Source organism: Ciconia boyciana, chromosome 17, assembly GCF_034638445.1.
Source record: "Ciconia boyciana chromosome 17, ASM3463844v1, whole genome shotgun sequence".
Taxonomy (NCBI): domain Eukaryota; kingdom Metazoa; phylum Chordata; class Aves; order Ciconiiformes; family Ciconiidae; genus Ciconia; species Ciconia boyciana.
In genome coordinates, this window is record NC_132950.1 from 6466276 (window position 1) to 6570294 (window position 104019).

Genomic DNA, 104019 nt, shown 5'->3' on the forward strand with positions numbered 1-104019 from the left:
ACTTAACTTGATATGGCTGAACCATATGAAATGTAGCTTTTAGCTCATGACAGCAGTCATGAGCTGTCTTCTTGGGGGAAGACACCGGTGTTTGGTCTGGTTTTGGATCCCGTGTGGTATGGCTCTGTAAACCAGAGCCAAACCCTACTGAAGTCAGCGGGGCTCTGCGCTATTCTTGTGGTCCATGTATGAAAATGCATTACAGCAGTTGGCCTTTGGAGTTTTAGGAACAACTACGTGGGCCTCCAGCCATTTGGCTATCGAGGAGAGCTGCCTTTTATTCATTGACGTAACGCGATATTTGTGTATTTGTAAATGTGCAGTTGCGCAGGATGCAGAGGAGGCAAGAAGTTCTCATGTGTTGCTTTGGGGTTATTTCTAACACAGTTGCAAAATGCCCCCGTACCGTGTTGCTGCTGCAGGAGGAGATGCCTTCCCCAGCCCGGGCACCGCACAGCGCAACGGCTGCGCTGGGTCTTCTCCTGCCCTGGTCAAGCAGAGGCGTGGGGGTGAATGCACAGAGTTTGCTGCATGTCTGTGTTGGAAAACAGCCCCTTGTATCGGGAGAGGGTCCGAGGCTACTGCTGGCGCCTCATCAGTGCCAAGCTTATTCCTCCCAGGCATTTCTCGAGCTATCTGTCTCCTGCAGCAGGTGAGCGGTGCCTGTCTAGAAGAGTTGTTCATCGTGATCTTTATCCAAGAGCTTCAATCCTTGCCCTAAGCCCTGCCAGCGGAGTGCCTGGAAGATAAGGAGTGATTGAATATTGGATGGGGAGCTGCTGGAAGGAGCAGCGTGCGCAAGGGGTGGTTGCAAGCGATGGATGAGGGTGGCGGGGGGGCTTTGGCTGGGGCAGGGGGTGGCAGGGCACAAGCTGTGAATTCCAGATGGGCATCGGAGCGGGTGACAGGGATGAAGGTGCGGGAGGAGGCCACGAGGTGCAGGAGCAGCCACGGTTTGGTGTGGAACCGCAGCCGGAGTCGGAGCTGGGAGTCCCGCAGGATCCCTGCCCGGTGCTTTATCCCGGGGATGGGCTCAGCGGAGCACCGAGGGGACAGACGGGGCTGCGTGCGGGGCCCCCCCGGGTCAGGGCACATCCCTGCGGGGGACAGCCACGGCCAGGAGCCTGGAGGTCCCCTGGGGTGAGAATACAGCGGGAAACCCCTCCGTGCTCCTCCCCGGGAACCTCCAGCGGGGATGCCCCACGCTGCCTCCCGGGGCCGAGCCCCGGTGCCACCCTCCCCCGGTGCAATCCCCCCTATCCAAGCCCGGTGCAGCTCCCCTCGATGCAACCCCTCCGGTACAAAGTCCCCCCAGGTGCAGGCCCCCCCCCCGGTGCAATCCCGAGATGAGGCAGCGGAGGAAGGAAGAGCCCCGTCCGGCTCCAGCTTCCTCCACAAGCCCTGCCTCGGTGCACGGTGCCCGCCCCCGGCCCTCCCCCGGCTCTCCCCGTTGCATGCACCCCACAGCCGGGCGAGCCCAGCCCAGCCGCTCCGCGCCGCCTCCCCGGGGAGCTCCCGCCGCCGCGCAACAGTTGCCCCAAGTCGTGGCCGCGTCCCCCCCCCCGCCCCGGGGCAGCCCCCTCGGCGCCGGGAGGAGGAGGCGAGGGGGGCGAGGGGGCTGCGCGGAGCCGCCGTCGCTTTGCAGCGCTGAGCGCTGCCGCTCTCGTCCCGCCGCTGCCGCCGCCGCCGCCGCCCGGGGCCGGGAGAAGGAGCTCCTCGGATCCCGGCTTCTCGCCTCCCCGCAGCGATGGAGCGAGGCGGCGGGGCCGCGGCGCGGCTCCTCTCCGCTGGGCGCAGCCGCCCTCTCCTCCGCCTGCGGGAGCGGAGCAGCTCCGCCGCCGGGCACCGGCCCCCCTGCTAGGCTCCCGGGGGGCTCCGAGTCCCATCCCGCACCCCCTGAACCCCTTGTGCACCCCCTGAACCTCTCGTGCATCCCCCCCAACCCCTTGTGCATCCCCCTGTGCACCCCCGACCCCCTTGTGCATCCCCTGTGCACCCCCAACCCCTGTGCACCCCGAACCCCTTGTGCATCCATCCCCTGTGCACCCCCAACCCCCTGTGCATCCCCCTGTGCACCCCAAACCCCTCGTGCATCCCCTCCGTTCCCTTGTGCATCCCCTCTGCACCCTTAGCCCCCTTGTGCCCCCCTCCGTGGCTTCCAGCCCCAAGCCCCCCGCCTTGCATGCAGCCCCAGGGCTGCAGGAGCTGGGGCCACACACCATGGGCACCAAGCAGACCAAGGGTTGCCAGCCGGGCAGCGCTGGGGAGAGCCCCCCGGCCCACCACCGCAAGAAGGTACCCCCCAGGGAAAGGGGGGACTTCCTTGCCTCCCTCGTGGTGAAGTCCGGCGAGAAGTTTGGGAAGGGGGGTGGCAGCAGCTTGCCCCCTTACCACCGGCGGATCTGCATGATCCAGGACATGCTGGTGCTGGTGAAGCAGGGGAAGCAGGAGGAGGCCACCGAGCTGCTGAGGCACCTGCGGCAGGTGAGGATGGGCAGGTTTCTCCTGGGGGGCTGCCTGCTTGCGGTGGGGAAAAGGCGGTCTAGGAGCGAAACACATCCCGGTTTCGAAAGCCTGCTAGCAAAGAGGGGGCACGCTCGGTTTTTTGTGGGTCTAACTTACGTGGCGGAATTTTGGGGAAGTGGCTGAGGAGCTGCAAGGGTGGTCATGGTGTTGGAGATGAAAAATAACCCCGGGGAGGTGCTTTGCATTGTCTGCAGCGAGGAACCCTGCCGGGTGCATTTTTCTCCTTCCCTTCATTGCCTGCGCTGATAGCTCTGGGGTTTGCAGTATGCACAGCCCACTCAAGGAGGTTCCCACTCAACTTTCAAAAAGTTTGGTGTTTAAAGCAGATCTGTAAAAAGCACTGAGGCAATTTGAGCTGGCAGCTTTTGAGAATCAGCTCTTTTCTTCCCCGCTCAGAAATACCAACAGTTGGCAGCTTTGCTTTTTATCTTGTTCTTTTTGACGCACAGTCACTTGGTGGAGTTTTGCTGGTGTTGACTGGGGCTTGTAGAAATGAGCGTGCGAGACGCTGTGCGAGAGCGGGGAATTAATTGTACGGAGCCCGAGACCTTTCGCCTTGAAAGTCTGTTTGAGCTGGGCATTAGCTGAGAAGCAACACTACGGAAAGTTGCTGTGAGCAAACAGAAAGGCAGCTGAGGAGCACTGCTCTGTATCCACCAAATTAGCATTTAACCTTTTCTACTGATAGACGGTGATAAAAAGACTGAAGTGCTGGGCATTTTCAAGGCTCTGGGGTACACAGGGCTTTGAAAAACAGCAAGTTTTCCATGCAAACTGAAAACAGACCCGGCTTCAAGCTCGGTTTTTCTCCCAAGGAGCCTGCAAGGCACCCAGCTGCTCGGTGTAACCAGTTCTACCACCTGGGGAAAAGTTGCTCAGATCTTCTCTGGGCATCGGGAGCTGCTTTCTTGCCCCGTAGATCTGCCCTGTGTCAGTCTGTCCACGTGAAAACAGCTGGTCCAGAGTCTCGTGGATTTCTTCTTGATTTTTTTTGGGGGGGGCATTTTTTCCCCCATTTTCTGGTCCTGTTAACTTTTTAGCAAGTGGACGCGTTGCTCGGGGCATGTCCCTGACCCCTTCACCTCCCCGAGAGGCATACTTCCATTTACCCCATCGGCCAGGGTCCCTCTGCCCGGCCGGTTTACGTGACTCGGGACTATCTTTGGAGCAGTCTGGCTGAGAAATCTGAACAGTTTCATATGGGTTTGCGTTCCTTTATAGAAAGCTCTGGCGACTTACCCTCAACCTTGAGATAAGGTGCTTTTTTCCGAGATGAACGTGCCCCTTCCCCGGGAGTCGGGAGTACGACTCTTTGGGACAGTGACCTCTCCGCGCAGGATCTGTGCGGCCGCGGGTCAGACACATGGTTGGGAAAACCCCGTGAGGCAGAAGTGGCCATGAGTTGGGCAGAAGATCCGTGCCAAAATGTTGCACCATCTCAGCCCCGCCAAAGCTTTATCGTTGCACCAGCAGCCCATTGGAGCTGGCAGAAAGGCAGGTGCTAATTTTAGAAGGTGTTTATATCAAACACCCCCCCCAAAAAATAAATCTTGGTGCCTGTGAAGTACCGTGAGTCGCTCCCAAGTTCCCTCTGGCTTCAGATACTGGTTTTTCTCAGCGATGCTTTGGACCGTCCTCTCCCTCCCCGCGGGCTGGCCATGCAGGGTGTGAGGGAGCTGGGACACGTCGCACCAGCTGCCCCAGTGACAAATCTGACCATGGGGGCATCGCATCATCTGACTAAGGGGAGGGGGGGGAAGCTAGAATTTAATTTTAAAATGCTGGGGGAAGCGAGGAACCTGTTACAGTCAGATAAGTCTTTGTGAGTGAGTGTTTCTGAAGAGCTTGCTCTGATAAAATATATCTTAGAGTGTCAAAATAGGGAACACTTTGTCCTAGATACTATAATAGACTCGAAGCACATTTTTAATGAGACGGTATTATTCCTTGCCTCTGGGTAGCGAATGTGGGATGCCCCACTGAACAAATCCCGGTTGCTGTGGTTTTTGACAGGCTGACTTTTGGGAGGTGGTGTTCTGGGGGTGCATCGGTGGCTGCAAGGGATGCTCGGTTCGCTCCCAAGGGGCCGTGAGGCAGGGGGAGTCTTTGAGAGCTGAGCTCCTGCCACGTCCCAGCCTGAAAATGCGTATTTGGGGGGAAGGACGAGCTTTGCCCTGCAGAGAGGGATGGATGGGTGAGCACGGTGGGGCAGAGGCCTCTTCTCGTGAGCTGTGAATGCGGCATCACCGCAGAGGGGCTATGGCGTTGGTGGGTCCGTGTAGTTGCCGACGTAACGTGCGATGATGATGATGCTGCAAAACTGGGGTTTTTGAGCTGACCTGGTGACTTGGTGCCCAGCTCTCAGTTTTGTTTACTCTTTTTATTTTTTGAAAATCCCAGCCATTTAGATCACTGGGAGCCTTTCCACTAGCTTCACCAAGTTCTGAAGCCAGCCCAGCGTGCTAGCAAGGGGGTAGGCGACAGCATCCCTGCGATTTGGAGGCGCTCCATCCTTTTTTTTCGAGCGGGAGGAGCACATTCCCAGACCTGAGGCTGACCAGCTTTTCAGCTTTCCTTGACATAACGTCCTGCCTGACCCACCCCCTGCAAGACGAGGTTTGGGGGGCTTCTCCTCCCGCCTGCCAAGGCCCCCACAAAAGCTGTGTTTGATAATCAGCCAAAGGGCAGGGCAGCAAAACCGTATTTTCAACATTGTGCAGGTCCACGCTGGCACCGACGTCCAGCATGGCCTTTTGCATTTCACCAAATTTATCCATCCTGCTCCCCTCCCCTGAAACGGGAGTGATCCTGTTTTCTTTACGGGCTCTCGTAAGGATTAATTAGCATTTCCAAGAATGCTCGGAGGTTGCAAAGAACTATAAAACTGCTAAGATAAGACGCAGGCTTCTTTTTGTTTAAAAAGGTAAAAAATGTGAACAGCAGATGGGCTCTTATTTGTTTCGAGGCTGCTCCTCAGAGAGGTCAGAGGCGGTCTCTGGTGCAGAGTCAATTCGATCCCACTGCCTGCCCTCAAAATAACATTTAGGTTATTGCTGCGTGCAAGGGCTGGCAGCGGCCATTAGAAAGGGTATGTGCTCCTCTGGCACAGCCGGCCTAATTTAATGACAGGTTCTTTAGCTAGAGATACCGGTTGCTCTTTCCTTCTGCTCTGGTAACGCTGTCGACTGCCTGGAGCCCAAACCCCACATTGCAAAATTAAAATCCCCTCCCAAAAAAGTGCTGTCGGCTGCCCTTTTTGGATGAGGTGTGTTTTCCTATAAGCCATCCTCACCAATGCTGCATCCTCACCAATGCTTTTGGCAGTTAAATGCATTGGAGGATAAGTGGAAATACACTGAAATACTTAACATTTTATTGAGGCCAGAGTTTGGGGTTGCAAGGAGCTTGCTAGTCGCCTGGATGGAGCCGGTTGCCTTTGATGGAAGTAATCCTTGCACTGAATAACTTTGAATTCTGTTTCTCTGCTATAAAGTGACTTCCTAGATTTACCTTTTGGCATCTTCTCTGCTTTCCTGCAAAGAGCTGCTGTAGGGCCTCACCCCAGGAGAGGGTGAAAACTGAATTAATTAAGGGGGTCCAGCACTTGGAGAAACCTGGGACCCTGTACCCTGACCCTGTGGCTGTCACGGCTGGGAGAATTGCGGCTCCTCTGTGCTGCTGAGTTGCTGTGCCCGTTACCACCAGTTGCAGAATAGGCTAGGCTTTAATAATATATAGTGTATCACTTTTTTTACGTTTTTTTTTTTGACGCACTCTTGAGTTTCAGTGGTTAAAACAGCCAAGTGCTGTCAGTATATTAAATTCTGGGAGTGTCCCTCCTGCTGGGGAGAGGATTTGTAAAACAAAGCATGTTTTCCTCCTCTCCGCTGCCAAACGGATCATTTTCCCGAGTGAAATGGTGAGGCGCTTCCCAGCACATTACGTTTCACTTGAAGAATTTGCCATTGGTTATGGCTTGACATGGAGTTTTTACTGGGCTGTTGCTGCTGCTCCGGCGGAGCTGGGCTGGTGGGAGAGGAGAGGAGGAGGAGGAGGAGGAGGCAGCATCCACCAGCTCTGGGCATCACCTGCACATGGCAGGAGGTGTACAACAGTTCCAGGAATTAAAAAACAAACAAATAAAAAAACCCCAAAAAAAGGGAAAAGGAGGGCAAAGTATCGCAATAAAACCTGCAGGCGCTGAAGATGGCCAGAAGCCAAATGGCGAGGTCCAAGGTGCGGCAGAGCTTCGTGACTTGTAAGGTGGCTTCCCTGCGCACGCCAGCCTCGCCTGGGCGGTGGCGGGGTGTCAAGGGCAGGGGAGAGGGGTCAGGGCCCCAAACAGGGGCAAAGACACCACGGTAACTCTGATTTGCAAGAAGGGGCCGGGGGCAAACGTGCTCTGACGCCCACCGAGCCGTGCAGACCCTGCGCCCGTGGTGCAGGCAGCTGCCCCTTTGCCGTGGACAGCCTGCGATCCCCGTGGTCTGTCCCCCAAATACATCCCTGCCGTGGGTGCAGGCGTCCCCCTGCCCCGTCCGAGGCCGAGCCCTGGGTTTTGCAGGCAGCGGTTGCGGGGAGCAAGGCGCGACGTGTCCCGACGTCCACCCTGCTGGGTCGGTGATTAAATGCCTGCTACTTCTGAGCTGCTGCCTGGTGCTGTGGGGACCGCGTGGCGTGGGGATGCTTTGTTAATTAAAACGATGAGTATCTTCATCGTAAGAGGGGGCTTGGTCAGGGGGAATAGTTTAAAAAAAAATAGAAAAATGGCTAATGTAGAGACAGTTCACTTTGGGCTCCTGTGGCCTTCTCCTTGCTGCACCAGAGCAAGGGACTGTGTGATAAAATTAAAAAGCAATTATTAGGGGCAGTCCTTCTGCTTAATTAACATTAAGTGCATTAAATGGCAACTGATGTAGATGGAGGGCTATTTATCCCAGTTGTCCCTGTGATTTATGTCACGCCCGTCCCTATTTTCTTCCCCTGGTTCCCCCGGTGCTTGGAATTTTGCACTTTCCGGGGAGGCAGGAGCTGTTGGGGAGGGTTTGGCGCAGGGCTGTGCGGGCAGCGAGCCACGGCCGGTGGCCGGGGCAGCCCGTGAGGGAGCAGCGAGACATCAGAAGGCCAGCAGCCTTCCTGGGGAGGGTAAGCACTGCTTCTGGAGCTCTCAAAGAGAGAAATGCGGACATATCCAAACCTTCCTGGGAGGTCAGCTCTAGCATCTCGTGGGTGCTCAGAGGTGCTGAGATGGGGAGGGGAAGGTTTACCTGAGTTCAGACCAGCTGGGCAGTGTTACACCCAGGCGGGCTCACCTATGAAGGTACAATTTGGCCCCTTGGCATAACTTTGTGTGCTTGGTAAAAGCTCCTGAACTATTTCATGGCCCCATATCAGCCTGGTTTGTGCGTTACACAATGTGCACCTTCATGGTACACAGTGTGGGTCAGGACTGCTTTGGGGGTTATTTATTTCCCCAAACTACACTTAAGAGACAGAGATGCTGTTGCATAGTAGATCCCCATGGAGGTGGATATGTTGTCAGGCGAGTTTGCAATGATTGTGGTGTCTCTGGCAGCTCATCAGGATGAAGGGGATGTTTTTCGGTGCTGCCTTGTCTCAGATTCAGACTTTCTCTCCGAAGGATGCTGGCCCCGGCTTTGCACCAGCCTCGAGCATGCACTTCAGCCTTGCCGATGCCAAAACTGCTTAAACGTTCCTCCTCAGCAGTGCAATTGGACGTGCTTATCGACATCTAGAGCAGACCTTGGGGAGCGCTGCAGTCTGGTTGATATCGTGCAGCTTATCCGCAGCCTGCGGGCGCCTCGTAGCTGGACTGTGCCGCTCTCTGCTTGCTCTCGGCCCCGCGTGCACCAGCCGTGGGGCATCATCCCCGTGGAGACCGTCCTGTGGCCCCCGGGATGCTGGAGGACCTTCAGCATCGTTTCTGCCATGCAAGCGAAGGCTGGGTCTCTCCTCCTGAGCTCTAAGACCAGCTGATGCATCAGAGGTGACCAGGGCTGGAGTTTCTCTGCTCCCCACAGCCGGTGAGCTGCTGGCAGGAGGGCAGGGATAAAGAGGTTTGCAGTATTGGGCTTGTTTTTTTGCGAGTGGGAGTCCCCGGGGACGGGGAGCAGGGGCCGAGGCCGGATGCCCGCTCTGCCTGCAGCGCCGGGCACCGCACGGTGGAAGTTGGGTAACCCGGCAGGGTAACCGGCAGGGTGGCTTTGGGATTAGCACTTGTTTCCTCTGGTTTGGGTTGCTGACGAAACCACCAGTGCTCCCCACAGTTATTTTTAACCCTTAGGCTGCCAGAGGCATTGACAGCAAATGGTGGTGCCTGGCAGTGGTGGGGTGTTTTCTGCCCCAAATGGGTGTCTCTGGTCTCCTCACCATGCTCCATAACCCTGCCCTGCTGCAAGCTGCTCTCTTGCAGCATCCTTTCTCTGCTTGTCATCCTCCCATCCTGGCTCCTTCTGCTCTTTTTCCTTTCCCCATGGGATTTGCAGGGGGATGCGTCCCGGTGTCTGCTTGGCATCCGAGCAGCCTGGTTTTAATTAACCCCCAGAAGGTGGCTGCCACTGCTCCTCCTAAGGAAACTGTGTCTTTGGGGGATGCTGAGATGCAGGGAGGGAGGAGAGGGCCAGGCAGTGCCGGGGAGGGCAGAGGCGGTACGTGCTCAGCAGCGTGGGCTCAGTCCCGGGAGCCCCCCCGTGCAGCAGTGATGCTCATCCTGCCACTGGCACGGAGCCGGGAGGGTTTTCTCTTCTAGCAGGGATGCCCGCCCTGGGATTGGGGAATCACATGCATAAGAAATTAGTGTTGCTAGTGGATGCATTAATGCAACACATGCAACGCACCCAGGCAGGCCCTGCTTGCTGCAGGGACGGCAGTGAGAGAGCTGAGCAGGGGCAAGATCCATGTTCATATATCCGCTGGCATCTGAGGAGCACATCCTGGATGAGCTCCCTCCACAGCCAGCTTTGCAAGGGTCCCCGGCTCAGCCTTTCTGGAAGCGCTGCTGGCTCGGAGAGCTGCGTGCCCGGGGAGATGGTGGCTCCCATGCGTGCCACAGCTCAGGATCTGGGAGGTGATGCAGCACGGGGCTGCCTCGTCTGAAAGGGCTAGAGATGAAACTGCTGGGTCAGGTCTTGGTTTCCTTCCTCTGGACCTGCAGAGCTGGGCTGGGTTAGGCTGGGCTGGGCTGTCTGCTGCTGGCCAGGGGCGGTGGGCCGCTGGTTGCTCCCAAACGGAGGAGGGGGTCTTGCCTGTGCCCTCACCAGAGCCAGAAATCTCCAAGCTGGGAGAGGTTGATGGTTGCAGCTGGCAAGCCAGCCCCTATGCAGCACTTTATCTGTTTATATACTATAATAGCAGGAATGTGTCTTCCCCCCCCCAGACTGCTGCTGCTTTCACATCTGATGTGAAATGCAGGCAGCTCGGGGCTCCAGCCCTCAGACAGGCTGGCATGCACCTCTTTTTTTTTTTTTTTTTTTTTCTTTTCCCTTTTTATCTTGCTTCAAACTGTAAAACCCCCGTGTCTGAGGGTGTCTTCTCTCTCTTGCCAGCGCGTGGGTGTGACGGCTGTGGGGGAGAGACCTCCCTGCAGATCCCAGCGCTGGGACCTGGCTGGGACGGTGTGCCTGAGTGTGCAGGGGCTCCAGGGGCACAGGGGTACAGGGGGATGCACTTGAAATTCAGTATATTGTAGCTTCTTGATAGTTTTATATCAATAATAATATTCTATGGGGGGGGTGGGTGGTGACCATGGCCTCCCCTTAGGTAAGGGAGATGGTTATATATTAATATTAATTTCATTCTTGTACAAAGAGATACAGGATTTTTTTAGCATTTAACTTCTTCTGCAGGTCCCAGCCAAAAGCCTAATGCGATTTAATGCATAATTCCCTTTCTCTCTTTTGTGTATCTCAGCCTCTTTCTCCTCCAAATTTTGGAGAAAAGACCAGCGAATGGTAAATTTAATCTTCCCTCTAAAAGAAAAAGCAAATTGTCCTTTCCATTCCTCCCCAAGCAGAAGGGTTTAGCTCCAGTTACTCCTGGCTCTGACCTTGCTGCTTTGCAAGCAGGAGCTGCTTCGAGCTTTCCGGCTTTCTCAGGTCTTTTCAAGACTCTTTACCTTTCAGACTTTGTGTCTTTCAAAGTCAGCGACGCTTTTTTTGTGCGAGGGGATGAGCGCACAGCATCGCCAGCTCGAGGGAGAGCCTCGGACACGCACCAGAGCCGATGGGAGGGAGATGCCTCCTTCCTCATGCCTTTGGGTATCTCAATTAATTATCTGATTCCTTAGGACCTCTCTCTATGTTCCTGGAGGCCTGGCTCTCTTTCCATTACAGAGCGGGACTCAGGTTTGATATCGGTGGAGGAATTTCTTTATGAGATGTTTCTGGGTTTTGCGTGGGTTGCAACAGCCTGCGCATCCTTGTTGCCCCATGGAGAGTTTCCTTGAGGTCTGCTCTCCACAGGCAGTGGATCAGGCCGCTGCTTTCAGTCCTTCAATGTCCCCTTTGCCTTTGAGGCTGGTTTCTGAGGAATAGCAGCAGCATTTCCAGGGCTGCAGACCTGCTCCTGCTTCCCACTGGCGCTGCTCCGCCTGCCCGTCCCTGCGAGGTTTTGCAACGTTTGTGGGTGCGCTCACAGGGGGCAGGGGATTGCATTCTTGTGTTGCACAAGAGATTATTTCTAAGGCACTATCCCTAAACTTCTGATAGTAATTGAGTTGAAATGAACGTTAATGAATTGAAGAAGAGCCCAACAACCAGCCTGCACTCTGAGCAGGACCCTCGGGTGCAGGGGATGGGTTGGTGTTTCTTTGGAGGATGGGGAAGCGCGTGCTGGGTTTCTCAGCTCCTTGCTTTATGTTTAGCCACAGAAAATGAATGCTAGCTGGGAAAGCAAAAGTATTCCAGGTTAGAAAAGGTGAGCCACCAGCGTGGGCCGTAGGGTGCAGAGCAGCTCGGGCGAGCTGGGGGTGACGGGGCAAGCGCTGGCCACTGCCTTCACCCAACCGGTTGCTGTGGCACCTACTGGGGATGGGACCTCCAGCTACGTGGGAGGTGAAGCACCGTTCTGTAAACCTCAGCATGCAAAACACGCCAAGGCGAGTGAGTGCTGTCTGTCCCTCCCCCCTCCTGAAGCGTGATGAGCTCAGAAAACATGATATTAAAAAACCAACAGTAATGCCTTTAATAGTTCTCATATCTTCATCTCTCGCAGGCAGCAATCTTCTTTGTGCAAAGGCAGAGATTCCCCATGTTTGCGTGACCAAAGGGCGTGGGGCTTTAAGCAAATCTGTGCCTGGGAGCTCCTGGTCCCGTGGCCGGGTACCACGCTGGGAAACGCTCCCAGAGCTCTGGGGATGCTTAAACTGAGCCCACTTGGGGGATGGCTGGGAGCCGGCAAGCAATTAATTACTATCTCGTTCTGCAGAGCTGTTCCTTCACCTCCATCCTCCCCAAGGCCAGGCAGATCTTGGCACAACAATTAAATCCCAGCAGGGGAAAGCAAAATCTGCTGAGGAAGGAGAGCAGATGTGCCCTCAGCCTTTTGCAGTCTATGGTGGGAAATGGTTATTTTAGCCGGAGATGTGCTGAGGGTTTTTGTTGGGACACCTCTCTCCCCGTTCCCACCCTGCCTGCAGAGCCGGTCCCACGGAGCACGGTGCTTGTGGTGGGGACCGGTACCATCTCTCTGACCGTGGTTTGGGACACCCCCACCTCCAGTGGGAAGTGGAAAGCAGGAGGTTGGGGGTCCCGTGAGATGGCAAGTATGAGGGCAAGACCCTCAGGTTAGACCTGAGGGGTGCAAACCCCAAAAGGTAAAAGAGCACACTGGGGCAGAGCCCCAACTCCCATGCACGAGGGATGCGCCATACCCGCTGCAGCATCTACCGTGGGTTTTGCTCGTGTTGAATAAGCCCCAGGCCCTGGTCCAGGCTGAGCTCACCAAAATCAGGATAGCAAAGCACAAATCTCTGCAGGAGCAGGACTCAGACCTGTCCAAACAGCCCATCCTTGGTGGTCCCTTCTCTGAAGTTCCCTGTTGCCCCATGGTGGCACGCAGACAGAGCTAATGAAGCTTTCGTTCATTCTGGCATTCCTTCATATGTTGCCATGTATCCCATCTATTTGGATACAGCTCTCGCCGCTCCAGGATTGGAAGAAGAGGGGATTTGGGGGAAATCTCGCTCCCAATGGCTGCTGTGGGCTTCCTGGGCGAAGGCGGAAAGTGTGAAGCAATTTGACATGCAAGTGTGAATGAACTACATCCATAGCGGTGACCGCAGCCAAAATCAGCAAGGAGGGAGTCTTGATTTAAGCAGTCTGTTTTTGTGGGTAGGATTTTTTTTTTTTTTTGGTCATTCTGTAAGAAAGGGGATGTTTTCCTGTTTGGTTGTAAAAAGCTGCTTCTGCTTGGTGTAATTGGATACTTCCTTTTCTGAGCAAGGAGACTGGTGGATCTGGGGGCATTTATTTAGGCAGCTGTTTGGCTAGGCGATTAATTTTGTATGTTTTTATTCAGGTGGGAAATGGTGAATTTTGGGTTTACATGAGTGATTTATTTTTTTGTATTTCTGGCTCAAGTTACATGGAGATGAAAACAAGAGTTTAAAATGCAGAAAACTAGTATTTTAATGTTATTTGATCAGTTAATAAACCCAAAATATGCTGGATATGTAGGGCAGACAAAGTAAATGTCTCAGAACACATTTTACATTTAAAACTAGTTGATCCATTAACTAGAGTATTAATTGTACATAATGAATTACGCTTCTGGTCACCATAATTAGCGATCTTGGCCTCTCGGGTTGCAGTTTTACTTGCAGATTGGAAAACATGCGTTTCTCCATTGTACTCCTGATTTGTGCATTGACTTGTTGAAGTTAGGTGTTGAGTTGGACTAGGAGAATTAACTGAAAGGAAGATGTTTTCTTTGTTCTTGTGAGATCTGGGAGGATCCCACCCCTGTAGCTGCCGTACCTCGCTTACCCCCAGTTTGGAGGCACCTGCCAAGGTGGATCCTCAGAGAAGCATCCAAATTCCTTGGTGCCAGAGAGGGACATTACTATGAAAATCTTCAAGAAAGATTTTACTTTCCAAGCTTCTTCCCTCTAATCCAAGCACCAAATATCACTGACCAGGTCCCAACTCAGAACAGCCTCCGCTCTACCTAATGGTTAAAAATCTTATGCTGTAAATAAAAACACATAAGCATGAGATAAAACATGGGAAAGACTTAATTTCTTCCCTTAACCCCCAAAACCGACTGACTTTCCTTCAGTGGTGTATTCCTGTAAGATAGGGGCAAGGTTCCCAGTTCCCCGTGGTGTAAATCGGAGCACTGATTGAGTTTTGGGGTGGAAAGATAGGAGGCTTGCGAAGCACCCTGTGAAAAGTGGAGTTAATTTGCCCCAGCTGATGGTCTCATCCATTACCTTCCCAATCAGCATCCCATTTTTCTGAGGGTGTTTTGAGAGGAAACCCTCATCTCGGCTATTCCCTTCCTCGGGCTGCTTGGCAGCCTCTCATCTGCAGACAATCAATATATTATTATGCATGCCATTACCAACCTGTCAGGGTGTATAATGGGAATTACAGACTGCCTGCCTGGCCGGCGGGACGGAGGGCTGCAATTTATACAGCCAGTCTGAACAGCAGGCTGTGCTTGATAGCTTTGGAGGGGAATTAAGAGCATTCAGCGTGGCCCTGTTTATTGCAAGTATTGAGCCGTGCCTGCTGTCCTTGCCTCCTGCTCTCGCCATCGCCGAGCATGAGGCTGTGCTTTTCATCCTGTCTTCAGATTACAAGCGTAGCTCTTAACCAAATACCTAAGTGCCCTTAAAAACACTGAGCATCACCAGCATGGGCGATGCAAACAGGCTCCTTCCACGTCTCTGCGGCGGGGCTGTGATGTCTGTGATAACACTGGGCTCGGGAAAGACCCCGACCCAAGTGAGCGCTTGACGGACATAGGTGAAAGCCCTATTTCTGCCCAAAATGAGAGGCGGTGGTGTGTCGAATGTGCTGTGGCCGGTGCTGTTCGTAGCAAGGTGGTGTAGCCCCAGCTGGCACTGCTGTGTTTGATTAAGTCCCTTCGTGTCTCAGTTTCCCTGTGTGTAAAGTAGACGTGTACTCTGGAACCGCATCCGTTGGGGTGTACGGGGACTTGCACTAGGGAAAGCTCCTCTTCCCTGGGTCTTCCTAGTGCAAGCACGCTTTAAGTATTCGACTGAATTATTTCACTGATTTGGCTTAAGCAGGGGAAAAAGGTGTCTTTGAATTGTGTGTGCGCAACATCTGCTTTCTGACATCTCCTTTTTGAGTATAAAAATCCAGTCCTTTCCACGGGTGAATGCCAGAAGAGGCATTTCTTCTCTCTTGCCTTGTTGCTTTAGGACGAGGGTGTCAGCAGCTCTGAGAGCTCCTAGGACTGCGGGTTGTCCCAGCTTTTAGGATGCATGCATCTCTCTCAACCTCCTGGGTGTGTCGTAAGCAACGTGGGACTGTGTGTGGGCAGCATCCAGCACAGCAGGTCCCTGCTCCTGCGTGGGGAGCAGCTGCCGTAACTGTACCATGAGTTGACTTTCCAGTACGTGGCACCGCTCATTAAGTGGATAGGCTGAACTGCAAAAAAGAAATGGCACGGGGGCTCTTTCTGACCTTCTGCGTGCACGGCTTGGGGCTGGTTGGTCCCTCTGTTTTCCTTCCCTGTTGCTGTCCAGAGAAGGAGGGTGGAGAATTTGGCACAGTGCAGGTGACAGGGTCAGCCCCTCTACAGCAGCGCAAGGTTTGGCTCCAGTGAACCGCTCCATCCCTGTTCAAACAGATGTAAAGCAGTTCTCTGATGAGATTAACTCCCTGAAACATGGTAAGAAGTCTCTGCTTGGGGTGCTTTCATCTCTTGCCCATCAGCTGTTATTCTCCACCAACACAAAGACAATAAATAAGCTAAACTCCTCTCCTGCAAGCCATTTTTAAAAAACTTCTCTTTTGGTGTTGCTGCATCGTGTAAATCCACTGTATTTTCTAGAAAGACTTGTGTTTGCTTATGTGACCTCCCTTTGGAGGAGACGGTGCCGGAGCAAAAATATGGAAGCCTGAAATAATCCCAAAGGCAGGGATAAAGTGCTGTTCCTGCAGGTTTACGTCATTTCACAGTGCTCCCTCCGTTGATTGCAGAAGGATGAGAATGACTTCTTGCTGCTGAGCACCACGTGCAAAGTCCTGGTGGGACCCAACGCTGACCAAGCTCCATCTCTGGATACTTCATCTCTGACTGACCCATCCGTGAGCCGGCAAGGTGCCGCAGGGCTGATTTGCAGCTCGGGCGCTCCAGGCTGTGCTGGTAGTTTAACTGAATGAAACTGTCTCCAGGCAGAGTTGCACAAAGCAAAAGAAAGAGTTGGGAGAAGGAAAAGTTGGTTTTGTGGTTGGGTTCTGGAGTAGGGCCTGAGCTTCTGCTGCGTGTGTTTGTGCAATGCACATGTGAAGGCATGCTTTTTTGGCCTGACCCAGCTTTTACCGTTACGGCAGCTAAATGTGGAACAGAGGCGGTGATCTGGAGGGAGCGGGCAGCAGATTGCAGCGGGACTGCGGTGCGTGGGGAGAGACGTGGCTTCGCTGCCCGACGCTGGTGGGCTGTGCTCAGCCCTGAGCAGAGAAAGCCCTTGGCAAACCAAAAGGGGCTGGTTTGTGGGTGAGATCCGCTTGGCCAAAAGGGTTTGCAAGGGCTGAGTGCTAATGGGTGAAGAGCAAAGGTGTATTGTCCTTGGGAAGCGGGCAGACGGGGTCTCGTGGCTCCGCTCTTGCGGCAGCTGGGCACTTCGCAGTCTTTGCCTTCATCATCCCTTCAAAACCCACGTAATGGGGGAAAGCATCTGTGCTACTCGCTTTGCAGAGGGAATGGAGGGGCAGAAGGACTGAGCATCCTCCTGGGAAAGGGGAAGGGCAGCGTCCTCTGGAGCAGGGAAAGTCCCAAGAACAGGGTCAGTGGTGTCCGGAGGTGGCAGAGCCACGAGGAGGGCTCAGGGCAGCTGCTCTTTATCTCTTTCTGAACGTGCATGTTGGGAAAGATAAGGGGGAAAAAAGGAAAGCGATGACACAAATTGAGTCTGCTTGTCAGCCTCCTGGCCCTTAGAAGCAGGTTTTTCCAACCTTTTCTACTTGTCAGTGGTGATTTTTGGATCAGCCTGTGGCATCTTCAGAGAGAAACAAGGTTTTTTCTTTTTGTTTAATGTCTTGCAAAAGGAGTCTTTTCTTCAAGCATGATTCCCTGGCATTTCTTGGGGGGGAAGAAGGTCCCAAGACTCGGTGGGTGTTATTCTGTGTTAAATGCCACCCCAGCCCATTGCAAACGCCATGGTTTACCCACATCACTTGCGTGTGAGGCTGTAGGTGTCTGGTTCACCACGGGCCAGTTGCTTCTACACTTGGAAGCCAGCCCAGTGACTGTATTAGTCACGTCTCGGTGCTGTCTTGATATTGAAATCAGCTGTTTCATGGCCAGTTGAGGAATTTCAGCTCAGGGTTGTGGATGTCTCGGTGGGACTGTAGCAGGGAAGGGAAAGCTCGGCTCGCCGGCAGACAGGGCTGCGCAGTGAGCTCATCCTGGCTTTGCTCTTGCTCAGCTCATTGTCTTGCATCAGGTTTCAGCAATTATTCAGCCCTGCGGTTGTATCTGGAAAACGATATTAAGCAAGTTGGTCCTGCGTCCTGAAGGCTTCTAGGGTTCTTCTTTCTCTGCTGTTAACTTCAGGAGAAACTGGTGGTCAAAAATATTAGTATTGGCTATTTTGAAGTTGGAAAATAAATGCTCTTGGCTTATAATGCCAGAGCTGTGGTGGGAGTTTTAAGCCAAAGACTTTGTTCTAGCACCTGTGGAAATATTCTTTGGCCATAGCATTTCGTGGGGTCTAGTTTAGTTTTCCCAGGAAGGCTCAACCACCCGTGGAGAAGGACAAGGGATTAGCAGGGTGCTCTGTTACCGCCGGCATTTCAGGCCTCTGCTTCTGGCAGGGGCCGCTGCCTGGGGTGGTGTAACATCGTAAGGAAATGGGGAAATAGCCCAGGGCATGGAGACAGAGGCTTTCCTTGCAGGGTGCTTTGCTGATGTTCCTCCAAGGTTTGTGTAAGGAGGTTTTGGCTGTCCCTGCAGACTACATGAGCAGAACTCATAGGCAGACAAATTTCCCCCAAGTTTCCCAGGCCCAAAAACCGCTCCAGAAATTGGCTCCTTGTAGTGAACAAGCAAAACCCAGCGTGAGCCGTGGGGAGGCTGATGTGTGTTGGACCGGCTGCCCCGGAGGCTGATGTGTGTTGGACCCTGCTGGTGTGGGCAGCAGTGTTGGGGGTCAACAGCCAGGTCTGGGGGTGAAATTCAAAAGGATGCCAGGAATTACTGGAGGAGGAAGGATCTGCAGTAGGTTAAACGAAGGAAAAAGCCAACAGCATGTGCTGATAACAACCTAAAGCCATTAGGGATGGGATGGAAGGGCTGATCTGACTTGCCAGCCATGTGTTGAGGGAGAGATCAGCTCACGCTTGTGCTGGATCACCATGGCGGAGGATGTGGTTTGTCCAACATGATGCATGAAGATGGTGCGTGGCTGACAGCCTGGACCTTGCGGGACGGGAGGTGACAGCCAGCCCATCAGATGACCTGTGCCTTGGTGCCCCGGAGGTGCAGGCTACAGGTCTTGGGCAGCTAATCAGCCATTTGGAGCTGGGATGGCTGCTCTAGTTCAGAAGATGCAGCTGAAGGGTTTATCTATGGCCCAGTTGAAGAGAAAGCCTGGAAGGATGTGCTTGAAATAACACTTCAAACAGACCTCAACACTCACGTCCAGTTCAGTGTGGTTTCGGGGGCTTTGCCAGGTTGGGACAAGGTGCGGGGAAAGGCTGCGTAGGCAACATGTTAACTGAAAAATTGCTTTGCTTCTCTGTGGATGAAAACTGCAGAGTGTTAAGATGAAGGATCTGAGGGTTGCCCTGACCAGCTAACATGCTGGATGCTGCAAGCCTTCATCCCAGAACCATCCTGTGGAGGCTTATGTCAGCACCTTCGCTGGAAGCGCAGGCTCTTCTATCTGAAAGAAAACCAGTGCCAGAAATCAGAGTGAAGCACCAGCTGTCCTTCATCCTTTTGTCCCTTACTGTCACTTTCCAAGAAGGAAACCCCTGGAGCCTCTCGGGCACCTCCATCCCTCAGTGGAAACTCCTGCTTTGGCTGGTTCCAGATATCTAATGGTTGAGTCAGCGGTGCCTGTTCTGCACAAACAATGACTCTCTGCTGGTGCAAAGGCTCTACCTTCCTAATGAGGGAACCCTTTGTGTGGAGCCGGGTGTTTGGGAGATGCGGATCAGCCCCAGGCAGAGGAGGAGGCATTGCGAACCTCACTCGGTGCTGCTTGGTGGAGCACAGTGAGCCACAGCTCACTGCCGGCCCCGCTTTCTTCTTGCATCTTGGCCTCTCTGACCTTGCTAAACTTGTGAGAACCAACTGTGCAAGTCCAGGCTTTTATCCTGAGTGCCAGGGCCTGGAGCTCAGCCGTGCTCCCATGGGTGTGAAAACACAGAATAGGAGCTGACACAGAAATCGTGATCTCCGGTGTAAACCGCTTTTAGAGCTGCCTCCTGCCTTGTTACTGGGACTGACTGGTGGTCCTTCTGGTCCTCGTCTTGGACCCCAACAGTGGAGGCTGGATAGAAGCCACCGGTGGAAGGAAACTCCTAATCAATCGGATTGGGAGCGACGAGAAGCAAAAGCCTGTACTGAAATCTGCATTGCATCAGCTAGAAGTGCACGAGCTCTGGCATGACTCAGCAGTGGAAGCAGCAGGTTTTCCATGGAGCTGTCTCCTGCAAAGCGAGCTTAAGGCGTGTTTATTGCCACGCACCAGTGTCGGCTAATAGCGTGCTATCACCTGCTGGGCAAGGCACCGCCACCCATCCATCACGTGCTGAATTTCCTCCGCAGAAGCTTCCTGGGCAAAGGTATGTTTTCTGTCTAGGTCGTCCCGAGTTCATTTGGCGCACGCTGCCGGCATCTTCACTGGGAAATGAAATATCAACAAGAGCGGCTTAATGGCCCTGACTGTCAAACAAAGCAGAAATATTCTCATTTTTAATCGGAGGGGGAGGAGGATGACACTTTGACAGCTCTTATTGCTGAACAAGATGTACCGCTGCCTGTCCAAGCAGGAGGCAGCTCCCGGGCGGGCAGGAGGGGATGTGCTTGCTTCTCCCTGCCTGGCTTGGGGATGCTGCTGTGGGTTTGGGGGTGCAGAGAGCACCTCTTCCCCCTTGTAGATGACCCAGAGCCTGCAAACAGGGCGAGAGGCGTGGAGGACAGCAGAGAGGCTGTTTATTTTCTGTGCCTGTTCAGCACCACTAATGAAACCTGGATGAATTTCTCTTCTTGGCCAAGCGCAGGGGTGTCTGGCCACGTGTGGGTTAATCTGTCGCATCCGTCGCAGCCACCACCCTCAAGCCCTTCTGCAGCAACGTGTGGTGAAATGAAGAGGAGGATCTTAATAGCACTTACTGGAAACGTTCGCTGGCGAGTAGTGCGCTGGCTCTCGCAGGGCAGAGTGCTTCTCGGACCAGCCCAGCCTGCAAATTGCCTGCGTCTCCTGGGATCTCGTTGCCTGATTTTGTGCAAAATGCTCTTCCACTGCTCACTTAAGCTGCATTTCGCTCTGATGAGCTGATGTTCGTGTTGTGTTCTGGCCATCGCTTCTCGAGTCGTACCCTGTGCTGCTGTGGAGGGAGTGGGGTTGAGAGGGCAGTAGCAGAGAAGTTTTGCTTAGCAAAAACCTGTATTAAATGCTCTGCTAATCAAAGCCCTTTGGCTTCAGTGGGACTTAAACATGTGCTTGTAGTTAATCAGGTATTTAAGTGGTTTTCTAACTTGGCAAGCATAAGATAAGATATCCCAAAGGAGAAGGAGGAGAGCAGAACCGTGGTCTCCCAACTAAAGGTGTTTGCAAATGTGGATGTTCAAGGCAGAAGGCAGCAGCGTGTGAGTCTGGGGACGTGGGTTTAACTTGCTCGGACTCATTTTCTCTGGTTTGTTCAGGGGAAGACTCTCTGCCTACCCCACAGGGGCTTTGAAACATCAAAGATGACGAGAAGGGCAGCGGGTAAGTGAAAGAGGAGACGAGCTGGGATCGCTGTGTCGCGGTAAATGCATCTGAGCCTGCAGCGGAGGACAGAGGAAAGGTCCCACCAGCGGCTGATGAGCTCCAGGGGCAGGCACCTCCCGGAGAGGAGGGCTCTGCCAGGCACCCAGGGCGAGACCAGAGGGGCTTGAGGAGGGATTTGCAGGGAAACCATCTCGCCTCGCACCTTGAAAAGCTGCCGAGCACGAGGCACTCGACGGCTGTTCGGTAGAGCTGCACAGGAGAGGCTAACGCAGCGCCTCGCTTGCGGCTGCTCGGGGGTGTAGGAAATACTTTCCCTTCCCTCCTTGATTTCACCCTGGAGGGACTAAGCAGCGTGGTTATCAGGATTAATTCAATAAGCTCACACTGGGGACCAGGCTTTTCAAAATGTGGAGGGAGCTGCCTTCATCTTCAGGCATCTTTGCACCACTACAGATCTGCTCAGTTTTCCATCATTTTCTCCTCCGTCTTGCTGCTGGGGAAGCTGAAGAAAAGAGAAATTATTTGCCCAAGACTCTGCAGCAATTCAGCAACTAACGTGGAGAGGCCTGACTCCTGCCGCTGATACCAGGTGGGGTTGGGGGGACCTCCCCAAAACCAGAATAGCTCCATCATTTGTGAGACTCAGGGAGTCTTTCATCTTCTCCTTCCCCTGTGGAATATGGGGAAAGTCACGTAATAACCTGCCCGAGAGCAGAAGGGAGAGGTGGGGACGGGGGGTAGCAGCTCTCCATGGCTCCTGCTCTACCTCTCTCTTTGGTGTCAGCTCTGACACCTTTGCAGTATCTTTTTATGCAGACGTGGAGCTCAGCAGTGGTCGGAGCATCGCAAGCAAAGCAGTGCCGGTGGGAAACCCTCGCTGCGTGTGGATGCTGATGCCAGGCATCCTTTGGGGCTTCAGCTGTCCAGCCATGCCGTGCCTTGCTGGATGCGGCCTTAGCTCCCGTGCTACCTATCACCTTGGCATCGTGTACTTTTAGGCACAGCTGCTGCAAAAAAGGCATTTCACAGGCTTGATTAGGAATTAATTGGAGAAGTGGGCGATAGCCCTACTTTTCCCTAGGCTGGAGCTGAGTGGATGTGGCTGGTTTCAGAGCGTGTCTGTTATCATCCTGTAATTAGGGGGATAGCTCGCCGGCTCGGCACAGTGGGTATCTTTGTACAAAAGCGCGTGTGGTGGGTGTTTAATGAAATTGCTTCTGAACCGCCTGCTGTCGGTGTCTGGAGAGAAACAAGCCGCAAGCTCCAAGCCTAGTTCATGAAATGGGATTGCTGAGGAGTTTGTGCCTTCCCTGCACCGCTCAGACAACCCCTGCCCCTCGCGTGGCTTTTGGGAACACATTGGATGGTGACCATGGGTGTGCATCTCCGGTCAGCGATGGAAGCCTTTTTTTATCATGATCACAAGGACGTGATGGCACCTAATATACCCTTTTCAATTTTTTAAGGTGAGGTTAGGAGTGCCAACCCTCTGTGTTAAATAGCATCCTCCCTGATTTCTTCTCCCTGCTGCAACCGCTTCGTGCACACGTTTATCTGGTTTTCTTCCTGGGTAGTTCTTCGGCAGCCGTTTGTTCCCAGTGCTGGCTGCATCCCACTGCAGGAGAAACAGACCCCGCCAAGCTTGTTAGGTGGCCTGGGCTGGTCTTGAATATGTCTCCATATAAATACACAGCATTATAGTTACCGTGATTATTATGCAAAGCATAGATTATTCTAGCATACGAGTGTGTTATGTATTGATTTGCCATTACTTTGAATCCCATTACATGAATCTGCTTTATTAATGGACTTTGTCCATGCTCGAGATTAACTGTGATGCTGGATTTGCAAATGAAAGAATTGAAATTCATGTTGTCCATATTAATTACTTGTGTGATGCTGGCCTTCTTGGCAAGCCGTTAGAAGCTGTGGAAACCTTTATTTTTATTCCATTCCCGTTGCTCTGTCTTAAGTAAGAAAATGAGTTTGGTGCTGTGGGATTTTTTGTTTTGCTCCTTTACTGGAAGCCTCTTTTAACTGTTGAGAAGGTACCAAGCGTAGAAAGAGGCTTCATCCTTGGTGTGGAATAGGCTGTCATTAACTCAGGATAAGTCTTAATGTCTTAAAAGTCTGTTTTCTAATCTCTTGCTTTGAGCTAAAATCTACCTGTATCTTGTTCCCTCTAAGGTTTTACAGTGCAAAATCCCTAACACATGTCGTCTTGCAGCGATACATAGCCAGACTCTTGTGTTAAGCGGAGCAAGGTAGCTGTAAAGAGTAACTCCGCTCTCCTTGCTGGTAGAAAACCAATGATATACCCGGACTTTGGATGTCCATGTGCCTGCAAACCAAGACTGAGACGAGAAGACCTGCTGTGGACCAGGGAATCAAGATTGCTCCTTCAGCCGCATTCAGGTGGTTGACTCTTGGGTCTGGCCAACATGGAGCCACCAGTGCAGTTCATTTGGTGCCATTTGGGTGGGGGGAAGAGAAGAAAACAGAACTCTGGTTTTGGGAGGGATGAGGTAGGGAGTGACGCCTCGGGGCAGCGGCAGGACCAACACGGGATACTTGGGGAAGGGCAGCAGCGCTGTGCACGTTGCGGGACATACACATGCTCCCATTTCCCCTCCTGTGGGATACACCCATGGGTGCCTATGTATAGAGGACGGGGTGCTCAGGCTAAGATGGGAGTGGAGCATACCCATTGCCTTACCTACCGGGGCATGGTTTTGGCTACGGCAAAACATTTCGCCTTCTGATTCAGCTGTGTGTTTGCTTTCCGGAGGTACCAATGGCAGCCCAAGAGCGCGGCAGCGCATTGGAGACGTACTTGGTGTGCTTTGGGTAGTGCCGGTGGTGCGCGTTGCAGTGTCTGGCCCCTCCCTTGCCGCTATCTATCCAAACCCATTTCTGTCCCTGCTCTCCTCTCACCCAGCTTTCTGCAGTGGTATAAATGGCACAAAAAAGCCTTGACATGTTTTTATTGGAGTCAGCTGCAATTTGTTAATTTAAATGATCTTTTGTAACGTTCACATCATTCTGCGGCAGCTGGTTTAAAGAGTTAATTGAATATTTCTCTCTCTCAAAGATGTCTTAAATGACTTCCCTTGAATAACCTACTCTGGAAAAGAGCTGTGTTGAGGAATCATTGACGCTTATTTTTACTAGCGCCTGTATCAATAAGATCTTAGGTTTTATTCTAGCACCTATCTGCTTTGAAGGATCCCAAAGCAATTGTCAAAGTATTTGTATAGTCTTCCACTGCTGAAATTCAGTCCCTTTGAAGTAGAGCTTAGCATTCATTGAGCGGTAACAATACGTCCCTCCATAGCTAATGCAGTAATAATCAACCCAGGGCTTGGAAGTGAAACCAGGTTTTAGATAGCAGTTATTGGATTGCAAGCTCTTATTGTATGTGCAGTGACGGATTGATTTCTTTTGGGCGTGGGGGGGGTCTGGGAGGCTTCCCGGTGATACGGTAACATCATTATCAACGCCGCAGGTTCAGCGTGGTGTGCCTGGGAACTTCAGTACTTGGGGATGATGCGGGAGCGTTTCCCGGCGGCTGACATGGCTGCCTGCGTGCTCGCTGCTTGGCAGAGCTGTACGTCAAAACAAAACCCCTGTATCAGATAGGTGTGGGTAATCCTCATCTCGGCATTTTTGGCAGCACTGCTAACACAGACCTGATTGATCCCCTGAAATTATCAAGTTTCTTTTTCCATCATTGGATTGCAACAGCTCTCCTGGCTGAGGAGAGGAGGGGAGATCTTAAGAAAGCAGCATTTTGAATGGGTAGAAAAGCAAATGTGACTTTTCAGCTGTGATTTGCGATTCCTTCTGTACTTGGCTGTATTGGGATCGCATTCTCCCGGGAGCAGCTGATTATGCTGTGCTCAGAGAGGACTTTTCACCCGGCGGGCAGGATTGCATCGTTGTACATCAGAGGGAGACCCGCGCTGACCTCCTCCTGAAATCTCTCACGGTGGCAGCTGCTGGAAACAGGAGATGGGGCTCAAGTGGGCCAAGGCAATAAATCCTGCTTTCCCACTGACTGGAGGCTGGTTCAACAGAATTAATGCCAGAGCCGGGCAGCTCGTGCTGTGTTGTGTTAATCTGTGAAGTGAGGGCAACTTGGAGAAAGTGGCTGGATTAGAGCAGGGAAAAGTTAGCGGTGAGGACTCTTGTTCTCTCACCTTTTCTGTTAGAGAAGAGAGTGGTTCCCCGGGCAGGGCCGGGTGAGGCTGGCTTTCCTGCAGGTTTATCTTGATTGTCCATCACACCAGCCAAACCTCAGCTCTGGGAAAACCCAACTTCTCCCAGTGTCCTCCCTGAGGTCCCAGCTGGGCAGCCCTGATGGCAGCTGTGGACCATCTGGCCCATCTGCAGACCATCTGTCCTCCTGTCCATCCATCTGCTGCGATGTGGGGTACACTGCAGCCAAGTCCTTCCCTTACTGGGGTCTCTTCCTTCCCCCGACACCGATTCCCCAAAACTTACAGGACCTTAATTACCTTTGCGACTTTTGCCCCTTTGCTATAGTTTAATGAGACTGGCCGACACACAGAGTTACTTGGGGAAGGACGGAGAGGTGGAAGGATGGACAGACAGCACAGTTGCTCAAGCCTTGTTGTCTGTTTGATTCATTATTAAGGTTGGGCCATCTGAGTCAAGATTTTTGGACTCTCTTCTTAGCATATCCCTTAGCAGAGATATTTGCAGGGATGTGTAAAGCCAGGGTGTTTGGCTCATTACTGTTAATGCAATGGAGTACGTGCAGGTGGGGGATAAGGAGCAGATTTCATGAAGTGCTTGTAGTCTCGGTGTTGCTCCAAGAACTCTCATCAATTGCAGCGTGTGCAGGGAAGCTCATCGGTAATTTCAAACAGGGAAAGGTGTGTGATTATGAATGCCGCTCTTGTATCGGGAATCATTCACTTACTGTGTGCCCAGACACCGGGGCGGTCTCTAACAGGCAGTGGAAATTATGAAGAGGAGTGATTCCTCCTCATCTGACACTGTCGTCTTCTGTTTGGAAATCTCTTCCCCTTTCCTGCAAAGATCTCAGTTCTGCCTTTTTTTTCTGTTCCTGTAAATACTCATCATAAAGATGTGTGTGTGTGTTTAGTGCATGTGAACACAACAGGGTACAATATCTGCATGCACAAATAAAAGTCTTTAGTGCCCATAAGGCATCTACTGTCACCTTCCAAGGACAAGAGTTGTCTGGGCTCCCAGTTACCTCCAAGAAAACAGTGGGGGCCTAAAGCAAAACTTAAAAATGTAACTAGTATGGATGGGTGATCAGCTGCAAAGCAGATGGGGCTGTTCTTTGGCTGGAAGAGTGGGTATGAAAGCCATGCAGAGCTCTGTGCTTGCTGTGCTGGAAAACAAAGGTGAGAACAGTACAAGTGGGATTTTCCTGCTCCAGTTGCCTAAACATTAAATGTCTAGGATAAGCTAATTAGAGGGGCTTTTCTTGGCAGATAACTGATAGAGACAGCCACATCCAGTGACTGACTCAGCCCAGCTGCCTTAGAATAGGATGAATCACCATCTTCATATGAATTGACAGTAGCCTGAGCTTAGGTGACAAGTCTGAATCCTTACCTGACGGGAGATGAGATGCATCCTGTCCTGTAAGTCTGTTTTCCAACAGAGATCTCAGAGACTTTTGCAAGGGAAAATAAGTATTTTTTTTGCATGTGGAGTGGCAGGGAGAAGAGGTGCAGTTAGGAGCTGGCAGCCAGCGGCACAGTGCGGTCAAGGCTGGGGCTGTGCGTAGCCTTCGTCCTGGGGATCAGCCACTGACCCGTGCTGGGGCAGGAGTCCCTTTGCAACCCCTACTGCCTTTAATAGCGAAAGGTACTGGTCACAGAGCAAAAGGAATGATAAATTGAAGTTCTGCTTCTGACCTGTCATTTGGACATTCCAGTTGGCATCTGGGCTGCTCCAGCAAGCTCTTTTAGCAGACACACGAGGATGGAAATGGCAGATGCTTGATTAAATTTGTCGTATTTCCTTTTAATGCTTTACTGCGGAGTTGTTAATGGGAGTTCCAGCAGCAAGAGCAGAGTTTATAGGGTGGGTGTCTTGCAGGGGTGATGCATTAACCTTTTTCTTTGGATTTTAGCCATGTAATGTGGTGGGCTCTGGGTGGAGTTCCCTAGCAGGAGGTGAGGAGGCCGTGAGAGTGGCCCTTCAGTGTTTGCACTCAGCTGTCGGCAAACTGGAGAGACCGGTGTGATTGCTCACAGCCTCCTCCACGTCTTGCCCTTAGACCTGCGGCTTTTTCTGCCTCCGTCTTTCCTTTTGCAAGGGAAAATAAGTATTTTTTCTTGGACGAAGGAGGAGGAGGAAGGAGGAAGACCTTGGGGGATCGCTCTCCTTGGGAGCGTTTCAGTGCTGAGCAAAAGAGGCTCTTGCACCTCAGGGCTGAGACTGGCTGGGGCGCATTGCTGGGAGGTTGCTGCTGTCACCCATCCATCTGGGGAGCAGGAGGAAGAAGTGACAAGTCCCACCAGAAGCCATCTGGTGCAGGCTCTGCATGGCCAGCAGGATCCTGGCTTGGGGCTGGAGCCCCAGATTGATGCACCGGGTTGGATGGGAAACCGGGATGCGGGCAGCTCCCGCTGGTTTAGAAGGGATGAGTGAATAATATTTTGTGAGCTTAAGACAAACGCTTGCATTAAAGGCAGTGATGGATCTAAATTGTTTGAATTGTTCAAAGCAAGTCCTGGAGTCACCTTCCCCAGGTAGTGTTTCTAAGCTTTTTCTATACTGGGATCCCACTGGTTCTGTAAATCAAGATGGGATGGGTAGCTGAGGCTATCTATTCTCATTAAAAATCCGCAGGCACTTTCCTGAAGAAGTCTGTTAGCTGTGGTCTGGCCAAACTCCAATTGGAGTAATTGCATTTGCCTCGCAGTTTAACATAAATGCAGAGCATTCTTCTGCAAATCTCTTATTCGCAGTTGTTTATTATCTGGATGGCGGCATCAAATCTCTGCCCATTAATCCATCTCTCCAAGTTTCTGTAATTCCAGCCTCCTGGAGGGGGTTCAAGCTGCCACCATTTATTATTTGAGTCAATCTGCCAGGGAAATGTTTACTTCGTTTCTGAAACATTGACTCTCCTCTCTAACTGCACCCTCACTTGAGGCTTGAATGAGCAATCGTTGATTCCAAACCAATATTTACTCTCTTAAACAGAAAATATCCCACGTATTTAAACTCTGTTTTTGCACCATTCTGGTGGATTAGACATAGAAATTCACAGTAGCAATTGTTGGTTTGTTTGGAGGTTCCCAGGGTGCCTTCTGCGATGCCCCATCCAATTGTGCTGGTCCCACCACCAGCTGCCCGGTCACAGCCGAGCCACGTGTGGCTGCTAAAAGCTGCCTGCCCTCTTCAAAGGTGCAAACTTGGGCATCTTTGCATTGCTGAGCTCTGCTTTTTCCCAAAACCTGTTGCAACATCATTACCTTTCAGATGCTTTACTCCTCTCTCAACCTGTGAAATTGGTTCCTGTGTTAAAAAGCTGTTTGGGGAAGAGGAGGATGGACAGTGTGACTATTTCAGCCTTGTTTCCTTAGGATACCCAGTTAAGAATTAAGTTGTTTATAGGATGTGTAAAACACCTTATTGCAATGTATAAACGCATGGTTTATAGGGGGTGTACGCAGATGACCGGAGCTGTCGGGCTGCAATAAATGCACCAGGCAGATAATCTTTCCAGCAATGTACTTCCACGTTGCTTGGTCTTATCTTATAGGAAAGTAAAGCAGCACCAAACTTATTAGTTGTGAAGCAAATGCCGGAGGGCTCATCACGTGCAAAACAGGTGGAGGCTGATCCTAGACGCTGTGGCCAGCCATGGCTGATTGCAGCTGGCAAATCCATAAATACCAAGTTTTACGGTGGCTTACTAACCTCATAAGTCAACCAGACATCGGAGGATTTGTCATGGAGTCGAACATCCTAAAGATCAAAGGCAAGAAATATTTTATTTGCTTGTTTTCAAGGGGGTACTTCACAAGGCACGGGGGTTGAGCAGCTAAATATGTCCTCCATCAAGAAAACCAACCCCGAGGCCTTTGAGCAACCCACAGTGCGCTCGCTGTTGAGTCACATCTCACATGCCTGTCTCTCTGAGCTGACCTTACTCACCGCATTGCTAATGCTCACCTCATGAAATCATTTTTCCCAGATAAGTTGCTGCAGATGATTGATTGCACACAATATTAATCCTTTTCTTCCTTCGTTCCCGACCCTTGTTTATAATACCAACCTCTCCGCTTGGAAATTCATTATGCTACCTTGGCTATTAGTGGAGATAAGAAACAGTTTTGGAAGAGGTGCTGGCCAAAATAGCAGCTATCAGGATATTTATGAGCAGCTGTGATTGCAGGAGCTCGGGGTGATATTTTACACAGTAACCTCATTTGGGCAGCCAGTAACTGCCTTCACTCCGTGTTAATGAAGGCAGCAACAGCATAACCTGCTTTCCCGTCTGACTTGTCATGTGGACCTGCTGAATTTTCCTCTAATTGCAATTCAGTTTGCAGTGATAAGTAGTTTAATAAGCAAAAATGGGCTTGACTTGCATTGTTTATGGCTCCTTGTGGCTTAGGGGGTATTACACGATGCTGCATCTCATGGAAACACAACTTGGAGCTTCAAAAGCCGGTTGCTCAAGTGTTAGCTGTTGTCGTGCTGCAATTTTTGACAGGCAGCAGAAGGGGAATAACAAGTTTTTTCACCTGGCACTAAAGAAAGATAAGCTGGGGTTACAGCTCCCAAATGCCTTGCTTGCATTTGTTTTTCCTTTTTCACTGGGTAAACGGCTTTGCTTGTGTAGTGTTGGCCTGGGGCAGGCAATGGTGAGCTCTTAGTTTGGGCTGGTTTTTGGGTGGAAGGGCTGTTTCTGTGGTCATTGCTTGCAAAAGGGACCCAGGTTGAGGAGAGCACCTAGCACAGCATCAGCTCTGCAGGGCAGCAGGACTGACCGTGCCTGGCCTCTCGCTTGTCTTAGTGTTTTTTCCAAAATAATTGGGTTCTCTTATGCCTTTCATGGCTGTTGTTGGGAAGTTTCCATTGCTGGCTGCCGTGGAGGGAAGCATTACATTTTTCTGTTGGACTTCTTTGATTTGAATTTCTAATTCCTTCAGAGGATTTTTTGTTTGGGGTTTTTTTGGTGGTTTTTTGGTTTGGGTTTTTGTTTGTTTGGGTTTTTTTTTCCCGATCTAATAGCTTTGCATTGCTATGCTTGCAGAAGACTCCTCCTGTGGAAGCTGAATGCAGCTAGTTGGTGGCAGGAAGCTTTCCTTCCAGTGGGTAAGCCATCCCCAAGGACTGATGAGCGGTTTGGCTCTCATGGCCTCCTAAAGCTGGAAGCAAGTCAGATAAATTGCAGGCAGGGCATGGGTGACAGCAGGGAGGATGCGCAGCAAAATGAATTGAGCAAGGCTCTTGCTTTTCTACTTAGTCCCAAAGTGGTCTCCTCTCCCTACTCTTTAGTCTTGCCTGGCAAAGCAAGGCTTTAGCTGATGTGCTCAGCAGTAGGCACGGTTTGGTAAGACAGACTCAGGGCAGCAGCTCAAGTTGCAGGGAGCTGCCTAACATCAGGGTCAGCATCTTCTTCCCTGGTGCTTTTTGATCCACTCGCAGCCTTTGGATTGCTTTCGGTCATTTCTGCGGTCCTGACTTTCTCTGCTTGTTTTGTGTCATTAATCCCGAATCCCGCTCGAGTTGGGCATTAGCCCCGGCTGCCTCGCGCAGGCAGATATGCAATTGAATGTGCTGCACTGGAACGTCCTCTTGGCCTCCTCCTGCCAGTGCCCATGAGGATGCCAGGACTCGAGGTGGCTCAGGGATGCAGAGATGTTCCCCTTCTCCTGCCGCACGTGCGCAAACCTTCCCAGACCATCTCAGCACTGTGCAGGGTTGTGGGTGCACACTAGAAAAACACCCCTCCAGCCTACACCAAGAAAGCCATGGTCCTGCCTGGCTCATGAACACCATCATTTTAAACCCTTATACCCTCCCTATTGAATGTTGCACTTGCTATCCAGGTAAAGACCCCCTGGGAAAAGGGAACGTGCTGAAAAAAACCCCAAGTGACTCGAGCCAGATGCTGGGCGTTTTCTCCAAAGCTAGCGATTCGTGATTTGCTGCTGACAGCATGAACTGGTGTTAAGTTATTAAATTGCAGATGAGCTCATCACTTGGCCTCGAACAAGTTTCAGCTTTGAGTGGCTTTAAAATATTACATGTGGTGGAAAAGAGACAATGCTGGTGTGGCAGAGAGATTTAGGGAGCAGCTGAGAAAGACATCTGTGCATAAAAAATGTGTACCAGGAGGGAGGAGGGAATACTTCATGTGAAAAATGTAAGCTCTCCCAGGAGAGAGGAGGAGAAATTCTCCAATTTATTTGCTCTACATTTTAATTTTAGCTTAAGAGAAAATTGTCAGACTTTTGAGATGCTTAAAGGGAAGCAGCAAGATGCTAAGCCTGGTTTGGTCCTCAAAGATCTCGGTGTGTCGAGAGCTGCGTGCACAAGATTACGTCTACCAAGCCCCAAACCCAGCTCCTTTGGTAGTGCGTGGTGTTTGCCAGCCATGCCATATGACCATGGGTCAAATCCAGCTTTTAATTGGTGTTTTCTTAATCCCAATGTTGAGCTTTACCAGACTGGGAAGGTAACATCCACACTGCTGTTAGAAGAGGTGTTTCTCTCCCTGAAAGAGTGGGAGTTTGCTTTGAGGATCTCCCTGCCCTACATTATCTGCACAATTTCTATTTTGCCCTTTTTTTTTTTCCTCTTGCAAAGGAGCCCGAGCTCCTGAACCCACCTGGTTCTGTGCAGTCGCCCGTGGATCCATGCAGGGCCGAACTACATGAGGAGGAAGACGGTCTTGAACAAAGGAATTAGTTTTTCCAGCCTAATTAAACCCAACCATGCCGGAGCAGCCTTGGTGGGCTGGCCTGGCCGTCAGTGTTGCTCCTGGGGAGCACAGGCACACGCCCTCATCATAGCTCTAGATCTCGACGCTGAGATTAATTCATTTTCTTTAAGTGCCAACTTGGCAGAAGCTGTGGGATAGATCATAAATCGGTTCAGCCTCTTTATTTTTCAAACTAGGTATGTTTGCAATCAGTGGGCACGTTGGCCTGTTGGGTTTTGTGGCCGGTTGGATTTGATGTTTTGGGGCTTTTTTGGTGCTCGTGGCAAGGGATAACAGTCCCACATGTGTGGTTTTTTAACTGCCTCGGCTCTTTTTTACCAAATGGCATGTTTGCAGTCAAAGCGTCAGCAAAGCCGGTGTTAACTCAGTGCTGCAGTGATGCCCCTAAAAATAAGAAGGAACCCGGTACGCTGAAGGCTTGCCACCTCGTTTGTGGCATGAGCTGTAATTGCACCATCTGACTGCTACAGCCAGTGTCTTAAGATGGAATAGATTGATTTTTTTTTTAAGTGAAGATGATAATTTTCAGCCTGCGTGAAGTCAGAGAGCATCAGCACGTACAAACAATGTGCCTTCCCACACGGTTCATTGCGGCGGGAGCACCTCTGAGCTCAGGACAGGCTCTAATTTATTGTGGGGTGCCAAGGTGTTCTTGGCTTGGATTTGCTGTATGAAAACACCGGGGGCAGGAGAAATGTAGATTATTAACAAATCGCGTGTGTGGCTGTCAATAGTGAGCTGCAGACTGCGACCCTGGAGCAGCCGAGCTCAGGGGCATCAGCTGGGGGACGGTTGTCTCGGGGTTTTTCACACAAACCTGAGCTGATCGAATTGCAAAGTGTTGCCAGGATTTAGGGGACAGTCCCCACCCTCAGCCACACATTTCTGTCCCTGTCTGTACCCTGGACCTGCCAGGGATCATGAATTTCTGATAGTTGAAGCTCCTGAATTGTATTTCTGTTTTTCTGCCTGGTCTTTATCCATGTGCACGTGTACAAAGGGAGGTTACCCAGGTCTGTGATTATCTTCTTTTTTCCCTTTTTTTTTTTTTTTTTTTTAATTTTTAGACCATGTAAAGCTGCTTTCTTACTGCCGTGTTGATTTTTTGATTTCCTACAACAGCAGCTATATCCAGCCCTACTGCACTTCTACATGTTTGGGCAAAACCCACAATTTATCCTGCGAGGGCTGGGAGCTGGGGTGCTTTGGCTGTAGCACAGGTTTGAGATGGACTCCTTTCTCACATCTGCAGGGCTTAACATCTCGCTGAGCTGCTCTGCTCAGCTCTGTAAGGGAGATAATGCCTCTGTGTGATGCCTTCCTTTTAAATGCATCGCTTCTAAATGTAAGGACTTGCGGTTGTGGGTGATAAGTGCAATTTGCATTTGTGAGATGTTCTAATGTGCTCACATGACAAGTTCTGCAGAAGTGCAAAATGTTCAATAAATAACAAGTTATTAGTCGAAACTATAAATAAAAGGAGAGTCAGGAAGGACTGCTTTTCGCAAGATGATGGTGAATAAGATTGTCTTAGCCCTGTGCTGTGTGTCTGACACTTTCTGACTTTTTTTTTTAAATGAGTCACTTAGCCCAGACTGAGACTCCCATGTCACCAAATAGCACCTTCCTCTTACTGGCACCTTATAAATAACTTTTATGTTTCACTTTCCGCAGCTCCACATGACAGCACCCCCTGCCCTCGGGGTCCTCGCCTGTATTTCATCCCTGTAGCCAGTTGGTTTTCCCTAAGAAGACGACCAGAGCACCAAATGCTTTCCCTTAATGCATGTTTCTCGCATTGCTCATTCCTTCTTCACCTGAAACTTCCATCTCATTTTTGCAGCTCAGCTCTTTTCAGCCTCAAATTTTTGTAGAACTGGGCCAGTTTGGTTTGATGGCACCATAGTTAATCCCTGGGAGCGCTGCCATTGCTGGGCAGCAGGCCTTTGCACCCCCAGAGACACATGTGTTTTAATGAAATTCATGAAATTCTTCATGCCAGATGCCACCAGCTGTGTGGGAGGAGGACTTGGCATTTGACGCAGTTGTGGACAAGTCTCTGCCTCCCGCGTGGCTGTTCTTGGGGGTCAGAAGTCATTTTCCTAGTGGAGATACAGATACGAGGAATTCCTCATTGCCTGTTTTTTAGTGGATAGTTGAAATGATTCCTCATTTCTGCTGTGTTTTGGTTCAATAAGCAGGAGTAGACACTCAGAGCTGGACCAGCCCGCCAGCTTACAAACCCAGCTCCTGTTGCCAGTGAGGGCTTGAAGCACCAGAGGTTGTGGCTTCCTACACAAGTGTTTGCACTGATGCAGTGCTGGTGGCCAGTTCTTCCTTACCAAGTTACATCTCCACTATTCGGTGTTGGCTGTCAAACAACCACTTCCACGTTGTTTTGGCAGTGTAGGGGCTCTGTCTTGCCAAAATGCATGGCAGGGTGGCAGGCAGGGCTCAGTGTGGGTATGTCCCTGCCCACCGAGTCTTGCAGGGTCATCGGGAAAGTAAATGCCTTGGGGTAGGTGTGGTGGTGTGTCTCTGCCATGGGAAGGTGGATGCATTACCCAAAGGAGAGATGAGTTCCCTGAAATGCTGTAGGACCCATGGGTCTTCATTTTGCTAAGTCCCATCCATACGGAGTAGAGGAGGCTGCTTCTGGGCTTCACTCTTCAAAAGCGAAAGCAGACCTCTGAAGAGAGATACAAACCATCTTATTCCTGTCAAAAATAAAAGGCAAAAGGGAAATGGCTTGTTCAAGCTCACCCAGTAAGGCAGGGCTGGAAAATGAGCCCAGCTCTCCTGGAGCTCTGGTGTTGGACAAGACCTGTGAGGCACATCTCCTTGATGGACCCAGTCTGGCACAGGGTTATCCCGTGGGGTGGCTGGTGGACCTCGCTGCAACGTGTGTTCATCTGAGAGGAGTGTTGTCCCGTCCCCTGATCGGCTGCTGCTGAGGAACAAAACATAGTGGAGATAAGATATTTGAAGTAAAAGGAGTACACTATATATAACCCTTCCCCTCCTTGTCCCTGTGCGCTAATATATTAAATATAATGATGAGTTCTCTGCCAAAATTCCTCAAATTATTATGTCTAAGGATTGAAAATCTTAGAAAATAGTCTTGGAGGGGACCTCAGGAGGTCTGATCCATCCCTAGGGCAGGATCAGCTCGATCTGAACTGTTCCTGACACATCCTTGTCCAGTCTCCAACAGCAGAGCCTCCACCCCTTCCCCAGGCAATCTAGTCCAGCGCTTCGCCCTTCCCAAACCCCCAAATTTATCCTCCTGTTTCCCTTGCTGCAATTTTAGGCTCATTCCTTCTTCCCTATGCACAGCAGACCCAGAGCACATCTATGCTATATCTATTCTCCAATTCCAGTTTCATGCTGATCAAGCTGTCATGTTCACTGGAGTAATTTTTTATTTTACCTTGTTGCAAGCATACTGTTCGCTCGGTGGATTTATGGCTTGTGAGAGGCATGAGTGTGTTCATCCTGCAGCCCTAATGCCTTTTTGCAGAGCAGATAAAGCACAGGAGTGCAGCTTTCCCCAGGGTGACATGCTCCTGTGTTCCTTCCTTGTGTTGGGGGGTGGTGGCTATCACTTTCTTCTTGGCTTCTTCATGGGGACCACCAACATGGGCTAATTTTAAGATCTACACTAGGCGCTGCCTTTTGTAGCACATCTCATATTGCTCCTTTACCCTGTTTTCTGCAGGATTTAGGAATGGAGTCAACCTCTCTGGATGATGTCCTCTATCGATACGCCAGCTTTCGAAACCTGGTGGATCCAATCACTCATGACTTGATCATCAGCCTTGCTAGATACATCCACTGCCCCAAACCGGTAGGTACCATGGTCTCACCACACCTCCATAAGTGTGCTGACTTGGGAAACTCTTCTGCTGGGAGTATGGAGCTTACCTCTGAGTTCCAGGGAAAAAGCCTGCTGGTTTTTGGACAGAGAGGTGTCTTTGTGTGTCTTTGGACAGAGAGGACCTGCTCAGAAATCGTGGTTTGATGGCACAGTATCAGGCTTTCCAGCTGACCAAGTGACATTCATCTAATGTTAGTACTTTGGCTGTTAGCACTTTGTTTTGCAAATGATTTCTGCTTTCTGCCACTTTTTCTTTCTGTGTTAAAGACCTTACCCCATCAGGAGCACTTTCTGCCTCGCAAGGATAACAGTCTGTTCCTCGCCCTTGTGCGATATTTATCACGACCCCAAATGACAAGAGAGTCCTTGGCTGTGCCTTCAAGGCCAGGTTCCCAAAAAAGCACAGCCTCCAAAGGCTGCTGTTTGGGCTTGGGCATGAGCAGGTTTCTCTGTGACCACAGCCCCAGGCAGATGTGACCTTTTAAAACTCTCAGCCCCATTTGCTTACTGGCATCTATAGCAGCATAAGGGCTTTTGAAAATTCCAAGCTGGCTCCCTTCCGTTCTGTGGTAAACATGACTTTGTGTCGTGGCTACTGGCTGTTTGGATAATTAAGGTTTATTTCCCCAGGCTTTCTTTTAAATAAGCAATATTGTTGGTGTCTGATTTGCAGAGCAGCGTAGGCTTAGAAAGGTATGAAGTGTCTGATCTCTCAAAACACGCTGGATGAGGAGGAAGAGGTAAGAGAGAAGACCAAAAGCTACCAGACGGTGATCACAGAGATGTAGGTGGCATCAGATCTCTGGGGATTTTTGAGCTCTTAGTCCTCCTGTGCTGCAGTTCCCTACCTGTAATTTTGGGAGGATGGCACAGCTCTGCTACATCAGTGTGATGTGTCCTGGCACTATAGTCGTGGTGACATGTCGTGCACCAAGGATGAATTGGTTGCAAGCATCTAAGATGCGCGCCTTTCAGAGGAAATACCTTTCTTCTGCGAAGCACTGTGCAGGCTGTAGGGCGAGCAGGAGCTGTAGTTGGTGATGCTCCCTCGAATCCTCTTGAAACTCCCAGGAATGGGCTTCCTCCTAAAGAGACATTTCTGTCCGTGTTTCATCTTGTCTGGTACAGGTCAGAGTATGGTGGGGGAGCCGAAGGCTCATCTGTCATGGTGGTGTTTTTCTTCTCCCCTGCACATTGCTTGTCAGGAATTAAGGTTGCATTTAAAACAAATGATGTGAATTGTAGGAAGAGGCTGAGTGATGTTTTCCGGTAAGCCCGAAGGAGGGTTTGCAGAGCTTCCTGATGGAACATCTTCATTGTAACAGCTTCCCTGGGAGTGTGGGAGCTGCGTGGCTTCCCTGAACTTGCTGTCTGGAACCAATAAGCTATCAAAAAGTTCACTTTGAGCAAAAAGGAAGCCCTTCCACCCCCGTAAACTGTGTTTGGCTCTGGTCACGCTTGCAGGTGTGATGGAGCTCTGTTTGAGGGCCACCAGGAATCACCTCCCAGGCCACGTTATTCCCAACACTCTCCTTCCTCATCCTCCAAAGTCTTCCCATGCCTTTTTGTCCTTGGGAAAGAGCTGCCTGGAGCAGCGCCATGGCATCAATCATCCAGGTTCATTACCGCACGTAAGACTTCATATGCTGACGTAACCTGGAGCGGAGAGGAGAGGTGCAAACGTCCCACGCGGGGTGCATACCTGATGTTTGTGGGTCCGTGCCCTGTGATGCAGAGGGGTGCAGCCCTTCCTGCAGCCCTCCTGGAGGGCAGCACCACCGATGTCCCAGCCATGTCTTGGGGGGGGACATCTGAGCAAGACCCAGCTCCCGTTGGGGATCACACAGTGAACCCCAGATATTTTTCGGGTGTTCCTGGAGGGGATGTGTGTATCTCCCAGCAGGTCCCAGCGAGCTCATCAGGCCTCTGAATTTCTGCCAAGAGCATACTTGTTGCACTCTGTATCCTTGGATTTTGTTGTGGGGGGGTTGTTTGTTTGTTTTTCCCTCCTGGAGACAGCAAACTCAGAGCTAGCTCATGTGTTCTTGTCTCTGCTGCTGAACTGCAAGGTGTTTACCCATCTCATGCCTCCTTTTGATTTGCACGTGGCATTTTTAAGCTCTTCTTGGGAAGGGACCATCCATAGGTGTGATGTGCCCGGTGCGATAGGGCCAGGGTCCGAGCTGGGACCTGCAGGCATCGCCCTCCTGTACTTACTGCTAAAAATGGGTCTTTAATTTCCTGTAAGAGTGTATGAAGGGATAGAGTCATGCACTGCTGTTTCTTGTGGATATTATACTTAATAATAGCTTCCACCACTATTGAAAAATGAGGGAAATTGCTTTTTTGAAATATTTAAAGACTCCTTTAATTTTGCTGAAGAAAAGCCACGGTGATGCTTGGGGTATGTCTGCCTGGGCTGCGGTGTGAAACTGGCGCTGGAAGAGCTTCATAAAACTCTCTCCACTCAATAAGCCATGTTGGGAAGAGTGGAGCGAGTGCAGCAGCATGCAGACATGGCTCAGGGACATCAGGGACCCAAATCTCCATCTCCAGACCAAGGATGGATGTCCCACGTCCTACAGCGTGAGCTCAAGAGGCAGCCACATCCCTGTGCTGTGTAGCTAAACCCATGCAAGGATACCAATACACCCCTTTTCCTTTTCTTATGGAGAATAAGATCCTTTCCTCTCTCCTCCCTCATGGGGCAATGAGATGGGAAACTGGAGAAACCTATTTTGACAGGCGTGTTTCCAGGCAGAGAGGCCCTGTTCCCCCCGCTGAGGTTACCCTTTTCCAAAGCGTCGTGACTAAGCTGGTTTCTCCTCCACGTTTTGCCCTGGGAGACTAACGAGCCGCAGCCAAGCGTGCGCTCTGCGCTCCTCATAAAAATAACCTGAGGCCGCTGATGCAATGGCGAACTGCTCCATTGCGAACACCTGCTTTCGCATGTCTCCCTGCACGTTTCTTTTGGCACTAAATGCTGCGAAGAAGTTAGTGCCAGTGTAAGCATAGAGATGCAAACTCCTAATACTGAATCATGGGCTTCTAGCAAACCATGGTGGTAAAACGTGCAATAGCAAACCCAAATAAATCCAGCCCGTGCAGCATTGAGGCTCTTCTTCTGCATGAGACGCTGCTCGTTGGATGTACTTGGTCCTCCCCACCTCCTTTGCACAGCTCGGGGTTTGCACCATGCCATGCAGTTGCTTTGGTGCTGGAGCAAGGGGCAGCTTCTCCGGGCCAGCGGTCCCTTACGAGGCTGCTGTGGCAAATGCTGGCAGGTGGCAAGTGTTCGCATGGGAGCGGCAACGGCTGTATTAATGCATCTTCTGCCGTGCAGCGAGGCGCTCCATCCGGGATCCTCAGGGGCTCGCAGGCAGTTGCTAAGCCCTGGAGCATCCCTGGGAGACTGATGGGTGTTGCCTTGGAGAGGAAAGCAGGGGCTGTGCAGGTGACAAGTCCAGCAACAGCAGGGCTGTGCTGCAGCTCCTGGTCCATGACTTGGCCTTGCTCAGGCTTTAGGTGCCACCAGCTGTGCTTTAAACCCTCTTTTTTTTTTTTTTTTTTGGCAGGTCAGGGTGCGGGGTGAAAAGTAATTTCATCCCAGTGTTTGGTTGTGATTTTCTGAGACACTGATTTTCTTTATGTCCCCAAAAACCTGCGTGCCTTAGTCACCTGGGTTATTTTCCAGCATCCAGTCCTCCTTTCCCCCAGACCTCTTTCCCTCCCTGCAGTTTCTTTGACAGAGACTTGGCAGCAGCGTACGGGAGCAGGAGAAAGCTCGGGGCCAGGAGTGTTGCAGAATTTTTGGCTTTTGCTCTGCCTGCTGAAGGTATGCCGTTGCATCCTGTGGCACGAATATAGATGAATATGCAGGTTGAAGCAGCTGTGAACTTGCCCACATCCGTACGGAGGTGGGATAGATGGGGCTGAAGAATGGGGCCGACCTGGGCCCTGGGCCCTATTAACTTGCTCTATTGAATACGTGTGTGCTCGGGGTTACGGGGTCTTGCTTTCCTCCTCCCTTCTGGAGAGAGCACTTCTCTGGCTTTCTGTACGTTGCTTTTTTCACTCAGCCTCTATTTATACCACCCTTAGCTTAAAGGTGACCCCTTGGTCTCTCCTCTGAGCTAAAATAAAAGTTGAATCGTTTTTCCAAGCTCTGGGTAAACACATCCTGGTCTGTATGGCCAGAAAAAAGTTGGCCTGGGCTCTCCAACGTGGCTGTGGCTCAGCACAGTTTGGTGGATGCTTATTCCAGTGAGTCAATTCAAACCAGCAGCAAGGCAAGAAATGTAACTTGTGCCGCAGGAGCCTGGAGTGCTTTGAATGAGCCCGAGTGCAGAAAGCATTTGGGTGAGCTTTGGTATGGACGTCAGGGTATGTCGTGCAAAGGCCGGACCGTGTCTCTCCAGACCCCACTGAGATCCCAGCCTTCCCCGACGTGCTTGTGTTGGGTGATTTTGCTCCTTTAGGAGCCAAATGAAAACTCTTTTCCAGATCACTTGGAAGTCAGGGTTTGGATCCGGTCCCATCCCTAGTCACAAACCTATAATGCAGTTCAACCAGAACCGGGTGTCTGGAGTACCCCTTCCTCAGGAGGCCAGGACGTGCCGGCGTGACCGCACGGTGCCTCCAGAAATGCTGACGGAGCCGTGCGAGAGCAACCACCCAGCTCCGGCTGCAGCTTGCTGGGTCGCTGTCTGGTGGTGAAGCTTTCAGATCAAATAAACGCTGCCGTTGCACGTGAACGTTGTGTTGAGTGGTGCCCGTAGATGTTGCACTCCGTATTTATCACCTTGTGCAGCTATTGTAAACCTTGGGTGTTTATTGTGCCTTAGAAGAGGCAGTTTTGCTCTTCGGGAAACTCTCAGACAAATTGTGCAGCAATGCTTTTCCAATGGGGTGTTTGCATAGGATCAAAGATATTTGAACAAGTGTTTTCTTCCCCAAAACCATGCCCTTGGTGCAGTCTTTTATCTTCCTGCCTCTCTCCAAGCCCAGCGCCCATGGGAAGGTGCCAGACGAGTTCCTCGGAAAGCGGCTCAGCTCCAGGCACAGCCCGCAGCCGCCCCTTTCCAAAACGTGGGGCCAGGGTAAGGAGGCAGTCGGTGCTGCCGGTGCTCTCGGCCCCCGGGGCGATGTCTGTCTGTCCCCATGAACGGGGAAAGGGGACAAAACGCTTTGGCAAAGCCGTGTGGCGTGGGACGGAGCTGCCCTGATGCCCTGTATCTTTCCTGCAGCCGCTCGGGTTTCCACTGGGAGTTGTTCCAGGCAAAGGAGCTGAAAACACAAACGCGTAGGGAGCAAAGGGCCCCCGTAAAAAATTCGCAGCTCTTTTTGCCAGCAGGGATATCTGGCCATAAACTATTGGAAAATTAAACCGGTTTCTTTTTCCACAGACTAAAGCCACATGTATGGATGACTGATGACCGTGATAGGGAGTGAGTCAGGCTTTCCTCTGATTTGAGGACTTGTTGAATGTGGGATAAGCGCTGAGCAAAGCCAAGAGGAGAGGAGAAAGTGAAGCCTTGGGCAAAGGCTGCTTTTTTCCCTTGCGACCTTGGGGTGTTTGATTGCACCAGCTCTCACCGGTCTGGGGATGTAGCATGGAAGCTCCTCCAGCCCTTGAAGGCTGCCCAGAATAAATCCAAAATGAGATTTTGGCTTTGCTGATCCCCATCCTACCGTTTTCTGTAGAGGAAGGCTTTTCTGCTGGTCGGTGGCCAGGGAAGGGCTGGCAGAGCAGCTTAGCAAAACCCCGTCCCAAAGTCCAGCTTTGCCTGTCCGTTCTTCTGTCGGTGCCAGGACCTCTTAGGCTACAGCTCCATTAAGAAGACAGGTGAAAGATGAAATCCCGTTTCCATGTAGGGTGCTAGATATGGGCAAACATCTCAGCGCGGAAGCTGTGTGCCACAGATAACGTGGTCCTCAGCTTCCTCACCAAAATTCATAGTGTTTCAAGGTATATGGTGACAGCAATGTGTTAGGGGGGGTGTTTAAAAACTCTTCTGATAAATTGGTGTAGCTGGAGAGGTGATGTGCTGGGACTGGAAGCAAATGGATTTTGGCCGTGGAGCTCTGGATAGAGTGAAGATCTATTTTCTTGTTTGCTTCTCTGTCATTTGAGAAATATATGCTTAGCCGCATCCCTGGCTCAGATGTCTTTTCCTGCATGAGCTCTAAATTGGTCAGGTTTGCAGTATGGGTTTGATTACATGAATTGTCACCCATGAAAACAAGAAAGTATAGAAAGAAAAAGTGGTTATTGTTACCTGGATGAAACAATCTATTTCTAACACTTCTTCAGCCCTGTGGTATAAGGATTTAACTTACAGATGATGTTGGGGTTTTTATGCCCTGCGTTTTTAAAATGTGTTATTTCTGATGGAGCTGCATTGAAGCGAAAATGAGCATTTTTCCTCTTATTAACTGTCCTGTGTGCTGTGACATGTGGCTAAAACTGTATTAATAAATTCAGTTTATAGAGGACGAATATAATCAGGATACAGTGACCACCAGCTCGGTGCCTTTATCCCCAAACCAAGCACATAAGCCAGCTCCTCCACCATGCATGTTATTATTTGATCTTGAATTCAAATTATCATTCCGAGTTTCTGACATCACACTCATTTTTACAGCAATACGAGCTGAAATTGTAGGTGTGAGGTGATGACACATTGAGGGACGCCCGGGCACAGTCTGTCAGGTGAGCTTGTCAGCCTCGACGAGTCTCTTACCTTTCCCTTTTGCTATTAGATGTGCAAGGAAAATGCATCTCGCACATCTTCTTGCAAAGCTCTCGGATTCCAGATGCAAAGTGCTACGAGAGCACTAAGTATTATTTGTTCTTTGCTGTAAGAAACATCATAAAAGGAAGCTGATTTATGAATGAAAACCCTAAACCCCCAAATACCGTGTATAAAAGCAAAGGGGATGATGGGGATTCAGCTAAGTCAATTGTATTCTGTATTAATGGGGATTTTCCCCCCCCCGCCCCCGCCTCTGGTCTTGCTCCAAGTGTGAAGATCACTCTTTATGGGTATTTAAGACATCTGCAATACATTAAAACATCCTGCAGTATGAAGCAGGCTGTGAAGCTCAGAGCCCACTAACGACAGCTCTGGTTCTTTCCTAACTTAATGTGTCATGCCCTCTGCTCATCTTTTCTTTGCAAAAAGAGAGGTGTTCTCTAAAGCCCCTCTGTGTGAGCTAAAGCTGAGCGGAGTGCCTTGGAAACGGGAAAATTGCACTTTGCGGGGGTTTTTTTAAAATATTAAGGCTAAAAGGGAATAACAGTGAGGTCTAGATGGACTGTGATGGTACTGGCAAATTATTGGTTTCGTATGTGAAATGGGACTGCAGAGGGAGAGGGGACGAGCCCTGCCTCAGCCTCCTTGTCCAAACCCCGTGTGATGCGAGGAAGCCCCTCCTGTCCTTGTCCCTCCCTGCCTGATGAATTTGCTCCCCAGCACTCGGCCCGTTTGCACGTGGGGATGTCGAGCAATTAAATCACAGTCTGATCTGTGGCACTGTTCTGCTGGTGTCTATTTTTCTTTTTAAAAAAAATACACCTCGCCACCATCAGCGGGGAAGTGGCAGGATGCAACCCTTTACTTAAGCACATTTCATGGTGTAGGAACCCAGGGAGAGTATTCCTGTCCTTTAAAAAAAAAAAAACACATTAAAATGTCAGGTAGATTAACTATACTTCAAGCAATAGTACCTTATAAAAGATGCTAAATCTGTATTCCCCCACAGCACCAGTGTCACAGCTGTAGGACGAGCTGGCCTCTATTTGTGCAAGACACTGTAATTTTTGGTTAGGGGCGCGTGTGTGTAGGGTTTGTCTGCCCTCAACCCCTGGGATGCTTTGTTTTCCCTTCTCTGTGTGATGGGGTAACCCCCCTTTCTGCCTAGCTAGTATCTCCCTTGGATGCCTGGGCTAATTTATGAAAATTAGGGCCTATTTATGAAAATTAAGTATCTCTTTACAGACTTTTATACCAGTTATGTCTCTGAGGGAAATTCAGCTTGCGATGGGAGTTGAGCCTGTTCGGTGCAGAAGAGGCAGGCGTGGGGGAACAGCCTGGGGAAGCCCAGCCGGCATACCTTGTTATCAGTGACATAAAAAATTCCCTTGGATTAAAAAGTATTGAGTTTTTTATGGGATTGGGCTAAGGCGTGGCAGCGTGTGCAACTCTTACTGCAGTGTGGAGAGACAAAGAAGGCTTTCTCACGTTCCCAGCTACCTAACTGATACCATGCGGGGGTCAATGAAGAGAGAATCTGTGATTTGAAAGTCTCTGAAATGCTGCAGCACAATTTGGGATGAAAGAGGCTGTATAAACACAAATGGTTATTGGATGAGCTGACTGAGGCTTTTCAAAAAAAGAAAAAAGAAAAAAAAAAGTCGAGTGTGGCCAGGGTGACTTTTATCAAACTTTAAGCAACCCAAAAAAGATAAAACCCAAAATCTCAACGCCAGCTGGCAGAACTGCTAGGCCCCTCACTCGGTTCCCCTAATAATAAGACGACCTTTCCTAACCACTGTGTAACCATCTGCAAACCCTCCTAACTGCCGCAGGGTGGATTTTGTCGGCTTGGAGATGGATGTTGCAATGCCTCCAAAATGTCAGGTGCCACACGAGCCGGCGAGTGATGCGTGAAGCTCTGCGTGCACGGCTTCCCCTCTTCTGCCAAGCTGTCGAGAGTGTCTTGGGTGACACCGGTTGTCAGTGATGGGCATCACCACGCAGGTCAGAGCTGGAGCAGAAGATTAAAAAAAGAACCGGGAGCAGGAAAAGACATTTCATGGTGGCCCCATCTTTTCTCAAAAGGCAGCAGTTGCTAAGCACCCAAGGTAAATTTCAGAGCTGAATCCAAAGCTAAAGAGGAGGGAGAAGGAGGCAGGTTGGCACAAGTATTTTAATGCCAAAAAGAGAAGGAAAAGGTCTGTGGCTGCATTTTGGAAGGATCTGCCAGTTCCTTGGGTCAGTTGTTTCTTCCCTGCCTCCTTGTTTCTCTTTCCAATTTGTTCTCCTCTAGAGAAAAAAACCCGTAGGAGATGACATAGATCCCCGCTGGCTCTGCTCTTGACTCTCCCATTGATGCTCCATGGCTGGACAGAGAAGGGGCTCCTCTCACGTTGCTTCTTGGTGGCCTCCCCTTCACAGTGGGCAAGAAAAAGAGCCAGAAGAGATGCTCTGCTGTTGGTCATGACAAGCAAGGCTCACTTCTAGTGTCGGTGAAGTCTCTTGGAGAAGGCTCTAGTATTTGTTTTGTAGCAGCACCTGGGGTTCAGCAGCTCTGCCTTGACCTAAAAGAAGAAACTACATCGTTAAATGAGGTGTTTGGGGATTTCAGATTGTCTTCTGGATAAAGTTCTTTCCTCACCCCACACATGCCCATCTACGCCATCTCCTGTGCTGAAGCCAGATCTTACCCGCCTCTTCCTCAGACCCGCAAGTCCCTATAAAATGTAGTTGTCACCTGTGTGCTCTGCTCCTCTGCCTGCAGACTGATACCAGCTTTCCAAGAGGGTTGTCAGAAGCAGCATTTTTTGGTCTCCAGATGAAAATGCTCTGAAATTTCAGAAAAGTCAGTCTGTTAATACACGGGAAGGGTTTGCTGCTCAGCCCTGTCGATGTGATAGAGCATAATGAGAGCGAATGAATGTAAAGAGCGTCTGAACCGAGTCCGTGGTCTCTTAATGCATTGCTCTCCTCCAAAAAATGTCACCTAAGAAGCACATTGAAGAGCCACTCGCATGACATCCGTGCCACAAAACTAATTTGGGTCAAGCAGACACTGTCTGATCTTGTCCCTTGCTCCCAGAGAAGCACAAGATGGGGAATATTGCTAGGAAAAACTGTGATGAAGAAGGATGAACCACTGAAGCTGAGCTTCTTTCGCTAGAGCTGGCAAGGGCCGTACTTGTCCTGGTTAAATTTAAATCTTTTCTAAGAACCCTTCTGGCACAGCTCTGGCAGCCAGGAGCTGTGTGTCATTGCACAGAAGTACCAGTGCAAAGGCAGGTTCCCATCCCCGTCCCGAGCTGAGGATCCGGGACTGTCCGCCCTGCCACGCGCTTCACCTGCATCCTCACCGATAAAGTTAAGTAAGTGTCCCCAAGGGAAATGACAGATGAAGAAACAGGTACTTCATTAAACAGTAACAACATATTTTATTAATGTTTTCTGATGGTAATTGGCGTTTGAGTTCAACTCATTTAGCTTTTAATCAGAACATAATTTACCGCAAAGGAAGGAAGCATATTGATTCCCTGCCTCCTCGCGGGAGCATTATTTATTTGCCTCGAGCACTGAAGAGTGCGTGGTGGGGACTTCTCCCATGGTATGGCTGGAGGGGAGAGCTGGGTGACTTGAGCACTTAGATGGGTATTTTAATATCTATTTCCAGCCTAACTCACAGGTGTGTGAGTACCAAGCAAGCAAATGGTCTGCTGGCAGTGTGGATTTGCAGAAATGAATGGTTTAATAAGGAGAGTTTGAGGGTTTTAATAAGGAGGGGTCTCCTCTCTGTTGATAGACCGCTGCTGATGGCTGAGGAATTGCCTAGCCACGGGTTATGGCCACGTCCGACTTGGTTCAGGCAGAAAAGTCCCGCTCACCATTTGTCAAGATGGGTGAGAGAAGCTCTAATAGATATCATGATCCGATCTCAGCTGTTCTGGGGCTGCAAGCAACTGGTACACCCATTTTTCAACCCTGGCCACCGAAGGCTGTCGTGCCCAGGGCACATTTTGGTTAGCCCTGTTGCATCCCGGTGAGACTGCTGCTCTCCTGCAAAGCAGGGGCAGTTCCCCAGTGTCTGGGGGAAAGGATGGAGCTGGTGACATGTTCAGAGTCTCTGGAAGGGCAGAGAAGTGTGCCCTGCTGAGGAGCACATGGAGCTTAGCTAGCGAGGGCTCAGCGGCACTGAGTGATGTAGGTAGGGGTCCTACGCGATGGTGCAATCGCCTGCCCCAAATCCCGCCTTTGCCCCGTGCCGTGGACTTGAAGAAAAATGCATGGTTGTGCATGTACCCCAAATTTCAGCTTCTTTGCTGGGTAGCATGGTCAGCCTTTGCAGGGGGGTTCAGCGGTGCTGAGTGCCCGTGATGCTTCAGGGTGAGCTGAAAGCCCTTGAGGATAAACCTCCGTTACTGCCAAGCGGCTCTCCGTGCCCTTTCCTCGCTGGTTCCTCAAGCCCTCTCTGAAGAAGGGAAAGAGCATTATCAGCATTTCACAGCAGGGGAAAGCAATGTCTGGAGTTGGGAAGGGCTGTGCACAACGCTGCACTCATCAGGGCTGAACCAAAACACCTCTGGGTCTTGGAAGCACTCGCATTTCCAGCGCTAATCCTTGAATTTGAAGAGTTACTCGCATTTAGCCCGTCTGCAGCATCACAGCTGTCTTGATGTATGCTTCAGGCTCTTTGTTGGAGCAAGAAGTTTTGCCCTTTGATACTGATCTCGCCAGTATCAAAGGGCCACGAAAATGATGCGAGGGCTGGAGCACCTCTCCTGCGAGGACAGGCGGAGAGAGTTGGGGTTGTTCAGCCTGAAGAAGAGAAGGCTGCGGGGAGACCTTCTAGCAGCCTTCCAGTACTTAAAGGGGGCCTACAGGAAAGATGGGGACAGACTTTTTAGCAAGGCCTGTTGTGACAGGACAAGGAGCAATGGTTTTAAACTAAGGGAGGGCAGATTTAGACCGGATTTAAGAAAGAAATTTTTTACAATGAGGGTGGTGAGGCACTGGAGCAGGTTGCCCAGAGAGGTGGTGGAGGCCCCATCCCTGGGAACATTCAAGCTCAGGTTGGACGGGGCTCTGAGCAACCTGATCCAGTTAAAGATGTCCCTGCTCTTGCAGGGGGGTTGGACTAGATGGCCTGTAAAGGTCCCTTCCAACCCAAAGCATTCTGTGATTCTATGATTATCTCCAAGCTCTGCCTTTGCAGCCCCCAGCATAGAGTCACCTCGTGGGAACAGCTCTGCGGCCCCTCGGGGGTTTGGCTGTGCCAGGTCTCGGAGATGCTTTCACCCAGCCAAATAGAGATGTAGCGGTGAGCAGCGTTGCAGATTTGGGGTGGGTCAGGACCCCGTGGGGTGCTGATGAGGTGAGAGGACCCGTCTGTCTGGTTCACCCCAGGTGTACGATGTGTCCTCCTTCCCCCAGGAATCACCAGGTGATTGCTCCTTCCCGAGGGGATGCAGCTGCGCTGGCTCTGTTGGGCAAAAAGTAATAAAGAAACGCAAAGAGCCAAGGTCTTGCAGATAGGGAATTTGCCAGCAGGATTTTCAGTGATTGCTCTTCATAGATGACAGGGACTGTGATTTTTGGCCAAAGTCCAGCAAGCGATTATCTCACAGTTTGGGATATTTGGGGATTTGGGTAAGAGCTGTATCCCACCCTTTCCATCTTCAAAGAATTTTGCAATCGTTAGGTAATTTGCTAATCCTCCCTATTTCTCTGTCACTTTCCCTTTTCTCCTTTCCATCCGGTTTTCCAGGAAATCCCCAGTACAGCGCTTGTGTCTGCGTTTGTAATCGCATCCGCTTGGAGCACTTGATGAAGTGACCCCACTCCCTCAAGCCTTGCTGCATCCCAGAGCTGTTGCTGGGGAGAGCTTGGCTGGAGCGCAGCCACTGCTATTAGCTGCTGCTTCATTGCTGTGATCTTATCTTTTTTTCTTTAAAAAAAAAAAATAAAATTCCCAGTTCTCTTGTGCCTGCGAGGGCCCCACAGTAGTTAATGAGCTGAAGGCGAGCGTTGCTCTGAGGGTTATGCCTTTGCCCTGGGATTCACGTTTCTGTGCCCGCCTGCAGCGGGGAGCAACGGGGACTGATGCGAGGGGGTCGCTGCCGCCCCTTCCCAGGCTCTCGTGCCCGTCACGAGACTCCCAGGGGTTGTGGCGAGGGGCCGAGAGCTCCCACGGAATTACATAAATATTTGCAGTGGTATCCTGGGGACGCTCCTGCTGTCCTCTAACAGCAATAACGGACTGGACTGGGGTTTGCTTCCCGTGGGATCCGGTGTGGTGCAGCTGAGACACAGGCTCCGTAGGAGACTTGTTGGGCTGGGAAAATCTCTACGTGCTGTCCTACATCTGGGACATAAATAACCAAATAAGCTACTTCTGGTTTAACCCTGGGGTGAGAGGGGTACAAAGAAAGGCGAGTGGTTCCTGCGTTTAGCAGCACAGGCAGGTGCTGGGCTCCGACCTGCGGTTCCCAGTGGGATGCCCCCTGAGAAATGTTGGCTCCTGCAGAGAGAGCGGCTGGGGTAGGGTCTGGCTGAAGAGCCACGTTTGCTCAAGGCAGGATGGTGGGAGGTATCACGGACACGGTGCAAAGCTCCGTGCACCCATCACTCTCCAGCATCCATCTCCATCCTGTGTGCATTGCCCCCAAGCAGGGTCTGAGAGCCTGAAAGCAAACGGAGGAGCCCCCCTGGAGATGCAGTGCTTGCTGCAGCCTGGGGCCACGCAGGTAAGTAGAGACATCAGGTCTGTAGGGGATGGACGATGCTGTTTGCCAAAACACGGGGGAGCTTTGCCTGCAAACTGCATTTGGACAGTGGCAGCGAGTGATGGGGAGCGGCTGAACCCCCCCGGGGAGGAGCTGCCCAGGGGCTCTGCGTCCCCCAGGACTCCAAAATCAATCCTCCCTGTCTGTGGGTGTAGGAGGATGGCGAGTGCCATCATCCACTGCATGCACTGACTTCAGGAGACGTTAGAGGTCGGCACCTTCGACCCCTCTTCCCATTTGCCATCCAGTCAGCACAGCACCTTGGGTGTTTTTCTGTCTTTGCTGTTCCATGCCAGCTACAATGATTAACTTGTGAGACAGTTGTTTGCTGAGATACTTCCAGGGTAATTAATGGCTCTTCTGGATTTTTAGCTGCTTGCTTTGTTTTATGATAACTCCCTGTGTCTATCAGAAGGATACAGATGCATTTGTCATTAAAAGGATGGTCCAGTGACCCTTCCAAGAATGAACACTGGCATCTAAATGGCCTTCCCATTAATGACTTTGTTTATAGCACTGAAGTGCATCCAATTTATTTGGCTGAGGATCTTACTGTGTATATCAGGAGCACATGTTGGAGTGGTGATGCTCAAAAAGCCTCCTCCGCAGTCAAAGTTTTGCTGTGCACATCTCAACTGAGGATGCAGTCAGCGGCATCAGGCATCGCAGCGTGGGGCAATGCCACTAATGGGTGCAAAGCAGCACACAGATCCCCTGCCATTCCCCATGTCGTTTTGACTGCTGCTCATTTATACTCTGCTGCAGAAGCTAAGCTGGGTACCCTCCAGTAGCTCTCACAAAAGATTTTTCTATTCTTTTTTGCAATTTCCCTTTATCTTACATGCTTCCCTCAGGGCCATCTATCACCTTAGATTTTATTGCCTTCTTTAATTGCTTCTCTGAAGTCCAAGTGTAATATTACTCCAGGATCCTTTTGAATAACTTCCTGAGTTGCTGCGATCCCATTCATCTTGTACTTCTGGCTCTCTTGATAAGCCCTATTGCACATTGCTTTTCATTTCGGTGTGTCAACACTGAATCTAATGTGTCGCACTTTGGCCTTTCGTCAAAGCGGATGATGAGCGCTTCTTATAGCAGTATCCGAGTTGCAAAATTGGTTTCCATTTCTTTTCTTTGTTTCTACAAATTTCCTCTTTCAATGTTCTGCTGCAGCTTTGCCAGTTCCTAATTTGGGCTAGCTCAAGGCAGGGTTTAATTGCCAGAGTCCTTGGTAGTCTGTGATTGTCCTAGGCAAGCAATCAGTACTGTCTCGGGATGCCCAGCGTGCCCAGTGTAGATGTCCTCAGCCATGGGTTCCCCAGGTTTGGCAGTGGCTTTGTGGTGTCAGGCCAGTCCAGAGCTGGACTGGTCTGGCTGGTTTTTGTAAGTTGAACAAGAGCAAATCCTTTACTGAGAGCAAACGAATTAACCTTGCTGGTGCTCAGTCCCTTGCTGGTCATCTTAAGGAGGTTAACGTCCACTCCCATATCTGCAACTCGCATGTGATGGCAAGACATGGTGATCTCGTGCCTTTGTGGTTTGGGCTGAGTTGGGGAGAGGGTTTGCACCACTGATAGAGCTGCCTGGAAGCAGAGGATCTGGGGTTTTTTGAACCATGAAGTTAATGCATGTGCCATGCTCGATGACTGAGTATTTGGTTAATTTGATCAAAGCCAATTGCTCCTTTTGGACCACGGAATTAATGTGACCTTCTGGGGACAGATTGCAATGCGATGGGTCAGGCAGTTACCCTCAGCCGAGAGCCTGGTTATCCCTGCAGGCACCACCTGCCGAGAAGTCCTCAGGTTGAGGAAGCTTACGGTTTGCACCAGCTGCTGACTTCTCCGTCATTGAGTTTTATGCTGCTGTTGGCCAGGACTCCGCAAAATGTTAATTTTGCCGTGTTTGCTGCCAGAGCTGATGCTGTCTGCCCTGGCACGGAGTACCTGCCATCTGCTAAGGGACGCCTTCAGCCACTGCTCCTGCACCAGTGTATCAGGCTTCCCCATAAGGTGGTGAGGACCAGCAAGTGCTGCTTAAGCTACGTGCTCTCAGCCTGGGGCTTGCAGCTAATCATGGCCCCAACCTTCAATTAGTCTTATGCAAAAGCATTTTCAGCCTGGGGGCATGTTGTGCAGTAGCTGGGGCTACCATTCCTGTTTCTGCATACCTGGCCTGATCGCTGCAGGCCTGGGCACGGGGTTTGAGATTGTACTGGATGGTTTGGTTGCTGGGTTTGGGTTTTGCCAGGTAATGGGATGAGTTTTCTGATCAGGAACGCGGATGAGAAGTGGTTCCTCTTCTCATTCCTTGCAAGATCTCAAAAAGGCTCCTTCCTGTACAAAAGGGTTGCAGCTGGATGGGAAGTTTTACTTTCTGATAAGCTTTTATCAAAGTATAGTTTATTGCTTGATAGAAGACTGGTCCTTCTCCTCAAAAAAAAAAAGCCATCTTTTTCTTTGCCTTTTATTTATGCTGCTTTAGACTGCTGCTTTTACCTCTGCCCGTCTTGAAATGGGAGGTTTTGATGGTAAAGCCTATATCCTAGCAAACCAGAAGGAATAGAGTAAGGTTTCCAGTATGAACAACGTTCCTTATCCAAACAGCATCTGGAGCTGTGTTTGGTGGGTTTGCATTGCATTTCAGTGCAACTTCTATGTCTATGCATTTCTATTTCTGTGTATCTTTTAACATACTCTCAGTAGAATTTCCCACAAACCACTTCCTAATATTTGAGATAGTTTTATATGAAAACAACCCTACGTTATGTGATTTGAAATAAGCTATAGTACCTTATTTGATGCTAAACTTTGACCCTCTGTAAGCCCTCTTGAGTTCTTGTGGACCCACAGTGGCCACTGTAACATATGACATTGCAGAACAGAAATGAGTGGTTTGTCTGAGGTGGAGATGCTCCTCTCCTGGCAAAGAGCATCGAGAAAGGGAACCGGCGGTACATGGTAATTTGACAGCCCTGCGAGGGTCTTGCTGGCTGCTCCCAGGTCCGTGACCCAAATCCTGCACCCCATGGACCCAGCTCCACCACCAAGTGCCCTTCCGCAGTGGGAAATCGGGAGCTGGTTTGGTTTTGTTCTCTTTTCAAGCCTCCTGCTGCTACATGGGTGGCTGGAGAGGGGACGTAAGCAGAGCTTGGGAAGGACTTGGCAGCGAGCTGGCTGCTGGAGCCGTGCTGACAGAGGGGTCACCAAGCCCAAATCTGAATTTCCCATGCCAGAAAAATGCATTTTTCCTGTAAGAAGCCAAATGCCTCTTCTCATATATGAGACCGTCATTCTCTTCCAGGACCAGCTGGTCTTCCTTGGCCATTTCATAAAGTGAATTAATTCTGGGGCACATCCTTCCCTTATAAAAGCCATCAGAGTGTCTTTGTGGCCAGTGAGTGCTTGGCCCTAACCTTGAGCCCTGGCAGTGTTTGGCCCCATGGCTGCGTACCTGGGGAAACTCAGGAAAGATCAAGTGGATTAGCCCAGTTGCAGTGAACCCTGCTGGGAGCAACATCATTCTTATTAAAATGGCCTTTATTAAATTTGTTCCGTTTCTCCTCTAATTTGAACTAAAATGGCCTTGATTTATTTTCAAAAGAACTTCTGCACGGGGTATTGGGTGGTCAAATGGACCCATTTAAAGCCATATTGTCACTTTATTTGGATTTTGTTTCGCTCTGTGTGGACAAGATAGATCACTTAATCCGCCATGCCTATATCTGCTTGCCTTTGGGCATCATCCACCTCATCGCTTATTCCCCACACGCTGGGGTCTCTTCCCGGAGGAATCTGAAATGATGGAGAGGGAATTGCAATATCCTGACGGTGATATTTTAAGGACACCTCCCTGGAGAGCTCTTCCCTACAGCACAACGGGGATTTTTCCACGTGCATTTTCATGCCTTGCCCAAGGAACTCAATGACCGACCAGCCATGCAGCAAGAGGGGTTTGTTGCCGGCGTGGATCCTCCCCTCCACACCTGGATGGGGTTGAAGGTAGGAGCAACCACCGAGCCTCCTGCAGTAGGACGATCTCGCACCAACCTGAGCTGGGTGTTGGTGTGTTTTGGCCTTCAGTGAGAGCGGAACAGTGGATTTAAAGCCTTTCCTACCTCCTCGGCTCCTGGTCTTGCAGGAGGAGGACGGTTTGCTGGAGAAAAACTCCATTAGGGCTTCAAAAGGAAAGTCTGGAGTGGCAGGCTGGGGCTGGCTGCAGCGCAGATGTCTGCATGCAACAATAGGCTGCAGTTTAGCCCCGTGCTTTGAAAGCAAGGGGAGGAGGGAAAAAAAAGAAGAAAGGAAAGAAAAAAAAAGAAAACCAGAAAGCCATTAGATGACTTCAGCTCCGCGTGACTACATCAAAAGGGAAGGCATCGTAAATTCAGTTTCTATTAAACCCCAGGGCCCCGGCGCCGGGGAGCAGGATGCCGTTCCGGTGCCAGCGGCTGGGGAAAGCCCTTTGCGGGGCCGCAGGAGCGGCTGCAGGTTTGGGTGAGCGGAGCTTTTCACGGCTACTGCGTTGACCTGGGTTGGGTTGAGCCGCTCTGCGCTGGTGGATAGCGGACATGGCTTTCACTTACTAATTCATTGCCTGAGATGTGTCCCTGTGCCTTCTCTTGCCGCCTTCCTAGCAGGTATTTGGAGGTCCCTGTGGCCCATCAGCTTTGGCACACGTTAGGGATCTCCTGGCATTGTGAAAGCTTTGCACATGGGGACATTTCACAGTGCTGAGATAACATTTCCTCTTCATTTTATTGTCATCCTTTCCAAACCCCAAAGTTTATCCCTACATCAGCACGGGTTACTGTGGATTTGTTCTCCTGTGCTTCATGCTAATTTGTAATAACTGATTTGATGCATGTCAAAACGGTTGAGGAAATCTGTCCTAGGGCTTCCTAGAGCATCTCTCACTATTTTATGTCTTTGTTTTACTGTGTAATAACTCTGTTAACCATTGTGAACATAGGGTTTTTTTCTCTCAACTGTTTTTTTTTTGCTTACTAGTCCAAACTATTATCCTATTGTCCCAGCTAATCACGCAAGACAACTAAAACAAAGAGGAGGACTTGGAAAGAAATCTATCATTCTCTCTATTTTCTGGGTATGAAATAGGTCAGGTTTTAAGGGTCACTGTCCACTGAACTGTATGGAAAGCAAACATCTTGGCTGAGGGGTCTCCACACCAAATATTTCATATGCAGGGAGTGGTGCTGCCAGGATGAGTGCGGTTTCCCTGGCCTGTGGCTGCAGTGGTTTGGGCACGGATGGAGCTTTTTGGGCACCAAAGCAGGATCTTGCAGTATCCAGAAAGGAATGACACAAGTTTGAAAAGTTTTTTAAAAGAAACAGAAAAGGGGGGAAAAAAGTTTAAAATTTTAATTAAGTCAAAGTCATGGTTTTGGAGGGCCAATGTGGGACTTTTTGCATGTTAAGATTTGCGGTGCCCTTTTTTTTTCCCAGAGACTGATTGCAAGTGACAGAAACATGGGACTATGTAATAATGCGAGCAAAAACCTGTCTCTTCCTCCGACCCGAGACAATGGCTAATTGTTCTAATTTAGGTCAATCCCCTGCTGTACTGCAGCAGGAATTCTTTACCAGGGCTCTTTAATCATTAATGTTGGCCTATTTTACACGATGTTTGGCCCCGGTGCAACCCCCCCAGGGCTCTGCACACCACCAGAGATTCTGCTGCTGGGGGAGGAGCGGGTGATTCATTTCTTAATGAAAACAAATGAACTTGCAATAACATCTTTATCACAAGGCTTTCATATGCTTTGTGTCCTCCTCCGAGCTCTCCGGCTGCTTCTTTTGGAGCAGCCCTGAAATTCGGGTTGTGAACACAACTCTTACCTCCGTGCATCGCCCAGGTGTCGTTGCCGCACGGTGATGCAAGGAGGGCAGGCAGTGACGCCATGGTTGTTTATCCCCAGTGAAAACACGGTCCTGTTCATCCCATGTTTGCTTTCCCATGGTGTCATCCCTCTGCTTCCAATTACCCCCCCCTCCCTCCACCGGCAGAGCGGTGAGGAACGCGTCCAAGGATCGCTTATTTGTGGTTAACGTGGTGTGCAGATGCTGGGTGATACCTCACCAACGGGCCGTACGGGATCTGTCGGTGCATGGTGCTGATAGAGGCTGAACGGTTTCTCTCCTACGCCACAGGTGAGACCATCAGTGAGGATAAAACAGGTCCCCCTGCAGAAACCAGGGCAGGTTTAGCAGGACGCACGGGGGGTAAGCTTGGCTCCTGCCTTTACTTGCTCATGTTTATCCCTGGGGTTTAACCGGTTCCCATTTCAAGCGCTGTTGCTCATCCCTTCATCCAGAGCTCTCCTCTCAGGGCTGGAGCCAGGGTCAGGAGCCTGGTGGTCCCTGGCACATGCCTGGGCACCCCCTCCACCATGGGGACAGATGGGGCTTGGCTCGTGCCTCTCCCCCTTGTTTTCCAGTTGAACAAGATCCTGTTGGCGTGGGGCTGGTTGTGGATTGCAGATGGGCATGTGCCATGAATCCCTCTCCCAGCTGAAATCTGTTAAGGGATTAAAATCTCATGAATCTCCCAGCTCCTCCCAGCAGCGAGCAGCCGCCGCCTTCTCCAGAGAGCTGGAGGCAGGCGAAGATGGAGGAGGAATGATGGGGAAAGGGGCCCTTTGCAGGGAAGAGCCTCTGCTCTCAGCTTTCCCCTCGTTGCTCCTCTGTCTCGCGCTCAGCATCGCGTCCGTTGGCTGAGAGCTGCACCAGGTCTCTGCCAGCTCGGAGGGGGCATGGTGGAGTAGGAGCCAAGACATTGCCCAAAGCCTGCTTATCTGAGCTGATGCTTGCACCACCTGCGTTTGCCCTTTGTGGGCTCCATGGCTGCCCTTGAGTCCTGCTGAGAGCTGGGATGCTTCATACACGTGCCCTGTGAGGCCCATCTCCTCCTGAAAACTTGCCAGCTGAGCAGCCAAGATAAATTAAAAGGAAAGAGGGTGCCATATGGCTTTCTTGCTCCTTGTACAGAGGCTTTTCCCCCTATTCGGGTGCTGCTCAAAGCGGTTTTTCTGCGTGCGTGGCACAGGTTTCTCTCCCTGTTGACACAGGGGCTGTACAGGCGTGTGCAAGATCACGGCACCAAGAGCTTTTGCAAACTCGCAGATGTTTCCAGGTGTGTAGCTGATGGATCTGCAGGGAGATGGCTCATCACCAGCATCTTACAGGCATTTATCAGCCGGCCTGTGAGTGTGGTGCTAAGAGAAAGGGCATATCCCAGCTCTACAAAACAGGCCTTGTCCTGGCAGCATCATCAGCTGGGAAAGCTGAACTCTCTGTGTGGTCTGTCCCATCTCCCCAACCCAGAGCTGCTTTGCAGTTTTCCTCCCAGAGGCTGGAAACCAGAGTAACAAATGCACGTTCCCACACACGTGCACCGTGAACGCCTGATGCTAGAAGGAGCCAGGTCTTCCGTGGTATCACTGGTGATGCTTTTGCTGGAGCTTCATCCCTACGTGTTATTTCAGGAATGATTACTGCTGCAATTTGGTTCTGGTGATAAGACAATATGCTTAGTGAAAATGGCAGCTCTCATTGTATATGTCTTGTGCTTGATTATTGTCCCTCCTATGGAAGGGGCACATAGTGTTTGCCAAAACCCAGTGCTGCGGGTTTGAATTTCTGCAGGTTGAGGCAGTCTGCCTTGCCACTCATGCACCCTCCGACCGCAAAAAAAATCCAGCCTTATATTGAGCTTACGGCTGTAGCGAAGGAGTTGTTCAATAAGTGATGTGATGCAGGTGGGGCAGAAAGACCTTTTGGCCGGTGTTTTTGGTTTGGAGGGAAGTGGTTAATCACTGGAAGCAGCAAGGCGGGCAGCAGCATCATCCACCCACCCACCCGATGGGGTTTGTGTCATCTCTTGCATCATGCCCGGGGATGCCGGTGGTACAGAGCAGAGAGGATCGTGCTGGATGGAGAGCAGGAGTGTTACCTTGCATCGGAGGGAGCGTCAGCATCGTGGTGTAATGCTGGCATGGCAGCAGGAACCTTCCGCTGCCCACGGGGATAGTGCTCGGCATCATCGCTCCTGTCGGCGTAATGCAGTAACCCCCGGCTCTCCTGGCAGCCCCGCGTGCGGTGCTCTCCCCGTAAGCCAGGCAGCAAGGTTAAAACTTAGTCAACACAAGTGAGCTGGGCTGATTTTTAAGCTGACTCAGTTTTCAAACAAGCTCTTGGGCTCAGTCCCACCAGGGCGTGCGTCAGCTTCAATTATTTCCTGATAGACTTGGATCATAAACAGTGAAAAAGCCTTTGTTTAGACTGTCAAACGAGTGTCCAGCTCTGCCTTCGGCACTGCGTCGGCTAAATCCCTTCTTCTCCGCACGTGTTTTGTGCAACCCAGGGCAGCTCTCGTATGCCGGGGGTCTGGCCTGGGGCTGCTCTGGAGCCTCCTGCAAAGCTCTCACGAGGAATTGCAGAAGTTTAGGAAGGTACCTAAAAAAAGGAGGTTCTTGAAGCAGACAGGTTTGTATCTCGCTCATGGGCAGGTGAAGTGCAGTGATGGGAGTGAGATGTGCAGAAGCAAGGAGCCCGACCCCAAAATAGCATGTCTTATGAAGGCTCTGAAATGGGCTGTTTGTCCCAGTGCTAAACTGAAGCACTTGTCTACAGACCAGTATGGAAAAGACCATTCTTTTGTGGCTAGCTTATGCCCTCGCACGGTACCGAGACCAGCAGGAGATGCATGAGTTGCTGTGTGCAGAAGTCACCTTCTCTAAATCCCATTTTAAAACCCCAAAACAGAAGTAGCCCAGTACCTGCAGGGCTTGTGAGTCGAGCTTGCTTGTGAAGAAAAAAGGGCTGAAAGGGTGGCCTGGTGGGGATGACCATGTGAAGGATGAGCTGGCTGTGGCCACCGATGTAGAGAGATAAGGATGAAAATATGCTTTGCCCTGCTCTAGCATCTTTCCTTGGAGCCCTCGATGTGCTGTATCGGTGTTGATGGATGATTTGCTGGGTTCTGTTGAGGGGATTTGTTTGGGCTGAATTTCTCAGAAATTGGCTGTATGTGAAGTTCAGGTCTGAGCTTCCACCAGCCATCTGGACACACCACTCAGGAGGTCTGGCAGCTGGCCGGCGTGAGCACGCTGCTTGGGGAAAAATCTCTTATCAGAGAGAGAAGATGGTCCTGCCACATTTGTAGCAGCAAAAACTTGTTTCTTATACTTCCTCTGCTTTTTTGCCACATTACTCTTGTGAATCGTTTCACTTCCCCGACAGCTTAGTTGCCAGGATAATACTGGAGACAATTTTAATTGTCTCTTTCAGGATTATATTGGAGGCAATTTGCAGCGCTGAATTGCAACCTGGTGGCTACTTGCTCCACAGCTTTTTAGCACGTTGTTTCCTTTCCAACAAGAGTTTTTCCACGCGATGCAGTGAGGGCTTGGAGATGGAAACCCCTGTGCAGTGCTGAGGGTGGACAGTTATTTCAGGGCCTCTTTGCAATGCTTTGCAAGGGTAACAGCTGAAAAAAATAGATTAAATGAAAGCTGATGGCACCAGGCAGCTTGCTGTGGATATTACGCAAAGGTAAAATAAAATAGGATAGGTGTCAAAATTCATGGTGTTTTCTTCTCGCGTTAGGGCTGCCGGTTACACAGCGAGGAAGGTGTTGCTGGCAGAGAGCAAACGGAGAGCAGTTAGAGGGAGCAGCATATGCTGCTGCCTTCCCAAAATGTTTTGAGGCTCTAATTAAAGAATGTCTGCAATGTGTTTCCAGACCTTCCAGTGGAAAACATGAAATTAAACCTTCTCTTTCATTATATTTTCTGTGTTAATTTGACAGGCTGAGCCTCCTAGGGTTCATCCATCCCTAAGCCTAGAGCACTAGATATTTCTTGCCGCAGGGTCGCCAGCGGGAGGGGAGATTTCGGCGTGCCTGAGGTTTAGCATAGGCTGACGTCCCATTGAAATTTGTGGGATTAAAACCCTTATTTCAAGTTAAGCGTGGTGATAAATGAGGTGTTGAAACATATGGGTTTAAATATGCTCTTAAACCCATATTTCCTCCTCTGCAAACTGGGAAACAGGAGGTACGGCCATCAAACGCTTGCGGAGCTCAGATGGGAAATGGCTCCTGACTCGTGCTGTTTCCAGCTCGTGCTGACGTGGCGTTTTCTGTACACCGTGCCCTGCTGCTATCTGTGGATCTTGAGTTTCTACCTGAGCTGCCGAAATCGCCTGCCACCGCGCGCCTGATGGAGGGGGCGAGCGCTGGGGCCGTCGCTTCACTGCCGGTTTGCGCAGCTGGAGCTAGGCAAGCATCGCCCCTGAATTAAATCAGCTTTTGATTAATGGTGGTCGCTGCACAGGCACTTGGACATGTCTGGGAATAAACTACCCCGATTTCTGTCAAGGCTTCGTATCTTACAGAGTGGATTGAACAGAAAAGCTAAAGACCGCAAGTCCTACGCTGATATTTCTGCTCCAGCCATCTGTAGATATGCCCTTTCTGTCCTGGTTTTGTGGTTGTTTTTTTTTTACCCTGAGAAAACCTGCTGTAATTGTTTCCCTGCACACCCAGAGGTGATTTGTCAAAATCCCTACTGCTCCTTGGTTAATTCAATATTTATAATGTCTTTAGAAGGCCAGTCCCGCTCTGCTGACTTGGAGGCGCGGTGGGAGAATACATTGCATAAATGAGGCTGCAGGAAACGCGCAGCTCGCAGCTCTGCCGGGGCGCTCGGGCTCAAAGGGAGGACGTGAAGGCAGCAGTAATGGGGTGTCCAGGCAGAGGAGATGCAGCATCTTCCTCAGCATCCCTGCCCAGCTTGTCCCAGCACACAGCAAAATCCTGAGCGATCGGCGTGAATGAAAAGCAGCAGCGAGCCGAGCCCAGGCTGATTGATTATTTTAGGGCTTCCTATTCGGTTTCTGCACCTTCTCTAAGATGTTTCATGATGCAGCAATTTCATAAAGCCAGGCAGATGCCACAAATTGTCACATCTTGATTATTTTTTTTAATCATTATTGTTCTTTAGGTCAGGTTAATCTCTGCTTGTGACCTTTCAGAGAGTAAGCCAGGCAGGGCAAGATGGGTGGTTTACATTATTAGATGTCTCATCATGTGTTAGTATATAAAGATCTTGAAATGAAACATGATTGAACGGTCCAGGTACTGGTATTTGTATTTTGGTTTATTTTTAGGAACCAAAATTTCTAGAACCAAATTCTTAGCAGCTTTCAGAGTTGAAGTTTTTTAAGCAACTATCCTTTTGGGTGGAAATTTTAATCAGAATTGAGAAGACTCCACCAAAAGCCCTGCTTTTCTTGAAGTTTTTTTTTCCTAACAAGTATGTTTTTTGAGAGTTTCAGATGAAACTGCTGTTCCCGAGATCTGCATCAGCTCACAAAGCCTCTTAGTGTTTGCTCTTTTGTAAAGCAGTTTTGACGGTAATGGATGAGTTGTTTGGTTTATTTAATCCATCTCCGTAAACCTTTAGTGCTGAAAGCTATTATGTAGTGTCAAATCATCACAGTGCTGCTGCTGAATGCATTGCAGAGAGATGACCCCGCCGTGTGGCTCCCCTGAACCCCAGCAGAGCAGCCAAGAAGGGACCTAGTCATCCTTAAAAACCCTTATTTCCAGGGTTTTTAAGGGTTTTTAAAAAACCCTTAACCAGGCAGGGCTCGTGCACGCCTGCGTTCACTCCCCAGCAGCAATGTCCACGGGTGCGCAGGACGGGGCGGCCCTTGGTGAAACACCCCGTCCTTGCAGCCTCTTAGCAATCAGTGGGGTTGGGTTTTTTTCTCCCTTCCTATACAAGTTTTAGCATGGTCCCTTATGACTTGCCAGCTCCTAGCAGGGAGCCGCTCCGGGGTTGGAGCATCCCAGGGGCATGACGGTAATGCTGCAGACACCTTACCTGGCGTCCCTCCCTTGTCTTCGCAGGAGGGGGACTCCCTCGGGGCCATGGAGAAGCTTTGCCGGCAGCTCACCTACCATCTCAGCCCTCACTCGCAGTGGAGACGCCAGGGCATCATGAAGAGGAAGCCGCAGTCCTGGTGAGTCGGCTTTCGGAAGCCACCGTCACCCCCGCGCGTCTCTGTCCCCTCCCTGGTCCTTGAGTCCTCGGGACCACCCGCAGGCTCAGGAGAGTGGGAAGGGGGTTTTTCCACGATGCTTTTGGCCACGGTGTGTGAATGTGGGTGCTGGTGGGAGCTGCCTGTTGCACACCTGCAGCAACGGGAGGAACAAATCCACCACGATGAAGGAAAGTGCTTAAAACTGTTAGCCAGGGCTGCGAGGGAGCCAGGAGGTCAAACCCTGCTGAGCTTGCCACAACCGCCAAAATCCTCAGTTGTCTCCAATCTCACCAGCATTTCCCCCATGCATGGTTGTGTTATCAAGTTGCTTCATGCTCACCCAGAGGTGTTTTCCTCCTTTTCCTTCTTCCTTTCCCTGTTGCATCCCGGTTGCAGAGGAGAGCAGCATGGTAGTGCCTGGGGAGGGGGAACAGGCTGGAAATCCTGAGCCATCCATCCTCCAAACGTCCCCATGCTGGGCACTGGAGAGCAGGAGACAAACTGCTCCAAGACATCCTAATTAGCTGGTAATTAATGTGCTGACATGTGTCACTGCAGCCACCATGGCTTGCAGCGTGTTTACACGAAGGGAACTGTTTGATTAAAAATAGGGAGTAAATGACCCCGGTCCCCTCCTCGCCGGGGTCCTCAGCAAAGCATCCCAGCTGCCGACATCCTGGATCCATGGAGCCAAAAAACCTGTGGATGAGACTGATGGGAACAAAAAGGGCTCCTTGTTTGCTGTGTTGTTATGCATTACATATTTAATTTATTATTTTTGTCTAAGGAAGTCAGAAATACAAAAGAAGCCGCAGTCTAGCAGAGTCAGGATTTGTATCCAGGTGCTTGCTCGTGGTCCCAAGAGAATTTTGGTTCCTGTTGTAGTAGATGCTATTTGTAGCCATAGTGGAGACTAATCCTGTGAAAAAACTTAGTCTGAATAGAGAAGAAGAGGAGAGGAAAATGGACTCAAGAGGAAAACAGACACGAAGGAATAAAGGACTGCATGGCCAAATAGGATTAGGACCACGTCTCCCAGAGATCTGGCTCGGCATCCCTTGCACCCTGTTGTCCGTAGAGACCCAAATGTGGAGAAACACCTCTGTTCCATTAGCAGTGGTAACCGTATTTTTGTGTGTTGAGCGTTTTTAAGGTGTATTAATAACTAAAATTTGCTCTTTCCCATAAAGCAGCAGAAATGGAGGGAGTGCGTCGGGGCTGCGTGCTGCGAAGCTGTACCCCGCGAGCTGGGCTCAGCACACGGAGCCGGGTAATGACCCGGGAGCTCAGCTACCCTCCGGGGTTTTTTTCTTAATTAGGCTAGGAAATGCACACCCCTTGTCATCCCATTAGGGCATTATTAAAGTTATGCTGATGTGGCAGTGAGGAGCTCTTTAGAGCTCAAAAGACAAGAAATTCTTTAAAATGAAAAAATAGAAAGCACTGCTTTGTGCCACTCTGTCTTTAAATACCAATCCCTGTCCTTAATTACCAGCTTGGAGCGGTTGTGCGAGCGCGTCTGCGTGCCAGAGATCTGCAAAGCCTGCCGTAACACTTCCCTTTCCTTGAAAGAGCTGGGAAATAGCTGAGGTTTTTCACGGTTTTAATAGCGGGGGTGAGGTTTTGGCCGTAAACGAGCCCTGACCACAGGGCAGCGACCCCAGGGCTGCCAACACGTGGCGCTGGCTGCTGGCTAGTTGAAGCCAACCCTTTGCTAGAAGTTGAAGCCAACCCTTTGCTAAGGTCTAAATGCCGTAGCATAGAGAATATGTAGAGAATAGAGGGAACATCGTCTTGTCTTCCCTGTGCTTGAACACACACCGCTTTATTTGTGCGCCAGCAGTTACCCTGTTAGGGATGCTCCTGATCTCGTGTATATGTTAGTGGGTAATTCCTTCCACAGCCGATGACCAGTGGGTGTTTCCCCAGAGCCCCTCGCTCTGGGTTGGGGTTTGCAAGCCCCCTGTGATGCCTCCAAGGGGGTAATGGGGTCTTGTTCCCAGGTGTCGGCATTGGCTTGACCCAGCCCTGCTGTCAGATGTTGCAGGAACTTTCAAATATGAAGTTTACACACTTTTTTGTGTGTCCGTTGGCCGTCCACAGCCCATCAGTGCTCTGCTCTAGGGTGTAATTAGTAGCTGGCTGTAATGACCAGGGAGCTACAGAACCCCTCTTCGCATCCATCTCTTTGCAAGGAAAAGAACTTCAGCTTGGTGCGGTGATAGCAGAGGGACTTTGGTCCCCGCTGGTGGAGTAGGAGAGGACAGGCCCATTTGATCAGAACTAAAACCGAGGCCTGTGGGAATACTTTCCCAGCTCGTTCTGTAGCTGGTTTTATCAGGCCACATCTTGTCCTGTTCCTTTGCTTTGCTGGTTGCTTTTTGTTTCGAAACTAAACAGAGCCAATAAATCAAGCAATTCCTGGGCTTTCTTCAAAGTTCCCATTCCTCCCATTCCTCTCCCTCCTTGTGTGCTGGTTTGGGGGGGGCTGACTGTGCCCCCATGGAGAAGGTGTTTGGTAAGTAGCTGTGGATGACCCTTGTAATTAGAATATGGTTTATTTTGATTTATTGGAGGCTACCCTTGTAAAATCCCCGTTTGCGCAGGCACAGCAGCAGTGCAACCCAGCGCTTGGGAAGTCTGGGACTTGTGGTGTGGATCCCGTCAGTCTGTGGGTTAACTGTTCCTCCTATGAGTCCAGGGCTCGCTTGATATCTCTCCTTGATGCCCAGAGATACTCCTCGGTGGCCCCCTGCACCACACAGCCAGCAGCCGGTCTGGGGCAGAGATCAGGTGTTAAGAGCTGTCTTTCTAAAAAGAAAGGCTCTGTCCTTGTTTTTTGGGGGAAACTGGCTTAAATTCACAACGGGGACAACAAGCCTTTGGGTATAGTATGGACAAAGCATGGGGGACTCTGGCGATATTTTCAGTCGTGGGTTATTACGGGAAAAGCATTGGAAAATGCACTGCGATGCGCATGCTGTTGTGTTGCAATAGCGATTTAACGGAGTATGAAGTATTCATAACAAGTGCAGCAATCGGCCCACGAGCCTTCCTGTGCTGGCGGCAGGGTGAACGTCAAGGGCTGCAGCTCCTGCAAGCTGGGGATGCCCACGCAGCCCCACGGTCCACCCTGCGGTCCCCGGGTGGCCCTGAGGGCAGGTTCATGGGTGCCTTGCAAGCCTTCGCCCCCTCTGCCAAGGCTCTTCTTTGGGGGGATGAAAATTAGAGCTGCAAGCTTGGGCAGCACAGATGTAGCCTCGCTCGCAGCAGGGGGGTTTATTGTTCAAAGCCTGTTTTATCCTGCCTGTCGTGGTGATATCAGTCATGTTTGGGGCTCAAGTCTCCTCTTACCACCTTTTTATAGACTCCAAAATCCCTCAGCTTCCCTGGAATTACTCCTGCTTTGCAATGAGGTCGGTAAGGTCCCAGGAAAGCCCACAACAGTGTCGGCAGTGCAGCATTCGGTGGGTCCTCTCTACGGCAGCAGCCCCTGACGGGAGGCTATAGGCAGAAAGAGGTACCTGCTCTGGGGGCTCTGGAGCCCAAAACCGGGGCGTCCTCCTGAGAGCCGCATGTGAGCCCAGATGTCTCGAGGAAACAACGAGGCACGTGAAATCGCGTTCCTTAGAGGTCTGCAGAGGAAAGTGCTAGGATGAGATGGATGTGTGAACTCAGCTCGCCAGGACGAGCCCCGAGGCTGCTCCTCCTGCTGCTCCCAGCTGTCGCTGGAGCTGCCAGGCTGGGGAGAAGAAGATAGGGGCTGCTGCAGAAGAGAAGATGGTTTTGTCCTTTCCCTCCTCTCCTTCTCCCTGCAGTACCAACCTTGTAACGTCCGCAGGCTGCACCGTGCGAATGATGCTTTGTTAAGACGTTTCTTCTCCTTTGTCTTCGCTCTCTTTCTTTCTTTGCTCTTTCTTTTCATTTTCTTTCTTGTTGGAGAGGAAGTCTTCTGACTCTCCTGCAAGACAACTTTGGGGTCAGAAAGGGATGATTTGGAGCCACCCCCATGTTGTGACCTGCCTGGAGAATCCATCTGCGGGAAGCACATAACCACGTGCTTTGGATGTGGATACCTGGTCTCCTGCACGGTGATTCTTGATCTTGTCATGAGTGTTTTGGCTCTGTCCCTGGTTCCCTGCTGATAATTAGGGATTGCAGCACAACAGCAGGGGTTGGTGGAGCCCGTCGTGGAGAACTCCCCGTCCGGAGCTGCAGAGTTACTCAAAAATACTTTGTTAATTAGAAATCTGTGTCTTTGGGATGCATTGTGCTCCGGGGTCCCGTCTGCCAGAGACACTCTTGTTAGCACACTGACTCGTAACAAGAAGAAACACAAGCATCGTAATCTGCGCTGTGGCTTCATTAAGGGGCATCATTTCTCCGGGCTCACGGCTGTGCCCGTCTCTTGATGCTCACAGGCCCTTGTCCCCTGCAGCTGGGTTAGACGTGTTGGAAGGGTTTGGGAAGGAATTGGATTTTAATTGTCCCTAATTACTGGGAGCACATTTGTGGGAAACAGAGGCTGATATGCAGTCGCATCGGCTGCGTTAGTGCCATGCTGATCCTTCTCTTTGATTAAAAGGTTTCCCCACTTGTGGGATCAAGGGGGTCTCAGACACTAGTGGGATGTTTCTCTCTTCTTGCTCAGGGCTAGCGAAGGGGTGGTGGCCTCTGGATGTCATTGTGTCGCCACCTCCTCAGATGCCCATAGTCAAATTTTTAGTGGGATAGCATTCCTTCTTCACTAAATGCCCGGTGGTGTTTCCAGCAGGCGTTGGGGGACGTAGCCACAAGCAGTGGGGTGGATCAGTCCCTCCTGGACCAGCCCGCCCTGGGACCCCCTGGTGCCTCTGCCGAGGTCTCGCCAGCGCAGTGAGCAAGAGCCCTGCACATGGGCGCAGCTCGACTGAGCGCTGAGCAAAGCCAAATAGCTGTAATTGGTCTCACCAGAAATGTGGTGAAATAATTACAAGGGAAAATTGCTTTTCCTTATGCCGCAACTGCTGTATTCGTTACAGGTGATAATCGGAAGCAGAGCAGCCGGAGGAGGAGGATGGGGACAGATGATAGAGAGAACTGGAGCTGATTTTTTTGGTCGGTCATGCTACAGCCAGGCAGCCTGCTGCGTAGGCAGAGGGGGAGGCTAGCGCTTTCTGTTTCCATCTCACCCCAGGCATCACATTCGGTGCGTGCACAGAAAGAGCCAAATCGAGGGAGAAGCTCTCAGCGTTGGCTGCCCTGCTCTGCCGTGCTGCCTGGCACCGGAGCACCCAAGCCTGTGCCAAATGACCTTATTTTTTTTGCATATTATAAATCTGTCTGTCTCTCACTTGCTGTCTTCCTCTCCGTGCCTCCCTCTGAATCGCATATATTAAATATCCAGGATGAAAATCAGTGTTTTGCCTGGTAGGGTAGCCAATAGCAGGAGGATGAAACCAGCCTGCTAAAGTAATTTGTACATCTCTGGCTCTGCCTAGGGACGCGATTACAGTCCAGCATTTAACTAGCAAGTATTGAATTAGATCCTGGAATCTCCCTGCTCCTCCTGCTGCCAAGCGCTTGCCTTCAGCATCACAAAAGCAAAACTGGTAATCAAAGCTCCGCGCACCCGTAATTGCTTTGGAGCACGGGCTTGCACGCTTCGCGGGGAGGGAGGAGGTGTTTCCCAGGGGAAACGGCCTCCGTGGCTTTGCCGTGTCTTTCGCATCCCTGGAGGGTCGTGGCCAGTGCATTACCTTTCTTTGCTGCCCGTGTTGCCGCTGTGCACAGGAGCAATAGCGATGAGCCAGGGATCCACCAGGGAGGGGATGGAGCAGTGGTGCCTGCCCCGCCGGGCTGAGCAGTGGGCAGCGTCTGAAGGAATATCGATTCTTCATATCGTATCTCTGAATCTAGCCCTGTTTTACATCGGGTAAACCCCTTTTTCGCACACAGCTCCTGTTGATGCCACCGGAATGTGAAGCATGGAAGAAGTTAGGGTGAAGCAGCTCAGTTTGAGCACTGGAATTAAATGGGGTCAATCTGGACCTAATTCCATGGATTTTTTAATTCATGTTGCTCTGCAATAAGCGGAGGAACCCCCCAAAAGAAGCCCGTGCCTGCCCTGAGCCTAGAACAGAGCTTACGGGGCGGGGGGCCACAGTGGGGTGAGCCAACGTGGCGCTTTCTTCACTTTCTAAAACCATTTAGGTTTTGGAGCTCCCAGCGCTCGCTCATACAAATCATCCCCCCAATGCTGGGACATGTGAAGAGCAAGGATCTGATTTTTTTTCTCAATTCACATGGGGTTTTCAGGTGATTTTACTTAGCTCCAGCCAACTCTCTTTGCTTTGCCCCTTGTCCTTTTTGCTGGTGGCGGGGCCAGCCTGGATGCCGAGTTCGGACGCGATGCAGATGTGGGCAGCAGCTGGGAGTGTTTAGCGCAGCACAAGGGTGAGGGAAATGTCAGCCCTGGTATGAGATCTGCTCCACGGCCGCACCAGGAATGTGCCCAATGAGGATTCGCAGGAAAAGGGGCCGTTTGCTGTTTCTCTTTGCAGGGAGCGCTGCGGAGCGGCTGGATGGCTTTCCCACAGCCCTGCGTGAGCTCATTCCTATGGCTGATGGAGAATCTTAATTATTTCCCAAGTATTTCTGTACATAAAGGATGAATCGTGCCCATAGTTGGTCTAAACAAGGTCTTAAAGAAGGGCAACATTCTTTGCTGGCTCTGGTAACACCAGGAATATAATTTATTTGTATTTTTTTTTCCTAAATCCAAGAGTTGCCCTTCTTTGAGACATACATGCTGGCATGGAAACCAGCTCTGCCCACACGTTGCCTGCTGCATGTGGGCACTGTGCATGCAGGGCATAGCTTCACAGGATTTTTCATATTTAGCTTGTGAACACAGATCACTTGAACCCTATGAGCCAAATCCTGTAGCGATAACGCAAATGCAACTTCTGTAGGTACCCAGCTAGGGTAGAGAGCTTTCGGTTATGGACTGCGGAGCAGATACATACCTTTATCCAGATGAATTTCTTGGTGAAATGGAGATGTCGTTACCTCCCTGTTAACACCATCCATCCTCCCGATGCAAGAAGTGGGCACAGTCGCTCTGCGCTGCCCAACCTGGGGCTCCAAAGCAGGTCAGAGCTCGGCCTGTCGCTGCCTCGCTTCAGTGGGATGTCACATTGTTCAATGGGATGCCACATCGTTCACTTTTCTTCTTGCAGTTTCTTGCATCTCTGCCGCTATGACTTTCCCCACTGCGTTTCCCCTGTCCCTGAGCAGCAGCCACCTCGTTTACAGGCTTTCTGAGCTGTCTCTCTCCTTCATTCCAGTCCAAAAGCCCCTTTATTGCTTTGTTGCACTAGATCTTGTTCAGCTAAATTCCAGTTTAAACAGAGTATTCTTTCATCTCCGCTCGACAAGCAGCACTAGTCAGTGCTAAACCACATTCCTGCTTCGTTATGCATTACTCTAACATGTCAGTCTGCAGAAAAATTACGTCGCTCGAGGAGCATTCTTGTTTATACTAATTTATTGTGTTTTACCACAATAGCCATTGGGTTCTTAAGATAACCGTGGTGGCAAGGGACAAGGTCAGTGAAGAGAAAGTGGAGCTGCAGCGTTTGGAGAAGGTTGCACAAGCGGACCGGGAACCTCTGAGGTCTTTGCATTTGGAAGAGTCAGGTCTCTTCTCAGGAGCCTGCATATGGATTTAGGACCCGAATATTGGGTACTTATTTTCTTCACTCTCTTAAAGTGTAAGCCCAATTTTCTAGTTTGTTGTTTCCCTAACACACCTAAGGGACTGAACCAAGCACCCATGGGGATGCTGCTCATGCATAACCTCGATACATCATTGCCAGTGCGGAGGGTGATCCCCTAATTCCTCGGTGAAGGGCATCTGGCAGCCTCACGCCTTTTGGCTTGTGGCTCACCACTTGGGCAGCATTGATTTTTCTCCAGCTCGAACAGTTTTGCGGCTCAAAAGCCATCATTTTTCTCTCGGGACAGGTTAGGAAAGTTGTCTCAAATTGGTTGTAATTCTCTGAGATGGAGGATATATTTAATCATAAAAGTGTCCTCCAGTAGCTGTCATTTTCTGTCTCCCTATGAGGGTTGGTATGAATAGGGCGAAAGCAGCAAACAGGTATTTTTTTCTCTGTTGCCATACATTTCTGCAGGGAAATTACTGCCTGTGGCCCTGCCGCAATGGGAACCACACTGGGGGTGTAAAAGCGCCTGCATAATAGGTACTTCTCCATGTAATACGAGCAAATTACAGGGCTATGCATGATAAAGTAAGACAGAATCTTGGCTTTGTTTTCTTTGATTTTCCCAGCCTAAGCAGGGCTGAAAATGCAGCGACTGCTTCATCTTGCTTTCTGCATCCCTCCGGCACCAGCAGCGCCTGGGTAGGAACCGAGTGTGAGTTTAGCGCTGCGAGACGTTCTTTTGCAGTAGCTGCTGCTGAAGCAACAAGTCATGGAGGATATTTGGTAGCCCAGGGCAGAAGGTAAACCCTCCTGGAGTTGGTTTAAAGGGCTGATACCTCCAGCCCCTGGTATCTGCAGGGTTTGGTCCAGCAGCCACAGTGTGCCATATCCATCGTACGCCAGCTCCATCAGCGTGGTGTAAAATACTGCTGCCGAGGGCAGAAATCCTGCTTGATTCACCCTGCTCCAGCCCTGCCTCGGGCTCCTGCCTTGTCCCCAGCACCCAGTCCCATGGCGCATTTAGGACTGGGGACATTTGGGGTTTGAGCTTGGGCTTGCGCATCCACAGGCTGGATCTGTTGGGTAGGGAAATAGGTACTGCCAAAGCAGCTGTCCCGGAGAGGAGGACGGAGCCGTGTCTGCTGCTTAATGAGGCAGGAATCAGCTTCACAAGGGGAAATGCAGAGAGTAGGTTTTCCCCCCGATAGGTTTTCCCCGCAGAAGGGTGCTGTGTCCCTGGGACAAGGCCCCCTTGCTCCCTGTCTGTGCAGAAAGCTAAACCCCCTTTTCTTCAGAGTGGAAGACTGACAAGTTGCTTTTTCCTGAGCGAGACCTTAGTCAGTTATAAAAGCAACGTGTTGCTTTTTAACCCTGAAAGGGGAAGCGCAAACACCTCTCCTGGACCCCTCGTTCCTCACTTGCAAGCATCTCCCATTGCCTTTTCATCCTGCCGTGTGGGGTGCGGGAGTCCACAAAATCCCCAGGATTTTGCCCAGTGCTTTGCAAAAGGCATTACTGGAGCATCGGGCATGACAGCGTGGAAACCTGCCAAAATATCCAACAGGAGCAGGAATAGGGAAAGTTTGACGCATGCCTGAGACGGCATGCTGATGGGGTTTGAGCGGAGCCCCGCAAGGCCCTGGCATGGTCTCTTGCTGCTGGAGGCAGCTGAAAATGCGCTTTTCTCCCTTCTTTTCAGGGTCAGCATAGCAATAATTTGGAGGTATTTCACCTCTGTGGGAGGCAGAGCTCCCAGTTCCCATTTGTAGCACTCGATCGCCGAGGGCTGCCCACCCTTGCTCTTCCCAAACCAGTTCACCTCCTCCAACCACGGCACCGCTGCTTGCTTGGTTTTCTGTGGTATTGCTTTGTTTTCCATGGTATTAAAGGAGGTGTGGAAACACACCAGTAAAATGCATTTCACTGAGGAAGAACGCTTTGGGGTCCTCCTTTACACCTGGGAGTCAGCCTGAGCTCCCCTTCGCTCTGTTAAGACCCTCTGATGTGAATTCATTAGAAATCACCTTGAAAATACCTGGCTGAAAGTGCAAACGAATAGTTTGGGACAGCTTTTGGAAAGTCAGGAGGCTCCATCAGGCTGTGGCAGTTTTTAACCCGTGGTTACCTGCGGGTTGGATATTCTCCGTTGCACTTGGGAGCCAGGTACGGAGACCTGTTCAAACAAAAGAGAAGGGTGTTTTGCTTTAGTGATGAACTCTCAGAGGTTAAGCAGACTTATTTTGTTGGTAGGAATGATCTTTTAACATCCCACTCCTAATTTCATCAGGGGCACAAAACATTTCTGTCCTGGAGGAATGCTGGGTGCTGATTTTTCATACTTGCTTGCAGTGCCTGCTTGCATTTCTCTACAAAGCCCTTGTGAAGCAAAAAAAAAAAAAGGGAGTTTTCATGGTGGGGGGGAAGCCTGGTGCATGAATAATGTGCCCTTCCTTTTGAAAACAGAAAGAGAATGAATGTTTGTGGATGAAAATCCTCCGCTGCTGCTGGGAGTTTGTGGGCGAGTGATAGGAGAAGTTGTAGCTCCTGCAACAAACGGTCTCTTCAGAGCATCCAACACAAATCCGCTGTTGGTGGGAGGAGGCTGGAGCAAGAATTATGCTGTCTCTCCTCTTCATTAATATCCCATCTATGTGTATGTATGTGCGTGCACAGCAGGCGTGCCGGTGGCTGCTGCAGAAGAGCAGAGGATTTGTGAGCCGGAGACCTTTGGGACCCGTGAGTGGGCGATCTCTTCTGTCTGTGTCAATGGGACTTTATGTTACATGACTGTCCCAGACATCAAAAGGGACAGAGCAGCAAAGTGCTTTCCAGCACATGGAGCAAATGCTACAAAACCCAGACTGGGATATTGCCTTGTGCTGTGATTTTGGGGCGTGTGGCAAACCACTCGGCCTTTGCAGTGGAAAGCAGGCAATTTCCAAACCTCTCTGCTCTTCCCTGCATGGCCTGAGACTTTGTGCATGTGTTTGGGATGGCGAAAAGCAGAACTCTGGTTCTTGGTGGTTCTCCAGGCTGCCTGGCGTTGGGAGCTGAGGCCATCAGGCTTCATCAGTGGGATGCTTGGCCCTGGCTTACAGGTAGGGTCCTGCATCTCCCAGGAGGATGTGGGTGAGGGACAGAGGTGCTCCTGGCTCTGGTGGATCTTCTGACCTTTGCTGGGTCCTATCAGAATGACCGAGATCTGCAGCCTCGTGGCACCTGTGCGGCCACTGAGTCTAGAAATCCTTGCGCTGACATCCGTCTCGGGAGTTAAATACCTGCTGCGGTGGCTGCGATTTGGTGACGGCTCAAAAAGGTGCATCACCCCCCAGGGTGAGACCGGCCGGGACCCTCTGCAGCAGGAGGCTGCGGGTGTTTGCCCTTGTCCTCGCCCAGACGTGTCGTTGCAAAGCTCCCAGCCACCTCTGGCTGGCTGCGCGTTGGCTGCGGCTGTAGCACAGAGCTCTGTTTGTCTCCGAGATGATTGCAGTCTGGATGCAGGCAGAAAGCAATTCATTTCCAAGAGTAGGCACTAAATACCAACTGCTGTCTGCCTGTGCCTGGCAATTGTTAATAAGAGCTCTGCTGAGGCGGAGCAGAGCTTTTCCCTGTGTGTATCCTGCAGCATTAGAAATATTGTGGTTATTTACTACATTTTTTCTCTTAATTGCCCTAAGAGCACAAGAGAGGCCATCTCCAAGCTTATTGTACCCTGCTTTTGCGATTGTACCAAGAAGGTTGGAAATTAGAATTTAATCTCTGCATATTGCTATGGTTCAGCATTCAAATCCCAGCCTGGCCAAGGCAGACCAGACTTTCCTCTGGAAATATTAAATGACCACCAAAAGAGTCTGACGTCTGGCTGTCCCTTGTCACTGTGCCAGCTGTCGGCCACGCAGGAGGGAGTCCCCAGGCAGCAGGTCCTGCAGATCCGCTTGACGCAAAGGAGTGTCCCTGTGTGAGCCCTGGGAACGGTGAGGGTTAACCATGGGGATTGAGTAATCCTCCCGTAATAGAAGGATGACTTAATGTGATGGGAGGACCTGGAGTGACACAGAAGAAGTCAGAACTTCTCGGGCCAAGGCCAACAGGATGAGGTTCAACAAGGCTCAGTGCAAGGTCCTGCACTTGGGCCACAGCAACCCCATGCAACGCTGCAGGCTTGGGGAAGAGTGGCTGGAAAGCTGCCCGGCAGAGAAGGACCTGGGGGTGTTGGTTGACAGCTGCCTGAATATGAGCCAGCAACGTGCCCAGGTGGTCAAGAAAGCCAATGGCATCCTGGCTTGTATCAAAAATAGCGTGGCCAGCAGGAGTAGGGCAGCGACCGTGCCCCAGTACTCAGCACTGGTGAAGCCGCACCTCGAATGCTGTGTTCGGTTTTGGGCCCCTCACTCCAAGAGAGACACTGAGGGGCTGGAGCGTGTCCAGAGAAGGGCAACGAAGCCAGTGAAGGGTCTGGAGCACAAGGCTGATGGGGAGCGGCTGAGGGACCTGGGGTTGTTCAGCCTGCAGAAAAGGAGGCTGAGGGGAGACCTCATCGCTCTCTACAACTGCCTGAGAGGAGGCTGTAGAGAGGTGGGGGTCGGTCTCTTCTCCCAGGTCACAAGTGATAGGACGAGAGGAAATGGCCTCAAGTTGCTCCAGGGGAGGTTTAGACTGGATATTAGGAAATTTCACTTCACTGAAAGGGTTATCAAGCATTGGGACAGGCTGCCCAGGGAAGGGGTTGTGTCACCACCCCTGGAGGTATTTAAAAGCCGTTTGGATGAGGTGCTTAGGGACATGGTGTAGTGGTGGGCTTGGTAGTGTTAGGTTAAGGGTTGGACTTGATGATCTTAAAGGTCTTTTCAACCTATACGATTCTGTGATTCTGTGAGAACGGAGCAAAGATTTTGGGAGAGAAAGTGGAGAACAAGGGGAGGATGAGCAAGACAAAAAAAGCCTCTCCCTTGGCTGCTGTCAGAGATGTGCCGAGTGATTTTGCAGCTCGAGGCCATGACCGGTCTGCCCCTGCACTGCTGCAGGGCTGCCAAGTGGCTGTGGTCGGTGGTGCCGACCATGAGCATCATCCTACCTGTGGGGCTTTCGGCATCCTGCTTATCTCATTTTGTCTTTTTGCTTGGCCTTTCTTCGAAGGCATTGGTCTCGGACTGATAAAGCACTTTGCTCAGCCTTATTAATGAATTGCCCCAGTAATGAGAGCGGTAGCGGGATGAGGTGTGGTGTTAACCCCTGTATCAGACAGACAGAGCTGGCTTGGCCCCTGTGGAGCAAATCCCAGGTACGCCCGCGGGTAACACGGGCATCGTGCAGTGCTGAGGATGCCTGGCACACAGGTATCGCTTCCAGCAGCTCCTTCGGGAGATACCCGCCTTCGGTTTGGTCTGATACATGCAGCACTCGGCCAACGTACATAAAACCAGAGTATTTTCTAGACTTTGGCAGAAATGTTTGGAAACTGTTGCAACACTGAAGAGGACCACATGGGAGGGGGCTGTCTTCCAGCCGCGCTGTGATCGGCTGTTTGATATGGCTCTTAGCCACGCACAGTACAGTGAACGAGCAGGTTTGCTGTGGTTCAAGGCATACACCCTGGCAAAACAAAAAGGAAAAAAAAGAAACCTTTTGAGGTACCAGGAGACAATAAGGAGTTGGGAGAAATATTTGGATGTGGGTGATTTTACAGTGTGTATCACAGGAGTTCACTTTTCAACACCTCTAGCCTTCTCACCTGTGTCTCCTCCATGGCCATGGGGCATTTCCTACATCTGCCAGCCTGCGACTCTTTGGACTTTTTTAAAGTTACTCAAGAGGTGATTTTATATCTCTTTTATAGCTCGGACTGAAACAATCATGATTTGACCCGTCAGTTGTTCTGGTCTCAGTGGTCCTCTGCATGATGCTCCTTCTGGGCTCCTGCCTCTTGAATTTATTCCCTTTGGCACATGCATGACTGGAAGAACAATTTGCAGATGACACCAAGTTGTGCGGGAGTGTTGATCTGCTGGAGGGTAGGAAGGCTCTACAGAGGGACCTGGACAGGCTGGGTCAATGGGCCAAGGCCAACAGGATGAGGTTCAACAAGGCTCAGTGCAAGGTCCTGCACTTGGGCCACAGCAACCCCATGCAACGCTGCAGGCTTGGGGAAGAGTGGCTGGAAAGCTGCCCAGCAGAGGAGGACCTGGGGGTGTTGGTCAACAGCTGCCTGAATATGAGCCAGCAGTGTGCCCAGGTGGTCAAGAAAGCCAATGGCATCCTGGCTTGTATCAAAAATAGCGTGGCCAGCAGGAGTAGGGCAGTGACCGTGCCCCTGTACTCGGCACTGGTGAGGCCGCACCTCGAATGCTGTGTTCGGTTTTAGGCCCCTCACTCCAAGAGAGACAGTGAGGGGCTGGAGCGTGTCCAGAGAAGGGCAACGGAGCTGGGGAAGGCTCTGGAGCACAAGGCTGATGGGGAGCGGCTGAGGGACCTGGGGTTGTTCAGCCTGGAGAAGAGGAGGCTGAGGGGAGACCTCATCGCTCCCTACAACTGCCTGAGAGGAGGCTGTAGAGAGGTGGGGGTCGGTCTCTTCTCCCAGGTCACAAGGGATAGGACGAGAGGAAATGGCCTCAAGTTGCGCCAGGGGAGGTTTAGACTGGATATTAGGAAATTTGACTTCACTGAAAGGGTTATCAAGCATTGGGACAGGCTGCCCAGGGAAGTGGTTGAGTCGCCATCCCTGGAGGTATTTAAAAGCCGTTTGGATGAGGTGCTTAGGGACATGGTGTAGCAGTGGGCTTGGTAGTGTTAGGTTAAGGGTTGGACTTGATGATCTTTAAGGTCTTTCCAACCTATACGATTCTGTGATTCTGTATTTTTGCTCTCTGCTGGTCTATGTGGCTTCAAAACTGCCTGGTCAGGGGCTGCTTTGTTTGTGGAGAGTCCATTTTCCAAGATGGCTGATCTGGAGCAACTTTCTGCGGCTGTTTCTTTGCATGCACCAAGGTAGCTGGCCAGAATTTTTTGCTCCACGCTGGCACCCCGACAGATGGGTTTGAGTGAGTGGGGTGGGCAGGTTAAGCCTGGGGTTAAATATGGCTAAGCCCCTTCCCAAAAAAGAGGGAGATGCTGGCGAGCGGCGGTGGCTGTGCCCTGGCCCTGCACGGCGCGGGGCAGCTGCCCCATTCCCACCGGCGCCAGCCTGGCTGTTGCGAGCCAGCTTATCCCGGGGAAATCATGACCCTTCGAGGACACCCCGCTGAGATGCAGCTATCTACAGCCAGGCATGCATCGCAGCGCTTCCCCTTGCTATGCAGAAAATCTGATGAATCTCTTCTCAAAAAATGCTGTTTAACGTGAAGACATCCTATCTGCCGGGCCTGGTGTTTTGTGACCGTGCGAAAACCTTAGTGAAATGTTTTGTCCTTCTTGTGGGAATGGCGTGTGATGTTGGAAGGGAGGGGATGAATTGGCCAGCAATTATCCACCACAGGTCAGCAGCGCAGGCTAAGCCGGGTGGGAAGAGGGGAAGGATTTCATCCAGTTGGTGAAAGATATACGTCTGCTGAATGAGAGAGGAATAAAAAACCAAGCTAAGTAATTTTAAAGTCAATAATGTACAGCACTAAGCGGCTTTTGGTTTAAATAATGCTCTTTTAAGGCTAGTGGGGTATAAATACCAGGGCGTTAGGTTGTCCCTGGTGTGCACTTGATATCCCTGAATCAGCGTGTGTGCATCAAACAGGGAGGGACGAACCTGACGGTGCAGCGAGGATGCTCTGAGCCAGCTCCCGGCTTCCCCCAGCTCAGCAGCCGAATGAGTGTGCCATCGTTACAGCAAAGCTTCAACATCAGCAAGTAGCAGGCTGGAAACAAACAGAAGGAATTGCTTTTTCACCCAGCTCTCCCTGTCGAATGATGTTGAAGGGCCCAAAAGTACAGAGAGTTCGGAAAGGAATTAAGGACAGCTTCATCAGTGGCCATTAAACACCATAGTTTAGGCTCAGCCTCTGGCTCAAGAAGTCTCTAAAGCACGGGAAGCTGGGAGGATTTGCAGGGAGGAGTAATTGAATAAAGCTCTAGATCCTTTACCTGAACATTAACTAACATCCAGATGCAGGATCTGGGCTTGGTAGACCTTGATGTGACCCAGAATGGTTATTCTTTTGCATTGACGCTTAGCAGCATTAGTGCAGTGCAGAGGTGAGATTCTTCCAGGGTCTGCAGCACCCTGCCATTCATTTAGAACTGCAGAGGCTCGCTCCAGGCTGTAAGTCACCTAATGCATCCCTGCCCTTCTGTCTTAACAGAAAAAAAGCAGTGAACAAAGTGGGAGCACCTTAGAGCAGCATAATGCGGTGATGATGCTGAACTGATCATTTATTGGCCTGGGCTTGCATCGCTTCCTCTGCATGGGTCCGAAACCGTTCTCCCTTTCAAGGGAGAGCCCAAATACGACCAGTGCTTGGTCCCAAGCCCACCCTTCCATCTCTGGGATTTTTCTGCCCATTTCATCTGTCTCCAGCAGGGCAGACCTACTTCTGCTTGCTCATGTGCTTTGGAGAGCCCTCAACAGTTAAAAGTGCAGTCCTCAGAGGAAATCTGTGCAGAGACTGACCTGAGACAGGATCCAGCCTGGGAGAAAAAGCCATTTAGATGCCTTGCAGAGAGGAGAGGCGCTCCGATGCCGATCAAGCCTGGGACGTCCCCCTTGCCAGGGTCCCTTGACATGTCAGCGCACATCAATCTGCACCAGATGACAGGGTGACCTGTCTTTCCCAGGGGAAGCCGAGAGGCTTGAAAGGAAAGTGCTGCGATGTTGTTGTTGAATTTAAAGAGTCAGAGACACTGGAATTACCTTTGGCACAATGAAAACAGGACTAAACAGAGAGCAAATTAAACGTCTGTTGTGGGGAGAAAGGTGAAGCACTGCAAATCCGGGGAGGCAAATATTTATGAGTGCTGTGATTAAGAAATAATTCTGCAACATGCTGTTTATGGCGATTAAAGAAGCTGCCATCCTGTTTGCTTGTTGCTCGTATTCAGGGGAAATTTGATTTCTCCTGTGCCTGTCGGAGCAAGAGCTGTCGGGTCTGCGTCCCGCATTTGCTGGGAAATGTGGGCATTTTGCACACCCCGAAATGCACCAAACAGGGAGCATAAGCAGGTGGTGAAATCACCCATTTTGTTTTTCATTTCCACTGAGAGTTATCTGGCCACCAGATCGGCAAGTTTGGGATGGAAATGAGTTATTTTTGCTGAATATTGCAGCAGCATCTGGAAGGTGGGACTGTTGCTGGGCACTGCCTGAAGTCTTCCCAGCCAGGGCTGCTCGCCGTGGGGCCCTATTTGTGCAACAGAGATGAAAGTACTGGTTAAATTTCCCAGATGCTCAGCGAGTTGAAATCATCTGGCTGAAATCAGATGATCCATCAAGCTGTTTGTTGCAGGCCAGCGGGTTACTCATGGGCTGGCACGGCTCCGGAGAGCGCAGTACTGCGACCTTACTGCACAGGAGGGGTTTGCTGGGATGAGGCACAGCGGCTCGTACCTGCGTGCACGAGCGAGGGATGCTGCGCCCCTTTGCACGCCAGACCAGTGCATTCAAACACTGGAGCAGGCTTCCTAGCGAGGTGGTCGATGCCCCAAGCCTGTCAGTGTTTAAGAGGCATTTGGACAATGCCCTTAATAACATGCTTTAACTTTTGGTCAGCCCTGAAGCGGTCAGGCAGTTGGACTAGATGATCGGTGTAGGTCCCTTCCAGTTGAAATATTCTATTCCATTCCATTCCATTCCACTCCATCCTATTGACATCTAATGGAGTTGTCTGAAGAAAGGTGCGTCCCAACTCCTGCACCGAGGGCGTTCATAGCATGTTCGTGCTTTGCAGCATCAAGCCTTAAGCTCCAGCCGCTGCCACCAGCTCTGATAAACCGCAAGAGGTAAGACAGCCACAAGGTTTGGTGTACAGGGTTGGTTAGCTGCCGACCCAGCACAGCTTCCTAAGCAGCGTGGAGCCGAGAGCGCCGTGGATAACCACAACCATGTTTCCCCTAAAATCTCCTGCGTGTTAGCAGCAAGCATCGCTCTGCTGAAGCAAGGGAGCGGGGGAAAGCTGGGCATTCGCTCGCTGCCTTGGCTCTGATGATAGTTGGACCGGTGAGATTTAGGGCAGATGACTCGGTGATTAAACAGGCCAAATCCCAACACTGCACATCCAGAAAAGCCTTTTTGGCAGCTAATGAGGAGGCACTGAGAGTGCTTCTGCTTGCAGAGGTCTCATCACCATGGGAAGGGAATAGAGTGTCCTCGCTTTATCGGAAAGTACCGTGGCTGCCTTGGGACTCTGTCAAGACCTCGGGACACGGGTATGCAAACAGATTATTAGGGGCTGAGCCCGGGTGTGAATTTGCAAGCTTTCAGCAAATCTGGGAAAAACAAAATGTAGGCAAGTGTGATGATGCAGCACTTGGAGCACAAGAGCCACAGACACCAGCTGCAAAGGAAGAGAGATTTTGTGCCACGCGAGGTGGGATGAGCATCTGTCTAATCTGAAGAAGTCAGCTCGAGGTTTGGGGCTGCCGGTCACTAGTCGGAGGGGGAGCAGTCAGGTTTGGCCATTTGGGAGAATGTGGCTCAGCAGCAAAGTCTGGTTCTGGCATCTTGGACGTGTGGGGTTGGAGTTGGTGTAATTTGACTTGGAAATAGGAAATTTGCCTCGGCCACTGAGAGCTCACTGCTGGAGGCAGTGCCCTTTGCTTACCAACAGCAAATGCCTCTTCAGAGGAATTTCTCCTGCCTGAAATAACTCCTGGTAGGGATGTTTTGAAAGAAGGCATCAGCCAGCATTGCTTTTGGCTGGGACATGGGGTTACGTGTCCCACACCAGCTGTAAAGCGTCACTTGGGATGGCCAGAGTCATGCCCTGCAGTGGGGCTTGATGCCTTTGGGTTGGTATCTCCTGGTTTTGGGTGCTTTGCTGGGCAGCATTAGGTAGCTCACATTTACAGTGTTACGGAGCGCAGGAAATACCAACGTGGTTATTATCCCTGCAGCTGTTCAGCAGATTGAAATGAGATGCGTCACAAATAAGGCTTCCCAGTTATGATCCAGGTTTCTGTCCTGTGTTGGTTCTGATCTCTGTTCCTGTGACGCACCCAACCTACTGAACCTTTCGGTGCATAACCGGCTGCCTCCCTGGCTTTGCCCACATCATCCAGCATCAGCGCATCCTGGTTCCGTCCATCTGTCTCCCTCCTCTGCGCAGCTGAAGGGGAATTGCTGGTGAGCCAGACATCATCTCGTGGCTGTCGTTTTGCTGATGGAGAGGTTATCCCTTACAGCTACCTAATTGTGGCAAGGCTGCAGCCCCTTCCCATGTGCCAGCTGAGCTGCCGTGCCAGCCCCGTCGCACCTTGCTCCGTCGGAAGGAGTTGGCGTTAGCAAAGACCTACTTTTTAAGCTGTTGGAGCTAAACTGTAAATAATGCATGCGTATTGAAATGCCACCCGGGTAAGCTCTACAGGGCAAGCTGTCGTGTTGGAAGGGGCTTAAGGTTTTCCATTGACTCACTCTGTAAAATGAGCCCTTATGCTGTTCATTGCCCTCTGCAAGTTGTCTGGGTTGCTCCAGAATATAAAACAACTAACCCAAACCACAGAGTACTGGTTTTTTCCCCACTGATGAATATTGACCCTGACAAATGCTTGAATTGCCTTTGCTGTTCCCTTGTTGAGCAAATGAACTGACAGCCAGAAGTACTAGAAAATATCCTAAAGTAGAAAAACCATCTGTGAGGCTGGACATCCCTTCCTACCTCCATGCTTTTCTGAGCTTGCTCACACCCTTGCTGCAGCCTTAAAAGCTTCAGGTAGTCACGGGCACTAACTGTGATTTCAAATCTCCATTTCAAGCCCTCCTCCTCCTCCTCCTCCTGGAACTGGACTAAGGAATAAGCCAGTAGTTTTCCTCCCCTTGGAGGGAACATCCTTCCTGCCTCCTTGCACTTAGGTGCTTTTGGTCCCCTAAATATGTTTTCTAGTCCTGTGCCTGATTAGAAAAGGCCTTTGACTGTGAAAAGCGTGGGGGTTTTAATTATTTTCTTTTAAATAATTACTCCTCCACTTCCTCTGCTTCTGGGGGGAGTGGAAATTAGATTTGCTTTTGACACATGGCGGCGATTATTTAAATCTAGCCTCACAACATGGGCTGCGGAGCTGGGAATCAGCTAGTCGAAATTGTTATTACATGAAGGCATCAGCTGGTGAAATAATTAATCACCACACATGCACACCTCCTCCCCGCCTTGGAAGTCCTCCAAACACCCTGTGATTATTTGTCTTGTCTAAAACAACCACTGCCTTAGTCCCTTTTTAGCTGGTGAGGGGCAAGTTGCTCCCTTGCCCGGGGCCCGGCTGCTGCTCCCGCACCAGCCTGGTCTCCTGCCACCTCGCAAGAAAGGCATCGCTCCCCCAAGCAGCGGTGCCCGTCTAATTACCAGCCAGCCCCGGCGTGACTGTCACCCCCGGCTATATTTCCCAATTAGGAGAATCAAGCTTTATGATGAAGCTTTGATAGAGGCTTTTAAATTTTTTTTTTCAAGCCCTTTCACATCGTGCATCGTTAGCAGTGGTAAATGAAGGTGTTTAGTGAACTCATCCATCACTTTGACTCGGGGCTCTGATTCACTGTCGGGGTGAGTTTCCACCTCCCGTGCCCGCTGCTGCTCTCTTTGAATGAAAATAATGCTTTAAAATAGGGGTGCAAAGGAGGACGGTGATAGGAGCACCGAAGCACGGCTGCTCCTTGCTGCTGTGGGGGGGAGAAGGGCTGGACCGAGGTTTTCAGCACGAAAGTTTTGGATGGTGGCAGCTGGGCATCATGCATTTTGAAGGGGCACCAAGGTGTATTTGGGCTGGATCCTGAGTTGTTTCTTTTTTCTTGTGCATTGCTGTGAAGCTGGCAGGAGTGGGAGAGCCCACACGGGGAGGGTTGGAGCAGAGAAGGCTGCGAGCCGTGTGTGAGGAGATGCGAGCAGCGGGACGCAGGTCGCAGCAGGGCTGCGATGAAGCGTGCGAGTGTGCCAGCAGCCAGCATGGCTGGAGCCTTCCTGGCATGGGCTTCTGCAGCTCCAGCCCAGCCTACTTGCAGCCCTGGTTGCTTCGGTTGCTCATAACCAGGCGTTTCCATCTGTCCCCCAGGAGCACGGCCCTGAGGTCCCCACTCACCCCATGGGTGACCCAGACTTGGGCTTGACTCATCCCCTTCCAGTTTGATCCTTCATCATTAGATGTGGTGTAGTTCCTTGGCTCACGGGAGATGTGGGGTGGAGATAAAAGCCCCCTTTGGCCACGGGCCGAGCATCCCGCCAGCACGCAGGAAAGCGCAGAAGATCTTTTGCATCTCAAAAGGGGCTGGTTGGCACCTCCAAGAAAAGGGAGACCAAATTGCAGAGTGCAGACCCTGCCCATGTTCAGTTCTCAGCTTTGGCTTTTGCATATCTTGCCGACGCACGGCAGCCTGTGTTTTGACACATCGCAGTCCCTGAGAAACGGGGCATTCAGCCCCAAGACTGATTTCTTTTGTCTAGCAATGTGTAGCCCAGGGTGGCAATATGCTCTTCCAGGTGTTTCACCCTCCCCTTGTCCAGGGTTAGCACCAGACTGGGGAGCTGGGGTTTTTCTGGGAGGAAGCCATCCTCGTGTGCTGGCCTCCCTGCGTGCTCAGTCTCTCGTGAAGGTCACTTCTCACCTTGCTGTTGGGGATGAGGATTATTCCTCGGCAGCATCTTGGCTAAGAGAAATGCCCATCTGGAGTGAGTCCTCTCCTGCGTTCCCCGGTTTAATCAGCTATCGGGTCGTGCTGGCCAGTGAGTGCTAAAATGTGGCTCATTATCCTGAAGATGAGTTGGAGACTTGGAAAAAAAATATGTGTGTTCACATAATACAGGCAAATTTCCTTACCTTGGGAAGATCTGTTGTTGGGCTGATCTCTCCAGCATCACTCGTTCTGCCTCTAATAGTCAGCTCAGAGCACAGCGACACGAAACCTCATCGCTGATGGGTCCAGAAAACAGAGAAAAGGGCAAAACGTTTGCGTTCGGAAAGCTGAATGGGAGAGGGTGATTGGTTTGTGGTTTTATTGATACAGCTGATAACAGGGCCTGTCTTTTAGCAGAAAAGCAAGTAGGTTACACAGCCAGGCAGGGAAGGTTTCTGTGGTTTTCCTGCTTGTCCGGCAGAATTTGCAGTACCGCAGGGACTCGGGGAGCTGGGCAGCACTGATGTTTTGCTGTAAGGAGCAGCATATCAAATGACTTTTCTGTTACACCCAGCTGAAAAGGCAGTCTTGGCAGCCAGCTTCACCTCTGATATTAGCTTGGTTTTCATCTTTTTAGGGGAGGTGAATGCCGAAATCCCCAGCATTAGTGGGGAAATAACCTGCCAAAAGCAATGAAGTGCTGGGGGAAGAGGGGTTTTTCTTTGGGCAGTTAAAGACACTCATTTTCTGTTTTCTTTTGTTTGGCTTTGCAGCCCCAGATATGGTAGCGGCTGCTTTCTGCTGGCCCTGGGCTCGTGGAAGGGGTCTATTAAAATGAAATAGCTTTGTGAGTAGGTAGCAAAGCTGCACGAGAAACCATGCCCAGCAGGAAGAGGAACCTATAGGATGCAAATAAAGCAGGTTCAACCCCTGCTCCAGTGAGCAACTTTTTGCTGTACTTACAAAGAGAGGAGGACAGGGGTACTATTAAATCTTCTCATTGGAACAGAATATGAAAAAGCTACAAAAAACATCCCTTTTTCTTTTGAAGACACGAGCAGGGAGTGAGTAGTGGATCAGGTTGTATCCTGTTATTCCTCATTTGCTGAAAGCTGAGGTTACAATGATCGCTCTGTTCTGCTGCGCTGAGTGGGACCCATTATTTTCCGTGCACGTTAATGTAAAGCAGATTGCATCTCCCCGCGCAGGGAGGGCTCGAGGAAGCAGTCACGCACCGGTCAAGTCTCGTTAGCTTAACACTGCCTAATCCCCAGGGGTCTCATCCCTCTGTGAGTATCGTGTGCCCCTGCAGGGAGGCAGGACGGTGACAGTACAAGGGCTTTCTTGGCCAATGCAATGTCTGTTTATTGAAAATCAGACAGAGCAGAACTTTTTTGGCTCGATAGATGTGCAAATTACAATTAAAAACGGATAGCAAGGCCAAACATCAGGTGAAAGGCATTCACCTTGGCTGTCTCCGTTTGTCCGTCTCCTCTTCATGTGGCAGCCAGTCGCTCTTGCAGCCGAGACCTTCTCGCTGTGTAGCTCCTGCTGACATAAATGCCTGGGTGCCCTTGTGGTCTGTCAGTAGGGTGCTCGCAATGAGAGCTGGGGGTTCCTGACCCCCTGGACGTGGTTGGAGGACACCAGCCCCGTAGCTATGGGACGGCTGCAGGCTTGTCTGTCCTCCGTCCTGGGGGGGGGAAGAGGTACGTGTCCCCCCAAAAACCAGCTGTCTGAAACGCGTCCACGGTCGGGCTGAAACAGAAGTAGGTGGTTTCCCTTTGATCCACCTGTAAGAAAATCAGGACCCGTGTTGGGATTCAAACCCTCTCTTTGGACACCAGAGGTGTCGGGACGGCAGCGGGAAGGGCTTGAAATGGAAGGATGTGCCAAGGATCGGGGGGGCAGGGGAAGACGAGGGGTGATATCGGCTCCTGGCCCTGGAGAAAACGTCTTCCCAAACAGCGTGAGGGACAAGCAGGGACCCTGGGAGCCGGGCTGGCGGCTGCATCTTGTGCTCTGTCTCTCATCAGAGCAGCACAGGCAATAGGGGACCTCTGCCTGCCTAAACTCTTCCAAATGTGATCTATGCTCCAATAAAATAAACAGTTTAGGGAAAACGAAGCCCTAGGCACACACTTTGGCAGCTGATCACTCCCTAATTGCAGGAAGAGCAGTTGGGAGAGGGATTTTTTTTCTTCTTTGGGCTGGTTTCTGATGAGAAAACTGGGCTGGAAGATCAGAGTTGAAGCTTCTCTCCCCTCACCCCCCTCAGCAAAAATCCTGTTTTCTTCCCGTTTGTATTAATGGACTTCAACTTATTTCAAGGAACAGGAAACACAAACAGCCTCTACAAAGTGTGAACCTCAAACCTTCAGCGAAAGCCTGTGCAGTTTGATACGTGCAATTCCCTGCAAACTTTTCCTGGGCTTTTTTTGTTGTTTGACAGCACCAGGGACAGGTTTGAGAGCTGGGAGAGGATTTTGGTGGGCAGAAGTAAAGCAGAGCCAATGCCTCTCAAGCCACCCTGCCTGACTGTGTGTGCTTCCCCCACCCCAAAGCTCCCTGTGCCCCGGAAAGGGATGGAGATAATTAACAGCAGCCCCTTTCATCTGCAAATAGACAAGATGTGACAAAACTCACTTCTTTTTCTTTAAAATTTGTGGCGAGGGGGACAGAGAGGGAGCAGCCACGCTCTCCCACCCCATGTTGGGGGTCACATCCAGCCTGCGCGGGGGGTCGTTCCTTGCAATGATAAGACAAAGCGGTAACGAAACCAAAGGGAGAGGCTGAAATGAAGGATTTCAAGCACCCATCCATCCTGGGTTTGCAGAAGGGGCTGGAGCCCCGGCCAGCGCTGCCTTGCCGTGCTCCATCCATCCCCACGGGTCGCCCATCCCTCACCATGGCAGCCCCTTCCTCTTGCCCCCCCTCTTCCCTTTTTCTTCCTCTTCCTTTCAGCTCACCAGTTTGGAACTGTTTTAAATGTACTGGCAGCAAATTGTATGTTTTTATGAGCAATTTCCTAGTGATTTCTCTTCCTCTGGCCTCTTTCCTTTGGACACTGAGGACTACAACTCAATTCAAAGGTCCTTTTCCCAGTCACACCAGAGCACATCAGCTTCCTTTCTCTCTAGTGGGGAGTTGCTCGTGTAAATCCAATAGTTACTTGGGTGTTTTTTATATACTCAATTATAAAAGTCCCTTTCCAAGAGTCTTTTCAGCCTTTTTTTTTTTTTCCTGTGTTAGAATTTAAAGAAAATGTTGTTTATTTTATTGCAAACTATTGTTTGTTATAATGCAAACGTGAACAATTTCTTATTCTGGTCCAGTTCTCTTCCAGGAGGTCATTTACAGAAGCAACAATCCCAACATGTTGTTTTCTTTTAAATTCTTGATTGTTTTTCTGTTGGCACTTGTGCGAATTGCCTTTTCTGCAAATGCATGTTATTAATGGGGCGTCAGCTGCAGTTTCCTATTACGCTGAAGTGGAGTTCGTTGGAAATATTCCAGCACGGTCTCTCTATAGGAAAATGCAGGCTTCTTGAGAGCAAAATGTATCATAGGAAGGAGTATATAAATACATTTCATTTTGGGGAGGATGGGGAAAGAAAAATGGAGTACTCCAACAGCAGGATATTTACATTTTTTTGCAATAAGTTAAATAGAGTTATAATTATAGCAAAGCATTTTGATGGATCCCAAATGCTTATTTTTAGAATTTTGTTTAGCAGGAAATTAAAAACAAGTTGGGAAAAATCCCTGTTCTTGTAACACATAAATGGTGGTTCTCATACAGAGCAAAAGACCGTCGCTTCACTAAATATTTGAATCCAGCCTCCTCAGCTCTGGACCATGACGAGGAGCTGGCTGTGCAGCATGCAAATGAGAGCAGTTCTTCTGCTTAATTATCCCTACTGGAGATATTTATCAAGTTATTTCTTCAGATAACAGTACTTCATTTTCCAAGAAGCTTGTTGCTTTTAAAGGTTTAATTGGATCCTTTTACTAAACACCACAGAGATGCCATGAAATTATGTCGCAGCAGCAATCTCGCAGCTGTAGCCTGGTGAACACTGCAGGGAAGAGTGGTTTGCTGATGGAGCTTGGCCGTAGGAAGGCCTGGGTGCTATTTTGGTCCATCCCAGACATTTTGTTTGGTTTAACCTTACCACTGGACCTTCTCTGGGGGTTACCATCGTAGGGTCCCATCAGTGGCTATAGGTCACCAAACATCCACCAAGTGCAACCACTTCTCCAGCACCCTGGGCATGAGCCCCAGCAATTGGACCCAGATAGACTTCCCTTGAGTTCCCAGGTAATGGATCTGTGAATTCCACTTGGCCAATGTTAGTGGGTCAAATTTATGTGGTTTGGACTGAAAACCAAAAGCATTGCACATTTTTTCCCCTTTTAAATTCATTTCAATAACTTGTTCAATGTGTCTGGTTCCTTTTTGTATACTGATATTTTTCTCCTCAGCTTCCAAAATCAATGCGGTCTTTGCAATTCCTGCAGCCCGGGTGCCCATGAAAGTGCAGAAGCCAGACCCTGCCTGCAGTTTTTGCCCGAGCTGCCTGACCTTCCTTCCCCTTGGTTTCCCTTCTCCTCTGTGCTAGCACAAGATTAGGGCACACCAGCCTTAGAAAGGGACTAAATATCGCATTGCCAAAATGCTTAATGCAAAGAAAATTTCTATCTTTTATTTCCCTTCCTCAGAAAGATGCTCTAGGGTGGAATTAGAGGCATTTTGGGAGATGTTAAAGTAAATTAATCCGCCCAGCCCCAGAGACTCTTCTCTGTTTCTTCTGTTCTCTGTTCTCTTCTTCTGCGCGCTGTTTTTCCCCAAAGAGATGCTGCACCCAAAATATCAGATTCCTTCCTCTGCGCACACATTATTTTGAGTATTAGGATGCTTAGCTGTGTTTAGAGCTGGATCTGGGTCTTCAAAGTCTGAGTGCAGCTGTCCAAAGCCACCGTCAGCTCTCAGATAACTCAGCCCATCTGACGTACCCACCAGAAGAGCTGAGGGCTGTGCCACCGGTAGGACATCTGATGGCACGGTGACATCTCATCCCTTCACCACACCAGGGATGAGACAGCGACCTGTCCCCTGCAAGGGGGGAGCCCATCTGCAAGGTGCAGTTTGTGGGCTGTGTCCCTCCTGATCTGGGTTTGGGGCGTTGTGCTGGCTTGTAGGCACCAAGGGCTGGGTGACACTGTTCTCTAGTGGATGGCTCTTCATCAGACGGGTCAAGATGAAGGAGTTGAGGCTGATGGAAATGGTCAGCACTCATCCAGGGATAAAAATTAGTTTTTCTTGTTATTTGTATCACAAGCTTTTAGAATTTAATGCATGTCCGTGCAGACATTACATAGGCATGGAGTAATTCAGTAAAGAAATATAAATCAAAGATGCTTGAGTTTATCATCTCACCATGATGGGAAGGATTTATTGATCAAGATCTTTCTGATGCCAGTGGTGCTTCCACTACCACGCTGTGGCTGAAGCCACAAGACCCATGTCAGTTCTCCTGGTGCAGGGGATGCTCTTGGGTGCACAGAAATTACTCTTCCCGTCAAATACCCCATGCACTTACCGAGCTTTGTGCTTGGAATAGGGGAGGAACAGGCCTGTGTAGCTTGGTGTGGAGCCAAAGAAAATTCAGTGAGATTTGGAAAGGAAAGGCGTGTAAACAAAGAGCTATTCCTGGAGCAGCCCATGCACTTGGGCATGCAGAGGAGGTATTGCTGCAAGCATCACACCCGCAGTGACCAGCAGCATGCAACGCTGGGGATGCTGCTGCAAGAGGAAAATTAAGAGAAAATTTTAGCATTCCCTCCAGGTATGCTCTTAACAAGATGCTTAAAAAATGCTGTGCTGGATCCGAGAAATAGCCCAGTGTTTGGTCTTGCAATGGCAATAGGAGATCCTGTTTAGGGATGTTAGGGGATGTGATTCCCACAAAGCATTCCCAGCAGCCACAATTATTTTATAAATGGACGTAATAAAGTTAATTTTGATGTCGCACATCAGGGCCAAAATTAGGAGCAAAGCCCCCAGACGATGAGCTCCAGGCTGAGGGATCTGCCCTTCCTACCCCCCAAATCTGATGGCACTCACTGGAAGAGCGGTCTGGGATTTTGATAGCGGGGGAAGGAAGTTAACACCGGGGATGTCTAGACTTTATGATGTGAAAACTGCAAACCTTAGCAAAACTGGGAAGGCTCTTGGAACAGGAAGAGACCAAAATAACTAATCCCCACTGGTGCTTTCCTTCTTAACAGTAAAGACTTAGGAATTTCTTATGTGTTTATTGGTAAGCTCTAAAGGGGCTTTAAAGTTGCATATTTATATATTTAAAAATCCTCTTTACCCTGAATCTCTCTAAGGAGAGGAGCCAAATCTTTCCAAGCTATTCATTTGTAAAGGTGGTGAAAAACAGAGACTTTACGCTGTTGATAAACCTCTAGACCTTTCTGTGGCAGTAAACAATGAGCTAAAGCAGCTAATGACTAATCACAACAGCACACACACGCTGAAGCATTGATGAGTAGAACTTAAGAATAAAGTAAAAGGTGAGCATGAGCTGTGGTGGTCCAATGTAGGCATCGCACATCTCTGAATTCTGGAGAATTTGGCAATTCCTGTTCTGATCTGGGCTCTGTCTACATTATTTTTGGATCTTATCTTTCATGTTTTGATGAGCGTTGGGTTTTTTAAAAAAAAAGAAAGAAAAAAAAGGAAAGTATTCAACCAGGCAGTATCACAAATCTGTTAAAAGGGGTTTTTTTGAACTTAACTTGGGAAATACGGTCCTTTCCTTGCCACTGAGGTAAGTAGAAGCATTTTTGCTCTGGGACTGTAATGCCTCTCCCTAGTTTAAATAAGGAGCAGCTGCAAAACACACATACGCAGGCACATGCGTGTATATTTTTATATCCCCCAGCCTCCTGACGTAGGCTTTGGACCAGCCTTTCAGGGTCCCATGGCCGTTGCTGTTCAGCAGCAGGCTGCTCACATAGGATCAAACCAGCCGTCCTTGTCCAGGCTCCTGGCGAGGAAGCGAAAGGGCCCCGTTTTGGTGAATTACAGAATTTCTACAATTACCCTCCAGGACATAGACCCAGCCAATTTTATTATTATTTTTTTTTAATCCTAACATGTCTTTTGATGTTATCAGTGCCGTGTCCGCTTTGGACCTCCCACAAAGCCCTTGATCTCAGTGACATCCCGTGGCTGAAGCCAGGAGGTTAATTTGAGCTCTATGTACACACTCCTTCCTTTTATCCACTGGGAGTTTAGTCTTTCAGCATCAGTGGGTGTCCCTCGGCTCATGCATTAAGAGAGATGAAGAAAGAGCAGTCTATTCTCATCTTTTTTATTCATCCTTATTATTATATATACATTTATATACGTATATACACACACAAATATACATATATAATATATTATTATATACACCTCAGTCACGTTCCTCATTTAAGCTAAATAATTATCTTTTCTTGGCTCTGTTCCTCCTTTGAGGCTGGGGGAGCTTAACCCTTTTGTCAACTTTATTACTGACAGAGTACATGCATTTGTTTGTATTCCTTCCTTCCATTTCCAAAATATCTATCCCGGTGTTTGCCTGTCATCATTTGAAGCAGGAGTAGGGACTTTGAAAAAGCATTTAATACTTATCTTTGATACCACCAGTGTTTCAGGACAAGTCTTTTGTCTCAAGACTTAACTTTTTTTCTGATGATTCATTACGTTCAACAATTTTTTCCTGACATTTTTGTAAATAGTTTTGTCACCAGTGATATCATACAAACTTCGTGCTGTGGTTCTTCACTCTATGGGGTTGCCTCTTCTTCATTTTTCTTGACCTATTGCTTTGCCTGCCAAGGAAGAGGCTCAATAGCCCAATTATACTTTATTACACGACACATCGGGATCTCATGTCCCAGTTTGTGCGTTGCTTTACAGAAATGTCATGAATTTAAACCAAGAGGAAGGCCCTTTCTTTTCATTCTCTTTGATCTAAACATCAATGTTCTTGTTCATGTGAACATTTTCTGATCTGATTCAATACTGCATGCAAAATAGCTTTCAGTTCAGCATGAGTGTATATAAATCAGCATCCTGCCAAAGCATTATCGGGGTTTAGTGCATGGTTGTATACCCAATCCTATCATTACATTCGTCAAAACCCTGCATACTGTTTCCAGCTGGGAGAAAAAAATCTGTGTCTTCCCCTATGGAACATCCTCATAAAATGCGAGGATGAAACCAAGTGGGTGTAACTGATCCTCCACTAAAGCTCGTGGGGATTTGTTTAATGGTAAGATCTTCCTACAGAGATTTGGGGCCATTCTGTGGCAAACTTTATGGCAGGGATAAAAGTTTTTACAGCTGTTTGTTAACATAATATCCTCCTCATTTCCATGAGATGGTTCAGAATATCCACAGAACTATTTTTATTAAATCATGCTTGGGATTTGTTTGTTTGTTTCCCGAGGGACAGATTGAGTGGAGGCTGCTGCAAAACAGCAAGCCAGCCCCCAGCACAAGCACAGGGCTGCTCTGACCCGGTGAGTTAGGAGATTTCCTCTGCCTTTGATATAGAGTGCAGATCTTCAGGGTGAAAAGGCTATTTGTACAAGATAATCAATCCGTTTTAGTAGGTATCGGCTAAATCCCTTGCAAGGGAAAAAGGATGGAGCCCTAGTGAGAAATTATCTTTTACTTGCTGGCAGAAATTGTATGCATGCTCCAAGGAAAAAAAACAAATGTGAAGCAATATTGAAAGCAGCTCAAAACAAAAAAAGAAGCTGCCCTGAAGTCATCCCCATTTACCATTTGTTATCTTCCTGGGTTTGCTAAATTAAAGCCACACTAGAAGTCCCACAAGAAGTTGCATGAAGGCAGGTGGGCAGCATTGCTCCATGCAGGGGATTTCCATGCTGGATAAAACAAGGATCAACCCCTGAATGCTTATTTTAGCCATGCTTTTAAATGGTTATCACTTATTCGCAGGGATACTATGTGCTTTATTTGACAGCTAGATCCCACTATAACCAGCTTTGGTGCTCAAAGGCTGCAAGACAAGAGTAATTTAGGGTTTTTTAGGTGGGAAGAGCTTGTTACTGAGGCATCTCCCTGGCCCCAGCCTCACTACACCTCACTTGCCAGGGCTGCTTCCAAAAAATGATGCGGCGGTACCTATGGGAGAGAAGTAGCTGCCAACATATGAACATCAATTTATTTTTTTTTAATAATAAATATACTATTTCATTGTTTTCTTTCCCAGTGTTGGCCAAAAAATTACCAGTAGAGAGAACCACGTCACATTAATAGCTGTCTTTCTGCCCACATACAGGTTAAATGAGACCTTGTAAAGGGATAAGTATAGATCTTGCTAAATTACTGCGGAGGTGTGTGCTTGCGGTTCCAGCTAACCCAGCAAACCACGAATTGTCGCTAATAGAAGTGGCACCGCAGCAGTGAAATGGGTCCCCAAGGCCCAGGAGAATTTAGTGAGAGTCCAGATGTGTTAAGCACCCGGATATTATTGATGTACCCACTGGAGCTTGGCACCAGATCGTTTAATAATAGTTTTTGCACTGTATGATCTGTCTTGCCATAAGAAAAAAAAAACAAACCTCCTATATTAAACAAGGAAAAACATCAGTAGTTCTGTAACTTTTTTAAAATTCCCTCTTGCTCTCCTGCTACCAAGGTATGCTCAAGGACTGATCCCCTGCCGAGGTAAGTTATTTCTACCAGAGCTTCCAGAGCTGTTTGCTCCTAGAAATTTTGAGCTATTTTCTCATGTTAAATAAGCTTTGACTGACTTAACGCTGCTAAAGTGAGGCCCCCCCCAACTCTTTGGATGAACGACACTTAGATTCACCCCAGCAATTTTGATTTGAAACACATCCCTGTGGAAGAGCAGCTCAGGATCTTACCTAAGGTGATGGGGATTTGCATCAGTTCATTGACGTAACTTTTCTCTGCCTGGTTTTAGGCTGGGTAGCTATTTGCCTGCAGCTGCACCTGCATGAAAAAAACAAAGACCAAGTTAGTAATTGCCCTGGCTTAGACTGAGCAGCCTGGGCTAGCGGAGTGAGGCTTTGCCCCCTTGCAAAGCCAGGCTTGCTGGCAATGGCAGGGAAGGGGATGAGGGAGCAAGGCCAAGCTCTGCCCCTTCCTCCAGCCCCTTTGCACAGCCCAGCTCTCAGCATGGAATAAATTCAATAACCAGTAGCATTATCCAGCAGACCCTTCTCCACTTTGCAGTGCAAGTTTGGTAACACACTTAGGTTTAAGGTGATGTAGAGGGGTGTAGCAGACGCATCCCAGCCTAACTGTGTCTTGCAGCTGAGAGGAGCCCAGATGGGAAGGTGCTAATTGCACCAAGGCACCAACATTTAAAAAAAAGATTAAAATTACAGAAATTGTCTGGCCAGCCTTTTGCTAAGCAGCCTGTATGAATAATCTTTCCCAGGGCAAACCAGCAACTGAAACGTGCAGATAATAATAAATGGTAGCAGCAGCTCTCATTAGGCTTTCCTCCCACCCCAACCCGATCGTTGGCTGATGTGTGTAGTAAGTGACAGGCACACACTTAATGATGCAAGATTTATTAAAAAAAAAAAAGGTTTCCCATCAGATTTATGTGCCTTTGAAAGGGCCTAAATCACAGGTTCAGAGCCTGCTGTGGGTGATTATAGGCTGGGGCTTCTGTTTATCAGTAAAGCCCCAACCCACTTAGCACAGAGTAGAAACACTTAGGGAAGGGCAGCTCATCCATCAGGCTGGTTTGGTTTCTTCTCTTCAGATCATAACTCTCTTGCTAGAGTGCCTGAAGCGAGTGCAGAGACTTGGAGCACCCAGCTGTGCTTACAGTTCCCACTGGATTGCCTGTGCCCATGTAGGGATGCTGTGTTTTAACCCAAAAATCCCACTCGGCTGCGTAGGACTTTGCAGGAGCACAAGCTCTGTGCCAGGGCTTCAGTTTGTATCGGCTAAAGCTGTTCCTGAAAAGCCAGAGGAACGACCCCCTTGGATTTCATCCGAGCTGGAGAAGCAAAAAACCACATATTAAAAAAAATAATACACCCATAAAAGCCCAGCGTGCTGCCGCTCTCTGGTTTCTCTGCTCCTGGGCCCTACGCAGAAGGAAATGGCTTTCCCTCTGCCTCCAGCTGTTTTGGTTTTGCTCCTGTAGATCTTGCCCCTCCTGCGTGCACCCATCTCCTCGGAGTCCTACCTAACCATGCTGGATACATCCCTTTTCTCCTAATTTCTATTCTTGAGACTCCAATATGGATTTTTTCTTCCCCATACCAATGGACAAGATGTTTCTCATGACCCGGCACAGCCTCGTAGGTAGGGCTACATGTCAAATTAAGAAACAGGTGATATTTCTGCAAGACATCCCAGATCTTTGTCGATCTCCCCATCTCCCATGGCTTCCTGTCGAGGTCCACTGGCTTTGCTGTGCGGTGATGAGCTCCCACAGCCCAGGGCCTGATGGACCCTGCCCCAAACAGTGGCACAAGCGTGGTCACAGCAGAGAGCGCTTGCTGAGCTGCCCCAGCTCGCTCGCCCGATGCTGTATCCCAACGCTTTCTTTATGCCAGGGCTGCAGTCAGGATGATGGATCAAAATTACCCTTGGGTCTCCCGGGTACTTAGAATTAGAAGGTTAATGAGAAGTCAATCACTCTTCTTAATGGTGGTAAAGAAATTGGCCAACTGCCGCACAAACCCATGTTTTTAAGGATGAGACATTAATTCATGCAGCTGCCATTTGGGCTAGTGCCATTTGAGCATTTTTTGGGAAGCATTTTTTTGCTGTCTTCCTAGATCCCGCAAAGCCCTTCCTGGTCTCTTCCCTCCAGCCCACAGCAATGTCCCCCCAGCAGCAGCAACCACAGCCAGGACGAGCTCCTCTCTTCAAACATAAAAAATCCCTGAATAACACACACAGAGCAGCTGAGCAGTTTCTGGGGCATGGGGGTGGGTGGAATTTATTTCCTTAAGGAGACCTTAGCACTGCATAGCCTAGTTTAGGTGACATTCAAGTCATTTTGCTCGCAGCGTAACAGGCAGGTGCCTTTCTATTAGAGCAGGAGGGTTGCACTGGACCACGTGAGCTTGTAAAGGGCTCAGGGAACCACAAAGAATAAAAAAACCCCACCAGATTTAGTTCTTTCCTATGGGGTGTTCCCTGAAAACAAATAGTTCATGTGAAATGACTGCAATCCGAGAGCCAGGTGATGATCAAGGCCTTTTGCACAGTTGTTGCATCCAGCTCCGATTTCGGTACCTGCTGTAGCCGAGGAGGCTCCGTGAAATTACCTCCCTTTCTGCCACGGTGCAATATCAGAAAGCCACGGCTTAAGTGCAAATTGAAACTGGGAAGAGAGCTTGTTTTCCTAGTGTTTAGCCAAGCCTCTAGATGGAAGTTGACTTTAATCCCAGTGCTTATCTGCATCCATTTCTTCCTTGTAATAAGATCTTCAAAGGAGGAGTAAGAACAAAGTACTGCTAAACAGACTGTGGAGCATAATCCAGCATCACCAAGGGAACTCTAAAAGCGATCTTTCACCCCTCCCAGCTTCCTCACCATAACCTGGTCGGGATTTGTGAGATGTTTCTGGTCTAAAATCAGGACCCAGGAGTTTGCTTGCTCTCACCCCAGCTCAGCTGGGTCATAGCCAGGTCTCTGTAGCCAAGCTATGGCCATGGGCACCCAGTACATGGCTTTTGTGTTGTTCAAGATAACAGAAGAGTAGCTCTGGATTTGGAGACTCTCTTGTTAACTAGCACACAACCTGTGGGCATGGACCTTTGCAGCAAAGCTCTCATTTTTCCCCTTGTTTGAAATAACAGTCTCTGGGCAGTCAGCTCTCATGGCCAGCTTGGAAAAACATGCCCAGAGGAGACAGCAGAGCAGCATCTTGGCCCCGAGTCGTCCACAGCATTACGTTATCTGGCCAACAGCTTAACCCCAAGTGCAAGGGCAGTTGCTTTCTCAACCAGTGCACATGCGTGTATGTGATGGCAGGCAGGACGTCAGGGCAGCCCTACCACAGCTTGTTCTGTATTTGCTGCTAAAACCAACGTAAGTCCTGTTAAGCTAGCTGCCGTGCTGACTGCATCAGCTGCGTTGGCCCACCAAACAAGGCGGCCTCCTGCGGTGATTTGGAAATGGCTGCCTGTTGACTCAAAGGCAGGCAGCTAATATTCCACAGGGCTGCGAAAGACACAAAGTAGGGCACTGCAAATAGCTCCGTACCCTTGGCAGAGCAGACACGTATGGCAGATCATCATCCATGCGTTCACAGTACCTTGTACAACCCCCATGCTCCCAAATCTTATTGCCCTCCTGATGACTACAGGTATTCAGTCAACCTACAGCACTTAGCTCATGCCCATGCACACATCCATTGCAAATGCCATCCTTCACAGGGGGACACCTCATAGCATGTCCCCTTCTGCTGCTGGGTCGATCCAGGCTTTCTGCTCTCCCTGGCCCTTTCTTAAAACCTCGAGACACGCTGGCTTGGAGCAAGCTCTTCAGCTGTAGGTCATAGCAATTTCAGCCTCCCTGTGATTACTTAGGAAAGTCATTCTGGTGATGATGATTTTGGAAAGTGCACACCCCATGCATTCTTGGGGGTTTATTTCCATAGGAACTGCAGGAATTTCACTCCTCCTTGGCTTACAGGTCTCAAGTACATCAAGTGGCCATGGCAAACTCCTCATACCCCAGTGGTGACCGCAGGTATTGATCAGTCAACAACAAAATGCTTTGGTACTTACAAATAACCTTCATTTCCTTCCACCCTGCCTCTATTCTAAGTTATTCCCCCAAAGTCTAGTGGGGAGCTCAGAACACCTTGCAAGGTTGTCTGTCTATGTGCATTATTTATGAATTAAAGCTCAGCACAATTTACAACTCTCTAGCTGTCTTACTTCTGTAACTCCTCAGGGGCAAAGCCCAACGCTTACCAGCTGCCTGCACCCACCCCCAGATCACAACCAGCTCAGGGCTTGGAGCACATGTTGTGGGATCAGCCATAAAACATCTTACTGTGCAAGACAAATTTCAAACAAGGTGCGTTGGCACCGGAGCAGACGCACTTGAGCATCTGCGCAGCAGAGGTGGTGGGTTTGCTCTGCGGTGGGCATTGCTTGGTGGCTAAGAACAGCAGTGTTAGTGCTGGTTTGCATTTTCAGCTAGAAAAAAACAAGTGCTGGGCAGAACCATTCCCCAGCTCAGGCTGTAATGAAAGGCAAAAGCATTTCCAGAACTGACTGGTTTTGCGTGAGGCTAACACGTGTGCCACCACAGCAGATGAGACATGTGAGCTCACCAAGTTGACACGAGCAATTAGCATGCATGAGGCTCCTTCCACCTCCTAATTCACTCAGAATAATTCATTAGCAAAAAGTCCTCAGCAGCACCAGTCTGCTGACAGGTCCTCACTGTAGATGTGTCCTTTGATTTGCTTTAGAAGATAAATTGACCTGTGAAACTCCAGTCTAGCTCATGCTAATGAGTCTCTGTAGGGCCATTGTGAGAATTAATTTCTTTATCCAAGGATTTCTCCATAGTGCTCATCTCCTCGGCAGCTAGGCTGAAGAGACATAATAGCTCTAACACACTGGAAATACTAGATCAAATCACCCAACCCTGGAGGTGTCTATCCTACATCTGCTGTCTTGGGCTAAAGTCATTCTGGCTTGGAGTCTCCGTTTCCCACCTGTACAGCCAAGAGGACAAACACGTGTCCTCCTGCTCCAAGAGCTTCATAATCAGCAGTGTGAGAAGTGTTACACCAGCACCAGCAATTCCTGTCCATCTAATCAAGGGCTTCCTCACCCTTTTTTTTGCACCTTTAAAAGCAGCAGGCTAGCCTCTTTATTGCAGGGTTTTGCCATGGCTGTAGAAAAGAACTCTGCACTCTTTCTGAATTATGGTTTTTGAATACGGCCTCCTTGTTTCTGGCCATCTTCTATCAATAAACAGCCTTGAAATGTCTCTCTGCCCCCCAACTGCCCAGACACACTCCTGGCCTCTACAGAAGAGATGGTTAGCCCCAGTTGAACATCCTACCTAAATAACTCATGTTCTTGTCCCCTCTGAGAGTGGTCAGGGAGCCCAAAGCAATGCCACCAAGCAGAGATGTGCCCCCACATTAATGTCCCTCTCCTTTTCTTCCCCCACAGCTTGAAAGCTGTCCTGATGGGGAAGCCTCAGGACAACACAGTGGACTTGTCGGGCATCCCGCTGACACTGAAAGACCTGGACCGTGTCACGTCCTACCTCCAGCACAGCTCAGAGCACATCGACACGGTGGAGCTGTGCTTCACGGAGCTGACGGACGACATGCTGCTGCAGCTGCTGCCGGCGCTCTGTGTGCTGCCCCACCTCACCACCCTCTCCCTCAACGGCAACCGGCTCACCAAAGCCATCCTCCGAGACCTCACCGAAACCCTGAAGGACCCCAAGAAGTTCCCCAGCGTCACCTGGATCGACCTTGGCAACAACGTGGACATCTTCTCCTTGCCGCAACCCTTCTTGGTCAGCCTAAAGAGACGATGCCCAAAGCAAGGCAACTTGCCAACCATTCTGGAGTTCGGTGAGGGTCAGGTAAGCGATCTGGAGAGCCAAGATGGCCTGGCTGAGAGCCAGGAGGACCTGCGAGCTGGACCAGGCAAGACTGACAACATAGGCTTGCAGCAGACGGACAGAACAGTCGAGGCTGGGGAGCTCCCCGACTCGGAGCAAGGTGCTGCAACACCGCAGACATGATGTCCGGCTCTGCGGCTCTTGGGTGGGTGCGTTGAGCAAGGATGACTTAAAACTGAGACCTCAGCGCTGGAGGTCCTGGCAGAGGGTCGATTCACATGGTGGGATGCTTCGGGAGTCTGGACTGCTGCCTTCCTCCCGTATGATGAATGTCAACTTTTTTCTTTTCAAAGAACACATAAAGGTGATCGCATTGAATACTTGTATTTTATAAAAGCTGGCCAGGTATTTTTAAACATTAGTGACGTGCTATGCTTTTTAACCTCTCAAAAATGCATCTCCAAGGTGGTGTAATACGAGGCCCTTAGAAGAGCACAAAAGGGGAGAAGGTGCCCAGACTTTGCAGGGAAGGGCTCTCTTTCCTTAGCGCTGGATCTAGCCAGACTCCAGCTGCTCTCCCATTCACGATGGACAGACAGCAGTCACCCCAAAGAGGACTGCCGCTGAGATAAACCTTAAATCATCTCCAATCCTGACTTCAGGAGTTGCCGATGAATAGCATATCTGCTGAGATACAACAAAAGTCTGATCACACACTAACCGGGGGTGTTTCTCTTAATATTGTGAGCCAGCCCGAAGGGAGGGCTTTGCTTTCCTGGTGCGGAGCTAAATCCCAGCCTGCAGCGTGCCTGGACACAGCTCTCACCCTCCAGCCTTATCGAAATCAGGCTGGCACTTGTGCCTGCCCAGTATTTATTCAGATGTAAAATCCAGTTTCCCACCAGCCGTGCTGCTGTAGGAACTCCAGAGCTTTTAATGTGGTACCTGGAGCTTGCACCAGCGACGCTGAGGGTATTTGATCCATTTTGGGGAGCAATCCGCTAAATCTGGAGCCGGGGCTCAGCTCAGGTTCATTGCTGTTGCTGACAAAAGAGACCACAATACTGAAGGTTTATAAAAGAAAAAATAATCCTGGGGTTCATCCCTGTATCACTGCCACCGAGGGCTGGGCGGACACAGCCAGCTGGAGATTTAAAGCCTCAGAAAGGCTGTTGGGTCACTTGGCTGCGTCCATCGCCCCCCAGACCAGAAGTGCTTTGTTTCTAAAATGTTGTTTTGTTGTTTTTTTTTTCCCTAAGAGACATGGTTTTGATTATTTTTGATGGAAAATGGATCACCCCAGAGCAGCGGCACTGGAACATGCACTTTGGCTTTTGAACCAGAATTTCATTTGATCCTAAACCTGGGGGAGGGCAGGAAAGCGTGAAAAACTTCCTCTCCCGTACGTTCAAAGGACCAGACGTGACTCCCTTTGCTAAGAGGGAGCCCCTCTCTATCTGTTCAAAGCCCTTCCCCGACCAGCTTTACAGCATTGTTTTCCCGGCTCGCAGCAGTGACTCTCTGGCTTTGCTTTTTCTGGGTGCAAACGCAGTCAGACTTTTGGTCGTCTCTTTGGCTCTGTTCATTTAACATCACTGCACCGGGGAGCTTTTTCCAGAGGGGCTTCACGCTGTCGGTGGTTGTTTCTCCTCTGTATGCAAGTAGATAACTTAGAAGAAACTCCGCTACTCGTTTTAATACATTTGGCAACATTCAGTATGATTTGCATGTATCCAAGCCTTTTTTCCTTTTTTTTTTTAATGCTTTTTCCAACAGGCATGAAAAAACTTTGCAGTGAATAAACTGTTCTGTTTGAAATAAAGGAGCTATCCATACTCAAAAATAAATGACAATGTTTAATAAAGATCCAGCGTTGAATTTTTCCTCTGTACAGCTTGAATGTCCAGCTGGCAGCCCAGAGCACCCCAGCAAAAACTACCGACCGGAAGAGAAAGCAGGGCTACGCGCTGCAGGTCTGGGTTCTCCAGGGTGCTTAAAAAAAGGGTCTGCTGTAGCTGGTCGGAGAAATAAATAGCCCAGTTTATGGGCTGGATTGTGCAGGGTGGGCACAAGGTGGACGCAGAAGCTTCATAAAAGCAGCTGCTACGTTTTAAGTGTCACCGGTGTGCAAAACGAACATGGGAGAAAGAAAGGAATACTGAGAATGGCATACTGCTCCACAGGGTATTTCTCTCCAGTGTTACAGTCTCAGTGCACTGAAGGAAAGGGCTTTTTATGTGCAGCAAGGACTGGTTATATGATGTTTGTTCCAGCACCCAAACCATGGCAGGGGCTCACACAGGACATGGCAGCCAACGTGCTGGTGAGAGCAGGTTTGTCCTAACTCACAGGAGACCTTCCCTGCAGCACTCGGGGACGATTTCCACCATTACTACAACTTTAATAAGGTACCTTTAGTAGAGGTATAAATTAAGCAAGACATGATACACCAGGTTGGCCGGGTCTCAGCTGGATCCCTAACCATCAGCCCATCCTCAGGGAAGGCTGCACTTCTCCCCGTCCCCAGGAGCCACACGCAGGGGTCTCCTTGCCTGGGGCAGGCTGCGGGATGGAGCCTATGGCCCGCATGTTTTGTTTGTATGGAGAGGCTGACCGGCAGCACGTAGAGCCTGTGCCTACACCCAGGGCAGGCAATGAGACACAGGCACCAAATCCACTGTCACTACTTCATCTGCCATATGCACACGTTGTCCCGCTGTGCCAGCAATACATCCCTCATGGAGATTTGTTAACTCAACCTATGGGGATTTCATCAAGAACAAGATTTCTCCTTGCAAAAAAGAAACTCCAGCAATTTCTTCTATAAGAGGTCAGGCACTGGTTTGCTGTGTACCTCAGTACTCAGAACTGGGCTCCCCTCTTTCCTATGCACAGCTCATGCCCCCCTATCTGTTTAAAATATTTAAATCACAAGCTCCTTGCTGCAAGGTTTTTATTTTCTGCTAAGGATTTTCACAGTAGCCAGCTGTCCTGGACGTCAGCATCCGTCTGGACCCCCCTAGTTTGGCCATGCAAATTCATAAACCAGAGGCACTTTGCATTTAGAGCACTGCATCATTTATTGATGCTTTGCACACTCAATTCCCTCACCGACACAAACCACTCAGGAGGTTGCTCCTGCCACATTTCCCCTCCAGCTGAGCTTCTACCTGCTGTGAAACACATTAATCAACTGGGAGATATTTTGCATCTATCAGGCTCTTTCTGCAAGGGGCTACCAGCAGCCCACCAGCTCAACTTTCAGCCACAGAGGGCTAAATGCAAGGCTCTGTGCCCAATGCTGCCACAGATTTGCTGCAAATTGGGAACACCTCATCCCAGACATCCCCCTCTGCTGTGAAACACTGCGGTTTGGTCCCTCGCATGACCGTCCAGGACCGCGCTGCAAAGGACAAGCCTCCAGAGAAAGACCCCACGTCCCCAGCCCTTCGCCCCGTGCAGACTTGCACCGCTTGAGCTAGCTCTGCTCCACTGGTACAGACAGGCTGTGCCAGTATCTCTGTGTCCAGTGAGGATGTAGCCCTTCTGAGAAAGGGAAATGACTAGAAAGGGCCTTTTATCGATATTTTTGTGCATGCTGAAGCTTGCACCAAATTACTGACTTTCATAGGAAAAGGAAAAAAACCAGCTCCAGTAGAGACCATTACTCAGTTATAAAAACACGAGGGCTTTAGCTAATCACTCTCTTCCTCGCAGTGTGGATTAGGTCGATTAGCCATTTATTGCACTTCAGGATGACAATGATCCTGTGGGCTCAGTAAAGCGGGCTTTTTTTTTTTTTAAGAAAGCAGAATGAGATTGCTTCCCTTCCCAGCCCATCAGCATCAAAACAAGCTTGGAGCTCACTCCATATGTAATCAATGTTCCCTGTGCTAACTGGGCTACTTGTTCTGGTCAGAAGCTTTAAATGGCCCTAGAAGAAGGATTTGAGTACTGAAAATCACTGCTGTTAGAATATTAGAGCTGATTGAGGTCATTTGCTGTCAAAGAGGGGAGGAAATGTCCACCATAAAATATAGAAGTCCATAAAACATCCAAGCCCAGTTTGGTTAGTTATCTCCACCAGCACCACCATGAAAGAAACCAGTCTGTGGGAGAGGATTTATGCCTTCAGAAACAAAAATGTAATTGGAAATCATTCTGCACAGATTGAAGAGCCCACACAGAAGGGAATCAAAACAGTAGGCGAGGAACAAGAGAGGCATGAAAGGGCTGATGCCACATGCTCCGGAGGGCTCGTTCCAGCTGGGTTACCTCGGAAGAGTTTGCACAAGCCCCATTTGGTTTTTGAAGGTGATTATTCATTTAAAATGAGGGTTATGTTCCTGGGGGAGTTGGGGGCAGGCAAGAGGGTTGGTGATGGTCACCCCCAAGCAGGGACTGTGCTGGAAAGCCAGGAAGCCACAGAAAGCACTGCTGAGGACATGAAGAAGCTCAAAACCACTTTGGCCAAAAGCATTTGCACCAGTCCTTCGGAGAGGAGCAGAAGACTGCAAACGCCTACCCAAAACTGCCCAAACGCCCACGCAAAACTGCTGCGGAGGAGAGGCGAACGCGTGACCCAAGGGACTAAAGGGACACAGGGGGAGGCAGCAGCGGCTGAGCCGGGGAGAGGGCTGCCCCAGCAATGAAACCACAGCGGGTTATCACTGCAACTGACTTCGCACTCGGGCACAAACGTTTTGGTGCTTTCCTATGGTTCAGCACACCTCGGGTCAGCAGCGGGAGAGGAGGCAGCTCCTGAGCTTGTGCAGGGGCCACTCGTGTCCTCACAAACACAAAGGCTCCCATGGTCCTTTAACCGGGAGCACGTCGCCGGTAGCTGCTATTGCCAAGGAAACCGATTGACCTTATTAGCAGTATTCATGTATTAATGCTTATGAGGAAGGGAAAAAACAACTAACCTAACAACCTCTCCAGTGTAATGTACCGAGGTGAGCAACAGATTTAATCTCTTCCCAACCTCTTTGGTATGCAGATGTCGTCCTGGAAACATAGTGCAGTGATCCCACTCTTCCTTCATGCCAGGGGCAGTTGAGTTTTTATCTGCCTGGGGGCCGTATTCCACCAGCAGATTACACACAGCAAGAGATGATGATCTTTCCAGCTCTATTAAATGTCTTTAGCATTAAATTCTGAAGGACAAATAGGAAACCAGATCCGTCACTCACAGTCCTCTGACAGCCTCCAGCGATGCGAGTCTCACCGCTTCATACAAGCGGGCCCCCCATCTTCAAGAAATATTCTCAAATGCTCAACAGCCATAAGCAAAAGAGCTGATGACCCTGCAATACCAGAACCTGCTGGGCTTTGGAGATTCAGCCTTTCCTTTCCATGCCTTGGGGGAATAGAGGTCCTCTAAGATGATGAGGATCGCTCCCCTCCCTTGCAGTGATTGCACACTTTCAAGACAGGGGTTTGCACACACCCAGGCAGCACATCGTGACTGCTACTTATCACACAAAGCGAGCCAAAAAATAAGAAATACAACAAGTTTGGGTCCTACTGTGTATTTGCACGTGTGTGGTCAAGGACAGCTTGTCTGGGGGGAATACAAAGAAAGGAGCAAACACCATCTACCTGCTTTCAGCCCAGTGCCATAGCCTGGGCAACACCATGCTGAGCTACAAACCCCACAAACTTTATCATAAACGCAAATATCTGCAGCTAGTGACTGCTTGCAGGCAGGAAAGTTCCCAGCTGGGAGATGGGCAGAAGAGACAAGGGGAAATTTTAGTGCAGGGCTGGCTGCGAGGCTGCCCACTTATTTCACCCCACTGCAA

At 50.1% G+C, this 104019-nt stretch overlaps 1 protein-coding gene across 1 annotated transcript; it reads left to right on the plus strand.

Moving 5' to 3' along the window:
* Positions 1-2082: 2082 nt before the first annotated feature.
* LRRC75A (leucine rich repeat containing 75A) lies at positions 2083-100058 on the plus strand. The gene is made up of 4 exons (XM_072882497.1): positions 2083-2484; positions 35374-35502; positions 61001-61113; positions 97813-100058. Exons 1-4 carry the CDS (start codon positions 2221-2223, stop codon positions 98396-98398), a joined length of 1092 nt encoding a protein of 363 aa, XP_072738598.1. The 5' UTR covers positions 2083-2220; the 3' UTR covers positions 98399-100058.
* The last annotated feature ends 3961 nt before the right edge of the window (positions 100059-104019 follow it).

Excerpts from the sequence above, each read along its gene's own strand:
- LRRC75A (XM_072882497.1), top strand. The coding sequence starts at position 2,221 with ATGGGCACCAAGCAGACCAAGGGTTGCCAGCCGGGCAGCGCTGGGGAG. Across the intron at positions 35,503-61,000 it reads ACATCCACTGCCCCAAACCG|GAGGGGGACTCCCTCGGGGC; the intron begins GTAGGTACCATG and ends TTGTCTTCGCAG. Across the intron at positions 61,114-97,812 it reads AAGAGGAAGCCGCAGTCCTG|CTTGAAAGCTGTCCTGATGG; the intron begins GTGAGTCGGCTT and ends CTTCCCCCACAG.